The sequence below is a fragment of the Dreissena polymorpha genome, chromosome 4, assembly GCF_020536995.1.
Source record: "Dreissena polymorpha isolate Duluth1 chromosome 4, UMN_Dpol_1.0, whole genome shotgun sequence".
NCBI classification, from domain to species: Eukaryota; Metazoa; Mollusca; class Bivalvia; order Myida; family Dreissenidae; genus Dreissena; species Dreissena polymorpha.
Genome location: NC_068358.1, coordinates 105,856,094 through 105,989,660, shown reverse-complemented (window position 1 = coordinate 105,989,660; position 133,567 = coordinate 105,856,094). Strand labels below are relative to the sequence as shown.

The 133,567-nt window shown below is 36.4% G+C and overlaps 2 protein-coding genes across 6 annotated transcripts; both read left to right on the top strand.

The window, feature by feature from the left end:
- The first annotated feature begins 20,555 nt into the window (after positions 1–20,555).
- Positions 20,556–100,611, top strand: LOC127877209 (arrestin domain-containing protein 3-like). 5 transcript variants are annotated; one of them, XM_052422883.1, is made up of 10 exons: positions 20,618–20,650; positions 20,759–20,815; positions 28,385–28,449; positions 30,098–30,230; positions 52,841–52,987; positions 68,183–68,394; positions 93,304–93,486; positions 94,500–94,682; positions 95,193–95,433; positions 96,054–100,611. In XM_052422883.1, exons 4-10 carry the CDS (start codon positions 30,206–30,208, stop codon positions 96,176–96,178), a joined length of 1,116 nt encoding a protein of 371 aa, XP_052278843.1. In that variant the 5' UTR covers positions 20,618–20,650; positions 20,759–20,815; positions 28,385–28,449; positions 30,098–30,205; the 3' UTR covers positions 96,179–100,611. The 5 variants fall into 5 exon arrangements, with proteins under 5 accessions (XP_052278848.1, XP_052278846.1, XP_052278845.1 ...); XM_052422886.1 differs by lacking the exons at positions 28,385–28,449; positions 30,098–30,230 and having other exon boundaries at positions 20,583–20,650; XM_052422885.1 differs by lacking the exons at positions 28,385–28,449; positions 30,098–30,230 and having other exon boundaries at positions 20,592–20,650; positions 20,746–20,815.
- Positions 100,612–110,338: 9,727 nt separating this feature from the next.
- Positions 110,339–110,938, top strand: LOC127878676 (germ cell nuclear acidic protein-like). The gene has a single exon (XM_052425205.1). It carries the CDS (start codon positions 110,339–110,341, stop codon positions 110,936–110,938), a length of 600 nt encoding a protein of 199 aa, XP_052281165.1.
- The last annotated feature ends 22,629 nt before the right edge of the window (positions 110,939–133,567 follow it).

Below are 133,567 nucleotides of genomic sequence, written 5' to 3'. Positions count from 1 at the left end.
TACAACGGAATTAAAGTCATAAAACCTTGCAGATTCATGCCTGAGGGCAGTAGACCATAACACTCGCGTATTTAGGAAAATAACCATGTATACCAACAGCATTTGAAAAACTGTCGTCCTTTATGAAAGCAGAATGTGTTCTGTTTTTTTACATTTTTGTTCTATATCATTTCAGGCAAGAGTTAGCAAAGCTGTAAAGTTGTATTAAGCAGAAAAAGAAGAGTTAATCACAAGAAACTTATTGTAGATGATTTATTGCATTTATTGTAATATAATTATAATTTTCGGACACCTTAAATTTTGTCTCTAAATTTTCGGACACCTGTAATTTTACAATAGTTTTCTTATCTAAATTTTCGGACACGAAAACAATTATTTTTAAGTGTCCAAAAAATAGAGTTATTACGGTACACAATATTTTTTATTATGTGAACTGTGTATTATATATAATAAGAATACTGCAACTTCAGAAAATCAGGATATATATGATTATATGTTAATTAAGGCAAATACAAATTTATAATTGTTGAAGAACTTAAATATAAACTAGATGCGTTAAGTTGGCACTGACATCGACAATCGACATTCGAATATCGAGCTAGGACGAATGTCGAGCCAGCTGTGACATCGACATTCGACAAAAGTCCCGAATATCGAGCTGGGGCGAATGTCGAGCAAGCTCTGACATCGACATTCGGCAAAAGTCCCGAATATCGAGCTTGGGCGAATGTCGAGCAAGCTCTGACATCGCCATGCGGCACTAGTCCCGAATATCGAGCTGGGGCGAATGTCGAGCCAGCTCTGAAATCGACATTGGGCACTAGTCCCGAATATCGAGCTTGGGCGAATGTCGACCCACCTCTGACATCGACATTCGGCAAAAGTCCCGAATATCGAGCTGGGACGAATGTCGAGCAAGCTCTGACATCGACATTCAGCAAAATTCCCGAATATTGAGCTGGGGCGAATGCCGTGCCAGCGCTGACATCGACATTCGGCAAGTGTCCCGAATAATTAGCTGGTTTTAATGTCGAGCCTGCTCTGACATCGACATTCGTCAGTATCCAAATATCAAACTGGGGCGAATGTCGATCAAGCTCTGACATCGATATTCAGCAAAATTCCCGGATATCGAGCTGGGACGAATGTCGAGCCAGCTCTGACATCGACATTCGGCAAAACTACCGAATATTGAGCTGGGGCGATTGTCGAGCCAGCTCTGACATCGCCATTCGTCACTATTGCCGAATATCGAGCTTGAGCGAATGTCGAGCAAGCCTAGACATCGACATTCGGCACTAGTCCCGAATATCGAGCTGGGGCGAATGTCGAGCCAGCTCTGACATCGACATTCGGCACTAGTCCCGAATATCGAGCTGAGGCGAATGTCGAGTCAGCTCTGACATCGACATTCGGCAATAGTCCCGAATATCGAGCTGGGACGAATGTTGAGCCAGCTCTGACATCGACATTCGGCACTAGTCCCGAATATCGAGCTGGGGCGAATGTCGAGCCAGCTCTGACATCGACATTCGGCACTAGTCCCGAATATCGAGCTGAGGCGAATGTCGAGTCAGCTCTGACATCGACATTCGGCACTAGTCCCGATTATCGAGCAGGGACGAATGTCGAGCAAGATCTGACATCGACATTCGGCACAAGTCCCGAATATCGAGCTGTGGCGAATGTCGAGCCAGGTCTGACATCGACATTCGGCACTGATCCCGAATATCGAACTGGGGCGAATGCCGAGCCAGCTCTGACATCGACATTCGGCATTTGTCCCGAATATCGAGCTGGGAAGAATGTCGAGCCAGCATTGACATCTGTATTCGGCACTAGTTCCGAATATCGAGCCGGGGCGAATGTCGAGCCAGCTCTGACATCGGCATTCGGCAAAAGTCCCGAATATGGAGCTGGGGCGAATTTTGAGCCAGCTCTGACATCGACATTCGGTAAAAGTCCCGAATATCGAGATGGACGAATGTCGAGCCAGCTCTGACATCGACATTCAGCAATGTTCCCGAATTTCGAGCTGGGTAGAATGTCGAGCCAGCTCTGACATCAAAATTCGTCATTAGTCCCGAATATTGAGCTGGGGCGAATATCAATCCTGCTCTGACATCGACATTCGACAGTAATCCCAAATATCAAGCTGGGGCGAATGTCGAGCAAGCTTTGACATCGACATTTGGCACTTATCCCGAATATCGAGCTGGGGCGAATGTCGAGCCAGCTCTGACATCGACATTCGGCACTTGTTCCGAACATCGAGCTGGGGCGAACGTTGAGCCAGCTCTTACATCGACATTCGGCACTAATCCAGAATATCGAGCTGGGGAAAATGTCGAGCCAACTCTGACATCGACATTCGGCACTTGTCCCGAATATCGAGCTGGGACGAATGTCGAGCCAGCTCTGACATCGACATTCGGCACTAGTTCCAAATAACGAGCTGGGGCGAATGTCGAGCCAGCTCTTACATTGACATTCGGCAATAGTCCCTTATATCGAGCTGGGGCAATTTTCGAGCCAGCTCTGATATCGACATTCGGCAAAAGTCCCGAATATCGTGCTGGTGCAATTGTCGAGCCAGCTCTGACATCAACATTCGGCAAAAATGCCGAATATCGTGCTTGGGCAATTGTCGAGCCAGCTCTGACATCGACATTCGGCACTAGTTGCGAATATCGAACTGAGGTGAATGTTGAGCCAGCTCTGACATCGACATTTGGCACTAGTCCCGAATATCGAACTGGTTGGAATGTCGAGCCAGCGGTGACATCGATATTTCGGCAAAGGTCCCGAATATCGAGCTAGGGCGAATGTCGAGCCACCTCTGACTTTGAAATTCGGCAAAAGTCTCGAATATCGAGCTAAGAAGAATGTCGAGCCAGCTCTGACATCGACATTCGGCAAAAAGTCCGAATATCGAGCTGGATGGAATGTCGAGCCAGCTCTGACATCCACATTCGGCACTAGTCCCGAATATCGAGCTGGGGCGAATGTCCAGCTAGCTCTGACATCGACATTCGGCACTAGTCCCGAATATCGAGCTGAGGTGAATGTTGAGCCAGCTATGACATCGACATTTGCCACTAGTCACGATTATCGAACTGGTTGGAAGGTCAAGCCAGCTCTGACATCGACATTTGGCACTTGTCCCGAATATCGAGCTGGGTCAAACGTAAAGCCAACTCTGACATCGACATTCGGCACTAGTCCCGAATATCGAGCTGGGGTGAATGTCGAGCCAGCTCTGACATCGACATTCGGCACTAGTCCCGAATATCGAACTGGGGCGAATGTCGTGCCAATTCTGACATCGACATTCGACAAAAGTCCCGAATATCGAGCTGGGACGAATGTCGAGTCAGCTCTGACATCGGTATCCGGCACTTGTCCCGATTATCGAGCTGGGACGAATGTCGAGCCAGCTCTGACATCGACATTCGCCAAAGGTCCCGAATATCGAGCTTGGACGAATGTCGAGCCAGCTCTGACTTTGACATCAGGCAAAAGTCCCGAATATCGAGCTAAGACAAATGGCGAACAAGCTCTGACATTGACATTCGGCAAAAGTTCCAAATATCGAGCTGGAGCGAATGTCGAGCAAGTTCTGAAATCGACATTCGGCACGAGTCCCGAATATCGAGCTGGGGCGAATGTTGAGCTTGCTCTGACATCAACATTCAGCACTTGTCCTAAATATCGAGCTGAGGCGAATGTCGAGCAAGCTCTGACATCGACATTTGGTACTAGTCCCGAATATCGAGCTTGGGAGAATGTCGAGCCAGCTCTGACATCGACATTCGGCACTAGTCCCGAATATCGAGCTAGAGAAAATGTTGAGCCAGCTCTGACATCGACATTATGCACTTTTCCCGACTATCGAGCAGGGGCGAATGTCGAGCCAGCTCTGACATCGATATTCGCCACTAGTCCCGAATATAGAGCTGGGGCGAATATGGAGCCAGCCTTGACATCGACATTTGGCACCAGTCCCGAATACCGAGTTTTGGCGAATATCGAGCTGGGGCGAATATCGAGCTGGGACGTATATGACAGACGATCAGGTCTGGTATTCCAAAAGTAAAACTAAATTAAACTTAATTTTTATAATATGAAAAAATGGGATTAATATTTCTGTGCACAATCGTCAAGATAATTAAATGGAAAACTAAAAAAAATAAAACTTTCAGAAAAAGAAGGAAATAATGCCCAAAAAAAACAACAGATGCACAAAAAGGCCATCTGTTTAATCAAATTGTTGAATTTTAAGAATTGTCTGAGATTTTCATTTTCAGACCCAGTTTTATTGAAAATAAATATAAAAATGAATAAACTGCTACACCTAAACGTTCATGAAGTATGAAAAGGAATTTGGCAAAAGATCGCAGGACAACTGAGCCTTTATTAATTTACAAACACAGCTTTGCTCTTCTAAATTTCAGTATGGAAAATGAAATTCATGAAAAACAAAAATCAAGTTTGAAATCAATAAATTAAATACGTTAACATAAAATATGGGTAGTCTTTTTGCCTGCGCCCATGTTACAACGCACTTTCAGGTTGAACCCTAAAGTATGATACGCAATTTGGGGTCAAGTTTCAACATTAAAGTGCGTTGCATATAAACATATGAATTTTTATTCTAACACAACCGAACGCACTTTGGGGTTTCATTAACAAGAAGTAAATTTAAGGGATATTTAAAGGACATAACTTAAAATTAGGGATGGCAAAGAATACCGATTTTGGTATTCGAATATTCGGTCATCCTTCCGAACGAATATTCGGTCAACATCTGTTGGAAAAAATTAACAAACTCAACTTTGATTACCGTACCATTACTCCATGAATTCTACTTGCGTTTTTACCGGAAGTTCACCGGAAGTGACGAAAAATTGACACAGCGTTGCCGTTGCTAATTCGAAGTTGATTTTGTTGATTATTTTTTATTGTTAAAATTGAATGACAAACACTGTTTTTAAACTTTTAATAGTGTACATCAACAAAAGAACGAGAAACATAATATTTACGTGACGACAAAACAATTACAGTTAGATCTAGAAATAATTTAAGCTGAACATAAACGTATTATTTACATAGCGAACACATTCAAACAAAAACAAATTGACTATACACGGACAAAACACCAACGATAGATAATAGCAATGATAATATTTTCAATTAAATGAGGGCGAAATACCAAAAACATTTCTTTAAGTAAAGTACCTGATTGCATATAATTGAGTAATTAATTTAAGTTTGGACCACACGATACGCAAATACTCATTAGATGTTGAGTAAATTATTTTCTAAAAGCTTTTTTGATTGGACAACGTGATTGTAACCATAAGATACGCATTAACTCAATTTAATTAAAGCAAAAAAAAGCATTTTCGATTGGAGAACGCGATTTACGGTACGTCAATCAAAAATCTTTTGCATAAGTTCTTATTTGTTTTTTTTTTACACCAAGTCGGCTTTTCCTTTACTCGTTCAATCTTTGATCATTTTAAATGTAATTCGCGTCATTAGATCAAGTGCGGGTCGGTGTTTTAATTGCCGACGCGATTTGCACCTATCATAATTTTGACACAAAGTGACCGTCTTTGGTCCATTAAAGTTTTCTAAAGGTAGGCAATTAGCGGGATTTATGACAGGTATACTGTCATCACCATAGCGACGCATTATCGCGCCTACCGGAATAAACACTATGACACGAGGAACAATTTTTTTAACAATGTTTGGAGCAAATTTCACGAATATAAAGTCTTTGAAATTACTCGATTTGTTTCTTCCGAATATTCGATTCGGAAAATAGTATTCGAATATTCGATGCGGGACCGAATATTCGGAGATTCGGATATTCGTTGACATCCCTACTTAAAACTTAGACATATGCTTTGATTTATTGTTTATTAAATAAAAATCATGCCTGTTAATAAGGCCGGAAATATGTGTATAGTATTAACCAGTATCATTAACGCAGATATTTCTTCATTTTATTTTGTTAAATTCAAGGAATTACATTATAACTTATTTATAAATTTGTATACAAGTCAAACAAGAACCATTCTTATAAAAAATAGCACTACAAGAGCTATTGTGACATCTCTATAATATACATGTAGAAACGATATAGACGAGGTCCATTCAATACAAGAGGCACGCTCAAAAAACACATCCAGGCAACGATATTTAAATAACTTTATTTTTCGATGGTATACCCTGGAAGCCATGAAAACTGAGACAATATTACGTAAAACAACAACGGCTTGGACGTAAATATTTGGTGTGTAGAATCGTCTAATAAACTTCTTTTAAATTTTCAAATTATGCCCTCGACAGCATTGACCGCATTGAGACTTATTTCCCAGATATTTTCGTTTTAAAACGATTTGTCTGAAAATTGTACTTAAACTTTTCAATATGTGTTAGAAGAAATTTGATTGGTTTATATGATGATGTTTAAATTGTCAATTAAGATTTTAATAGTAGATTCTAGTGCAATTTTACCCGATACATTAAACATAAACAATGTTAATGTTAGTGGGAAACAGATTGTGGCTAATGAAATAAACAAACACTTTGTTAACATATCTTATATAATTAAGAAAACAGTTTTCAAACCTGAACATTCTAATTATTTAAAATGTTTCTTAGATCAAAAATTGGGTAATCGTGAGTTCAAACTAGAATATATTTCGCTTTTGGAAGGTCTTACACTAATTGACAAACTTAATCCTAATAAAAGTAGTGGCTTAGACAGAATAGGACCTAATTTCCTAAAACTTTGGAAAGATTATATTGTACAGCCTCTAACGACATTAATAAATACTTCAATTTGAACTGGAATCTTTCCAGACTTACGTAAATTAGCTAGTGTCGTACCTCTCCATATAGAAGGAGATAAACATGATCCTTATACTTTTAGACCTATCTGCTTATTACCTACAATTTCTAAAATACGTTAAAGTCACGTAGCAATTCAATTGAATAAATATTTAAAAGAAACCTGTATACTAAATGAACACCAATCGGGTTTATGACAAAAACACTCATGCCAAACTGCTTTAATCAGACACGTTGATTCATGGTTAAATTATATGGACGATGTTTATTTGATAGGAACTGTTTTTGTGGACTTCAAAAAAGCATTTGACTCAGTAGACCACACCATTTTTCTGCGCACCTTGAAACTATATCATGTTTCGGATTCGTCTCTGAAGTTTTCTAAATCATATCTACAGAACCGTTCGCAACTAATTCGGGCAGATGGAGTAACATCAGACACCTGCATGATAAGTTCCGGTGTACCGCAAGGCTCCATTTTAGCACCCTAGTTATTTTTACTTTACGTGAATGATCTACCCTTAAAACTACCATCAGAATCTGAAATGTATGCTGATGACGTAACAATCGACTGTAAAGGGAATAATATAACGATGATAAATTGCAGTCTTCAAGACGACTTACTAAGGTCACAAAATTGGTTAATGATAAATAATATGGCAATCAACCTACTTGCATGACTATAGGATCGTGCCGAAAACTTAAACATTCAGAAGATCTAAATTTGTTTGTAAATGACTCAAAAATAAAACATGTTGCAACCCCAAAACTTCTAGGTATCCATATTGATAAACATTTAAAGTTGAAGGCCCATGTTGATAAAATATGTTCAAAACCTGTTTCGAAATAATCACTGTTCAGGCGTAAACAATATTTTCTAACACCTGAGATGAAAATTATGTTCTATAATGCTTACGTAACACACTTGATTATGGATGTGTCACATGGCAAAATGCAAATTCTAGAGACATAAACAGAATATCAAAACTGCAAGGAAGGTTTTTAAGAGAAATATTACGTAATGATTTAAATATAAATGAATATGATTTATCACAAAAAATTCAATGTTTTTTTTTGAAAACAGATGTAAATATTTCACAAGAATAATTATTTACAAATCTCTTCATAATTTTACGCACACATATATCGACGACCTAATAAAACTGGTCAAAAACAATATTTACAATTTAAGATCGATATCAAACAATGATTTGACGCATAAAACACCTCACTCAAACCTTTTAAAATAGGTTTGATGCAAGTTGTTACAGAGAAAAGGAGCAATTTAACATTGCAAATAATATGTACACACGTTGCAGAACTGATGAGTCCAGGGTTAATTATACCCTAGCTAAAATGAAGCATAATAAAGTAAAACGCGCATCACGATATACATTTAAAATTAAAGAAGGCAAACGATTAGAGGGAATACACGGTGTAGATGCATATCGGTGGCCTTTCTGTCAAAATGCTGCCTCTCTGTTCATTCTTTGCTGCCTCTCTGTCATAAACAAGAACAATGGAAGATCGTAATTCACAAAACAAGTAAGAAAATATAAAATTAAAACCCGTAAACACATTTGTGCATAAAAAAGGTGGTCCGTGCGTTGAAGCATATATCCAGCTACAGGTTCACAGTATTCCGCAGGTTCAAACACTTATCACAAACTTTATCGAAGATGAAATGATGACGAGGGTGGTGGAACAATCGTGCATACATGTCACTTTGATGGCTTTTAAACATAGGTTTTCCGTAATATGTCAAATATCTAATGTCATTGATATCATCTTTATGATAAAATCTTTACGTTCAATGTACGCTATATAGAAATGTTCATCAATTTTACTTAAAATATGCCTACTTTCGCTTTCATTGTGGCACGGAAAGCCTCTCGATCGGCTCACTTTTCTGGCACGGGAAGCCTAGTCGTCGAACTAAATCAATTGATATATCAAACTCACTTCTCGAGTGGATATGACTTATTATAGGCTAGACTTTTACAAAATTGAATCTTGTATGTGTGCCATTTTTAAGCTGTAAATATTTCATTTTTAAATATTTCTGCACACAATTTTGTGTTTTTGGCTATTGGCGAAAATTGAAATATAAAAAATACTATCGAATAAATAAATGTGATACCAGGGCTCAGTGAACCAGGAAGCAACTAGTCCGAGTCAATGGACAGGGACGGGATGATACTTATTGATTGGTTCATCCACTTGTGAAAAGCCGTTTTAAAAGGACCAAATATAAAATGGGCCTTTTTGATAATCTGAGCCTAGCCGGCGACAAGTTGTGACGTAGCATAGCAAAATTTCATAGGAATAAATAATTTAATAACCAAAATGTAATGTAGATACAAGAAATATACCCAATATTATAAATCACCAAATACAAATGATAAACCAATTTTATAACCAAATAAATACGATCGATAATTAAGAATGAGAACAGACAAAACAAAAATAACTCGCATTGCATAACATACAAAAACACGGAATAAGAACTCTCCCATATAAAACGTAACGAACAGAAAAAATATAGAAAAACGTGACTCGCAAATGCATACAAACAATTTATAAGAACGTTAGTCGGGGAGAAGCGACATTCCGATACGACATAAAGTAGTAGGTGCAAAATGGATATCTCAACTCAAACAGAAACCCGCGCGTACAGTGACATAAAGAGAGTCACATACTTTAGGGACTATAAAGCAGGGACAGGCGTGGATCATGGGGTAACGAGCACTTAACATAAACAGTATATATAGCGAGTCAAAAATGAGTAGTGTACATCGGACTTCCCTTAGGATTAATCTTTGCTTTTCTTTAAGTTGGTTTTGTTTTGAAGTTTTTATATTACTGTGAATAAAGAACATTAACTTTAATACTCCGACTTGTGGTTGATACTACGTGACACAGTCTTGAATTGGCGCACGTGACCATAGGATCTCAAACCTGGAAACCGGACCAATACAACGAAGGATACCTGGTAAGTGAATAATTTAGTTTCTTACGTTTTGTTATCTAAATGGCAGACCAAGCAGTTCCATAATTTTTCCAAAGTTTAAGTGAGCAAATAAGGGGTGTCACGACTGCTATAGGGACACAAAGCGTATCGCAAATAGTTCAATATTTTGATGGGAACTTAAAAGAATTCAAAAATTGGATAAAAAACATAGAAAAATATGGGATGCTTTCACATTTGGCAGGGGAACAATTGAAATTGATTGCTTACCAATCTAGTAAAGGACTTGTTAGCGATTACATTCATAGATATTTAACTGACTATCCAGAAGAAACATGGGGAACCTTAAAAACAGAACTTAAATCTAGATTCGCTGAAATTCAGGACCCTCTCATTATGCTGGTGCTCTTTTAAAAACCATCAAACAAAAATCAGACGAAAATGTTCAATTATACGCAGAAAGACTCCTATCTCTAGTAAATGAAGCTTACGAAAACGTTGAAGAGAATATCGAATATCGATATCATAGAAAATCAGTTAGTTGGAACTTTCATTGATTGCATTAAACATGATTATTTACGCCTCAAATTAATGCGTGAAAACCCAACTACTTTAGCGTCGGCGGTAAAAAGTGATATGGAGGAACAGAATGTGAGGGCAAGATTTGAATTAAGATCGCACATAAATCCCAATTACACTCCACCAACATATAACGGACCTGTTCCCATGGAAATTGATCATTTAAGACCGTCTAACGCTTGCTCATATTGTAGGAAACCGGGCCATGTTATACAAGAATGTAGACGTAGGAAACGCGAAATTTACGCATATGCATTCGGTCAAAACGGTAGAACACGCAAGACAACATATGACAGAAATTGGAAAGATAAAATAGATTGTTGGAGCTGTGGCAAATTCGGACATTTCAGTAGAGAATGTACGCAAAATAGGCAAAACTCGAACAGAAAAAACTAATATCCTCTTGTCACCATGAAGCCGGAGACAAGAGTTAAGTGTTGACCTATAATATTGCTTTGTGTGGTAGTCCAAATTCTTGTGTTATTTCAACAAATGGGTTTAAATTCAGGAGCCTCATTGTAAGTTGAGCAGAATGCTCCATCATTAACAAACGTACTGATATGTTAAAACAAAAACCGGCACTGGTAATTAAAAAGGTAAATCTAAAATCAGTCAATGGAAATTCATTACATGTTCACGGTAGTGTAACATTGAGATTCAAAATAGGGAGCATTTATAAAGAACACATGTTTTTGTAGTAAGTAACATCAATAGAAATGTAATTTTAGGAAGATACTTTTTACAAGATAATGTGGTCCGTCTGTACTTTGATTTAGGATGTTTACGAATTGATGACTGTTATGTACCGCTAGAGGAAGATGTACACATTTCAACAATTGCAAGGTTGACTAGATATACTATGTTGAAACCTCAAACTGCCTATAAACTTTTTGCTTAAGCTAAACGAAACTGTATTCTTTCAAATCAAAATTATGACTTCACTGGGATTAACAATTCTTTCTTTGACACACACAACAATGAGGCTTAGACGTCATTGTGCCATGGGGCGAATAAAAGCTATTAATGATAATGACATATACTCAGTACAAGAAGTTATAAAAAATAACACACCAAAATCAGGTCTATCTGAGGAAGAAATTTTGTCGGATTTACATGTTGCCGAAGATCAAAAAGATAATATTCTTCCCATACTTTTAAAACACAGGGCTCTTTTCGCAAGAAATAATTTAGAATTAACTCAAACATCGTCGGTAGAATTTTATTTTTTTTATTCAATATAATACATACAATGTATACATGTATGTGATCATAAAACAAATTGATACCATGTAGCAACAATAATGTTCAAACATGTTATACAAGATATGCTAATATATATTTTTTTAAAGAAAAGAAAGAAAAGAAAAGACAGAAAAGAAAAGGAAAAACAACAGAATAATTATGAATAAGGATGAGTTGTATGAAGTTAATATCCCAATAGGTGATCATCCCTAAATTAAATTAAGTCCATACCGGACGCCGTGAAACAATAAAGTTTTCATTGACAAAGCAATTGATGAAATGTTAGATGCAAATATCATACAACCATCTAGAAGTCCATGGAGTTTTCCCATCGTAATAGTAGACAAAAAGAAAAATGTACTTAAATGCACTTAATCCAAATCAAGATGATAAAACGATAACAGATTATGTGTTGATTTTACACAATTAAACAAAATTACAAAACCAGTTGCCTATCCATTGCCCCTAATAGATGATATATTGGCTTTATTAGGTAAAAGTAAATATTTCACCAGTTTAGATTTGATATCGAGATATTGGCTAATACCTGTAAAGGAAGAAGACAGAGAAAAAACGGCTTTTGTTTCAGGATTTAGGGGTCTGTTTCACTTAAACGTGATGCCCTTCGGCATTAGGAACGGCGGTGCCATATTTCAAGAGTTGGCTAATAAAGTAATCAAGGGTTGTGAGGGATTTGCGGTGGCTTATCAAGACGATATTCTAATATTTTTACCTGACTTGCAATCCCATTTATCACACATAAACACAATACTACAGAGCCTCGGTAACCATAACCTTACGCTAAAGCTGTTAAAATGTCAATTCTAACAACGAGAGACCAGGTATCTTGGTTTTATCATTGATGAGCACGGGCCGGACCCAATAAAGGTTGAAGCTTTCAGACAATTCCTCAGACCGTAATGCGTACGTGATGTCCGTTCCGTTTTAGGCGCAGCCGGATTTTATAGGAGATTTTGCCCCTTATACTCCGAAATGGTCGAACCTCTTATTAATCTCACGAGAAAGAATGTCCCATTTTTTTGGTTAAAACAATGTGAAGAGAGCTTTTTACAGTTAGCAATTTTAAATAGTTTTAAGCAGTTTTATCGATCATATTTAGTTTTATTATATAGTATTTATTATAATACTGTACATAGAAACGTTTGATATTCGAGTTAGCAGTTCTAACAGAAACGGACATAAACTCGGTTTGAAAGTGAAGCATCGTGGCTTTTCGTGTGGAAAGAAATCCGCCATATTGAAAAAAAATTATGAGCTCTTAATTTGTACATAGTTTTAGAGGACCATAAGTATTATCAATGTTTTAAACATGTTTTTAAGACATTTTATGTGAGTTTTTATGCGAACAGAGACTATATGATTTTAATACGAACCCATAGATATTTTTAAACGGTAATTTTTTGTCCTTTGTATATATCTTATTTGGTCACTTTTAGCTCTACCCACTCTCCATCATTATATTGCAACTTTTCGACACGTATCAGCTATCACTGCAGAAATGGTTGGTGGTCAGGCACTAGATGTACACTCCATGCAGGTAAGACGGTCACAGAGAGGTCGAATACCGAATGACATATACACACCAGACTCGAAGCAGGACACAACGAGGAATGTGTCATACAAACTTAATGGTAAAACAGCGTTACAGAAAAAAGCTCTCGGTACAAGTAAGTCACAGAAACCAATAAACGTTCAAGACAAAAGCGGAACCTTTATAATCGAAAATTTGTCTTCTGCCGCTTATAAACTCTTGAAAAGGGAAACTTATGATTACTACAATAAGTCTGACACTAATACTATTCAAGAAATTAATAGCGCTACTACAATTAAAGGTCTTAAAACAAAAGTCAATGTGGAACAGGCACTATCAGTAAAAAGGAAATCTGGTGGTAGGCAGCTCTATAGAATTAATTTTTTCAACACAAACAACAAAATTGATGTAAATGGGTACAAGTATAAACTCTTTGTAGATGAAGATTTTCCCAAAATACGAGAAGTATTGAGAGATACAGCATTAATTGATCAACTGAACCAACACATCTACAAAGCATGTATCTCCGTAGAGAATAATTGTAGTAGCACATGTTCTGAACAAGTACTTTTGCAGATCGAGACTGGGTCGCAAGGTGATGATACAAGCCCTTGATCAACGGCGGGAGCTCTGGTCCTGCCAGCATGCTATGGGATTGGGATTGGATCTGTTGACAGTCTAAACAGCATGGTGGGGATGACTGGCAGATCGTTGGAAGATGAAGAATCTGACGAGGAGGAAACAGAACTCTGCTGTCCGGTTTGTAAACAGGAAACTGCAGGTACAGAATGTGTTGTCTGCTTGTTTTGCGGTGACTGGTCTCACAAAACATGTCTGAAAGGAATAGACAGTAATGAAAATGAACATATCTGTCACTACTGTAAATCCATGGAGTCTCACAGAAAAAGTGATCGACTTAACCAATCTGACTTTTCATTGAGTGAGTACATAGTCAATAATGTCACAGGTACTCCTCATCAGGAAACATCACTCTCAAATGCTGATGATAGCATAATTAACTTTCAAAATGCACAAGAAAATGAACCTCTTTTTCCCACAGAAGATGATCACACAGATAGTACGCCCATACAGAATGAGATAGATGTCACTACACCAATTTTTGGGATAGTAACAGAACACCAAGCTCCACCACAAGACATCGTTGTTGAACCAATGATAAGTAAACAAATGATAGACAATAATAATATGTGTATAATCTCAGAGAGTAATATTAAAAGTCCTGCTACGTCTCTTCCTCATATCAGAATCACTGAAATTGTCCCAAACGAGGTATATAGTAAAATAGACGAAAGTGTAAGAAATCATGGTCCGCATGAAAGTGCTAAAAATGAGGTTACAAGGACATTCTCGGTGAACAGAAAATCCTCGCAAATGAAAGTGAATGAAAATATCCTAGGTGTAAATAATGAAACCCCAGCAATTGGGCACAATGAAAACAACTCAAACTCAGCCAAAGTAAATACTAAACCCAAGAAACAAACCGCAAAAGCTAATCTTGAACAAGCTCAGCAGCAACTTGCTGTATGCAAAGCTCGTATCCAAATGCTTGAAACTGAGAATCAGAACCTGCAGAACACAGTGGTATTATTAAGACATAAATCAGCGAACAGGGACCATCAACGAATTCCTGATTATTTGCAAGCTCCAACGGCAACCAATATACAAAATGATTCGTCAAACTATAATATCCCAGACAATAGCGTAAACTTGTTAAATTCACATCAAAACATTATTCAAATGCTGGATATTAACGACATCAAGTTACAACATCATCTTGAAACTCAGAATTTAAAGTTCCAGATACAAATACTTGAACTTCAAAAAGAATTAATCCAGTTTCGGTCGTCTGAAATGCAGTCGAACATATATTCCCAAAACAATGAACAACATAGTATGGCTCCACACATGTGCGAGGAAGCACAAAATCCAGCCGGCCAGCAGTGGGTTCCTCAACCATACGTTTTGCAACCAGCTCCCTCAATAGTACCGCAGCCTACATCACAGTATGTGCCACAACCGTCAATAGTACCACAGCCTACAACACAGTATGTGCCACAACTGTCGGTAATGTATCAGAAACCAGTAAGATACTTTCAGCCACCAAATTTCGCTCTACCAACAAAAGCACCTAATCAACATATGGAGAGACCTGCCATCCAACTTAGAGCTCACACCACCCACCAGGCGCAATCAGTTCCATGGTTGATCAATGCTATACAGCACGCACAGAGAACTAGCCCCATCCACAGGGTCTGCATGGCGTAAACAATGGAACGCAGATAAAACTAGCCGCTTCCGGAAACCCAATCTTCTATTCTAGATTGCAATGTCTGAATACCACTTCCAGTTTGCAGCCAAACATGCCTTCAAGCACACAACACCCAAGTCTCATCCATGATACGCAGCTTTCAAATATTGATTCTAGGATGCAGCCACCAAATGTCGCCTCTGGCATGCAGCATCCAAATGTCAACTCTAGTATGCAGCCTCCAAATGTCAATCCTGGTTTGCAGCCTCCAAATGTCAACTCTGGTATGCAGCCTTCAAATGTCAACTCTGGTATGCAGCCTCCAAATGTCAATCCTGGTATGCGGCCTCCAAATGTCAACTCTGGTATGCAGCCTCCAAATGTAAACTCTGGTATGCAGCCTCCAAATGTCAACTCTGGTATGCAGTCACCAAATACCAATACTGGTATGCAGTCTCCAAATGTCAACTCTGGTATGCAGCCTCCAAATGTCAATCCTGGTATGCGGCCTTCAAATGTCAACTCTGGTTTGCAGCCTCCAAATGTAAACTCTGGTATACAGCCTCCAAATGTCAATCCTGGTATGCGGCCTCCAAATGTCAATCCTGGTATGCAGCCTCCAAATGTAAACTCTGGTATGCAGCCTCCAAATGTCAATCCTGGTATGCAGCCTCCAAATGTCAACTCTGGTATGCAGCCTCCAAATGTCAACTCTGGTATGCAGCCACCAAATGTCAATCCTGGTATGCAGCCTCCAAATGCTAATCCTGGTATGCAGCCTCCAAATGTCAACTCTGGTATGCAGCCTCCAAATGTAAACTCTGGTATGCAGACTCCAAATGTTAAATCTGGTATGAAGCCTCCAATTGTCAACTCTGGTATGCAGCCTCCAAATGTCAACTCTGGTATGCAGCCTCCAAATGTCAATCCTGGTATGCAGCCTCCAAATGTTAACTCTGGTATGCAGCCTCCAAATGTCAACTCTGGTATGCAGCCTCCAAATGCCAACTCTGGTATGCAGACTCCAAATGTTAAATCTGGTATGAAGCCTCCAATTGTCAACTCTGGTATGCAGACTCCGAATGTCAATCCTGCTATGCAGCCTACAAATGTCAACTCTGTTATGCAGACTCCAAATGTCAACTCTGGTATGCAGAGTAGACGTAAAGGAAACAACACCCATCATTTATAGGAAGGGGCCGAGCCTCAACGCTAGTGGAAACATTATTAAAGATAGGTACTGTAAATATACAGGACGTTAAAGGAAATCAGGTTTATTTAAGGGACTTATTACAAACACATGACATTTTATGCTGCCAGGAACATTGGATTCTTAACTTTGACTAACACATTTTAAATGGTATTCATGAAGACTTCGAAGTGTTCAGTAAGAGTGTTGATGATAGCGACCCAAGAATGAATTACAACCTTATACGCGGATACGGGGGTGTATGTGTCTTCTGGAGAAAGGAAATCGACTCGTGCGTGAAAGTATGTGAGAAAGGGAGTGACAGAATTATTATCATTGAAATAGAAACAAATAGGAATCCAATATGTCTCGTAAATGTATACATGCCATCTACAAATACAAAGAAGCTGAAAAAAGCACACAGTGAAAGCGATAAAGATTTAAAGAAGACAAATGAAGAATATATGTGCACGACTTCTGAAATTTCTGAAATTCTGGAAACATACAGACACACACACGACACAATTATATGTGGAGACATGAATGCTTCATTAACAAGAAACACAACTAGGGACTTACTTTTCCAAGACTTCATACAAGATGCAGGTCTAACTCCAACAGAGAAGCAAAGTTCAATAAACACTTTTTTCCATCATAACGGCATATCGCAATCACAGATAGATTATTTCCTGTTTGATGAACACCGTCTCCCAGACATTAACAAGATAGAAACACATGAAATGAAACCAAAGAACTGTTCGGGCCATGTTCCAATATGGTTATCACTGAACACTACGGTAGTGAAATACAAGGTGAAAGCTAAACAGAACAAGGTTATGTGCAGAACAAACTGGTCCAAATGTGATAAGGACGCATATAAATCGGAAATAGCAATGGCCTGTGAACAACAACAAAAAGGAAGTGAAGTGGACAACAACACTGTGACATGAAAACTTAAATCTCACACTGATACACTCCATACTGCAGCGGGAAAAACCATACCAAATTATAGGAAGCTCAAAAGATTGAAACGATCAGGACAAAGTATCTGGAATAAGACAATCGCACATACGTGGAAAGAAGCAAGTAATTTATTTAAAAAATGGAAAGACACAAATAAGACCTGCACGACAACAGAAGAAGAAATTAAATGTAAAAGAAAACTACTAAGGCAACAACAGCGCCAGGCATATGCTCGTCAGAAGAAAACACATAATACTGTAATATGGAAACTTGGGAGACTAACACCAAACTTTTTCATAAACTGGTAAAAAGTCAAAGGCAATCTGTGAATGACCGAATACAACTTCTTAAGGTGGACGGTAAAGATATAACAGGATCAGAAAACATCATGAATGCATGGAAATGTCACTTTGAGAAACTGGCGACTCCAGATGAAGACAAATATGGGGAAAATGACAAGGTATCTTTAGCTGAAGAACAGAACAATATCATCGAAGAGATTATCAAGGAAAGTGGGGAAAACATAGACCCAGTAACTGTACATGATGTTAACATAGCAATAAACCTTCTTAACACCGGAAAAGCTGCCGACGCAAATGGAATCTCAGCCGAACTCTTTAATTATGCAAAAGAAGAAATTTCTCCGATTATAGCCGACATTATTAACTCAATATTCACGGAGCTAGACGTACCGCCTTCTCTTAAATGTGGAACATTGACCCCTATACACAAAAAGGGTAAGGACAAACTCCTGCCTGGTAACTATAGAGGGATCGTAGTCTCGGACATTTCTGCAAAAATCCTTGAAATCATTTTGAAGATAAGGGTAGACAACATCTTTGACCCTCAGCAAAACCAAATGCAGCGGGGATTCACTGCAAAAAGTTCTTCGATGAACGCGGCCTTTATAGTCTCTGAGGCAATGGAACACCACAATGAGACACACAAACCACTTATCCTAGCTACACTAGAAGCCCAAAAGGCCTTTGATCGGGTGAACCATAGTATCCTTTTTAACAAACTGTACCACTTGGGGGTAAAAGGTCCACTGTGGATACTTCTACGTAACTTATACCGAGAATCAACAGTAAGAATCAGTTGGGATGGTGATTTGTCAGATGCCTTCACTCTGAAACAAGGTACCAAACAAGGGGCGCAACTGTCTACAACTCTCTACAAGGTGTACCACAATCATCTACTGAATACTATCGGAAACAGTGGCTTGGGGGCCTTCATAGGTGATATACGTTTAGCGACACCAACATGTGCTGACGACACGGCTCTCCTTGCAAACACCCAGGATGAACTCCAGGCCATGCTAGATATTGTTGAGTACAACACCAAGCGAGAACTTGTGAAGATAAACCCGGATAAGTCAGAGCTTCTTACGCGGGAATGCAAGCATCCAATAGAAGTAACTCTAGATGGTGCACCTATAGCTACAGTTACATCTGCCAAGCACCTCGGAATTGACCGCACTGCTAAGAACACAGTTGACCCGGACGTAAGACTCAAGATAGCACAGCGAACAGTATATGCTGCTCTAGGGCCAGGACTACATGCCAGAAGAGGACTATCACCAGAGGTATCTTTTCATGTCTGGAAAATGCACGTCATCCCGCGGTTCCTATATGTTATAGAAGTACAGGTGCTTTCATCCACAAATCTAAGGAAACTAGGATCCGAACCAATAGAGCTGGTCATTGAGAGAAATCGCATGGCACTGTTCTTGAACATTGCACGTTTACCAGGATCGGTCGAGCATAAAGTCTTGCACCGCCAACTGGTAATGTCAAATCCAGATCGTAACTCATTTTCAACAAGCATACGCGAGATCCTGCATAAAAACAATCTCCCTCCACCGGAAGACTTACTACAGAATCCTCCGTCAACACATCAATGGAAGACCACATTCAGAAATGCAACAACAGACTATTGGGAGAACACATGGAAGGATGAACTATCAACACAATCTACTGCAAGGTACATACAGGTGCAATCTCCACCTATTGGACACCCACACAATCTTTGGGCATCAACCGATCCAAAACCATATGAGGTCCGGAGAGCTGAACTCAAAGCCCGGCTCCTTACAGGAACCTATATCCTGCAATGTAATACAGCCCGGTTCAATCGGAACGAGGTATCTGCTACCTGCAAGCTGTGCAACATGGGTGACGAAACCAGGGAGCATCTTCTACTGACATGCAAGGCTCATACAGATGTACGAAACGAGGGAATGAACATGCTGCAAAAAATTATTGGGGGACAGGCGTTAGCTGCCATTCGTTGTAATGGGGACTTACTCATACAGACCATAGTAGACTGCACTCATGTATCACTACAGCAACACATCAACCTAACGAAAAAGCAGTAGACTGATGTCGAGAGATTGTCACAGATCTACTGCGAGCGAATCATCTCATCTCGAACATGCAAACTTTCAGTAGCAATATGGTGGGTATCTAAACTATGTATCTCCCCTCATAAATTGTCCTCTTTATACTTTTAGGGTTTTTTGCATGACCAAGTAAGCCAAAAAATATATGAATTGACACTAAATTATGTTAAAAGGGCAAGCAAAGTAATGAGCATGGAAAATGTATATAAGTTTTTGTTCATGAACTGAATATATGTGCATTTTTGTGAATAACACTGACTAAAGCTATCCTCAAGAAGAATCCAACTTAGAGGATTGATCCGAAGCAAACGGATACAGACCCCAGACAACAACAACATAGCCTATTCACTAGGGTTGTATGCGGATTTCATCGTAATTTTTGAATCTGAAATAAGTAGGTTGTGAAATAGTTCATGGTTATTAGTGGATTAAAAAAAAACGTTATCAAAAGTTTTATTCACAAAGCACGAGTATGTTGATAATTATGCTTAAGTGCGACCTCTCCAACTTTTTTATTACAACGTGAAATCTTTTTAAACGCGCTCGTCTGCAGTTTCTGTTTTTAACTGGTCCCCCGTTGAATATAACCGTTGACTCCGTTGAGAGTATGCGATAGATAAGGGGAGGTAACCAATCTATTTCTGTTTCTGAAGCAAAATAATAGTTTGAAAAAATGGGGAAAATAAATGAATTTTCTATTTTCCTGAATAATCCGCAACAGGTTTATTATGCAGGACAACAGATAGATGGAACAGTGGTAGTAGATTTAAACGAGGCGATGAAATTGAGATGTAAGTATTTTGCAAACTCGTTGAATAACTTCCGGATATGATAATGGGTGGCTATTATACTTACAGTCTAGAGCAACAATAAAAGTTTATTGAGGTATGATCCTTCTTTATTTTATTAAATCTTTGTTTCTTTTCTGGTGGAATATGCTAACTAAAAAAATTCAAACTATTTCAAAATCCTTAAAAAATCCTTTTAGTAACAACCACCGCACCTACCTAATTCAGGGGAGATAAGTTTTTTGTATATTCACAAAAGCCAACCCCACTGTAGGTTGCCAAAATACCCGTCAATAACTCGTTGAAAACCTATTTTTAGCAAATAAAAAGTACATGGATTTAATAGAACGATGAACAAACTTGAAGAATTTGACCAACATATTTCGCGATCGCGTGATTTCTTTGCAGATTTTTTATGGTAAGTTTTCATTTTAAATTATTTATTTGTTATATTACAAATTCTAAGTATTTAATGGTTTTATTTAGAAGAAAAATGTATACTTTACATAATAAAAAATAAAAATCTGAAATATTTTGCGTGTATATGTTATGTTTATTATTTTATAATTACCTGGTAAAATACAACAAGGGAGGTAACTGTTACATTGTAAACAAACAACAACAACAACTTGGCTGTAACACTTGAGAAGTTTATTGGTTTGTTTTATAATATAATTTTAATACTTACACCTGTGTATGTTTTTTTATTTGTTTGAACCCATTGAACTTGTTTTTGTGTAAACATTAAGGATAACAATCAAATATAACTGTAAGCCATCATCCAACAGTGCTCCAGCTAGGCCTAAATCGAAGGCGCCGCGCCCTACCCTCCTGAACCTCCGCCCTGCCCCCCGAACCCTTGCCCTGCCCCCCCCCCCCCCCCTCAATTTTTTTTTTTTTTTTTTTTTACATATGATAATTCATAAATCTCTTATTACATTGTTATTAGTTCAATCCTCATTGTAGACATTATATTTGAATGGTTTAATAATAATGGGAATAATACAATTATTTATAGCATATAAATTAACATGCAATAGGAAGCCAGGGGTTTTTTTGGCCCGATTTTATAGCCGAAATTCGGCTATGTTCCCAATCCCAAAAAGTATACTTTTTTCCCAAAATGTGGCAAAAAAATCCCAATTTCCAACAAAAAAAAATATTTTTTTTTTTTTTTTTTAAAGAAGTCTAATGTGTATTTTATCTCAATTTTAATTCAATAACATCTAACAAAGTATTATATGATTTTGTTCTTTTAATTTGAATGATTATAAAGGGTTATATCAAATTTAGTATTTCTCTAATCAGTGGACTTTTCGTGTGGAAAAAAAGGCTAATGAATTTATTTTCCCAATTTCATGAAAATGCCGATAAAAGTCCCAATTCCAAAGCCATGGGCTATCTTCCCAAAAAGTGGGAAAAAAAACCTGGAAGCATTCCAGAAACATCCGCGCGCTCGAACGTGTCCTTTTCACAAAATACTGCGCGTCGAAAGTGCCCTTTTGACAAAATACTGCGCGTCGAAAGTTCCCTTTTGACAAAAAAGACCCCTGCCCTTTTCAAATCCTAGCTGGAGCACTGTCCAAGTTATAAGACTACATCAATGTTCACTTCATTTTCATCAACACACAGCAATAACATCAGTATTGTGGTCTCATTGGAGCAATTAAGCACTGAAATGGATATACATTTTTCACATTCACATGATATAAATGCCTTTTTCATTCTTTCTAACTATCATCAACAAACGTTAAACTAACAGTTCAATTTGTTAAATAATGCAAAATACGGTTATGGTTGTTTTTCAATGTTATTGTTTGCAAATACATGAATTTGATTATCATAAAGTATTGCTTATACATATTTCATCTCTATCATTATCCCTACATGTTTTGGAGAAAAAGTGGGGATATTGTGGTGATATGCGTCTTTCCGTCCGTCCTGGCCACCTGCTCCTCCTACACTATTAGCACTAGAACCTCTGAACTTGCATACATAGTAGCTATGAGCATATGTGCCACGGTGACAGTGACGGAATTTTGATCTGACCCCTGGGTGAAAAGTTATGGAGGCTGGGGCGGAGCCGGTTCAGAGATTTTCACTCATTGTTTATGTTATTTTACATTAACTTCTTCATTTCTGCACCGATTTACGTCAAATTGATACTGAGCCTCTCTTATGACAATACGGTCAATCTCAACTATGCATGGCCCCATTACCAACCCTGGGGCGCCCCGGCCACATAGGCCACGCCCACCCAAAATTGCCTTTTACTATAATTTATTCATTTCTACACCGATTCACTTCAAATTGATACTGAACCTCTCTTATGACAATACAGTCAATCTCAGCTATGCATGGCCCCATTACCAACCCTAGGGCACCCCGCCCACATAGGCCACGCCCACATAGGCCACGCCCACCCAAAATTGCCTTTTACTATAATTTCTTCATTTCTACACCGATTCACTTCAAATTAATACTGAGCCTATCTTATGACAATACGGTTAATCTCAACTATGCATGGCCCCATTACCAACCCTGGGGCGCCCCCGGCCGCATAGGCCACGCCCACCAAAAATTGCCTTTTACTATAATTTCTTCATTTCTACACCGATTCACTTCAAATTGATACTGAACCTCTCTTACGACAATACAGTTATTCTCAATTATGCATGGCCCCATATCCAGCCCTGGGGCGCCCCACCCACATAGGCCACTCCCACCCAAAATTGCCTTTTACTATAATTTCTTCATTTCTACACCGATTCACTTCAAATTGATACTGAACCTCTCTTATGACAATAAGGTCAATCTCAGCTATGCATGGCCCCATTACCAACCCTGGGGCGCCCCGCCCACAAAGGCCATACCTTCATAGGCCACGCCCACCTAAAATTACCTTTTACTATTATTTCTTCATTTCTACACCGATTCACTTCAAATTGATACTGAACCTCTTTTATGACAATACAGTCAATCTCAACTATGCATGGCCCCATTACCAACCCTGAGGTGCCCCGGCCGCATAGTCCACGCCCACCCAAAATTGCCTTTTACTATTATTTCTTCATTTCTACACCGATTTACTTCAAATTGATACTGAACATCTCTTATGATAATACAGTCAATCTCAACTATGTATGGCCCCATTACCAACCCTGGGGCGCCACGCCCATAATAGGCCACACCCACCCAAAATTGTCTTTATCCCCACGCTTTTTGAAAAGCGTCGGGATATTGTGGTAATCTCCGCCGTCCGTCCGTCCTGGCAACTATCTCCTCATACACTATAAGCACTAGAACCTTGAAACTTACACACATGGTAGCTATGAGCATATTAGCGACCCTGCACTATTTGAATTTTGATCTGACCCCTGGGTCAAAAGTTATGGGTGTTGGGGTGGGGCCGGGTCAGAGATTTCTACTAGGGATGGCAACAGTTAATCGGTTATCCGTTTTTAAGAAGGTTAACCGATTACAAAATTAATATTCGGTTACTCTTGCAGAAAACTTATTTTTTTGTTGAACGAAATTAATGCTCAAATCGTAAGTTTTGTTTTTAATTCATTTCACTGTTTGGCTTATCTGCTAATCTGATCGCAAATTATCGGCAATTACCACCCCGTGATGCCCCTCTGAGGATCGAAAGCGATTAGAGTTGTAAACCATCGGGGTGCAGCGGTATCATGAGCAGGCACACGAGCACCTACTCTGCAGTGTGTTTGTTTAGCACTTTACAGTCTACCGGGTATTGTGTTTCAATTATTCAAATATTGATAAATTTAAATTATAAACCGACCAATAACACTTGTCAATTAGCACATTTGACTGCGATATGTCCTATTTTTTATAAATAGAACATCAACATGATTTTCCAGTATAAAGTCGGTAAAGCTTGATCAGATAGCACGTATTTAAAAAGTAAAGAGGCAATGTATAATCATGCCTCTATCATCGGATGCCTGGAAATTTTTCAAACGGGCTGCTGACAAGAAATCAGCTACATGCATACTATGCCCAACGACACTGTCGTTGCAGGGGGGTACATCCAAGCTCCGTAAGCACATGAGATTAAAACACCCCGCTGAATTTCGATGTGAGCCATCTCCAGTAAAGCTGACATCACTGGACTGCTATGTAAATACTCCGAAAAAGATGACTGGCTCAGAAAGCGAGTCAATTACAATATTAATTTTTTTGCATGATATGATGTCACAATTTACACGTGCCGTGAAGTATGCCATTGTTTTGACTACCATTTCTTGATAAAAATCAATATAGCGTGACACTGATTACACCCCATCACTTTTGTTTTAACAACTATTGCAAACTTTGACAATTTGCCTGTTGCAAAATATATTTACGCTAATTGACAATTGTTATTAATCAGCAAACTGTTAATGCATGTAATTCTTAAAGGATAATGGGTGTTAATAAAACACAACACAATTCAAATTCTGCATTAGCTTTTATTGATCGAGATGTAGAACAATAATTATGTGTAAATGACGTGAAGCTAATATTACAACAAAGAAATATCACAGTTCACTGACAAGCATATGAAAAATTGTTTATAAACTCATACGTTTTTCGGATGTTGTTTTTTATTTATGTGGTACAAAGACAGGCCGTTAACCGGTTAACCGCTCGATTATCAAAACAGGTTAACCGGTTACGAATTTGCTTAGGTTTGCCATCCGTAATTTTTACTCATTTTTTAAGGTTATTTTACTATAATTTCTTCATTTCTACACCGATTGTCTTCAAATTGATACTGAACATCTCTAATGACAATACGGTCAATCTCAACTATGCATTTCCCCATTACCAACCCTGGGGCGCCCAGCCCACATAGGCCACGCCCACCCAAAATTGCCTTTTACTATAATTTCTTCATTTCTACACCGATTCACTTCAAATTGATACTGAACCTCTCTTATGACAATATGGTCAAGCTCAGCTATGCATGGCCCCATTACCAACCCTGGGGCGCCCCGCTCACATAGGCCACGCCAACCCAAAATTGCCTTTTACTATAACTTCTTCATTTCTACACTGATTCACTTCAAATTGATACTGAACTTCTCTTATGACAATACGATCAATCTCAACTATGCATGGCCCCATTACCAACCCTGGGGCGCCCCTGGGTCAAACATGTGGCGTGGGGATATGCGTCGGCCTCTGCTGCGCCATTTCTAGTAATTTCTATGTTTTCAAGTGTAGTTATACTTATATAAAACCGGTAAAATTCTGCAGTTATATAAGTATATTACTTAAACGACATTGTTCACAAATGCACAAATCTCTGAAATCTCTTTAGGTAAATAACGCAATTTGCAGATTTGCTATACAGTATACCAGACACCTGTAAAATAAATTAATTTGGGTTCTTGTAATTTAATTGACAACAATAATAACATTGTACGCGAACACAATTATTCCCATAATCGGATTACACATTTAACTTACACAAAGTGTTTGTATTACAACACATTTAAAAACGCTTATGGTTCTCATTATGTTGAAACATGCATATGCTTTTAGAAACCGTCACCAACTGTTTCAATGTGTAATATTGTGAAAACTTGTTTTTTATCTGTTTTTTGCGGATTTTAGAAATTTGATTGTTATAAATTCATTAAAAGCAATATTATTGCACATAACATATTATTTATTAATTAACTTTGGTAAAAGAATATACAAATACGACATGTAGGCAGATATTGCTGATCTCTACGAGATATTGCTGATCTCTACGGTAATCATGATAGTTTCCCGATATCACTTACATATATCTAGATATGAATTCTGGGATCTGTTAAGATCCATTCTTGTTAAACGGTTTCAGCTCAATTACACAGTTGAATGAAACAAAAAGAGCTAATTTATTAAAAAGTGATCATTGAAAATGTGAAACTTAATATCATGGTAAATAAATTATAATGACTTGAAAATGGTTTGATGGCTGGATTCAAGGTCTATATGATAAGTGTAATGAATAATACACAACTGGTTATAGCACAATAAATTGAGATTTATTTATGCTATTATAATGGCACTTTGCATTGCACATGGTGTTTGTTTTGCAATGCAAAATTACTGCAGTAAAAATATTATTTCCGCTCAATAGCTTAACACATGAAATTAAATTGTCTATCTTAATTGTCAATGCATTATTGGTTCAAAACATTATCTATTGTTTAACAAGTATAGCTTTACATATTCATTGAAGGTACCGGTTTGTCACTTTAAATGACTTTGTAGTTTGAAATTCAAATTAAAAAGAAATGTCAGCATACAAAAGGCAGCCATAAGCGTATAAGCACATTGTTCTTCAGTAGGTATATCATAAAAAGCAATCAGTGTTTCTTTGTTCCTGTCATTGCTAAAACAAAGAAATGAACTTGGTGAGGGTTGATACGCCTCAAATAGACTAAACATGATATCCCTCCCCAGTGAATTCCGTTCAGCTTAATCGTCATGCAAGCTCAATAGAAGATATGTTATACCTATTGAACTGTTACTATAATAGAAATAACTTCAATGTTACATATTATTTTGTTTAGTTTAAAATTACAAATTTATTCTGTGTCTGTATGCTAGCCATGATATCTATTTTTTGCACTACTGTTAACTGGTATTGCAATAGGTTTTGAAAACAATGAATACATTTTGATAAAAAAACAACATGAAAAACTAGAACAATTAAAGTTCTTGAGCATATATAAGTTGTTTTCCACCTGCCACTTTTTAGTAATGCATTATTTGCAGTAAAAACTAAATTGTTACATGTATTCTTGTGAAATTGCAAATTTTAAGGTAGCGCACCCGTAATGATTTCCCGCGATTTCTTCGAAGATTGAAGAGCCAGTGTAAAGTTGCCGTGGCCGAGTGGTTTAGGTCCGTCCTGGCCTCCTGCTCCTCCTACACTATTAGCACTAGAACCTTGAAAACAAACATGGTAGCTAGTACCATGTATTAGTCTATTTTAATGTATACTGAACCTCTCTCATGACAATACGGTTTATCTCAACTATGCATGGCCCCATTACAAACCCTGGGGCGCCCCGCCCACATAGGCCACGCCCACCCAAAATTGCCTTTTACTATAACTTCCTTATTTCTACACCGATTCACTTCAAATTGATACCGAACTTCTCTTATTACAATACAGTCAATCTCAACTATGCATGGCCCCATTACCAACCCTGGGGCGCCCCGCCCACATAGGCCACGCCCACCCAAAATTGCCTTTTACTATAATTTCTTCATTTCTACACGGATTCACTTCTAATTGATACTGAACTTCTCTTAATGACAATACGGTCAATCTCAACTATGCATGGCCCCATTACAAACCCTGGGGCGCCCCTGGGTCAAACATGCGGTGTGGGGATACGTGTCGGCCTCTGCCGCGCCATTTCTAGTTGCATTAAAATTGTATTTAAATAAATCGAAACTTATTGAATGTTTATTTCATTTTCAATATTTGTCATCATGATTAATGCAGCAGTACTGTGGGATAAAGTAAAACCATGTATTATTAAATTTTTATCTCTATTTCAGGATTATTATTTTTATATTCCATCCTATGGTGATTGGAGACTAAGAAATCTGTGAAGACAAATGAGGTATTATTGATTTATTTAGCGTATATTATTTACATAAGTATTTTCACGGTTCAAATTTTCGAATGTATTTTATGTATGCAATGTTATTTTTTTTTATATGAGCCTCAATCTGAGAAAATGACCCCTCATCCAAGCTTCAGTGATGGATGAAGGGGCATTATTGGAAATAAAGCCTGAGGCTGAGCATGTATAATTTAGCATATCGTTCCGACGATATTTCTAATCGATCGCGATTTAAAGCATAAAAACAAATCGAGTATACCTCACTCCAACCGGAAGCGCTCTACAATCGGAAGTCATAATTTACAGTATAAAGAATGTTTTGTTGCATTACTTCATAAAGGGTGGGAAATCCATTGATTCCTTTTATAAACAAAACATATAATGTTCAAATGGGATGGGAATATACATGCTCAGCCTCAGGCTTTATTTCCAATAATGCCCCTTCATCCATCACTAAAGCTTGGATGAGGGGTCATTATTTTCCATAAAGCCTTCTGGCTTTCACATGTATAATTTAGCATCTTTACAAAGCAACAAAACCATTCTTTCCATAGAATTATATATAATACAACACAAAAAATAAAAAGTGTAACAAATATCAATTCCAAATAAGTATTGTCTTCCACTCTTATATGAAAGCACCATATATGTTATAAAATGTATAACAAATTCAAAAGCATTATGTATAATACAAAACATATTTGATATTTGAACAACACAAAAGACCATGTCCATAAGAAATATTGTGTCTAATCAACATGAGAACTCAAAACAGCTTGGGAGAATGAGACATTTTCATTTGTTAAAGCCTTTCGAAGATAAAATTTTCGAAAGTTTTTATCCGACTTCCAGTCTGCAGTATCCAATATATTTTTTAAACTACATCCTCTACTAAATGCAGCTGAGGTGGATGCACTTCTATACGAATGTGCCTTAAAGATTTCAGAATTGACACCCGACATAGTCAACACATCTTTCAACCATCTAGCAATGGTGCTAGAGGAAACTGGCTGAAAAGTTTTAAACGATATAAAAAACTGTGACAATTTCCTAATCGTTTTAGTAACTCTAAGATAATGTAAAACAGTATGCATAACACATAATTCTTCTTTGTCATAATGATCTATTTTAAGCACAAATGCATCACCCATTTTAGTCGTTTTCAATAGTTTAGGAAATGTAAAAACAACTGCCTGTTGTTCCTTATACAAGTTATTAACATTCATAGAAACTAAAGTCTGTGCTCTTGGAGCTGTAGCCAGTGCAATCAGTGCTACCAATTTCAACGTCAACATTTTCAATGTCAGACTATTCAAAGGATAAAGAGACATTAAATATTTTAAAACAACTGATACATCCCACGTGAATCTATAACGCGGTACAGGTGGCTTACTATGAAAACAACCTTTAAGGTATCGTTTCACTAAGAAACAATTCTGACACCAAGAATTTCCGAAAAAAGGTAAAGTCTGTAAAAGCATTGATTTGTGTGTGTTAAGAACTGAGTAAGATTTATTATTATACTTTAAATAATAAAGATAATCACCTACTTTAATTTCAGTCGTAATAAGGGGATTAACTTTCCTTCGTAAACACCAAAAATACCATCGTTTCCACGCCAGGTCATATTGCTTCCTCGTTCCAGGTCTCCATGACTGGATGATAGTGTTTGCAGTTTCTGGTAAAAGTTCTTGGCTCTCAAGTGATTTCCGGATAAGACTGCTGCGCCCATGATGATCTTCTTTGCTAACGGATGCTCCTGTCCGTTGTGTGGCAGGGTGAGCAAGTCCCTGTGTTTTGGTAGCCTGACAGGAAAATCAGATAGAATAGTCATCATAGGAAAAACTACTATAGCTTTCTCTACTTTATCAGTTTTAATTTTATTGATTACTTTCCCCATAAGATTAAATGGGGGGAAAATATATGGCACTTCAGTTTTCCAACAAATACTAAATGCATTAGTATATGTTGATCCAGGTTCTGGAAACCAAGAGACAAATCTATCTATCTGCTTGTTAATTCTGTATGCAAAAAGATCTATTTTAGGTACAAAAAAGTAATTCTACAAAAAATACCTGCTTTTAACATCCATTCTGTTGCATCAGAAAAATTTCTTGAATAAAAATCAGCTGTATTAAAAACACCTGGGACATGAATAGCAGACAAAAATAATTTCCTTTCAATACACCATTGCCAAATATCTTTGGCTAACAAATCCATAGAAATTGATGTCATGCCACCCATGTCATTAATATATTTTATTGCTGATATGTTATAAGATTGTATTTCTATGTGAACATTACAATGATGAACATACAATGATTGTAAAGCATAGAAAATTGCAAGTAATTCTAAATAATTAATTGATAGAGCAGATTCTTCAGGATTCCATCTGCCGTTAGAATATCTTTCAGTGTCTAACTCTTCACAACCCCATCCTTGCATAGATGCGTCAGTCCGACATCTCGACTGAATCGAAAAAGGACGAATCTGTTTTTCATTTTTTAATCTTATATTCTCTATCAACCACAAAAGTTCCATTTTACTTTCATCAGATAAAATCATCTTTTGATTAAAATCTGTACTAGAATTCAAACCGAGAATTTTGTTTCTTTCCAAAGTCCTATAATGTAGGGGTGCCTCAAAAACTGCATAAAATGCATTAATAATCAATCCTATAAATGACGCCAATTCTCGTACAATAATTGTATTTTTACTATAAATATTTCGAGCGTACAAAATAATCTTTTGTAACTTTTCTTCTGTGAGGAAAACCATGAATTGAACACTGTCAATAATAAATCCAAAAAAGACCATCCTTTGTGTAGGGATCAGAACCGATTTTGAATGGTTAATGGTATAACCTAATTTCTGCAAAGTGTCAATCATTGTTAGTGTGTTAGCCTTACAAACAGCTTGATTCAGGTTCATATTCAACGAATCATCAATGTAGTATGAACAGCGTATGCCTAACTGTCGAAAATAGGAATACACTGGTTTTAAAAATTTTGTAAAAATATATGGGGCAGATGCCAATCCGAAAGGAAGACAACTGAACGAGTACAACACTTCGTTCCAATAAAATTTAAGATATTTCTGGCTATCTTTATGAATTGGTATAGAATAATATGCTTGTTCCATGTCTACTGATGTCATGAAATCATTTTCTTGTAATAAATCCAAAACAACATTAAATGTTTCTTGTTTGAAATGATGGTATGTTACAAACTCATTCAAGGCTTTAATATTAATTACTGGTCTAAATTTACCACCAGGTTTTGGTACAATGAATATATTTGATATGAACTCATTTGGTTCTGATATGGATACCTTTATGGCACCTATTTCCAATAATTTTTTAATTTCAGTATCTATTATAATTCGCTGTTCATTATTAAATTTAATACTATTTGGAAGTTTTTTCTGAACAGGCTGTTTGTAAAATTCAATGGAATAACCATTGACAACATCTAGTATCCAAAGGTCAGTGGTTAGTTTTTCCCAACTTTCAAAACAATTTTTAAGTCTACCGACCGAGGAATCTACTTGTCGTTTGGGTAAGCTGAAGTAGCTCCTACCCGGCCTGCTCTGGCCCTAAAAGGTCTTGAGAAATGACCTCTCTGTACAGGATATGGCTGGAATCTTTAATTCCCAGAATATCCTCTGCAAAATGGTCTTTTGGTTCCACGTCCCCGCCATGGTTTGTAGGACCCATACTGGGAATCCTTGGCAATATATGCCATCGATTCACATGATTTAATTTCCTTGGACACATCATCGCCAAACAGATTCTTTGTAATAGGCATTGATATATTACACAGTCAAAAGTATTTCTTTTTCAAATGAGGACGAATACTGTAGCGCCTCTTTACTGAAATATTGTACTGTACTTGACCAAGCAATGTAAGTGTGTCCGACAAAAGGGTTTTTGTTCCCTGATTTAATGCAGCCGATTTCAGATTTTCAGCTAATTTGATTACCGGTACCATGGCTGTGGCAACAATATTCTGAATTTCAGCCAAACCTCTGTCTTGTGTGTGCACTCTTTTATCTAATATTTTCCAGATTTCAGGATTAACAAGTGGTGGTCCAGCCATATCAACATTTTCAGGAATCTTATATTTCTTTGCAATGTCCTCTATATCGCACTGAGAAGTGCATGCCACATTAATCAATTTTGCTAAAGATTTAGCAATGGGTTTATCTGTTTCTAAAGCCTTCAATTTAGGAGGCTGCCAATTTTCATCCTCAGAAGTAACTGAGCCAAACAGTTCTTCTTCAATATTCTTAGACCTAGAAGGTCCTGGAGTTTCAGTGTCTGAAAAATCCTCTGAATTTATTTGCACATGTAAATTTGGCCGATCCACCTCTTGATAAGAATATTCATCAAATGCATCATAATAGTGGGGGTCAACATCTGGAATACCCAGTTTTTGTCTTAATTTTACAATATCTTCCTTTGAGAGCTGATTAATATCAATAGAAGATAATGGCAACTTTTTTGACTTGTTTGTAGGTGTCTGATTACGACTAACTGGTTTTGAGGCCTTTTTGACAACGGACTTAACTTTCTTTTTTCCTTTAACGGGACTTTTTCCACGTTTCTCTTTAGTAGTCACGGTGGAAACCTCAACCATAGAAGCAACATATGGTGTATCAACGGTATCACCAGATTCGAAACCGGAAAACTCCGAGTCTCCATTCACATCCGATAAGTTGAGAACATCGTTCTCAACAGAGCTTATTTTTACCAATTATAAACAAATATAAGAATACTTGCCTATAAATAAATATTAATAAACAAGGACAGCGTCCTTGTGAGCCCTTTTCTTTATATTAAACACAAAATATTCTAAGTTAAAACACGTGTGTGAAAAAAGCACTAAAAAATCGTGCCTACCTTGTTGATCGCCGAAACAATTATGACTTCCGATTGAAGAGCGCTTCCGGTTGGAGTGAGGTATACTCGATTTGTTTTTATGCTTTAAATCGCGATCGATTAGAAATATCGTCGGAACGATATGCTAAATTATACATGTGAAAGCCAGAAGGCTTTATGGAAAATAATGAGCTTTATGCATGTGCATAAAGTGTCCTTCCAGATTAGCCTGTGGAGTCCGCAAAGGCTCATCAGGCACGACAATTTATACCAAAACTGGATTTTTGTTAAGGGGAGAGATCTTTAAACGAAAAAAACAATAAAAGCGGAAAGCGTCTTCCCTGATTAGCATGGGCTATTTATTGTACATATATAACCATTTGAAAAAATGGTTTGTCATGAAATGTCATATAAATGAACTTTCATGTCATGAAATTACACTGTGCAGGTATAATAAATTAAATACTCATAACACAATTATGCACTTTAAATTGTTATATTATTACATTATATTTTCTTAATGAGGTACTTTTTTGCAAAAAAGACACAGTTTTTTTCACTATTATCATAAACAAATGTGCGTTTCAATTCATTACAGCGTGCAATCCAGGAGGGGGAAGTTCTAAATAACACGTATACAGCATTATTGCAGCCAACCGGGTTTCCTTCTCTGTGTGAAATGTTTAATATATGTAAAATATGTTAATGCAATCTTTAATTTTGTCATATAAACAAATATATAGTACTTTTTTATGTAGGGTTAGATTTTCTTTCAAAAATGTATATCCATTTATTACCTCCCCTGAATTTTGCAATTTTTATTCTATATTAAAACATTTACTATTTTACACATAGGGTACAATGTGTATATTTTCTGATTAGTATTCACTAATTATTTTAGAAAATGTATAATTTGCCATTGCTTATGGTGACATTAAAAATATGTGGTGGTTGCTACTTTTAGACAGCTCATTAAAGTTATATTTTCCCAGACAGGGCCAAAACACCAACTTTGGGGAAAGGGCCACAGCCTTTTTTCGGGGAAAAAAGACACAATTTTCTAGCTTTGGGGAATAAAAAATACTGAGTTAGACTGGAAACTTGCATGATTTTAAAGAAATCTGTAGCCTAGGGGAAAGGGCCTTTTTGGTAAAGGGGAAGAAAAAGAGGCACCTTGCAAAGAAGGGTTTATTGGCCCTGCCAGATAATCAAAATCTTAGACAATCAAACATTATTAATAATATTTAGATCATCTCCACATCAGCGTTATGATTTAATACAGTTACAGTCATCCAAACATCCAAATGCTGTTTGAAGACCAAGCACAAATGTTTGTTAGATGTGCCTCATACACAACAAGATTTCAAATGATTTTGAAAGTTTGTCAAGGTACATGAGAGTTTTTAATTGAAATGCTCATGTTTTGTAATGTTTCGAACATGGAATAATTATTAAAGCTACCACAGTTACATTAGCTGTGACAACTGTTGATATGCAGCAATAATGTAAAGAGAATTAAGTAGTGTTTCCATGTGATTTATATATCCTAGATCGGATTAAGGTTCAACTAACAGAGCTTTTCAGCAATAAATTGGGAAGAGGCCCTAGCCTTTCAAAATTGGAAATTTCATGCGCAATAACTGCTCATTTTGGGAAGACCATGTTTTTAAAAGGTTTTAAAACAGGGTCTTTTTCATTGTGCAGAAGAATTAAAAGACACATTGTGGAGCATTCTTTATCACCTTATTTTCAATTGGGAATTAGCCGAATTTCGGCCTCTGTTATATAAGGGTGAAAAGCCTTGACTAAAATAAAAAATGATTAGGCCAGAAATTTTTAATAAAATGAATCTCCGACCCGCCGACTCTAATTTTTGACGAAACCAACAAAAATATATTGAATCTCAATTTTTTTCGGATGCCAAAAGGTGGCTTTTAAACATGAAACGGCCGGGTGCCGGGTTTAAGAAAAAGTTCATATGAGTTATAAATCATCATAGTAAACCCAGTTTTAATTACCGGCATTAATAAGTGAACATCCTACATGTGCTGGAATTTACCAAAAGCTACGCCATCATTGTTTGTGCAAAAACGCTGCAACGCTTTCACCAGCAAAGTCTGCTAATTTGCCTATAATTATGCAACCGTCAAATGAAATCTTGAATGGAATCGATTTGTAAGTAAATATTTTATTATTTCTTTATGATTTTATAAAATTGATAGTATTAAAATGACAAAATATTATTTTGAAAGCAATAAGAACAAAACAATTTTAATTTAAGAGGTGCACAAAATGCAAATCCCATTTACGCCTATCAACTTTAAACCTTCAATATTTTACGCAAAAAATAAGGCCATATTTAAAAGAATACAATTTTATGCAGTGTCCGACAAATCCATTGCCCGGCGCCCGGGGGCTACCGAAATTTTTCATCGGGTTACTGAAATTTTCCAGCTGACGCCCGCCGGGCTCCTGTAAATCTATAAGAGCGGTAGCCCGGTTTATTGACAGACATACGTAGAATAAACACGCTGACTGTGTGTTTGTTCACTGTGTATTGCTAATAATTCTATAACAAAGTGCAAACAATTATCTAATCAGTCACCGATCAATTGCGGTAATGTCGTATACGGTAACAGTGTATTTTAATCATCCAATCAGAATCAACATTTGTCGTCTGCTAATAATATAATGAGAGCCGGTTGGATAGTTGGCGCACATGATGCAACATCATTTCGCAGTTTGGAATTCTTTGTTTATCTTCAACTTAACCGCAACAATGAGTAATAGCGACAACGTTTTTGATGACGTTAAATATCCAAGAAAGCCGAACAATAAAGAAATCAAAACAATAGCAGATTCTTCAAAACGGTAACGAAACCGAAAATGAATATTAATAACAACGGTTTGAACGCGGTTAACACCTGCTAATTAGTTTGCATAGTCAATTAATTATTAGATTAATCGACTGTTTATCAATAATCCCATATTTGCCCGATTTATATTTTTAAAACCAAATTATGGGTGGGTAATATAGACGATAAGAGTCATAAACACAAAAAAATTTGAAATTTTCTAAAGTGTCAAATGAATTTCGGCATATGGTTCTATTTAAAGATATGATGAAATAAGCTACCAATCAGGACCGTTGTATTGCAACATGCGTAAATCACCTGCCACGGTTTGCACGCGTTGTGTACAGCTATTTAAGGTTACAAAATTCTACATTTAATAAATGAATTTCTTTGTCCAGATTGAAAGCGCGCGAAAATTGGCGAGGGTGTATTTATTTGTAAATAAAAATTTTGTAGCGGGTACAACATTGAGAGCATTTAATTTCCATTAAAATTTTCGTTGTGAATTTCAACTAAAGTACCGGGGTATCTCGCGAATTATTTGACATTGACATTTCCTCTTAATAAAATATAATGTAAACACGCTGTATCGTTACCGTTACGCTGTATCAGTTCCTTCATTATTGAAACAATTATTGCATTGTATACTGACTGCACACAAGTGTCATAACATACGGATACAATACGTAAATTCGGACAGTACTTAAGGTAGGACACAAGTAAATAAATGATTTAATACTCTTGATTTCTTGAAACTCGGTATTTGTTGTTTAAAAGGGCAATTGCATTGATTAACACCATACGAGTCAATCGTTTTGATCATCTAAACGCTTTATTTACGTTTCCGACTTAACATGCTGTCCGAATTTAAGTAGACATACATGTGCACATACATCTAATATCTACATGTAGTATATGATTTTCTTTGGTTCATTTACACGGTGTCTGTACTGTAACATTAATTAACAATATTGACTGTGTACATCAGACTACTTGCTGTATTATGTATATGTATGTATACATATTATGTATATGCAAATTAAGAAATAAAATAAAGATGAAAACCTGCCGCTTATAATTTTGTAGGAAATTTTATGGGCTACCAAATATTTGTATTGGTAGCCCAGTGGGCTACCTGAAAAATATGAAATTTGTCGGACACTGTTTTATGTGTTGTTTAATGCAGTTGTAGTGAAGAATTTGTTCATATAATACGTGTTTTTTTTGTTATTTTCAAATGGTACGAAATGGGTACAAAATTTTGTTTTTATTCCGGACTGGTTCGTACAAAAAGTTAAAAAAACTTCATACCATAACATTTTTAAGATCAGTGCATCTTTTTTTCTTGTTTTTTCCCTCCTCCGACTCGACACTTTAAGAAAAAAAATCAGAGAATCATTTTATTAAAGAATACTGTCCTTACTTACATGTATCATGAAAATGTCTAGTTAATTGTTTCTGCTCCAGCTTTCATAGATTATCTTATCTGGTTTTGAAATTTCCATAAGATCATCATCTTGATGTCAATCTGTTAAGTATGCGTGCATATCACGCAGCAAGATGCTGTTATTTTACATTGGATTTAAGGATCACTCAGCACGTTAGAAGAGAATAACATAACGCATACTGTAACACCGCGGTAAAAAAAACCACAGAATGCCAAAATGCATTCTTTGAAGTACGAAGCTGTAGGTGATTGATATATCTGCTAACAAGACAATTAACTTCTCAACAGTTGCAGTTTTACTGATCACAGGAAAACACAACAATGTTATGACTTATAAATGTTAATTTGTTTACATAACTGAACCCTCCCAGACTAAAAGGTGATTCGAAACTAGTTTTGATCTCCTTGGTTTGTATATGCCACCTAGATTTCTAGAGAAAAAAAGTTGTTTGTGACTTAAATAATTATACAAATAATTGTTTATGTTCGCTAACAGTTAGATCAATATAGATTAATAGTTAATATACATTATTATGCCCTCTTGGAAGAAGAAGGGGTATATTGTTTTGCTGAATGTTGGTCGGTCTGTCTCTCGGTAGACCAGACTTTCTGTCGGTAGACCAGGTCGTTTCCAATCCATAACTCGTCAACGAATTGACCGATTGGCTTGACTTACTTCACATGTGCTTTTGCCTTGGACAGTAGATGATCCCTATTGAAATTGGGGTCACTAGGTCAAAGGTCAAAGTCACTATCACACTAAGTGTGAAAATCATTTCGGATCAATAACTCGTCAACCAATTGACTGATTAGCTTGATACTTCCCATGTATATTGGCCTTGGACAGTAGATGACCCCTATTGAAATTGGGGTCATTAGGTCAAAGGTCAAGGTCACTATCAAACTAAGTGTGAAAATCATTTCCGATCAATAACTCGTCAACAAATTTACCGATTGGCCTGATACTTCACATATGCCTTTGGCCTTGGACAGCATATGACCCCTTTTGAATTTGGGGTCACTAGGTCAAAGGTCAAGGTCACTATCACACTAAGTGTGAAAATTGTTTCCGATCAATAAATCGTCAACCAATTGACCGATTGGCTTGATACTTCACATGTGCATTGGCCTTGGACAGTAGATTACCCCTATTTAAATTGGAGTCACTAGTTCAAAGGTCAAGGTCATTATCACACTAAGTGTGAAAATCGTTTCCGATCAATTACTAGTCAACGAATTGACCGATTGGCTTGATACTTCACATGTTCATTGGTCTTAGACAGTAGATGACCCCAATCGATATTGGGGTCACTTGGTCAAAGGTCAAGGTCACTATCACAATAAGTTTCAAAATTGTTTCTGATCAATAACACATCAACAAATTGAACGATTTGCTTGATACTTCACATGCGGATTGGCCTTGGACAGTAGATGACCCCTATTGAAATTGAGGTCATTAGGTCAATGTCAGTGTCACAATAAGTGTGAACATCAATAACTTGACAGTAGATGACCCCTATTGAAATTGAGGTCATTAGGTCAATGTCACTGTCACAATAAGTGTTAAAATAATTTCTGATTACTAACTTGTCAACAAATTGACAGATTGGTTTGATACTTTACATGTGCATTGAAATTGGACAGTAGATGACCCCTATAGAAATTGTGGTCACTAGGTCAAAGGTCATGGTCACTGTCACAATAAGTTGGAAAATCCTTTCAAATCAATAACTTGTCAACAAATCAACCGATTGGCTTGATACTTCCCATGTTCATTGACCTTGGACAGTAGATGACCCCTACAGAAATTTGGGTCACTAGGTCAAAAGTCAAGGTCACTGTCGCAATAATTGTGAACATTGTTTCTGATTAATAAAACATCAACAAATTGAAAGATTGGCTTGATACTTCACCTGTGCATTTGCCGTGGACAGTAGATGACCCCTATTGAAATAGGGGTCACTTCTTTAAAGCCCATTTTGGGAGGAATATGTCTCCGACTGCGGAACTCTTGTTATTTTTTTTATAACCTTATATTTTTAGCTCACCTGAGCACAACGTGCTCATGGTGAGCTTTTGTGATCGCTTTTTGTCCGTCTCGCGTCGTCCGTCGTCAACATTTTGCCTTGTTACCACTCTAGAGGCCACGTTTATTGTCTGATCTTCATGAAACTTGGTCAGAACTTTGTCCCATTGATACCTCGACTGAGTTCGAAACTGGGTCATGCTGGGTCAAAAACTAGGTCACTAGGTCAAAAAAAGAAAAAACATTGTGAACACTGTAGAAGTCTCATTTGATGCCCAATCTTCATGTAACTTTGTCAAAATGTTTGTCTAAATGATATGTTGGTTGGTTAAGGTCCGTTGAAAAACATGGCAACCAGGGGGCAGGGCAGTATTTCTTATATGGCTATAGAGAAACCTTGTGGACACTCTAGAAGTCACAATTTTGGCCCAATCATCATGAAACTTGGTCAAAACATTGGTTACATTGATATCTCGGATGAGTTCGAAAATGGTCCAGATCCGTGAAAAAACATGGCCGCCAGGGGGCGGGGCAGTTTTCTCTTTATGTATATAGTGAAAACATGGGAACACTCTAGAAGTCACATTTTTGGTCCAATGTTCATGAAATTTGGTCAGAACATGTGTTTTTTGGATAAGACAGTTGAGTTCGAAATTGGTTTGGATCGGTAAAAAAGCATGGCTGCTGGTGGGGGTCATTTTCCTTATATTTATATAGAAATAACAGCTTTTGAACACTATATTGTTTATCATGTGAAGGGAAGTAACTGCAAATGAAAAATTATGTTGAATTGACAGAGTTGTCTCCCTTTTTAATATATTTGTTTTAAGCACAAGAAGATTAAGTGGAATTAATTATAAATGATAGTTTTACATTCTGGAAGATAGCAAACTTTTGAATATTTTTTTTATTGTTTGATGATTCTGTGCAATATGGCATTCTTTTGTCAAACAATTAAAGCGAGACTATACGATTTTTAAATGTGTTAAATTGTAATATATTGATAAATACATGACAATAACACAAAATAGGCAAGATATTGAAGACAAATTTCATAAAATGCGGCAAAGACAAATTAGCGCCCGAGCCGATGGTGACAAAGATATTTCGTACATATTTTCCTATATTCCTACAATAACCGAAGAATTCCTCTTTTTATTAGGATCAGAGTTAGTGTTCGTGTGTCGTATGAATAGATGACGCTGCAGGAATTTAAAAACAACCATTAAACTAAATTAAGATTCACATCGTACATGCATGATATACATTCTTGCGAATTCGACTGTACAGACATTTTCGATTTCAGAATCAAATATCTCGCTTATTTCGCATTTTTCGACACATGTTTTATTATGCCCCCCTTCGAAGAAGAGGGGGTATATTGCTTTGCTCATGTCGGTCTGTCGGTCGGTCTGTCGGTCCGTCCACCAGGTGGTTGTCAGACGATAACTCAAGAACGCTTGGGCCTAGGATCATGAAACTTCATAGGTACATTGATCATGACTCGCAGATGACCCCTATTGATTTTGAGGTCACTATGTCAAAGGTCAAGGTCACGGAGACCCGAAATAGTAAAATGGTTTTTGAATGATAACTCAAGAACGCATACGCCTAGTAGGATCATGAAACTTCATGGGTAGATTGATCATGATTTGCAAATTACCCCTATTGATTTTGAGGTCACTAGGTCAAAGGTCAAGGTCACGGTGACCCGAAATAGTAAAATGGTTTCCGGATGATAACTCAAGAATGCATACGCCTAGGATCATGAAACTTCATAGGTAGATTGATCATAACTCGCAGATGACCCCTATTGATTTTGAGGTCACTAGGTCAAAGGTCAAGGTCACGGTGACCCGAAATAGTAAAATGGTTTTCGGATGATAACTCGAGAATGCATACGCCTAGGATCATGAAACTTCATAGGTAGATTGATCATGACTTGCAGATGACCCCTATTGATTTTGAGGTCACAAGGTCAAAGGTCAAGGTCACGGTGACCCGAAATAGTAAAATGATTTTCGGATGATAACTCAAGAACGCTTTTGCCTAGGATCATGACACTTCATAGGTACATTGATCGTGACGCGCAGATGACCCCTATTGATTTTCAGGTCACTAGGTCAAAGGTCAAGGTTACAGTGACAAAAATCGTATTCACACAATTGCTGCCACTACAACGGACAGCCCATATGGGGGGCATGCATGTTTTACAAACAGCCCTTGTTTTAAATTATATTGAAATGTATGACATTGTTAATACTCTGGAGGTCACATTTATTTTTCGATCATTATGAAACTTGGTCTGAAGATTTGTCCCAATGATATCTTGGATGAGTTCGAAAATGGTTTTTGTTGCTTTAAAAACATGGCAACCAGGGGCGGGGAATTTTTTCTTATATGGCTATATATGGCTTTAGTAAAACCTTGTTAACACTCTAGAGGCCACATTTATTGTCCAATCTTCATGAAATTTGGTCAGAAGATTGGTCTCAATGATATCTTGGATGAGTTCGAAAATAATTATGTTTGCTTGAAAAACATGGCATCCAATGGGGCGGGGCATTTTTCCTTATACGGCTACAGTAAAATCTTGTTAACACTCTAGTTTTATTTAATTCAGTTGCCCAATCTTCATGAAATTTGGTCAGAACATTTGTGTCCTGTGTAGTAAAGTTTGGTTTTATTATGTCAGTATTATGTACCATTAACTGTTTTATTTAATTTTCCATAACACAGAATTTTCATAATTAACAACTGTTTTAGTCATTATTACTTATGGTAAGCTATCAATTAAGAGAAAGCTGAAATGAAGACAACATGTACACAATTTGCAGTATCTATCTCCATTGTTTAACCTGCTGAGTCATATTTCCCAATCTATTTTTAGTTCTGCTCTAGAATTTGTTAGACCCCAGATATTGATCATTGCAGTGTGTAACTATTTGCAACTCAGCTTACTGACCACTGTGCTGTATGCCAGATGTTAATATCAGTGGTCAGTAATAAAAGCTGGTTGAACTGTTTGATATATTTTATTTCACAGTGGGAGTATTTAATGCATGTTTTTAACAAATAACAAAAAATTATGTAATTTAAATGGGAACTTCATATCAAAACAAGATTCCATAATGATTCACTCTGTATAATCATATTAAAGATATGTTAGAAAATATCAAATGGATAGTCTATGAAAACAATAAGGAAATAATTTCAATTATATGTTTCTGGAGATAAAAAACAAATTCAGAATAATCTTCAATATCAAGATTTACCTTTCTTATTTGCGGAGTTCATTTATCAAGATTAATCATTTTCAGGCTTAATGTATTTAAACGATGTCAGAAAATTGAAAATAAAACGGTAATGAATGAAACACAATATTAATGAAATGAAATAAAAAATTGATACATTTTCATATTTCTAAATTGTTTAGTGTAAAACAGCATACTGTTGAATAATATGTTTATAAAATGATTCAAGTTAACGGCAATACCTTTACTTAATTAAATTACAACCAGTCAGCAGTGTCATCCTGACCGGAAATAAGCGATTGTGGAATAAATATTTCCGCATTACATATCGTGGGCTTAGCGCAAAACGGTCGTAACTGACATTTTTTACAAAAATGACTTTATTGCATATTTTGTACTATAATGTCAATATTTATGAGCTGAAAAAATCTTAAAGCTAACTTCTGCTTGAAAAAAAAAACCGAAAACCGTCATTTGGCAAAAGGTCGTATCTGAAAATGAAATTATTTTCATTGCAAAATGGTGGTATCTGCAGTTGCAACTGTTTTGCACTGAAAATGAATACAAACATTATAATGTAATAGTACCAGTACCTAGCATGTCAAACTGTGACCATGGAACCAGTACATACAGACTGAGAAAATGCTGTGATTTTTGTAACCCATTGGGAAAAGTACCGGTACCAGCCCAATTCGGAAAATTGTCGAGAAAAAACAGAAATTGGGAAAATTCGTGTGTTTGATTTTTTTGCTCCCAAATACTTTAAAATTGATAATTAAATGTTGTCAAGTTGTCAATTTTATATTTACTTAGGTTCAAGCCATAGAGCTGCATAGGAAAACTAATTAAAAGTTGCATTGTTTTTTAGTTTCCTTCAGTTGGGAATTTTTTTTGACAGCAATTGGGAAATTTGTAGCTTTTTCCTAATTGGAAAATGCCATTTTCCAGTACTTTATAAAAAATGAAAAAATGGCTGCAAAGGTACCAGTACGTAAAATGTCAGACTGTGAAAATGATTTTGGTATGTATTATGTTAGATTGTGACAATAATACCATTAGGTACAGTACAGCCAACGCGGCACAAACATAATCCGCACATAATCCGCGGCTACGCCACGGCCAGATTATTAGTACGGGGCGGCCGAATCGTGAGTCCACGAGGCGTATCCTCGTGGCACTCGGCATCGATCCGCGCAACGACACAGAGTCTGTATTAACCTCGCGTACTTTCGCAGAGTAAATCCTCCCCATACGTACGCGGCGGATCGAGTGAAAAGATATCCACCTACATGCACATACATGTATGTGTAGCGTAGAATTAATTACGCGCTACTGTTAATGTTTCGTTCGATTATCATTATTTAATTTGTTATCCGAAACACACTTCCGAATTTTTATGCTAACGCGACCTTTGGCAAATTTTAGCGTCAAATAAACAGTGCTAAAATATCCTTTATTCATAAAAAGCGCGCGAAAATGATGCAGACATGTAGAACGTCGTTTGGAAAGTTTGGGTGTATTTTGTGTTGTATAAATACATGAACATCACGTCAGGCGTAAATCGCGTGTTCAGTGGGAAAAAAACGCCCAGATTAGACGTTATTTCATCATCTCTATAAATAGTAACAAATGCCAAAATGTATTTGATACTTAAGGAAATATCGAGAATGTGTGTGTATAATAAATATTTACCAGCATTTGCTTTAAAACTGGAATATACGGGATTATCAGGTTATTAGTAGCCATATTAACTCTATAATATGAACAAAATAAAACGTGTTTATATACGCATATTCAAACAATAGTTATAATAAGCTGATAATTAACAAAACAACAAATACGTCGTCACTGTCTTGATTATTGATGTGGCTTCAAACTGCTAATTTTCTCAGCTTAAATATAATATCAACATGCAATTAATTTATAAATCCACCATATGCTGGAGCCTCGACCACTTGTATGTTTGAAAACATAATTACGTGACCTTGATTAAGTAACAAACTTAATTGGCCAGACACATTAACTATGCTTACATGTATATGCTAATACAATCCGCGCACAATCAATTTATTATGATTTTAATTATTATTATAATTGTTCTTTCAAAATTTGTTAACTACATGTAACTAATAATTTTCAAAAGATTTTTTAGTTCATGATGCGCATCGACTCGGCATCATGTCGCGGATTGCGGCATGCCTCGGCGGACAGGTGCGAAGTTTCACGGCGAAATGCGACTTGCCACCGCATACTGACGTGGCTTCAACGACTGACGCGGCATCAACTTGTTTTGCCTTGCCGCCGCAGATCGCGAAATACGTTTGTTCCGCTTTGGCTGTACTGTAGCATGTCAGACTGTGACAATAGTACCAGTAAGTAGCATGTCAGATTGTGACAATGGTACTAGAACAAAGCATGTCCGACTGTGACAATGGTTCCAGTACCTGGGAGTTCAGACTGTGACAATGATACCAGTAAGTAGCAGTTCAGACTGAGTCAATTATACCAGATCATAGCGTGTCAGACTGTTACAATTATACCAGTACGTAGCATGTCAGACTGTGACAATTATACCATTACATAGCATCTGAGACTGGAACAATGGTACCAGTGCGTAGCATCTGAGGCTGTGACAATGGTACCAGTACGTAGCATGTCAGACTGTTACAATTATACCAGTATGTAGCATGTCCGATGGTGACAATTGTACCAGTGCTTAGCATCTGAGACTTTGATTATGGTACCAGTATGTGGCATGTGAGACTGTGACAATGGTACCAGTACAAACCATGTCAGACTGTGACAATTTAAGCAGTACGTAGCTGGTCAAACAGTGACAATGATACCAGTACATTGCATGTCAGACTGTTACAATGGTACCAGTACATAGCATGTGAGACAGTAACAATGGTACCAGTACTTGCCTGGCATGTCAGACTGTTTCAATGGTACCAGTACCTAGCATGTGAGAATGTGATAATGGTACCAGTACGTAGCATGTTAGGCTAAGAAGATGGTACCAGTACATAGCATGTCAGACTGTTACAATGGTACCAGTACCTAGCATGTCAGACAGTTACAATAGAACCAGTATGTACCATGTGAGATTGTGACAATGTTACCAGTATGTAGCATGTGAGGCTGTGACAATGCTACCAGTATTTAGCATGTGAGACAGTGACAATGGTACCGGTATGTAGAATGTGAGACTGTGACAATGGTATCAGTACCTAGCATCTGAGACTGTGACAATGGTGCCAAAACGTAGCATGTCAGACTGTTACAATTATACCAGTATGTAGCATGTGAGTCTGTGACAATGGTACCAGTATTTAGCAAGTGAGGCTGTGACAATGGTACCAGTATGTATTAGGTGAGACTGTGACAATGGTACCAGTGCTGGCATGTCAGACTGTGACAATGGTAACAGTATGTAGCATGTGAGACTATGACAATGGTACCAGTATGTAGCATGTCAGACTGTGACAATGGTACCGGAATGGTTATGTTAGACAGTGACAATGGTACCAGCATGTAGCATGTAAGACTGTAAACAAATTTACCAGTATGCAGCATGTGAGACTGTGACAATGGTACCAGTATGTAGAATGTGAGACTGACAAAGGTACCAGTATGTAGCATGTGAGACTGTGACAATGGTACCAGTACGTAGCATGCCTGACTGTGACAATGGTACCGGTATGTATTATGTTAGACTGTGACAATGGTACCAGTATGTAGCATGTAAGATTGTTACAATTTTACAAGTATGTAGCATATGAGACTGTGACAATGGTACCAATATGTAGAATGTGAGACGTGGACAATGGTATCAGTATGTAGCATGTGAGACTGTCACAATGGTTCCAGTACGTTGCATCTGAGACTGAGACAATGGTACCAGGATGTAGCATGTCAGACTGTTGCAATTATACCAGTATGTAGCATGTGAGACTGTGACAATGCTACCACAACGTAGCTTGTCAGACTGTGACAATTTTACCAGTAGGTAGCATATGAGACTATAACAATGGTATCGGTACGTAGATTGTCAGACTGTGACAATTATAACAGTAAGTGGCATGTCTGACTGTGACAATGGTACCAGTACGTAGCATGTCAGACTGTGACAATGGTACCGGTATGTATTATGTTAGACTGTGACAATGGTATCAGTATGTAGCATGTAAGATTGTGACAATTTTACCAGTATGTAGCATGTGAGACTGTGACAATGGTACCAGTATGTAGAATGTGAGACTGTCACAATGGTACCAGTACGTAGCATCTGAGACTGTGACAATTTTACCAGTACGTAGCATGTCAGACTGTGAAAATGCTACCACAACGCAGCTTGTCAGACTGTGACCAGGGGTTCTGAAATATGCTGTTCGAGTTGTCCGAGTCGTCAATTTACCCTTCCGGGCAAGCAATTTTTGAAAGCTGGCTTGTCCGGGGACAAGTAAAATTTCCGTGGTAAAATTTGTTTCGAGAACGAAACTTCAATATTTTTCGAAAATAAAAAACGAAGTTTATATAAATAGCTGATGATTAATCTGCGGACTAGCACACTTTTAACTGGAGGTATGTTATTTTCCGATAATGATTATTTAATGTGGTAAACCAGTCCACGAGTATATATAGCAACAGCCAATCACGCATAAGAAATCAATTTTAATCAGGGACCTATGTCCCTGTTTTAATGGAGAAACCAGCACACATGTGTTTAGCAACAGCCAATCACGCATAAGAATTTTAAGATAACACTTTTCGTACATTGCAAATGGCCGCATACATGTTGTAACGACCTGCATTCGATTTTTATATAATAAAACCACTTCAACGTCTAGCCATGACGCTAATCAGACCAATGATAAAATCAGTTCGGCGTCGGAAAAGAAGAGAAAAGCCAAGTATGAATATGATAAACACACGACGCCAAGCGGAAACTAAAATTTTTGATTCTTGGCTAATTGATTTTCCTTGGCTTGAAACGTTGCCGATGTGTGTAAATGTAAACTTCGTAAGGAGTTTCCTTTATTAGCGGATAATTATATACTTATAATTAACGAAGATTATTTTATTTAAAGTGAATTGTCTAGTCATGTTGAGATTATTAAATATCCGAGATGGTATCATGTTAGTCGAACTTGTTGACGCTCTCAAATATTAAGCTACTTTTTATATTGGTAATATTTGGAGTTCCAAAGAATTTAGCCCACATAAAAAGTATCTCTGAATTCTTTGCGCGTCTTATAAATAAGACTAGTATCATGTGTGACTTAAACGTGATCTTATTATATGCACATCTTGCTTGTACTTTTTGTTCAATTTTCTAGTTAACTATGTTTATAATTTAAAATAGAAGTTAACAAAAGTGTATGCTTGTATAATTTGCTTAATTAGTAATGACCTTTTCCTTTATCTATCTTTAAAGTACGGACAAGTACTTCTTTGGTACGGACAAGTGAATTTGTGGGTCCAACTTGTCCGTGGACAATTAGACTCTTAAAATATTTCAGAACCCCTGCTGTGACAATTATAACAGTATGTGGCATGTCTGACTGTGACAATGGTACCAGTACGTAGTATGTCAGACTGTGACAATGGTACCGGTATGTATTATGTTAGACTGTCACAATGGTATCAGTATGTAGCATGTAAGATTGTGACAATTTTACCAGTATTAAGCATGTGAGACTGTGACAATGGTACCAGTATGTAGAATGTGAGACTGTCACAATGGTACCAGTACGTAGCATCTGAGACTGTGACAATTATACCAGTATGTAGCATGTGAGACTGTGAAAATGCTACCACAACGCAGCTTGTCAGACTGACAAGTTTACCGGGTGGCATATGAGACTGTGACAATGGTACTACTACGTAGCTTGTCATACTGTGACAATTATAACAGAATGTGGCATGTCTGACTGTGACAATGGTACCAGTACGTAGCATGTCAGACTGGGACAATGGTAAAATGGTATGTATTATGTTAGACTGTGACAATGGTACCAGTATGTAGCATGTCAGACTGTGACAATTATGCCTATATGTAGCATCTGAGAATGTGACAATGGAACTATTACGTAGCTTGTCAGACTGTGACAATTATACCAGTAGGTAGCATAATAGACTGTGACAATTGTACCACTACCTAGCTTGTCAGACTGTAAAAATATGAATTATACCAGTAGGTAGCATGTCAGACTGTCACAATTTTACCAGTATGTAGCATGTCAGACTGTGACAATGGTACCTTGTCAGACGATGACAATTATACCAGTAGGTAGCATGTGAGACTGTGACAATGATACCAGTGCGTAGCATCGGAGACTGTAAAAATTGTACTAGTGCGAAGCATGTGAGACTGAGACAATTATAATAAATAATGATGCTCAAAAGGTAGAAAAAAGATCAAGGATTTTGTACTAGTTTCTGTCTTATCATGTTTTTTTTATCACAATTATATTTGAATAGTTTGTATTTGAATTCAGAGGGTTACAGGCCTGCTTTTAATATCAAAGTTCATTAGTTTTTAAATAAAAATAAGCTGAGAAGATAAACTTGTTTTGACTTTTAATAATTACAATACAAATATTAATTGATATAAGAAAGATGAAAAGATATAATGATAACTTTTTTTCTTTTTATGTATTGGTTTTCTACTTAATAATTCTGTACCGGCCCCCAGTCACTGATTTATGATCATGTTTATGTTTCTAGTATGTCTTGATACCTTTAAATAATAACATTTTTTTTAAATAAACTGATAATACATTAAAGTTTTAGTTATTGATTATAAAACAAGCACAATGCAATACATATCATGTCCCCCATGTAATCCAACTTGAATTCAAATAAATATAAAATTTAGTATTTTCTTCCATCATTAAAAAAAACTACTTTAATAAACACATATTTCAAGTGTTCTTAATAAAAGTCTTCATATTAACACATTTTGAATAGAAAAAACTGATCTGATTTTCAGATACGACCTTTTTGCATAAAAAATAGAATCAAACATTACAAGATTTTAAGCGCAAAACAGTCGTATCTTGATATTTATCAAATATCTCCGATTACAATAATGCCAATAGAGGTATTTTGTGTGAACTTTAAATAAATGTACAATACCTACATTTATGCAAAATATTTTTTTATAACTGATTAAAATTAATAAAATATTTTATTTTTTTATCGTACTGAAAAGTTTACAAAAAGTCAGTTAAGCCCGCGATAAGTGCTCACAAAGTTACATAACTCGTAACCATCCTGTGACCAGTTCACATGCGTAAGTAAACGAGACTACCACACCTGGATACGACATTTGAGTCGAAAATGGTTTGGATCTATAAAAAAAACATGGCCGCCAGGGGGGGGGTCTTTTTCCTTATATTTATATATTAAAAAAGCTTGTGAACATTCTAGAAGTCACATTTTTTACTTAATCATCATAAAATTTTGTCAAAACATTAGTTATGTGGATGTCTCGGACGAGTTTGAGAATTGTGGTGATAAGTGGAAAAACATGGGCACCAGGCAGTGGGGCAGTTTTTTTATATGTAAATAGTGAAAACATGTGAACAGTCTAGAAGACATTATCTTCATGAAATTTGGACATATCTTGGAAGAGTACAAAAATGGTTCAGCTCTGTTAAAAAAAACATGGCCGCCAGAGGGCCATTTGTTGTTCATTCTTCATGAAACTTGGTTAGAACATTTTTTTCATTTATATCTTGGGCTGCAAGGAACATGTCATTTCTTTTTATCTCAGGTGAGCGACTTTGGGCCTTTCAGGCCCTCTTGTTTCTTTTTATGATGGAGGTCATTATATTATGATTTTTAATTGTTATAAATATACAAGATTAACAAGAGAACTGCCTAGCCGGTGCAGACCGCTCATCTATTTTTCTTTTTAAAGGTTAAGGGACATATCTCAATTCTTCAATCAGAAAGGGGGGAGGGGTGGGTGTGGAGAGGGGAGTATAGTGCGGGGATGTTGCCATTTATTATCCCCACGTTTTTTTAAAAGCGTGGGGATATAATGGTTATCTCCGCCGTCTGTTCGTCCGTCCTTCTGTCCGTCCGTCTGTCCGTCCTGGTCACTATCTCCTCCTACACTATAAGCACTAGAACCTTGAAACTTAACCACATGGTAGCTATGAGCATATTTGCGACCCTGCACTATTTGGAATTTTGATCTGACCCCTGGGTCAAAAGTTATGGGGCTTGGGGTGGGGCCAGGTCAGAGACTTTCACTCATTTTTTTATGTTATTTTACAATAACTTCTTCATTTCTACACCGATTTACTTCAAATTGATACTGAACATCTCTTATGACAATGCGGTCAATCTCAACTATGCATGGCCCCATTACCAACCCTGGGGCGCCCCGCCCACATATACCGCGCACACCCAAAATTGCCTTTTACTATAATTTCTTAATTTCTACAACGATTCACTTCAAATTGATACTGAACCTCTCGTATGACAATACGGTCAATCTCAACTATGCCATGGCCCCATTACCAACCCTGGGGCGCCCCGCCCACATAGACCACACACACCCAAAATTGCCTTTTACTATTATTTCTTCATTTCTACACCGATTCACTTCAAATTGATACTGAACTTCTCTTATGACAATACAGTCAATCTCAACTATGCATGGCCCCATTACCAACCCTGGGGTTCCCCGCCCACATAGGCCACACCCACCCAAAATTGCCTTTTACTATAATTTCTTCATTTCTACACCGATTCACTTCTAATTGATACTGAACTTCTCTTATGACAATACGGTCAATCTCAACTATGCATGGCCCCATTACCAACTCTGGGGCGCCCCACCCACATACGCCACACCCACCCAAAATTGCCTTTTACTATAACTTCTTCATTTCTACACCGATTCACTTCTAATTGATACTGAACTTCTCTTATGACAATACGGTCAATCTCAACTATGCATGGCCCCATTACCAACCCTGGGGCGCCCCGCCCACATACGCCACACCCACCCAAGATTGCCTTTTACTATAACTTCTTCATTTCTCAATTTTCTAACTATAAAATGAGCCATTATTCTGTCAAAATGCCAGTCAGATTTACATAGCTTTGCCTGCACAGTCCCCTTATGATAGTTAGTAAGTGTTGCACGTATGAAAGCAATAGCTGTGATGCTTTAGGAATAAAGTGGACCTAAACACAAGACTTAACCAAATTTTCAATTTCTAAGTATAAAAGGCACATTATTCTGTCAAAATGCCATCCAGAGTTATCTTACCTTGCCTTCCCAGTCCCTGTATGATAGTAACTAAGTGTTCCATGTTTGAATGGAATAGCTTTGATACTTTATGAGAAAAGTAGCCCTAAACACAAAACATAACCGGACACCGACGCAGACGCTCAGGTGATGACAATAGCTCTTTGTTTTGTTTTTTCAAAAAATAGATGAGCTAAAAAGTCATAAACACAGATTAACACTTTATATGATTGTATAGTATTCTTTGGTAGATTGTTAGTAAGCAACAAACCAGTACCTCTATTTTAACAAACAGGGTTTAGGTTTTGATAACCAGCAGAATTGTTATATTTTATTCGAAAACATTTAACTACTGTTTATGAACAGAATATTCAAAGTTGTGGAGTATCATAATAAATTTAATGCTTTCCCACTCAGAAGCAAAGGGAAAATGGCTATGTACAAACAGCATAAAACCAGAACAGCCTGCCAGTAACTCGCAATCTGTTCAGGTTTATGCTGTTTGCTACTTATCAGTATCTTAGGATGGAAATGAAGCCTTTTAAACTTGAATATATTAAGAAAAGACTTAAATTTAATGTGATTTTCTAAAGGACTTAATATGCATCAAAGTGCGTTTCTGAGTGGTAAATGGTTAAAATTATTATTACAACCAGGTGTGAGTCTGCGTTTTGAGGGAAAGGCCAATGTTCACTGGACAGAGGAGCACACAACGGGGTCTGGAGAGAGTGAGCGTAGAGAAACCGACCATTACTATGCCCATGAAGACTATTTCAACTTCGACCTCATGCTGTTTGGTTCAGGTAAATTGTCATTGAGCTCTGTTCTGAGATAACCAGGTTAATGCATGTGCCCAAAGTATCATCACAGATAAGCCTGTGCAGTCCACCGAGGCTAATCAGGGACGAGACTTTTTACCAACAATGGATTTTTGAAATTCCATTTCAGTGGAAAGTTTCATTCCTAATAAAACTGGTCTTAATGCAGGTGCGTAAAGTGTCAGCCCCGATTAGCCTGTGAAGTCTCACAGAATGAGGCACAATTAAAAACTTTCAATTACATTCATGTACAGCTTGCAATCTTCACCAACATTAATGAAAATGTTTGTTCCAATCTGTACATAATGCCTCTCTATGGAGTTTAGCTTGAGGCATGTAAGGAAATTAATATGTGTATGTTGAGGCTTGAAACATTAAAGTGAGCCTAATGCAGGTGGGTAAAATGTTAGTCCAGATTGGTCTGTGAGTTTGCACAGTCTAATCAGGGGTGACACTGTCAGCTTTTATGGATTTCTTTTGTTTAAATGAAGTCTTCTGAATTAAAATCCAGTTTGAAAGAGTGTTTTATAGGGATATTGTTTCTAAATTGTGTTTGTTCATAGCTTACATGCAGACCTAGCCTGGGATAGCATTTGAGATCAGTTTGATCAGGGTAAAGTTCGTAACATTATTTTTATGCCCCCGGATCGGGGGAATATTGTTTTTGGCCTGTCTGTCATTCTTTCTGTCTGTCATTCTGTCCCAAAACTTTAACCTTGGTTAAAGTCAAGGTTAAAGTTTTGCAATAACTTTTGCAATATTGAAGATAGCAACTTGATATTTGGCATGCATGTGTATCTAATGGAGCTTCACATTTTGAGTGGTGAAAGGTCAAGGTCATCCTTCAAGGTCAAAGGTCAAATATATGGCTTCAAAGCGGCGTCAAAACTTTAACCTTGGTCATAACTTTTGCAATATTGCATCTTTTAAGGTAACAGGTCAAATTTATGGCTTCAAAGCGGCGCAATAGGGGGCATTGCGTTTCTGACAAACACATCTCTTGTTCTTTTGATGTGCCTGGTAGGGTGGCATATAGCATTAGAACTGTCCGTCAGTCTGTCTGTCAGTCTGTGCGTCCGTCCGAAACCTTTAACATTAGCCATAACTTTTGCAAAATTGAAGATAGCAACTTGATATTTGGCATGCATGCACATTTTGAGTGGTGAAAGTTAAAGGTCATCCTTCAAGGTCAAAGGTCAAATATATGGCTTCAAAGCGGCGCAATAGGGGGCATTGTGTTTCTGACAAACACATCTCTTGTTTTATTTTGGTCAAATAACTTGAGTTTGAAATCAGGTATTGCGCTGAAATTGTGTGTGCAGTTATTTAAATGAAATAGGTAATTAAACATCAAACACCTCTGGTTTCTTTTTGTTACCATGTTTTTTGTTGTTACGTCTAAAATGTCATTTATGGTGGCTTATATTTTGGAATAATTCCTGCAAGGCATACAAATGGTTTTCCAAATTATGTGCACATCTTATTTAATTATGTATCTAAGTGGTAAAGGGTTAAGAGGGATATAAACCTTGGATAACTCTTTAAAATAATAACTGGAAGAGCCTAATTTGTTGAAATTGTTACTGTCATTCTAAGAAATGTTTACGTAAAATGTACATGTGATTGCAAAATTGTGCTCCAAACAAATGTATTTGCATTATCTAGCACAATAAAGCCACATTATTACACAACATTCTATTATAACTCAATTATGCTAAGGTTTTGTTAATATGCTCTTAAATTGGGCTTTTTAGCTGTTGCGGTTATTCTGCTTATCAAAAAGCAAGACCTTACATTAAAATTTCATTCCATGTGTATGAATGATGATGACAAGATCAGTATATTATATATTGTTGTACCTAAAAGATACATGTGAATGTGCTTTGAAGCAATATTGTTCAGTTTACATTTTCAGTACTTGTAGAAAACATTTAAATATATAGATATGTTTGTATAAAAATAATTGATGGGTAAGCATTGATTATGTTCTAACAACCAAAAGTTTGTAAGTGACATGTGTGTCACCAAACCACTTGGGCTATAACTACATGTATCATGGTTTAATTCTGAAGCATCGGAACTCTTCCCAATCAATCAATGCTTACTGATCAAAATGATTTCTTTTTATCCCAAACCAAAGAAGGAGGGATATAGAATGGTGTTGTCTGTCCATCAGTTGCTTTAGCAGTCTGTCCAACCATCCGTCTGTCACAAACTTTTCAGGGCTATTTCTCAGAAACTGTATAAGATATCAACATTAAACTTCATGGGTGTAAACATATCAATGAGGATAAGTGCCGTGCTCAAAAACCATAACCCAACACTTTCTTATATAAGAGTTTTGGCCATTTGTTTTATTTTGCATAATGTAACTTGTGAGAGTTATATCTCAGATACAATACAATGCAAACATGGAACTTCATGGGTATATAGATATCAATTAGAAGAATGGCATCGCACAAGAATCTAACCCTACACTTTCTTAAACAAGACTTATTTCCCTTTATTGTTTTGGTATTAAGTAATTTTGTACGGCTGTATCTCAGATATGATACACGATTTCAACATGGAACTTCATGGATGTATTACTTTCAATAAGTGTTAGTGCCATGCTTAAGAACGATTACCTTTCACTTTCTTATATAAAGATGTAAACATGAAACTTCAAGGGGAAGAAGTGCCGTGCTCAAGAACAATAACCCAACAGTTTCTCAAATAAGATTTATTGCCCTTTTTAGCTCACCTGAGCTGTGCTCATGGTGAGCTTTTGTGATCGCCTTTTGTCCGTCGTGCGGCGTCAACATTTGCCTTGTGAACACTCCAGAGGCCACATTTATTGTCCGGTCTTCATGAAACTTGGTCAGAATATTTGTCCAATTGATACCTCGACTGAGTTCAAAACTGGGTCATGCTGGGTCAAAAACTAGGTCACTAGGTTAAAAAAAGAAAAACCTTGTGAACACTGTAGAAGTCACATTTGATGCCCAATCTTCATGTAACTTTGTCAAAATGTTTTCTAAATGATATGTTGGTTGAGTTCAAAAATGGTACCAGTCCGTTGAAAAACATGGCTGCCAGGGGGCGGGGCAGTATTCGTTATATGGCTATAGAGAAACCTTGTGAACACTCTAGAAGTCACAAATTTTATCCAATCATCATGAAACTTGGTCAAATCATTGGTTACATTGATATCTCAGACGAGTTCGAAAATGGTCCAGATCGGTGAAAAAACATGGCCGCCAGGGGGCGGGGCACTTTTCTCTATATGTATATAGTGAAAACATGTGAACACTCTAGAAGTCACATTTTAGGTCCAATCTTCATGCAATTTGGTCAGAACATGTGTTTTCTGGATATGACGGTTGAGTTCGAAAATGATCCAGATCGGTGGAAAAACATGGCCGCCAGAGGGTGGGGCAGTTTTCTCTATATGTATATAGTGAAAGCATTTGAACAGTCTAGTTGTGATAAGCCATAATATTAAAGAAAGATAACCTGTACATACTTTCTAATAGTTAACTTATAGTTAACTCCCTTGTATAAACCTGGGACTTCTTTCATAAAATGTGGTGTACATAAAGACAGTAGTTTGCATGCAATTTAATAAACCTATGTCATAAAATAACTGTACATGTACTAATGCACTCTTTGATCTTTACTGATAAGCCAAGTTAACCTACTGTGTTTTGGTGTATTAAGCAGACTACTGTGCTATGAAACTGTTTCCATGGCAACCTTGTTATTTGGCATTTTCTAAATTAGAAAGACTCTTTTGATTGAAATAACTTTTGTAAATCCTTCTTATTTTTAGCACACCTGAGCACAAGGTGCTCATGTTGAGCTTTTGGGATCGCCTTTTGTCCGTCGTCCGTCGTGCATCCGTCATGCGTCCGTCGTCAACATTTTGCGTTGTGAACACTCGAGAGGCCACATTTCTTGTCCGATCTTCATGAAACTTTGTCAGAACATTTGTCCCAATGAAACCTCATCTGAGTTTGAAACTGGGTCATGCTGGGTCAAAAACTAGGTCACTAGGTCAAAAAAAAAGAAAAACCTTGTAAACACTGTAGAAGTCACATTTGATGCCCAATCTTCATGTTACTTTGTCAAAATGTTTGTCTTAATGATATGTCGGTTGAGTTCAAAATTTGTTCTGGTCTGTTGAAAAACATGGCCGCCAGGGGGGCGGGGCAGTATTCCTTATATGGCTATAGAGAAACCTTGTGAACACTCTAGAAGTCACACTTTTTGCCCAATCATCATGAAACTTGGTCAAACATTGGTTTCATTGATATCTCATATGATTTTGAAAGTGGTCCAGAGCGGTGAAAAAACAGGGCCGCCAGGGGGTGGGGCAGTTAATAACATATGAACACTCTAGAAGTCACATTTTTGGTCCAATCTTAATGAAATTTGGTCAGAACATTTTTTTCCTGGATACGACGGTTGTGTTCGAAAATGGTTCGGATCGGTTAAAAAAAATGGCCACCGGGGGGGGGGTCTTTTTCCTTGTATATCACTTGTCAAAAAAAGTGAGCAAAATCCGGTTATAACCCAGTTTTAAACTGGGTTTAACCCTGCGGTATTGGCACCGAGCTAAAAGCGAGTCTTTTAAACACACTTTTTGCTTACCGACTTGGTTTTGTCTGAGTTGAATCTTGGTTTAACTCGCTTAAAGCCAACATAGTGGTTTTTTTAACCGTCTTAAGTGGGTTTAAAGTGAGTTTTTTTCAGGCATCTGTGTTTAACTCTGCGGTATTTGCACTGTGCTAAAAGCGGGTTTTTCAGACACGCTTTTAGCTTACCGACTTGGTTTTTTAGCTTACCGACTTGGTTTTTTTCTGAGTTAAATCTTGGTTTAACTCGCTTTAAACCAAAATAGTGGGTTTTTTAACCATCTTAAGTGGGTTTAAAGTGAGTATGATTTTCTACAAGTTGGTTTTTTGAGGTTTTTTAAACATGCTTAGACCAACTTCTGTCTGTGGAGTTGGTTTTAAATGGGTAAAAAGTGTGTTTTTTATGTGAGCTATAAGCTGGCTAAACACGGTTTTTAAGTGAGCGAAAAGTGAGCTGAAAGCATGCCTTTGTTAGTTTTTTTCACAGTGAAAACATGCTTTTAACTCGCTTTAAACCTAGTTATTAACAGTATTTTATCTGTGAAAAAAACAAAAGCAATTTGTGGGTTTGGGCAGGGATGTATAATAGATCTATTATACATCCCTGGTTTGGGTAAGTTGATTTTTGTGGGTTTTAACAGTGTTTTAGTGAGTTATTTTTAAGAAAGTAGGTTTTTTGCGAGCCTTTTGTGGGATTTTGCAGTGTGAAAAAAATAATTTTGGACTGATATGTTCTAGAAAAAATGGTTTTTGTGAAGCAATTACAACAGTTCATTATAAGCCCCATGTGGTTAAAAGGGAAAAAAACACAATGTGTACGAAAATTATGTTTATATGACAAAAATAGTACACCGCAAATAAATACAAACAGATTATTTTTACAATACATTATACAATAATAGACATTTATGGAAGATTTTAAAGCAAAAGGTTGACCACAATGGACCACTGCGGGTGGAGTATTTAGACCGCAGCTGCTGCAGAGACCTGGATCTCAGCTGTTGGAGGTACCTGAACCGCAGTGGAATGAGGAACCTGGATTTCAGCTTATGGAGGGACCTTGACGGCATACGGTGTTGGGACCTGCACAGCAGCTACTGGAGAGACCTTGACCGCTAGGGGACCTGGAAAGCAGCCAGTGCAGGGACCTAGACCTGATCTTGGCGGGTGGAGGGACCTGAAAAGCAGCTGGTAGAACCTGGAAAGCGGGCGCTGGAGCGACATGTAGTTCTCGAGCTGGCTGGCAACGCTGCCCGCGACAACAAGAAGTCAAGAATCATCCCACGTCACCTGCAGCTCGCCATCCGCAACGACGAGGAGTTGAACAAACTTCTGTCTGGAGTCACCATCGCCCAAGGTGGTGTTCTGCCAAACATTGTACCATTGATGCTGCTTGTGTCCTTCTCCTCTTGAGCATCTCTTACGCCAGTTGATCTGCAAAGGATTACTACCATATCACTTTCAAAAGGGCAAGGCATTCTTCAAACATGTTGATTGGTTATGTTTTCGTTCCACTTAACTATGAAATATTGCTGTTTTGGTAATCTTGTTGCTTTAATAATAATAAATTTAAGTTATTTGCTTGTTGTTTTTGTTTGTTTATTTTTGAAATTTTAATCCCGTGATCACATGTGACTTAGCACTTTTCATCAATTATTAAAAGAAATTGCGTTTGGTAGAAAATGCAGTTTGAAAATGTACCAAGATGCGTGGTCTCATTTGGCTGTGTGGTCTGGTGGCATTGTAAATGCAATAACCTGTATAGTTTACCTCTCAACAAATCGAGCTTTCTTGGTTAAGGACAGGGCGAGGTTTTCCCACTCTTGTTCCCCTCAAGTTTGCCAGCTTGTGCAGGGTAAAACCAGGTTTAAAAGTCCATACATCAGGCAGGTGATGATGCACATTCTTTCCAAAGGATCTTCCCATCGATGTCAATTTTGCCTTGTGGCAAGAGTTTAACCTTCAAAATTAAAATATATAAGTTCAAATTAAGTATGAGGGAAAGAAATCCGTTCAGTAATAACCAGAAATAGATATAAATAAAATTTTAGATGACAATAACCATGAAACACAACCATAATTATTCACTGTACACAACATTTACACTTTTTCATGTGTATCAAGTTTATCTATTTTTGCTTCAAAATGTGTTGTTTATCCTTTAAATTGCAATCAATAACTTATCCATTTACATTTCCCAGTGACAATACATAAATATGATAATGATCATAATTAATTCAATAAACTAAATTAAAAAAAGGGGTGAAGAAATGACAATACAAACCTGTTAAAACTGTTCTTCAGTATTCCAAAAAACAACAACAGGCAGTTCAACCTCCTTTCCAACCAACTTATTATTGATTTCCACATTGCAGTAAAAAACACATTGTTTTCATCACACAATACTTCATGCTGACAGAATTTCAAGACATTTTACACTACCATTATAAGTCTTTCACTTCTTTATATTAATGTTGCTGAATTAAATTTAGCTCAATATTCAATTGCTGACACCAGCTTGTTTTCGGTCCATGGAAACACCGAATTCCACTTTTCACCGAATTACAACCGAATTACACTTTTCACCGAATTACAACCGAACTACACATTAAAATGATCATTGGTATCGATTAGATACGGGTTCTTCACATGACGCCGGGCTGTTACCGAATTCCACTTCCACTAATCACAGACCGACTGGCCGAGTTTCTATCAATTGTTTTGCGTTGTTTACAGTTTGCAGATTTTTCGACCTCCTTTATTAGTTTCACGCGTCTTTAATCCGCTATTAACAAGTTTTTGACACGATGTCTGATTGAATATAATAGATAATTGGCTATAAAAGAGTTCCGATTTGTTTGATGATTGTCCTTTTGAATAAATGAAAGTGGGATATTTTTAATTGTTTTTACTCATATGCTGATTTTGACTTATTAGAATAAATTGTTATTTTGAGTGTTTATTGAATACAATATCTAATTGGCCAATAAAGAATTTCGATTTGTTTGATGATTGTCCTTCGAATGTTATAAAAGTCAAATTTTCCGTGTTCCATAATTTAATAAATTGTAAAAATTGCTGTACTAACAGTAATGAATCATTTAATGGCAAATACTTATATACGGAGTATACGGTCCAGATTTGCGGACCATAAAGAACGTGTCTGACTTAATATTGATTACGTGTTCCACGTCTTTCAATATTGTATCAATAAATTTATTAAAATATATAATATAATGTATCTGTAATGACATTAATGACAAAATACTTGTTTAAATTTGAACATCGGCGGACTATACGGATCAAGTGTCAAAGCGAGAATATACGATTTTGTCAAAAATGTATGAGTTAATATAAAATGTGTATAAACTTATTATACATATATTTCGATATAAATTAAAATACAAGTTAAGAACAACATGTGTAATGCGAAATAAGCCAGATATAAAATCTGAATTTAAAATGTCAGTACAATAGAATTCGCCAGCGTGTATATCATGCATGTACGATATGAATCTAAATTAAGGTTTACGGATTATTTTAATTTCCTTTCAGCGGCTAATTTCTTTTTGCTGCATTTTATGAAATTCGTCTTCAGTCTTCAGTGTAATTTTTTCATGCCTATTCAGTGTTTTGGTAACATATATTTATCAATATATTACAATAAAACACTTATAAAAATCGTATAATCTCGCTTTAATAAGTAGTTCATGTTCATTCAAGATTATGATACAATATAAGATATACAAATGACAAGGCCATAAACGGCAATATTTCTTGTTTTTCATTGTTAACTAATACATCAATTATCAATTAGTGAAATTATTAACATGAAACAAGATGGGCGTCCTCGAGATGCAAACAAATGCCGATATTGTCTACAATAATAACGATTGTCGCACTCAGTAATTGGTAATTACAGACGTGTTAATCATTTATGGTATATTCTCAACACATGAAATAGATAATGCGTTTCACAACAATCAGTAAGTGTCATAAATTGGGCGTATTCCAGATGCAAACATACGAGTCAATAATGCGAGTGTTATTATACCCGTATTGACATTTTAAAATACGTTTGACTGTTAATTTTGAATAAAATGTATGAAATAGATATAAACAAGGGTTTAATAAAAAGATGCATTGATAAAAAATGCGTTGTTTGCAGAATTTTTAAGATAGAAACACGGTTGTATTTTTGAAAAAAAATTAAGTGATGAAAGAAATTTTAATAAACGTTGTCACCAAGCAGCATATATTAAGACAATTTTGTAAAAATAGATTTTAATCATAAAAGTGCATATTTGCGTGATGCTTACTGATTATAATAAATGTCACAATTCAAATGAGTTAAAAAGCTGAGAATATGAATAATTTGACATTTTCACATTAAACGACTTTTAACATAACGTCGGTAGACCCGAATAAATACACTTCATTTATATCAGGCAAATAACAATTAGTATACTAAAACAGGGGAAGACTACACTGTGTAATAGCAAACTGCTGTGATGATCCATATCTTATCAGCTCAATACACAGACCCCTGGCTACTGTACTGGAAAATTATATATTGCTAAAATAACTGATTTCTCTTATTGCCAAATTGTTGTGTACATTAAATAAAACGGGAATGGAGCCACATCCCCGTTGTGAACTTTTTATTTAGTTCACAGTATAGAGATAATCTAATTAAAGACGGCGCTAATTAAATGTGAAGCTGGATATTAACAAATATGATCCATTTCGCTTAGCTCAACGTTCATTGGAACGCGCACTTAACAAAATTGTAAAACATCACGTGCATTTCTTTTTATAAATTCTTCAGAAATATTATATGTTATACATCGTTTTGTTTTGTTTATTTATTAACTCATCCACAAAGAAAATAATGAAAAATTTCTACATTAAATAAAGAAATATCACGTTTGTTTGTTATGTCTTTGTGCGCTCGACCGCTGTTTGGTATTTAAATGTTTAGTTATATTTTTTCCGTATCTTTAATGTATCTTATTTATATGTGACTACATGCTTATTTTGTGAAGAAATAAAAGCTTCAAATACACTTGGAGACCCTTATAACGCTTACACATATTTCATGCTATTTTAATCTTGAAGTACATATAAATGTTCACTTGTGACATACATTGTCAAACTATTTAAACCTTTTACATCTTACATGTTATGTTAACCTTCAGAAGTGCTATACAATTTAATAGCAGTTTCCATAGTATTACATTTACCCGATAAGTTCACGAATGTGTAATTCGGTAGTCTATATTCCCTTTTAAAATTAATTCCGACATGTTTAGCAATTGAAAACATTGTGATAAAGAATAACTCTATTACATTTAAGTTCATTAAATATTTTTGTGTACGTGTTCATTTACATTTCCCTCTTTTATTTCATATAATGTGTATGCTTTTGTTGATGATGATGCTTAATTCATTTATAATAAAGTATGTAATATTATTAATATCCATTTGCTTTGTACTATTATTGCTTCTTCCGTTACTCCATTTATAACTTTCAACTACCTGAATTACACATTCAAATCGCACACCCAACTGAATGTGTAATTCGTTTCTTGGGTAAATATGGGAGTGGACTGAACTTCGGTGAAAGTGTAATTCGGTCCTCAATTAAATATAAAATGTGTAATTCGGTAATTACTTAGCATTTCTTTATCATCTTTAGGCTCTTATCAAATTAAAATCGACATGTTGAGCATTTTTATCATTGTGATAAAAGAATAAATTAAATATTTTAAGTGGAATTTGGTTTTAAGATATGCGCACATTTCACCTTTTCCAACTTTCGTCTTAAAAGATTAAAAGCTGAAACATAACACAATTAACAAAACTATGACGCAACCCTAAAAAATGTAGTTTACTATAAAGTTAAATAAAAAAACATGTCAGTTAATTTTGGTTGAAGTATAGTGTAATTCGGTAATGATATTCGGTACTCAGTTGTAATTCGGTGAAAAGTGGAATTCGGTTGTAATTCGGTGAAAAGTGGAATTCGGTGTTTCCATGCACTCGCTTGTTTTTCAAAAGTTGTTGTTTTCAACAAGATAACTTCCTCAGTGCAATAGCCAATCAAAAGCCTTATATCTTATTCCACACAGCCTTATCTCTAGGCAAACCCCATCAGTAGCCTTATCTACCCCTAGATAATCAGTACCCTGTTTAGCTCTGAATGCCTGACAGATTGTTATCTGTTTATTGTTAGTGGTGTGAAATAAGGGTGTTTTTAGGTATTGTCTTGTTATTTTGTTGACAGTTTATGTAACACAGGTCATGTTTGGCATTTTATTATTTTATTGCAAATTAAGAAAATGGATATGATGGTATCATATGCAAATATCAAAATCTTGCATAACTTATGTACAAAAATAAATAGATTATTTCCAAAATAATGTTTCCAATACCATAATTATTTAAATATGCAGATTTAACAAGTAAATACTGTTTTAGACAAATATAAACAATCATATGAGATTGTTTAAAAAAAATAAAAAATTAAGACATAAAACAATCATAAGATATTGTTTATAATAAAAATAAACATAAAGAAAAAATTCAAAGTGAAACACAAACTCTTTCATTTTCATGTATAAAACTAAGCTTAACCATTGTTATAGTTTTTGTCAGTGATACTTGTTGTCCATCTGTGAACCTGTGATGTTCTGAAAGAGCCATTTTCATCCAATATTCCCTAAAAATTATGGGGAGCACACAAATGTACAAAAGGGACAATGGCAAACAAGCTGTAAAAAAAGCCCCTTTACAATTGACTTGTTTTATTTATGGCTATAAACATCAAACAAAGACCCAGTTGAAGAATTATTGTTTCATTGATGAGTTATATTAATAAACAAAAGACCAACTTGTTGAAAAGTGTGTTAAAGTGAGTTTTAAGCCTCGTTGCAGCTCTCAACTTATTTACAAAAAGACCAAGTTAAACTCGCTTAAACCCACTTCTGTTTAAAAAAAGACCAACTTCTGTTGTAAAAGATTCGCTTATAAAACAAAAAGACACACTTAAACACACATAAACCAACTCATAAATAAAAAGGCTCACTTTTGACACACAAAAAACCGACTTCTTACAGAAAAAAAACTCGCTTAAACACACATCTTCTTAAAATAACCAACTTTAAACTCAGTTAAGCACAGTTTAGCGCACATAAAACTCACTTTTATTAGTAAAAACCAACTTCCGCTAAGAAAAACTCAGAAAAAACACAGTTTTATGTTGGTTTAAGGGTGTTTTGGTATGAAAGTGGGTTATTTTTTGACGAGGGATATAGTAGAAAAGCTTGTGAACACTCTAGAAGTCACATTTTTTGCCTAATCATCATGAAATTTGGTCAAAACATTGGTTATGTTGACATCTCGGACAAGTTTGAAAATGGACGTGAACCTTTGAACAACATGGCCGCCAGGGGGTGGGGCAGTTTTCTCTATATGTACATAGTGAAAACATGTGAACAGTCTATAAGACACATTTTTTGCCTAATCTTTATAAAATTTGGTCAGTACATTTGTTTCCTTGATACGAGGGTTGAGTTCAAAAATGGTTTGGATCGGTAAAAAAACATGGCCGCCAGGGGGGGTTCTTTTTCCTTATATTTGTATATTAAAAAAGCTTGTGAACACTCTAGAAGTCACATTTTTTGTCCAATCATCATGAAACTTGGTCAAAACATTGGTTTTATGGATATCTTGTTATGATACCTAGGCCGAGTTCCTTATGGTTGCGGCTGTTGAAAAACATGGCTTTAAATGGCTTACACTCTACTATGAAGTTACCAATGTACACGTTGAATGAAATTTATGCATATTATGATATTCACGATCTCCATGCTGTCATCTGAATATTAATTCTGCTGATAAGATATACAGTTAAATTTCCAAAAATTATTTATTTATTTTTGTTCCTTTCTGAAGAGGATTATTAGGTTTATGATTGGTTGGGGATGAAGTGCAACAAACATATTTTTGCCATCTGAAAACCCTTTATTAAATATTCTCAAAATCTTAAGTAGTAATATTGATTTCACAGAAAATTACTTAGGGGAGAAACAACTGTATATAACTTGAATTCTGTTTGACTCCCAATCATGAATGCATGGCTTGTCAGGAATGCACTCTTATTTCTCCATTGATCCCATTCATCCACCTGCTTTTCAGCAACTAATTAATTCTCTATTGACTGTGCCTGAATTGTTAATGTGATATAACAGGCTTGCAGCTTAAACGCCCTTAGTCCCTAGAAATAGGCCCCAGCTGGGAACTCACATCAAAGACCATCAGACTGATAAGAGCGGAAAACAAATTGTTATGGCACACAGTTTATGAATGTCAGGTGAGTAGTTTTGGTGTGATTATCAAAGATTTGTGTTTTAAATAGGGTTGATTGTTGTTTTAATTGGAAATATCATTGACGGGTGAGTCTGAAAATAGTTCCAGTTTGTTTAAAAGCAAGGCCCTGAGGTTGGTGGCAGATTTCTTTTTATTGCTATAGTGAAACATTGTGAACTCTCTATAAGTCACAATTTAGTTCAATTTTAATGAAACATTCTGAGAACATATGTTCCTATAATATCTTGATTTACTTTGAAAATGGCAGCGAAGAGCATGGTTTCCAGGGGCGAGCGAATTTCTTCTTGTGAACCTTATGATGATATTTATGTTTCATGAAGTACTTTTATTATTTTGAACTCCACCTTTCCAGAATATTTTAGTTTCTTTGGGTCTCAGGTGAGCGCCTTAGGGCCCATGGCCCTCTTGTTTACATTTGAGTCACTGGAGTTTTCCACTCTCCATAAATTGTGTTCTTTAGATTAAGTTAGACTTATTTTATAAACAAAATTTTTGAAGCAACTTCTAGACTAACAGTAACTAATATTTATATCAGTTTTTTTGACAGATTGTGAAATGTTTACATTCATTAAGGTATTTGCTGTATTTGTTCATTTTTAACGATGCATACATGTAGATTCTTTAGACTAAAGTTAGTTATTTTCATTAAAGCTGCTTTGGTTTTCACTTATAGATTAATTCTTTGAGTGTATTCAGGCGTATCTGACTGGACGCCTTTAGTTAATTGAATTACAACCAGTAAGTGTGTTAGAAATAAGCGTTCTTTAATTAGACTCGATAAATATTTCCGTATTACATAAGTGCTCACACAGTTACATAACTCGTAACCGTTCCATGACCGGTTCACTTGCGTAAGCGAACGAGACCGCACTACCACAGTTGTTTATAGTAAAACATTGTGAATACTTTTAGTCACATTTTTAGTTCAATCTGAATTACACTTGCTGATCTTCACACATGGTGACAATCATTATGAGCATAATATTTTTTGCTCATGGTGAACTTTTGTGATCACCTTTTGTCAATTGTCTGTCTTCCGTTGTGCGTCATGAATATTTGCCTTGTTAACACTGTAGAGGCCACATTTATTGTTGGATCTTCATGAAACTTTTTCAGAAGATTTGTCCCAATAATATCTTGGATGAGTTCAAAAATGGTTCCAGGCTGTTGAAAAACATTTCCGCCATGGGGCCATTTGTTGTTCATTCTTCATGAAACTTGGTTAGAACATTTGTTCTATTGATATCTTGGGCTGCAAAGAACAGGTCATTTCTTTTTATCTCAGGTGAGTGACTTTGGGCCTTTCAGGTCCTCTTGTTTGTTTTGCATGATGTTACGTTTCAGGGCTATATCTCAGATATAATACAAGATTTTAACATGAAACTAACTGATTGTATATATATTAATTAAGAGAATCACCTTGCACAGGAACCATAACCATACAATTTTTGTTACAAGAATTATTTCCCTTTGTTGTTTTTGTTATGTTGTTACTGTTCAAGGGTATATGTGAGATGCGCTACAAGATTTCAACATTAAACCTCATGGGTGTGTAGATATCAATGAGGAATTGCAATCCATTAAAACAATTACTCTACACTCAGTTATTGTTATGCCCCCGGATCGAAAGATCGGGAGTATATTGTTTTTGGCCTATCTGTCTGTCTGTCATTGTATGTGTGTGTCCCAAAACTTTAACCTTGATTAAAGTTTTATAACTTTTTTCATAATGAATATAGCAACTTGATATTTGGCATGCATGTATCTCATGGAGCTGCATATTTTGAGTGATGAAAAGTCAAGGTCATCCTTCAAGGTCAAAGTTAAAATATTATTGTATTTTTCTTTCCTAAAACTTTGACTTTTGTTAAAGTTTAGTCACAAGTTTTTGAATATTTAAGATAGCAACTTGATATTTGGCATGCATGTGTATCTCACGGAGTTGCACATTTTGAGTGGTGAAAGGTCAAGGTCAACCTTCAAGGTAAAAGGTCAAAGTTATGGCTTCAAAGCGGCGCAAAAGGGGGCATTGTGTTTCTAACAAACACATCTCTTGTTTTAGGATTATACCATATAGCAAGGTTTTTGCAACCATCCATGAACAAAATTAATTTGGCAGGGATATCACTTCAATAATTTGCTTGTTTATATTAGTAATTGTCTCTGTGTTCAGGACAGAGCACCTTATTGCAAGCTGGTCGCCACACATTCCCGTTCTCATTCCTCTTACCTCCAAATCTGCCGTCATCATTTGAAGGTTCCTTTGGTAATGTGCGCTATTCACTCAAGGGAAAAATCGACAGACCTTGGAAGTTTGATCACAAGACCAAAAAACTATTTACAGTGGTCAGTGTGTTAGACTTGAATGAACAAACTACAGCAATGGTATGTATCAAATATTGTAGTATAATGTTATGTTTCTTTATGCAATATCATTTAGGATGTATTCTTTTGAGCTCACCTGAGCACATAGTGCTACTAAGAAGCTTCTAGATTTAGTGATGTCTGTCGTCTGTGTGTTAGATGGGTTTTATCTTACCAAATTTGGTCAGATGTTGTATCTAGATGATGTCTAGGTCAAGATCGAATATGGGTCATGCCGGGTCAAAAACTAGGACACGGGGTCACATAGTGCATTTCAAACATTGAGCATGGTGTCCGCTCTCTAATTAAAGTAGTTTTCATCAGAGCTTCACCAAACTTGGTCAGAAGTTGTATCTAGATGATGTCTAGGCCAAGTTGGAACATGGGTCATGGCAGGTCAAAAACTAGGTCACGGGTCACTTAGTGCGTTTTAAACATTGAGCATAGTGTCCGCTCTCTAATTCAAGTTGTTTTCATCCAATCTTCACCAAACTTGGTCAGAAGTTGTATCTAGATGATGTCTAGGTCAAGTTTGAATATGGGTCATGCTGGGTCCAAACCTAGGTCACGGGGTCACTTAGTGCGTTTTAAACATTGAGCATGGTGTCCGCTGTTTTTTGTGAAGACAACATGCAAAATATTCAGTGTCAATGCGGCGTGTGGGGGAATTCGTCACATCTGTGGCAAAGCTCTATTAAAACTGTTCAGGTCCATTTCATATATAGGTCACCAAAGCTTAAAAGATTTGAAAAATTAAACTTCCAAAATCTTCTTCTCTAAAACCACCAGATTGAGGGCTTTTACCGGTATGTTTGATGTGTGACATCATCTAGTGGTCCTGTACTTATTTTGTTTAAATTATGCCCCTTTGGTTTAAAAGGGTAATGCACCCGGGATGATATGATTTATATTGACATATGTAGTAAATAATGTTGAATAAATATTTTTGCAAAACTGCAAAGGTCAGAGATTTGATATTTGTTGTGTACATTGTATGGGGTCCATTTTTAAAGAAAGTTTAAACAGCGCTCCAGTGTTCAAAATTAGCTGGACCGTCCTGGGGGTTCGCCTTATATTTACATTGTGAAAATTATAAGTTGGTCCTCTGCCACGTTTGTTGAAATCATGTAAAGTGGGTCAAAAAGGGTCAATCTCCAGGGTTACAGGATTTATATAGATTTACATAAAAAATAACTAAACATCTTCTTCTTTAAAACCAGCAGGGTCATTAGTTTGATATTTGGTAGTCAATATCATATGGTGGTCCTCTAGCAAGGTTGTTAATATCAATCAAAATTTGCCTCTTACTAAGGGGTTACTTATATTATTAAGTATAAACTTATTTTGTTTTGATTATGTAAGTTTAAACAGGCTGTCAAGCGGTCATACTTTTTCCTACTTTTTCCTACTATTTCCTACTTTTTCATCAGGATCCTACTTTTTCCTATTTTTTAACCAAATCTTCCTACTATTCCTACTTTTTCATTTTCAATGGAGAATTTTTTTTTTAAAGAGTTTATTTAGTAAACTTGCAGGATGAATAAATCTATGGCATGACTGTGTCCCTGTTAATGTGCATTCATCTAGATGAGACCTGACAACCCATGCTGACTGTCTGCTAGCACCTCTTCAGGAGCATAAATATTTATTTCTTATGTAACTTTTAAAATTATTGACAAGTTTTTTTTTGAAGTAACAATAGTGCCTTGTTTACTTTCTTAGCATTTGTACACTGCAGACTTCACTACCTTACACAGTTCCCAGTGATGCAAGAGCTGAGGGAACCCATTGTTTATTCCAGTTTTATTTTGTTTCCATTGACAACAATTTGACCAAACCTTATGCATGTTTACATGATATTGCTGTTTGGAATGTAGAGATATAGAGATACATGTATTGTATGAGTGGTTATGTAATATGGAATTTATTACACAAGTTATTGGAAAAAAGATAAAACTGATGCTTTGCCGAGTTTTCATCATTTACAAATATAATGTAATAAATTCTGTATTACATGACAACGGATATGATGTTCTATTGATATCATAGGTACATCATGTTTAGTAATTAAAGATAAATGCACAGAGCCTAAATGCCCTGATACATTTTTATGCTCCCGGTAGGGTGGCATACTGCAGTTGTACTGTCAGTCCGTTTGTCTGTCTGTCTGTGTGTGTGTGTCCGTCCAAAAACTTTAATATGGGCCATAACTTTTGCAATATTGAAGATAGCAACTTGATATTTGGCATGCATGTGTATCTCATGAAGCTGCACATTTTGAGTGGTGAAAGGTGAAGGTCATCCTTCAAGGTCAAAAGTTAAAAAATACAATCCAAGGGAAGTAATAAGCTTTAAAAGGGAGATAATTTCTAAACCTGCCAAATGATATATTGAAATTTTATTTCAAAGCTGCGCAATAGTGGGCATTGTGTTTCGTAGCGGATCCGTGGTCTAGTGGTAACACACTGGCTTCACAATCCAGAGATCGCTGGTTCGATCCCCCGCTGCACCTAACCTACTTACTCGTCTTTCGCATGAGACGTTAAACCGAGGTGCAGTGTACTAGGTGCTATACACCGGGCACTTAAAGACCCAGGGTCACCTCTGGAACGGGGTGTCTCCTGTATCTTGCACTATCCCCCGTAACCAACTAACACGTCTTTCTGGGGGCGATGGCCATATGGGAGACAATCCCGGTGCACTCGATAAAAAACAAAAACAACACAACAACAACGGGCATTGTGTTTCGGCGAACACAATTCTTGTCTAATGATGCCATAGCTAGTGAGGTAACTTCAAGGTGTTAAAGCGAAGTATTAAAATTATTAAACGGCATTATTACACTCCCGCAAAGTCATCAATAATGTAAAAGCCATTATTTGAAACTGGAATAAACAATGTAGTGCAACTGTTTCATTGCCCAATCAATGCTGTCATAAAAGATGTCAGGTGATAAGGTCCTATCTCCAGTTGCATATCCAGGCTGTCAAGCGGTCATACTTTTTCCTACTTTTTCCTACTTTTTCCTACTATTTCCTACTTTTTCATCAGGATCCTACTTTTTCCTATTTTTTTACCAAATCTTCCTTCTATTCCTACTTTTTCATTTTCAATGGAGAATTTTTTTTTTAAAGAGTTTATTTAGTAAACTTGCAGGATGAATAAATCTATGGCATGACTGTGTCCCTGTTAATGTGCATTCATCTAGATGAGACCTGACAACCCATGCTGACTGTCTGCTAGCACCTCTTCAGGAGCATAAATATTTATTTCTTATGTAACTTTTAAAATTATTGACAAGTTTTTTTTTGAAGTAACAATAGTGCCTTGTTTACTTCCTTAGCATTTGTACACTGCAGACTTCACTACCTTACACAGTTCCCAGTGATGCAAGAGCTGAGGGAACCCATTGTTTATTCCAGTTTTATTTTGTTTCCATTGACAACAATTTGACCAAACCTTATGCATGTTTACATGATATTGCTGTTTGGAATGTAGAGATATAGAGATACATGTATTGTATGAGTGGTTATGTAATATGGAATTTATTACACAAGTTATTGGAAAAAAGATAAAACTAATGCTCTGCCGAGTTTTCATCATTTACAAATATAATGTAATAAATTCTGTATTACATGACAACGGATATGATGTTCTATTGATATCATAGGTACATCATGTTTAGTAATTAAAGATAAATGCACAGAGCCTAAATGCCCTGATACATTTTTATGCTCCCGGTAGGGTGGCATACTGCAGTTGTACTGTCAGTCCGTTTGTCTGTCTGTCTGTGTGTGTGTGTCCGTCCAAAAACTTTAATATGGGCCATAACTTTTGCAATATTGAAGATAGCAACTTGATATTTGGCATGCATGTGTATCTCATGAAGCTGCACATTTTGAGTGGTGAAAGGTGAAGGTCATCCTTCAAGGTCAAAAGTTAAAAAATACAATCCAAGGGAAGTAATAAGCTTTAAAAGGGAGATAATTTCTTAACCTGCCAAATGATATATTGAAATTTTATTTCAAAGCTGCGCAATAGTGGGCATTGTGTTTCGTAGCGGATCCGTGGTCTAGTGGTAACACACTGGCTTCACAATCCAGAGATCGCTGGTTCGATCCCCCGCTGCACCTAACCTACTTACTCGTCTTTCGCATGAGACGTTAAACCGAGGTGCAGTGTACTAGGTGCTATACACCGGGCACTTAAAGACCCAGGGTCACCTCTGGAACGGGGTGTCTCCTGTATCTTGCACTATCCCCCGTAACCAACTAACACGTCTTTCTGGGGGCGATGGCCATATGGGAGACAATCCCGGTGCACTCGATAAAAAACAAAAACAACACAACAACAACGGGCATTGTGTTTCGGACAAACACAATTCTTGTCTAATGATGCCATAGCTAGTGAGGTAACTTCAAGGTGTTAAAGCGAAGTATTAAAATTATTAAACGGCATTATTACACTCCCGCAAAGTCATCAATAATGTAAAAGCCATTATTTGAAACTGGAATAAACAATGTAGTGCAACTGTTTCATTGCCCAATCAATGCTGTCATAAAAGATGTCAGGTGATAAGGTCCTATCTCCAGTTGCATATCCAGGCTGTCAAGCGGTCATACTTTTTCCTACTTTTTCCTACTTTTTCCTACTATTTCCTACTTTTTCATCAGGATCCTACTTTTTCCTATTTTTTTACCAAATCTTCCTACTATTCCTACTTTTTCATTTTCAATGGAGAATTTTTTTTTTAAAGAGTTTATTTAGTAAACTTGCAGGATGAATAAATCTATGGCATGACTGTGTCCCTGTTAATGTGCATTCATCTAGATGAGACCTGACAACCCATGCTGACTGTCTGCTAGCACCTCTTCAGGAGCATAAATATTTATTTCTTATGTAACTTTTAAAATTATTGACAAGTTTTTTTTTGAAGTAACAATAGTGCCTTGTTTACTTCCTTAGCATTTGTACACTGCAGACTTCACTACCTTACACAGTTCCCAGTGGTGCAAGAGCTGAGGGAACCCATTGTTTATTCCAGTTTTATTTTGTTTCCATTGACAACAATTTGACCAAACCTTATGCATGTTTACATGATATTGCTGTTTGGAATGTAGAGATATAGAGATACATGTATTGTATGAGTGGTTATGTAATATGGAATTTATTACACAAGTTATTGGAAAAAAGATAAAACTAATGCTTTGCCGAGTTTTCATCATTTACAAATATAATGTAATAAATTCTGTATTACATGACAACGGATATGATGTTCTATTGATATCATAGGTACATCATGTTTAGTAATTAAAGATAAATGCACAGAGCCTAAATGCCCTGATACATTTTTATGCTCCCGGTAGGGTGGCATACTGCAGTTGTACTGTCAGTCCGTTTGTCTGTCTGTCTGTGTGTGTGTGTCCGTCCAAAAACTTTAATATGGGCCATAACTTTTGCAATATTGAAGATAGCAACTTGATATTTGGCATGCATGTGTATCTCATGAAGCTGCACATTTTGAGTGGTGAAAGGTGAAGGTCATCCTTCAAGGTCAAAAGTTAAAAAATACAATCCAAGGGAAGTAATAAGCTTTAAAAGGGAGATAATTTCTAAACCTGCCAAATGATATATTGAAATTTTATTTCAAAGCTGCGCAATAGTGGGCATTGTGTTTCGTAGCGGATCCGTGGTCTAGTGGTAACACACTAGCTTCACAATCCAGAGATCGCTGGTTCGATCCCCCGCTGCACCTAACCTACTTACTCGTCTTTCGCATGAGACGTTAAACCGAGGTGCAGTGTACTAGGTGCTATACACCGGGCACTAAAAGACCCAGGGTCACCTCTGGAACGGGGTGTCTCTTGTATCTTGCACTATCCCCCGTAACCAACTAACACGTCTTTCTGGGGGCGATGGCCATATGGGAGACAATCCCGGTGCACTCGATAAAAAACAAAAACAACACAACAACAACGGGCATTGTGTTTCGGACAAACACAATTCTTGTCTAATGATGCCATAGCTAGTGAGGTAACTTCAAGGTGTTAAAGCGAAGTATTAAAATTATTAAACGGCATTATTACACTCCCGCAAAGTCATCAATAATGTAAAAGCCATTATTTGAAACTGGAATAAACAATGTAGTGCAACTGTTTCATTGCCCAATCAATGCTGTCATAAAAGATGTCAGGTGATAAGGTCCTATCTCCAGTTGCATAATCTGCTCTGCAATGACCAGTCATTTTGAATGTAACTTAAGTCATTATAACTGCACCCTATTGTCAATTTAAAGGTTTCACAATGTAGCTGTAGCAGAGCATTTACACTGCTTTATATACTAGTAATAATCTTGTACAACAAGTTGGTGTATCACTAAATAAATTTGGTCTTCTGCTTAAGGATATAACATGCACAATATAATTACGATTTTTATATCGATACACAGAAGACCTCTAACCACTTATTTGATGATACACCAAAATGAACAGCATCTAATTACATGTATACTTCTTTATCAGGGTAGCTTTGCTTGAAACTTAATTATCATAGATACACTATAAGTGCTAAAATTTTTAGTGGGAAAACAAAGTTTAACCCTTCATGGATGGAGAAGTTGGACAACAGTGGAAAAACACTGGGATCATGGTGCAAGAGAGATACCGGCAATGAGTTTGCAAGATATTGTACTGTCTGAATAAAGTCCATCTTGTAGTAATTCTGGTGCTTATCAACTTATAAGTCATGCAAATGGATAAAAACACAAGGAAAAAATGAAATACATGCATGATAATTCACAAAAGCGTTTGTTTGGAAGTGCCCAAAAGCCAAGCAGCTCTCAGGGTTGTGGGGATAAATCTATCTGTATGCAAGTACATCCATCACACAAGGAACAGGCACAAAAGGCTGAAATCTTCTGGGCCCTTAAGGTAGCTTCAAGTGGGTATCCATACAGAACATGTGATGGCACTCCTGCTCTGTTTCGAGCTATGTTTCCTGGACCTGTGTCTAAAAAATAAGTATTATGTATTCCTACTTTTGAGGGAAAAGTTCCTACTTTTTCCTACTTTTTTCCTACTTTTCTTGCAAAAGTAGTTCCTATTTTTTCCTACTTTTTGAAAAAAGGTCACTTGACAGCCTGTTTAAACTTATTTTGTTATTTTGCATTTAATCTCATAAACCTCTGCTAAGTTCGCTCAAATCATGCCTCTAGGGTCAAAACTTGCCATCCCTAGGGTTCAAATGATTCATAAAATTTGTTGAAGTAAATATTGAGCAACATAAAAATCTTCTCTAAAACAGCAAGGTTCTGGGGTTTGATATTTGATGTGTAATACTTGATAGTTTTCCTGTTCTAAGCTTCTGGGATCAAAACTAAGGATAACATAGAGTTTGCATGATATTTATATACACGGTCAATCAGTCTTGGATAACCACTTTTTGGGTGGTTGGGTGGTTGGTCAGATGGTAGTATTGGGACGTCGTTACCCCACCCATTCGTTTGCGCACTGTGTAAAACCAAGGCTAATTGCTGATAACTAAGCATAATAACATAAATATCTTCTATTGAATAATTAAGAAATAATCGACGGGTAACCGTTTGTTATTGCGGTAATAACCAACGATATGGAGTTCCGATGCGTAGGAATTAAACCACGAGGGCGTAGCCCAAGTGGTTTGATAGCAAGAATCGGAACGACATACCGTTGGTTATTACCGCAATAACCAACGGTTACCCGTCGATTATTTCGATTCTAACACGATTTCATTAATAAGTTATCTGCGATTTAAAGGTTATAAATAAGAATTATATGTAAGAACCTCCTCCACTTTTCCGCGAAAACGTGACGTCACTACAACAATGAAAATCAAATGACGTCGTCTTCATTCATAAACAGTGCGCGGACAATCAAATTGACGTCGCTTAAAACAACCGTTGGTATATCGGGGTAATAACCAACGGTAGTTTTCCTTCTTAGTATATAGAAAACAAGTCATGTGCCGTGGTAGAATACAGAATAATATCTTCTTTTTTTTTAAATCTATGCCTTTATCAACAATAGTATTGTTATTTACTTGTACATTTCATTTATTCAGTCAATCCGACAGTTCGTATTAAATTCATAGGGAGATATTTTTAAATAAAGTTTGTCATGTGTCATTGATGTCAAGTCGAAAAAAGTGCACAGGCTAATCTTGGACAACATTTTACGCACATTTATTAAACCCCCTTTTCTAAGAGCTCAGCTCATATGTTTTTAGAAATAAATGTTGTTTTAATGTTGGTACATGCAACATTAAGTCTGTGGCATACTGAGTAAAAAACTAGAGAAATGCCACAATTATTACACAAACAGTACACAATCTTCTCATAACAGGTTTGTTTCTACATGTCTAATAGATGAGCAAATTAGGGCCTTTAGTCCCATTTTTATTTGTGTGTGATAGCGTACAAATAATGTAGCGAGTTTTGCAAGTCAGTCTGCCTTAGCTACGCTGGGCGGAGCGTGGTTGTATGCAATCAATATTGGCCAATGAGAGAGCATGCTTTGCATGAGCAACAGCACGCGTAGGCCTGCACTAGCTACAGTAAAATTATGCAGACCACTTTTCTTGCCTAAGCAGTTTTTTATACCACAAAATTGTTTCACCCATAACTAAACATCAAGTTTTCACATGAAGTTATTATTATTGGTCTGTTAATTATATTTGCAAACTAGCGCTCAACATATTACATATTTTATGACGTCTAAATTACCAGTAGTAATGGCAATTCAGTCTTGTCAGATATTAGACTCCTACATGTAGAACCCAAATAGATAAGACAGTATCTTCCTAAATACCCCAGCTGATGTTAATTCTTCCTGACTGCCAACATGGACTCAAGAATTAGATCTGATAAATTTCAAGTTTAACTTCTTTTTGAAAGTTTTCATTGATTGAAAATACAACCCTACAAACGATAAAGTTGCATACAAATTTAAAACATGGCGGTATTCATGGTATACATGTAGTTCTTTTTAAAAATATTGAATTGAGAAATGAAAACTTCCTTTTGATTACTTGTTGCACAAAAAACACCCTTTAGCCAAATGAAATTTAAAGGGACTCTATCTGAAGAATTAGCATTCTCAAAACAGGGTAATTTTTAATCATAAGGATGTTTTTGTATGTTCAAATTCAAACTAATTAAATGTATAGATGGTGACATTACATGGGAATTGGTTTAGATAACACACCATTAAAACATGCACCTTCATTTGTTTACTTTTAAATAACAGTTGTGTTTTCTAGCTCGTTTTTATTTTGCCTTTTTGTCTGCTTTCAATTTTTCTTGTCATTTAGTTTGCCAAGTCTGAAAATAGTGAGACCCTACTTAACCCTTTACCACTTAGATACCTGTGTAGTCCCTTAGACAGTTATATTTAATTAAAGACCTTTCTCACTAGATTCAAATTTTAAAGGCTCCATTTCTAACCTTTAGATACTGATGAGCAACAAACAGCATAAAACCTGAACAGACTGCAAGTTACTCGCACTGGCTGTTCTGGTTTTATGCTGGTTGCAAAAGCCTTTTTAGCTCATCTATTTATTTTTTTTTAATTATGAGCTATTGTCATCACCTTGGCGTCGGCGTTGGCGTCCGCTTAAGTTTTGCGTTTACGTCCACTTTTCTCAGAAAGTATCAATGCTATTGCATTCAAACTTGGTACACTTACTTTCTATCATGAGAGGACTGGGCAGGCAAAGTTAGATAACTCTGGCGTGCATTTTGACAGAATTATGTGCCCTTTTTATGCTTAGAAAATTGAAAATTTTGGTTAAGTTTTGTGTTTAGGTCCATTTTATTCCTTAAGTATCAAAGCTATTGCTTTCATACCTGCAAGCACTTACTAACTATCATTAGGGGACTGTGCAGGCAAAGTAATGTAACTCTGACTGGCATTTTGACAGAATTATGTGCCCTTTTTATACTTAGAAAATTGAAAATTTGGTTAAGTTTTGTGTTTAGGTCCACTTTATTCCTACAGTATCAAAGCTATTGCTTTCATACTTGCAAAACTTATTAACTATCATAAGGGAACTGTGCAGGCAAAGTTATGTAACTCTGACTGGCATTTGGACGGAATTATGGGCCCTTTATACTAAGAAAATTGAAAATTTGGTTAAGTTTTGTGTTTTGGTCCACTTTACCCCTAAAGTATCATAGATATTGCTTTCATACTTGGAACACTCGCAAACTATCATAAGGGTACAGTAAAAGGACAAGTTGCATAACTCTGGTTGTCATTTTTACGGAATTATGGCCCTTTTTTGACTTAGTAACTTGGAATATATGGTTAAATTTTGTGTTTCGATCCACTTTACTTCTAAAGTATCAAGGCTATTGCTTTCAAACTTCAAATACTTTCATGCTATCATGAGGTTACTGTACCTGGCAAGTTGAATTTTACCTTGACCTTTGAATGACCTTGACTCTCAAGGTCAAATCATTAAATTTTGCTAAAATTGCCATAACTTCTTTATTTATGATTAGATTTGATTGATACTTTGACAAAACTACTCTTACCTGACATACCACAATAGACTCCACCCAAACCATCCCCTGTGCCCCTTCCCCCCCCCCCCCCCCCCCCCGAATCCCCCCCTATTTTTTTATTTTTTTTTATTTTAAGATCATCTCACAAATGACCACCACACCCTCACACTAAACGCCCCCCCCACCCCACCCACCCCCAGTTTGTTTTTTTTAACGGTTAAAAAACACAAATATTTATTTTTATTTTTGAAATACCTTCCCCCCCCCCATTTTTTTTTACGCATTTTTGGAAGATAATGTTATAAATGTCCACACACCCACACTATACACCCCTCTTCACTCCACCCCTCCCTCCTTTGTGATTGAAATTGAGAGTCCCTTCACCTTTAAAAAGAAAATAGATGAGCGGTCTGCACCCACAAGGCGGTGCTCTTGTTCACTTTGCTTCTGAGTGGGAAAATCAGCGTTATAGATAATTTTTTACCCATGGGGGTAAATACCCCCACTTTTCAAAGCATGGGGATAAATGGTCAAATTTTGCCTTGCTTGAAAGGTAATTTGCTAAAAGTAAAACAAGAATATAGCCGCGGTACAGAGACACTACTTTAATCATGTTAAACACAATAAACCATTAACTATGTGTATTCCTTCAAAGTAGTAGGTTTCTTAAAGTGTTTTTTGTTTTTTAACTTCCTTGGTTTATATGGTTACACTGTAACCGTGAGCCACATAAAAAAAAATTACCAACTTTCAACTGTTGTTTTATTAGTGTTTAAGTGTGTCCTTTTTTATTTGAAAAAAGAGGAAATTAAATCATTCAGTATTGGCAGTACAATGTTTTTACTCGATACAACTTTTGCCATATAAAAAGAATCAATTTTACTTTTGGAAGTTATTTGTTTTGGCTTCGAAGAAGCCATGCTGACCTCTTCATGTAATTTAATAAACACATAAGCGCTTGACTGCCTATTAAAAAAATCATTACTAAATTTACCATGCATCTAGATGAAACAGAGTATACATACCAACAGGCTAATTATTTGGCGCACAAATTAGCTCTAATTTTTACGATAACCAGTCTCATATTTTGGCGAAAGACAATTAGCTGTTTATATATTTTTTGTTTACGCTTTGCACAGTGAATTTACATCATTTGCGTACGTCAAGATTGGCTTGCTTAAATGTACGCACGGAAATGATAAATGGAGCGTATCTTTATATTTCTAATGCGTATATTACTCTGATACGCAGCTTATCTAGAACGCTGGGAAAAGGTTGAAGTTTTATATTAATTTGTACAGATACTGAATTGATGTAGGGAAAGCAATATGTGGGGAATCAGAGAAAGAATGCTGGAGATAAGTGGAGATGACATGCATTTCTGAAAGCCTACCACCCCATTAGGCCAAAAAAAAAAAAAAAATGATTTTCGGATTTTTGTTCTAAAAGTGTCGGGTAGGAGGACGGAAAAAAAAGAAAAAAAGATGGGTTACCAAATATGCACTCAATTTAAAAATGTTATGGTATTAAGTTCTTTTTACTAAGCAACCACAGTGATTTTTATGTCCCCCACTATAGTAGTGGGGGACATATTGTTTTTGCCCTGTCTGTTGGTTTTATTGTGCCAACTTTAACATTTTGCAATAACTTTTGCTATATTGAAGATAGCAACTTCATATTTGGCATGCATGTGTATCTCATGAAGCTGCACATTTTGAGTGGTGAAAGGTCAAGGTCATCCTTCAAGGTCAGAGGTCAAATATATGTGGCTAAAATCGCTCATTTTATGAATACTTTTGCAATATTGAAGATAGCAACTTCATATTTGGCATGCATGTGTATCTCACGGAGCTGCACATTTTGAGTGGTGAAAGGTCAAGTTCATCATTCAAGGTCAGAGGTCAAATATATGTGGCCCAAATCGCTTATTTTATGAATACTTTTGCAATATTGAAGATAGCAACTTGATATTTGGCATGCATGTGTATCTAATGGAGCTGCACATTTTGAGTGGTGAAAGGTCAAGGTCATCCTTCAAGGTCAGAGGTCAAATATATGTGGCCCAAATCGCTTATTTTAATAATACTTTTGCAATATTGAAGATAGCAACTTGATATTTGGCATGCATGTGTATCTCATAGAGCTGCACATTTTGAGTGGTGAAAGGTCAAGGTCATCCTTCAAGGTCAAATATATGGGTCAAAATTGCTCATGTAATGTCACTTCTGCAATTAGTTGTTGGGGTATAATTGTACCTCCATGTGCTTTCTTCATATAAAGTGATTTGATACCCTGTAATATTTCTTCATCTGTAATATCAGAATTGAAAATAAGCTGTTAAATTTCCTCAAAATGCATGCTTACATCAACATTATTATCAAAATTTTCATATCTACAAATCAACAAATAAATGTCACTACCTTTATATATGTCCGAATTTTAACATATCCGAAATATAGTACATCGAGTGAAGGACCTACTTTTTATTTCAGAAATAATTGGTATCTTAATTAAAATATATCGTTCCCAGAACATTTTAATAATGGAACTGTTTAACACAAATTCCTGTTCAAACAAGTTAAAACATGTGTTTTTGTCATGGTATTGATTAAATAAATAGCGTCCCTAATAATCGTTATAATTATTGATCTTTGTGACAGTTTATCCCAGGATAACATACTTGATAGTTCAATGTCATAAAGGAGCTGTTAATCCGATAATAACCCCAATAAACTTGACTTTTTTATTTGGACATTCATGGTTTGAAATCGTTTTAAAATTGTTGATTTTGCGATTTTTGAACTTTTGGTACGAACCAGTTCGGAACAAAACCGAAGTTTCGTACCCATTGAAAATAACCAAAAAACACATATTATATGCACAAATTCGTCACTACAACTACATTAAACAACACATAAAATTTTAATCTCTAAAATATGACAGTATTTGTGCGTTAAATATGGAATGCTTAAAGTTGATAGGTGTAAATGGGTTTCGCATTGCGAGCACCAGTTAAATTAAAATCGTTCTTTTCTTATTGCTTTCATAATATTTTTTAGTCATTTTAACACTATCAATTTTATAAAATTGTAAAGAAATAATAAAATATTTACTTACAAATCGATTCCATTCAGGATTTCGTTTGACGGTTGCATAATTATTGGGAAATTAGCAGACTTTGCTGATGAAAGCGTTGTAGCGTTCTTCAACTTCTTGCACAAACAATGATGGCGATCTGTTGGTAAATTCCAGCACATGTACACGATGAAGGAGGTTCACGTATCAATGTGGGTAATTAAAACTGGGTTTATTAATATGATGATTTATAACTCATTTGAACTTTTTCGAAAACCCGGCAAGCGTTTCGTGTTTAAAAGCCACCTTTTGGCATCCGAAAAAAATAGATTTTTATTTTTATTTTTTTTGGTTTCGTCAAAAATTGGAGTCGGCGGGTCCGAAAATCATTTTATTAAAAAATTCTGGCCTTATGACAGACTGAATTACAAATCATGTTTCTACACAGTATTTATTATTAACAAATGGTTATGCAGTGTTATGTTTGGCTTTTATGTAACCAGCATGTACCTTTTTACAAGTCTGTCTATATTAACATTCTATATAATTATATACTGAAGGCCATCCTTAAAAAATTCTTTGTTTGGGATACCCTGACCCAGATCATGCCAGGTGGGTTGTTTAGAACTTGATTTTGTCTTTTAATTAAAGTTTTTTCGCATGCTAGCCTTTTGATCTGTACAATTTATAATCAATTTTAAAATGCCTACAGTTAATCAAACTGAAAATAGCCTATATTTGTCATGCAAAATAAAATATGACCAATGCACAATGATTTGGCAAAAACTCGCAAACTTATGCTGTGTGTACAGCGTCGTCTTTGTTGCCCTAGTTATAATGCAACATGATAGTGTAGGCAAACAGACCTTTTGCTTTAATGACACTTGATTTGCATATATAAGACTTGCACTTAAAAAAATGTCCCATCTTTTTTTTAACTCATGTAAAAAAGAAAATTCTTTTATATAAACTATATTAATACACTGATTATACTCCTTTAATTGACATTTCGGCATAATGCCTTTATCAAAACATTGGAAATTATATGTTAACTACATTTTTACGTCTTTTGACTGCACAATTTAAATAACAAAGAAAAATGTTTTTAAACGTCAAAAAAAAAAATATAAAAAATAAAGGCATTATGCCGAAACGTCAATTAAAGGAGTATAATCAGAGAGTTATAATTATTTAATATCCCTTCGGATAATTCAACTGAGCTTATATTAATACATTTCTTTAAAACTGACCAATTATTGATTGAACACTTTTTTAGCACTCAACAAAAATGTTTAAGTTGGCGGATTGGCCGGGACTCAAATCGCCTTAAACATTTGGAATTACCCAGTATTCAGAAAGTTTGTTTGAACATAGAGTCACTGTGTAATAGGCCCTTGACATTCTATCCGAAAAAGAGTACATAGGGTAACTTGCTCTTGAGTCGTACGGGTTAACAGTACAATTCTATAATAATGAGCTCTTCGATCAAAGCCAGGTCTCAGTTGGTGCTGGATTTTAGTATCATATTTATGCCCCCCTTCGAAGAAGAGGGGGTATATTGTTTTGCATATGTCGATCGGTCCGTCCGTCTGTTGGTCGGTCCGTCCACCGAATGGTTTCCTGATGATAACTCAAGAACACTTACGCCTAGGATCATGAAATTATAGGTACATTGATCATGACTAGCAGATGACCCCTATTGATTTTTAGGTCACTAGGTCAAAGGTCAAGGTCAAGATGACTAGAACCAGTAAAATGGTTTCCGGATGATAACTCAAGAACGCTTACGCCTAGGATCATGAAACTTCATAGGTACATTGATCATGACTCGCAGATGAACCCTTATTGATTTTCAGGTCACTAGGTCAAAGGTCAAGGTCACGATGACTCGAACCAGTAAAATGGTTTCGGGATGATAACTCAAGAACGCTTACGCCTAGGATCATGAAACTTCATAGGTACATTGATCATGACTCGCAGATGACCCCTATTGATTTCAGGTCACTAGGTCAAAGGTCAAGGTCACGGTGACTTGAACCAGTAAAATGGTTTCCGGATGATAACTCAAGAACGCTTATTTACGCCTAGGATCATGAAACTTCATAGGTACATTGATCATGACTTGCAGATGACCCCTATTGATTTTCAGGTCACTAGGTCAAAGGTCAAGGTCACGGTGACTCGAACCAGTAAAATGGTTTCGGGCAGATAAATCAAGAACGCTTACGCCTAGGATCATGAAACTTCATAGGTACATTGATCATGACTCGCAGATGACCCCTATTGATTTTCAGGTCACTATATATAGGTCAAAGGTCACGGTGACTTGACACAGTAAAATGGTTTCCGGATGATAACTCAAGAAAGCTTACGCCTAGGATCATGAAACTTCATAGGTACATTGATCATGACTCGCAGATGACCCCTATTGATTTTCAGGTCACTAGGTCAAAGGTCAAGGTCACAGTGACAAAAAACGTATTCACACAATGTCAGCCACTACAACTGACAGCCCATATGGGGGGCATGCATGTTTTTCAAACAGCCCTTGTTTATGAATCTATTTTTAGCTCACCTGAGCACAACGTGCTCATGGTGAGCTTTTGTGATCGCCTTTTGTCCGTCGTCCGTTGTGCGTTGTGCGACGTCAACATTTGCCTTGTTAACTCTCTAGAGCCCACATTTATTGTCCAATCTTCATGAAATTTGGTCAAAAGATTGGACTCAATGATATATTGGATGAGTTCGAAAATGGTTACGTTTGCTTGAAAAACATGGCTGCCAATGGGGCGGGGCATTTTTCCTTATATGGCTATATATGGCTATTGTAAAATCTTGTTAACACTCTAGAGGCCACATTTATTGTCTGATCTTCATGAAACTTGGTCAGAAGATTCATCCCAATAATATCTTGGAAGAGTTTGAAAATGATGCCGGTTGGTTGAAAAACATGGCCGCCAGGGGCGGGGCATTTTTCCTTATAATGCTATAGTAAAACCTTGTTAACACTCTAGAGGTAACATTTATTTTCCGATCTTCATGAAACTTGTTCAGAAGATTTGTCCCAATGATACCTTGGATGAGTTCAAAAATGGTAACCTTTGCTTGAAAAACATGGTTGCCAAGGGGCAGGGGCATTTTTCCTTATATGGCTATTTATGGCTATAGTAAAATCTTGTTAACACTCTAGAGGCCACATTTATTGTCCAATCTTCATGAAACTTGGTCAGAAGATTCATCCTAATAATATAATGGACGAGTTCGAAAATGATGCCGGTTGGTTGAAAAACATGGCCGCCAGGGGGTGGGGCATTTTTCCTTATATGGCTATAGTAAAACCTTGTTAACACTCTAAAGGCCACATTTATTGTCCAATCTTCATGAAATTTGGTCAGAAGATTTGTCTTATTGATATCTTGGATGATTTTGAAAATGGTTACGTTTGCTTGAAAAACATGGCTGCCAAGGGGCGGGGCATTTTTCCTTATATGGCTATAGTAAAATCTTGTTAACACACTAGAGGTCACATTTATAGTCCGATCTTCATGAAACTCGGTCAGAAGATTCATCCCAATAATATCTTGGACGAGTTCAAAAATGATGCCGGTTGGTTGAAAAACATGGCCACCACTGGGGTGGGGCATTTTTCCTTATATGGCTATAGTAAAACCTTGTTAACACTCTAGAGGTAACATTTATTTTCCGATCATCATGAAACTTGGTCAGAAGATTTTCCTATTGATATCTTGGATGAGTTCGAAAACGGTTTTGGTTGCTTTAAAAACATGGCCACCAGGGGGCGGGGCATTTTTACTTATATGGCTATATATGGCTATAGTAAAATCTTGTTAACACTCTAGAGGCCACATTTATTGTCCAATCTTCATGAAATTTGGTCAGAAGATTGGTCTCAATGATATCTTGGATGTGTTTGAAAATAATTATGTTTGCTTGAAAAACATGGCTTCCAAGGGGCGGGGCATTTTTCCTTATATGGCTAAAGTAAAATCTTGTTGATTTGTCCCAATAATATCTTGTTTTCTCAGGTGAGCGACTTTGGGCCTTTCAGGCCCTCTTGTTGAAATAACGATTTGGTTCCCAGCTGATTTTAATAAAAAAAAAGGTTGACTAACAATACCCACTGAATTTGCTCATGAGTCGGACACATTTGTACGGTTGCATAAAGGTGACATTCACTTCTCTTTTTTAAATTGCTCTCCTCTTTTTTCTATCTCGTGGCCACGAGTTAGCTATGGCGTGGCCACGAGATAGAAAAAAGAGGAGTGCAAAACTAAATAAAAGGGGAATGCAATTAAAAAAAGAGCGGTGCAGTAAATAAAGGCGGAGTGCATTAAACAAAAGAGGAGAGAATTTTCGCTATTTGAGATCCCGAGTACGTCAGCCAATCAAATTTTGCGTAACATGTGTAAATATTCTGTACGCATATATATAGCTGGTCAAAATTTGATTGGCTGACTAACTTGGGATGCACTCTGCCTTTATTTACTGCACCGCTCTTTTTTTAATTGTACGCCGCTTTTATTTAGTTTTACACTCCTCTTTTTTCTATCTCGTGGCCACGACATAGGTAACTCGTGGCCACGAGATAGAAAAAAGAGGAGAGCAATTTAAAAAAAAGAAACGCACCGCTCTTTTTTTAATTGTACGCCGGTTTTATTTAGTTTTGCACTCCTCTTTTTTCTATCTCATGGCCATGACATAGCTAACTTGTGGCCACGACATAGAAAAAAGAGGAGAGCAATTTAAAAAAAGAGAAGTGAATGTCACCTCCGGTGTACGGAAGAAACCCCCTCCGGAAGAAACCCCCTTCGCTAAAAACGGCAGGGCGGAAGAAACCCCCTTTCATAGTTTGCATACGCGGAAGAAACCCCCTCGCTAGTTTTGCATAGGCGGAAGAAACCCCCTCGCTAGTTTTGCATAGGCGGAAGAAACCCCCTTTCATAGCGGAACAAACCCCCTTCCAGACGATTTAGTTACATTCAAACGCACGGTAATTGTTTACAGAAATTCACTTTCATTTTCAGAAACTTCCCGGGAAGCATGATTCAATTTTTTTTTAAAGAAGAATGCTTCGGTTATTGAAGGAAAATATGTACGATATATCTTCGTCACTATCGGCTCTGGGCGCTAATTTTTTGTTTTTGTAATTTTTATCAATCTAGTACAAGTTAACGCATATAAAATGGTATAATCTCACTGAAACGAGTGCAAGACAAATTCACACGAGCATCTCATCATTAACAACTTGTGAACATACGGCCGGTCACGGATTCTAGATTACACGGATACGAAACGGGACCGTACGCCAAATATCTTGTTGTGTCTAAGTCACGTGACCGTGTCGTAACTATCGATCTTTTATCGAAGCGCCGAGGTTATAAATTTGATGTACCCACTCACGTCTTTTGTTAAATTATAGTTTCATTTCTAGGCCGATTTTGACAAATTATATATCATTAGAAAGCTTACGTAACGTAGTTTTCAGATATATCAATATATATTAAGTTTTTCTTCTGATTTCGGCAGCCCGGCGAGTTATAACTTTAACTTTTGCAAATAACATACCGTTTTGGAGTTTTAGAATCTAGATTTACGGTTGACATGTTCGTACTTTATACCGATTTGTAGCGTTTATATTTGGAGTTCAGTTTTAAAAATAACATCTTGCTTAGGAGAATATAATTCTGTATACGATAGAAAAAAAAATGTTTAAAAACGAAAGTAATTAAGGAATGAAGGCGGGAAAATGTAGCGCGCGTTCCAAACGCACTGAACTGATGCTACGGTCTTGGCGATTATGCTTTTGTTTAGATACCGGCCATTGAATTTCCTTTGCCATGATTATTATATTTTTTATGAAATATATTGAAATATTTTGTTCTAGAGACATATCCATAAAGTTAAGTATTAATGAAGCTTAATAAATGTACGATTTCAGCTCTTGATTACAACACAGAAAGGGTGTTAATTTTATGATGAAACAGCGTATACAAATGTATAGCGGACCCTCTTGATATTTTTCGGCTTTGCATACTTCAAATATAATGGGTGTCAAAACATTCATCGTTTGTTGTTTATTATCAAAAAAGTAATTATGTAAAATTATATGAAAGGTTATTTACCATAAATTATCAATTAATTAAAATTATTTAAAGATTCTTGAAAATCACGGTCAACTGTCTATGTATGTATATTGAAATATCTTTATAAGTTAACAGAGTTATAAATATATAGAATTCTAAATTAAAACTCTGTATTATTTGTATTTTCGGAAAGATTATTTAACCCCGTTGTGGTCAAATGAGAATGCTGTTTTTAATTATGTTGTTCCGTACACTACCATACACTCTTTATAGGACTACGAAATGACGGAGTTTTTTTACCGGTACCCGCTAAATACGTTAAATGTTAAGTATTAGATTGTTTAAATGTTTAAAATGTACATGTATAGGTATTAAGCACTTATAATTATTGTGATTTAGCTGGCTGACATCTATACAGTATTTAGTTTATGGCAATCTGTATGGGCAGATGACTATAAATGTTTTCAATACGCTACATATCTTATAAACGCAAAATTGAGTATTTGGCGTTACATTACTCCAAGAAATGACCACTAATACCACGAGAAGACATGGAAAGTGTAATCTGACCAGACATTCCCACCTGTGGTGAACACCGCGATAAAAATGCTCAAACCATGGACTCTATATTACACGGATAAGAAACATGGCAACATTCTCAGAATCATCACTGCTATATGTGTAATCACCTAACAATTCGTCTAAAAATAATTTATATATTTGAGTTGAAGACGATGTACTGTTGTTAAAGTCTGAATAAACTATATGTCTGCCTGACTAAATCCAAGCCGTCATCGTCCCGGTGAAAAATAATCTGATTTTCAATAGTTGGACATGATGCCCTGATGTCAAAATACGAAATGACCCGCGTAACACGGACCGTGATTTTCAAGAATCTTTAATAAATTGATAATTTAAGGTAAATAACATTTCAAATAATTATACATAATTACCTTGTTGATAATAAACAGCAAACGATGAATGTTTTTGACACCCATTTTATTTCAAGTATGCATGCAAAGCCGAGTAATATCGAGAGGGTCCGCTATATACGCTGTTTCATCATAAATTTTACACCCTTTCTGTGTTATAAATAAGAGCTGAAATCGTTAATTTATTAAGATTCATTTATAATAAGCTTTATTGATATGTTTCGTGAACAAAATACTACAATATATTCCATAAAAAATATAATAAGATGGCAAACGAAATTCAATGGCCGGTTTCTAAACAAAAGCATAATCGCCAAGACCGTAGCATCAGTTCAGTGCGTTTGGAACGCGCGCTACATTTTCCCGCCTTCATTCCTTAATTACTTTCGTTTTGAAACAAATTTTTTTTCTATCGTATACAGAATTCTATTCTCCTAGGCAAGATGTAATTTTTAAAACTGAACTCCAAATATAAACGCTACAAATTGGTATTAAGTACGAACATGTCAACCGTAAATCTAGATTCTAAAACTCCAAAACGGTATGATATTTGCAAAAGTTAAAGTTATAACTCGCCGGGCTGTCGAAATCAGAAGAAAAACTTAATATATATTGATATATCTGTCTACTACGTAACGTAAGCTTTCTAATGATATATAATTTGTCAAAATCGGCCGAGAAATGAAACTATAATTTAACAAAAGACGTGAGTGGGTACATCAAAATGTATAACCTCGGCGCTTCGCTGTACGCTAATCGTAAAAGATCGATAGCCACAACACGTTAAAACGCGCGGTGGTAAAACATAAAATGTGTATTTCTTGTGTTTAACTCGCTATAAATCCATTAATAACAACGGGAATATACTAAAAGTTATATTTTTTTGAAAGAGGAATTAATAAGCAACAAGATAACGTATAAACCAATAAAATCGGATGAATAGTTTTTGCATAAGATTGAATTTACTACAGTAAGGGTCAAATACTCGATTCAACTCCTGTCAATATACACTCCGTGGGCCGGTACACCTCTTTACTCAGCACATAACAGTTTGGAAATAGATTTTCGCACCTTCATTTAATTATATAAAAGGTCCTTTAATGTACCGACTATTGTAGATAATGACGAGAAGTTGTGTCATGATCGGCGCCTTTGCGGCTCGTGTGAAGTTATGTACAGTTTTGTTTAATTACATTTGCATTCGGCTATAATTGTGTGATTTTAGGGAATGATTTGATCTTTGTAAATAAATGTAAATATATGCCTGTTTATCGTTAAAAAATGCGTGTCTTTTTTCAACAACAAATTGTTTATTGCTTTTTAATATATGCTTGTTTGAAATCTTTGTTACAACTTCATTAACAACTTGTGAACAAACGGCCGGTACATTTCTTTACTGTAAATCCGAAACACACTCCCGTAAGTTGGTGTTAACGCGTTTTTAATACGAAACACACTTCCGAATGTAAATGTTACCGCAACGTTGAAATATTTTTGCAGTGTAAATTCTGTTTTGTGTTGACTCTTTTTCTCAATAAAAAGGGCGCGAAAATTATGCAGCATAGAAAGCGTGGGTGTATTGAGCGTTGTAACAAGCACACAACTAGTCAGGGGATTGATGCATGTTCGGAGGGAATATTTCATCAAGTCTATAAATAATCACTTATGCCGAAATTTATTTGATACAATAGAAAAAATGGCAAGGTTTGTGTTAAAGAAATTATTGAGAGCTTTTATCGTTAATATTTACCAGAAAGTGCTTTTAAAATGTTATAAACGGGATTATCGGGAAATGAATATAAACTTGAAAAGTAGCAAGCATGCAGTAATAGAGTCGGGTTGAAACGGATGTATTGGGGAATCGTTCGAGTCGGGATTTTACTACCTCTGCGGGAAAGACTTAACACCTAGGAAGGGGGTTTATTCCGCCTCTCTGAAAACACGAAGGGGGTTTATTCCGCCTATGCAAAACTAGCGAGGAGGTTTCTTCCGCGTATGCAAAATGTGAAAGGGGGTTTCTTCCGCTATGCCGTTTTTAGGGAAGGGGGTTTCTTCCGAAGGGGGTTTATTCCGGTAATCGTCACCTCCATGCCACCGTACATTTGCCTTAACGGGTACACAAATTTGTCTCTAGCACCTACTGGATTGTACTGTACCTTTATTTTTAAACAAGCAAATGTTCACAGTAACGTTCATGTGTTTAATTTATAAGTTTATTAATTTGTCAACATGTTGAAGAAAATGAGTTTAAAAAAGAGGAAAAATGAAATGGTCACTTCTATAGTCTTCTCGAACTTTACAACAAAGGAACCATTTGTAGCAATGTGAATGGCACAGAAAAGTATGGAAATACAACAATAAAACATAATGTGAATCTTGTTGTTTGTGAGCTAAGGCATTCTTTATAGATTGAGTCATGTTAATTACAATGAAAATGGGTTAATTTTCATCCGTATGCCTACACTAGTAGGTACACTCATGTTCGCCATAAGAGCGACTTGCGTTCGTCTCAAGGGATAATTGAATGGTAACACATACCGGTATTTAACTTTCTAACCTATAAAATTAATCAATCCACTGAAAACAGCCTTTCATTATTATAGAAAAAGGTAATATTGTCTACCGTATATCAAGTCATTGGTAAATGCTGTGAACTGCATTTTAGAGGCAAAATGCAGAGGATGCAAAGATTATCAATATTTCAAAATTCAAGATTTACCCTCCATAGAAGTGTTTAATACTGTTACATACCCGAATTCAGGGCCAAATTTTATCAATTTTGAGTACCAAGGGTAAAGTGTTTTGTTATAAAGTCTCAAATCACGTCAAACACAATTGATGTTTTCTAACTACACAAATATAAATGTCGGACTCAAGGGCAAATTGACACAAGGGTAAGTTAGCCTTTTTAATTTGTTGATTTTTAGATTTCTTGATCAAATAATAATAATTGTTTCTTTTAAACCAATGTTATGGTGGTGCACACTATTGCAAATGCACGGCGTAATGTCATTTGAAGTGTGCTGTGTTAATATCAACATTTGGGGCAATTAACCATTCTATTCTCCCCCCTATTTCTAAGAATAGAGACATCTCTATTCAATGATATGAACAACTAAAATGTGACTGTCAAATATTTTAACCATATAGCATTATGATACCTGTAAGTTTGCAACATGATACATGCAGTTGTTTTGTCCATATATCAATTGACAATCTTGTTGTTCAATGAAAACAACAACAATAGGTACTTTCAATTCTGAGTGGTGCATAGAAAACTGTACATCTCATAACAATTACCAGTTATCTGATTATGTTTAACTAAAGAAAATATAGAATGTATTGGCATACTAGTAAATAAACACTGGCATACTAGTAAATAAACACTATCATTTTAGTGCATTTGATACATTGGTTATATACATCAAAGACCTATACACAAACAAATTTATGTATAGATCTTTGTTTTCAATAGTGGTAATAAAACATATGTATGTCATGAAAATTGGAATCATGTTGCAAAAAGAAGTTATTGAATCAAATCTTTCTTGATTTTTTAACTTGATTAACTTGTGTATAATGTTATATTAGAGTGTGTTTTGACTAAATGTTCCAAAACCTTAAGTCATTATGTGATAACAACTTTGGCATGTACAGGTAGCTAAGGCATTGCTCTTTTAATAATCAATATAATAATAAACAATTTGTTGTTTCTCTTATTGGTTTATTCCTAGTGACAGACTTTATAGTGTCTGTTTAGTGACTTTTTTGTTGATTTCTAGTGACAGGCTTTGAAGTGCCTGTTAATTGACATATTGGCTTCTTTCTAGTGACAGACTTGATACTTCTGTTTAGTGACATATTGGCAAATTCCTAGTGACAAACTGTGTAGTGCCTGTTTAGTCAAATATTGGCAAATTCTTAGTAACATACTTTGTAGGGCCAGTTTAGTGACATATTTGCAGAGTCCTAGTGACAGACTATGTAATGCCTGTTTAGTGACGTATTGGCTGATTCCTAGTAAAATACTTTATAATGCCTGTTTAGCCATAAAGTGATGTTTGCTAATAATAGATTTAAAATGGCCTGTTTGGTAACATATTTGCTGATTACAAGTGACATTCTTGGTAGAGCTTCTTTTAGCAACTTGCATGGTGTTTCATAGCCACAGCCTTTATAGTGCCTGTTTAGCAACTAAGCATTGGTTCTTTTTGACAGCCATAATATTGCTTGTTTAACATTGATGTTTTTCTAGTGACAGCCTCAGTAATACTTGCAGTCACCCGCTGAAGGAGGCAATGAGAAGAACCTGTGCTGCTTGTGTTGCAAGTCTGGCCCCATATCAGCCACATTCAGGATTGACAGACAAGGATATGTCCCTGGTGAGACCATACAGCTTAGTGCAGAAATAAGCAACCACTCTTCACGCAAAATGAAGGCTTCTAGGGTCAGACTGATAATGGTATGTAGACTGGAGACAATTAAAAAAAATATCAACTTTTTGCAATTATGTTTTTTCTCAACCATGATTAGATTATGCATTGTTCCCATTAATAATTAAAACGTCAATACATTTATTCCAAAGCTAAAAAAATGAAACTAATAAAATGGCATCATTATTAAATAAGGAGTTTTTTTATATTGTATGTAGTTTCTAATTATATTGCAATTAAACAATTTAATAGAGAAGGCATGTTAAGAGTAATAGTGTTATAAAGATTTAATATTTACATAATATCCCTTATTCTCAAAGTATCGGTCCTCCTCATAGTATGATGACTTTAATGAAAAATCCTCAAGAAGTGCTGGAAAGTAAATGTTTTTTCAATTTTTAAAAGTTGTAATTTATTTGATGGTTATCCATGACTTTTACGACTATCGTTCTCATTGTTTCAGGTGTTTTTTGGAAAGTAGGTCATGTTTATTCCAGGGTGATGCTATGATTTTAAAATAACGTAACACACAATTGTGGTAAATGTAGTTTGTTTATGGATTTTTAATTGCTTTATCAAATGTTTTATATTCCGCTATTTTTTTTATAAAATGTAAACATATTTTAAGAACAACATGAGCAAGATGTTCGTTTTTTCATGAGGATGCTATTTTAAGAACAAGCACATGCGCATAGTAACACATTTTAGCAACAAATCCGAAGAGCTGATAATTTGATTACCATTGTGCATGATACTACAGGGAGCTCAATCTAGCCAGTATTTAATCAAAACAATGCAAATTTAAATGTAGTTTTCGTTGTTATTTCCAAGAATACACAAGAACTATAGATTGACATATAACACATGCGTGTTTTTGTATTTATTGACTTCTAAAATCGGTATGTATTCAATAAGAGGGCTGATACTACGCCGATAGACATGCTAAATAAACTTCAGGCAGTCTGTAATTCCGCAATATTAAATAAAGTGGAAACATATTTCACATCAGTCTACTTAATATACAATTTCCTTTTTATTTCAGTATATAATGTACCATGCTATACAGAAGACCCGTTCAGATCAACAAGATGTTGCAGTAACTTCCCACCAAGCTATTCTCCCTGGGGGCAGTGATGTTTGGAACAGAGAACCCTTACGTGTACCCCCCATACCACCGTCAAACCTGATTGGCTGCAGTATCATTGATATTAATTATGTTTTACAGGTGCATTTATGTTTGTAGTAACAATATTGTTATACATACATATAAATAAGTTGTTGACATGGTTGGATATTGTTTGCTTGTTAATATGTTTTTAATAGAAGTGCTGTAAAACCTGATAGATCAAGTTTATATGAAAAAAACTGCTGATTTCAATTAAATATTGTATTTGTTCCTTTAGCTCATAGTACCTTCTATAAAGCTGTATGTATACTATGTTTTACAATGTTGTGGAATAACTGGTCTTATTGCGTGTTTGTAAAATGTCCCAGATTAGACAGTGCAGTCTGCACAGCCTCATCAGACACGACACTTTCCGATTTAACAGGGTTTTGGCTACTGAGGAGACGTGCTTTAAATAAAAAAATCCATAAAAGCCATGAACTGCACAGGCTAATCTGGGATGACACCATATGCACATGCAATAGGCCCTGTATTCGCAGAACAAGCCTCATATGTTAATTACAGACCTTGCCTGGAGGTGTGTAAGACTTTCCTTTGCTTGTCTTTCAGCTTGAAGTGGAACCTGCCGGCCCCGCCTTTGACCTTGAAGTGCCCCTGGAGTTGATCATTGGTACAATCCCCTTACGTCAGGTGGTGCAACAACAATACGGTGCAAACCTGGTCCCCTTCAGTGCTGTTCAGCCATCAAACTGGGGCCCCTTCAGCACTTTTCAGCCATCAAACCTGGGCCCATTCAGTGCTGTTCAGCAATCAGCCCCTGCTGTCTCCCAACCTCCACAATGTGTCATGGGTAAGAGGCTTCGTTGTTTTTGTTATTCTCTAAGCTTTTATAAAAGTGTTTGTTTACAATGCTTTATATTACAATCATACCAACATTTTAAGGTTCATGAAACTTGTTTACAAATTATTGATTTTTGAAAATGAATATATTATCAAAACTATAAAATTTGGCAATATAGCTGAAATAATAATTAAGTATATCACAAAAAAGTTTAATTTAAAAACGGAAACAAAGTCTAATGCGCTATCACTCATACATTCAGGTTTACAACTTAACAGCATATTCTTACATCGTGAAATGTTACACAGGTAAGCTATCTAGGGCCGTTGTAGCCCTTATGTTCTTTTTTCTCAGACATCATTCCTATTTTAGAAATGGCTTTGATTCTTTGATAGCATTAAAAAGGCCAATGGTGTGAAAAGGAACACAAATGCCCCGCGTTCTGTGAAAACTGGGTTTCATGCAAGGGAGTAAAGTGTCGTCCAAGAATAGCCTGTGCAGTTCACACAGTCTCAAAATGGACAACTTTTTCTACCCGGACAGGATTTTCAAAAAATTTATAAAAGAGGAACTCTACGCACATGCATAAGTTTTGTTAAATCCTTGATATACAGATGACTGTATTTCAGCCCCTCCAAGCTATGCAGAGTGTGTGTTTGGCAAGTCCTCAGTGCTGGAGGAGGATGAGAATGAGCACACAGGGGGGGACAAGAACTTCGCACCCAGCTACGCCTACTACGACTGGTCAAAGTAGCACATTGGAAACAATTTGAGCCTAGATCTGGGAAAACGGGGCTTAATTATTCACTTGCATAAAGTGTCATTCCAGATTAGACTATGCAAACAGTATTGGCTTACCAAGGACAACACTTAACATTAAAACTAGTATTTCGCTAAGAACGGACTTCCTTTAAATGAAAAATGCCATACAAGCGGAAAGTGTCATCCCTTTAGAGCGGGACAACACTTTATGCACACGCATTAAGCCCTGTTTTCCCAGAATAAGGCTGAATATTTTACTAAAAAAGTTGTTTTTTCCTATTCTAATTTTTATTAGCTGGAAGTTGTAAAAGGTAACAATTATACATAATTTGGAGAACTGTTTTCTTAACCTATCATGACTTATATGTTACATTTTTGGATATCATTTACACGCATTAATATTTGTATCACTACAGCCATTGTTTCTTGTGCCTTTTTTCTGCAAATGTTATAAATTTTACAAATGGGCCTTCTGTTTTTTCAACATTTTTAGCTCGGCTGTTTTCGAAGAAAACCTGAAGTATTGTCATAGCCAGCTCGTCCGCCGTCCGCGTCGTGATAAAACCTTAATATTGGCTCTAAAATTAAGTGCTTCCACCTACAGCTTTGAAACTTCATATGTAAGCTGCATCCTGATGAGTTATACACGCCACACCTATTTTTTGGTCACTAGGTCAAAGGTCAAGGTCACTGTGACCTCTAAAAAAAAATTCTTCTGACAAGCTTTCATTTATTCAAAACGGTACCCGCTATGCGGGGCTCTTTTTTCCCAGTTTTCATAGATTTGGTTGATAACCCTTTGTAAATAAAAGAAGAAAACAATATTCAAATAAGAAGAAGGACTAAATGCAAGTTATGATAAGCCTACACATTATTTCTTGTTGTACAGGAAGTTGTGTGGTCTGTTTCATTGATTCAAAATTATTATTTTAATCAAATACTAGTATTTAAATGAAAATGTTATAGGTATTGAATTATTTAAATGTAATTCATGATAATGTGTTATAGTCCATTGTTTCTGTTGTTTTTTGTGATCTTCAAACATTTTTTACATGAATATTGCATTATGTTTTTTTTCTATTATAGATTTGTGCATATGTTGTTAATTTTAGAGACCCATGTTATTTTTCATACTGGTAAGTATTCCCCTCCACCCTTTCAATAAATGAGGTATTTGAGGGTATATTGCTTTAATGAAGGGTAAGTTGGTCAGTAGACCATTTTGTGTGTGCATGGTGCCTAGGGAACCCATTTGACAATCATTTGTACTGGTATACTGGTTATTGGAGATGAAAGGAGAATGACTAACAATTTTGAGGTCAACTTGTCAGAGTTCAATGTCATAAGGACTTGTTACATCAAAACATAACCCCACAAAACGCGTAGAGAACACTTTGTTCTTGTATTATTATGCACCCTTTTGAAGAAGAAGGGATATATTGTTTTGCACATGTTGGTCCGTCTGTCAGTCCGTCCACCAAATGGTTTCCGGATGATAACTCAAGAACGCTTAGGCCTAGGATAATGAAACTTCATAGGAACATTGACCATGACTGGCATGACCCCTATTGATTTTCAGGTCACTAGGTCACGGTCAAGGTCACGTTTGGGGGCATATGTCTCCGACTGCGGAACACTTGTATTAGTTAGTATCCTGGGTTTTTTCTTGAGGCAAAGAAGACCACTATCAACCAACAAATCTAACACAATTCTTAGGAAGCAATAAATCTACAGTGTGGAATCTATAAAAATAAAAAAAGGGTTCTATTCTACTGATATCTTTGCAAACACAGTGCTCAGTAAACCAAGTTACAGTAACTTACATGTTAACATATTGATTTGTATTTATTTGCAATTTTTATATAATTTACTCCTGAACGTTGTAATTGACCGTTGTTGCTTGTAAATAGGGCAGCTTTATCATTATGTTATATAAACTGCATATTGTAGAAAAAAAATGAATAAATAAAAAGATTAAATAATGAAAGGTCAATGCATGCAATATGTAAAAATGTCTGATCAAGGTTAACAACTTTACTGCAAGTCGAGATGAATATATTTTTTGCAAATGTGTATTATTTGTGTTTTAAAAATATAGGTATTTATGTATAAAACATACTTCTTATCCTTTTAATATATTTAATATTTTTAATAATTTTATATTCCTTATATAAAAAGAAATATACATATACCATTGGATGCTTTTTGAAACGCTGTTTTGATAATGATGTTTAATAAGGCTAATACACCTTTTCTGATTATAGTTGATATATAGCTGAGCTTTAGAGGGTGTCAGTTGTAGTTTAATATGAATTACTTGTTCTTAGCTCACCTGAGCACAACCTGCTCATGGTGACCTATTCATATACAGTGATGTCTTTCATCCGTGCATTTATCTAATGATATCACCTTCTATACCGTTGGTTAGAACTCTGGGATGTTCATTTTATGGTCTTGTAGTATAATTGTTAAAAACTGCAATGTTCACTGAAAAATTTCCTTAAAGTGCCCCCAAAATGTTTTAATATTTGGCGTGTAACAACGTTTTGTGGTATTTTACAATGTTTCTTCGAATTATGCCACTGGGGTAAAAACTGGCCTGGTCCTGGGGAGTACCAGTGTTACTTAGACTTACATTGGGACAAATCTTCAGTTATCTGTAACCAAATAAGCACAAGATTTTCATATTTGGTATGTAGTATTATCTACTGGTTCAGTACAAAGTTAGTTTAAGTAATGCCCCTGGGGTCAAATGTGGCCTTACCCCAGGGTTCACCAGTTTTATATTGACTTGTATAGAAATAAGCTGAAAAAAATGTTACGGTCTGAAATTGTAAAACCTGAGGGATTCATATTTTGTTTGTAAGATCGTGTAGACATCCTCTTAAATGTTTGTTCAAATCGTGTCCCTGGGGTCAAAGGTGACCACAACCCAGGGGTCATATTTTATGATCGTAAATATAATATAATAACAGCTGTGATATAAAGTGTGTAACTTATATAGTAGTCCTCTCATAAGTTTATACAAATTATGCCTCGGTCACCAACATTGGCCTTTGTGGTGGTGTGAGATGTTTTAAATTGACAAACATAGGAAAATACATGTATGATCAAATTATGCCCCTGTTATCAAAAGTATTCCCAAACTCAAGGTCTCGAGTGTTAGAACATTGGGCTACAATTGTTTTTCCAGGTAAGCGTTCAAGAGTCCTCATGGTCCTCTTTTTTACAAATGTTTGTTAATTATGTGTACAAATTAATGTGATTATGTGGCGAAGATACATATGTACACTATTCATATTATATGGCAGTTTGTTATATTCATATTATATGGCGGTTTGTTATTTTGCAAAGATGTTTATAATGGCCCATATACTAGCGACCTGGTTGTCTTTTTATGCTCCCCCAAAATTTTTGAGGGGAGGGTATAGTCGCCGCTTCGTCTGTCCCTGCGTGTGTCCGTCCGTGCACAATTTTTGTCCGGGCTATATCTCAGCAATTAATGACTGGAATTCAATGAAACTTTATGGGAAGCTTCACTACATGTACCAACAGGAGATGTGCATATTATCAGCCGGTTATGGTCGGATGATTTTTCACAGAGTTATGGCCCTTTGAAATTTTCTATAAACTGTACATATAGTGCAATTCTTGTCCCCCCAACGACTGACTGGAATTCAATGAAGCTTTATGGGAAGCTTAACTACCTTGAGGAGATGCGCATGTTATTTGTGGGTTCTGGTTAGATGATTTATTATGCTCCCCAAAATTTATTTTGGGGGGGGGAGCATATAGTCACCGCTTCGTCTGTCCGTGTGTCCGTCTGTGCACAATTTTTTTCCGGGCTATTTCTCAGCAACTAATGACCGGAATTCAATGAAACTTTATGGGAAGCTTCACTACCAAGAGGAGATATGCATTTTATCAGCGGGTTCTGGTCGAATGATTTTTCACAGAGTTATGGCCCTTTGACATTTTTGAAATTTTCCATTTACTGTACATATAGTGCAATTCTTGTCCTGGCTATTTCTCAGCAACTAATGACCGGAATTCAATGAAACTTTATGGGAAGCTTCACTACCAAGAGGAAATGTGCATTTTATCAGCGGGTTATAGTCGGATGATTTTTCACAGAGTTATGGCCCTTTGAAATTTTCTATAAAAAATTCTTGTCCCCCCAACTACTGTGCCCTCAAGACGTTTCCTTTTATCTGAATATACATTGCAATATTGTGACAAAAAACACCTTTGGGGAGCATCACCCGTCTCCGACGGTTTCTTGTTTATTCATTGTTAGTGTCAAATCTTGTTTATACTACAGTTGTAATATGTGTTAAATATTTAATTGTGTATGTATGCATGTAAAGTAGTTAAATCATATGTAAGGACTATTTGAAATACAATAAAAAAATTCTGTACTTATAATTTGACTTCATTACTATAGTTCAGAATGGTTGCTCTTATTAAAATTCTTTTCCCACGAAGGTAATCATTTATCAAGGTCACAATTAGTCCTTTTCACCTGCCATCAGTCTATCTCTCTGTGTTTTGCTGAGCGAATCCCTGGATGAACGAAAAGGATTCAAATAAAACTTCATGCAATAATAGATGGACTTTATCAGTAGGGCTGTGTACTAGAACAGTAACTTTTCAGGTTTAACTGAGTTATTGCTCTATGATATGTTTGTATGTGCTAAGCATAAAATTATAATTTGTAAAGGGATTAACATACAACTTCATGTATTGAGAGAAAATCGAGAGTAAAAGCAGAATGCAAGAACCAGAACTCTTTGAAACTCTGTCCTATAGTCTCGTTAGAGTTGTTACCCTTTGCTTTTGTGTGCTGAACATAACTAAACATGGCTGAACATAACTAAACATGGTTATTCTCTGGTGCAAGCATAACTTAAAATTTAGTGGATGGATTCAAGGGAAACTGCATATATTGTTAACTAGTTTTGAGAGGAAGTACATTTTTCGTCGGATGGTGAAAAGTGTGCCTCAAATCCGGGACTCGAACCCGTGACCTCCCGCTATCACAGCTAGAGCCCTACCGAGTGAGCAAACCGGACCGCCTACACATCTAATCAACAATCCCGCTAAAGTTCGGTACCGTGACACGCTCGACAATTTTTACCTCTACTCTAGTAAGAGCTTTGTGCAAACGGGATCAACATAAATTGATGAATGATGAAGTTATTACTGGTATGATAGGCAGATGATCTGTCCTGCACTCAGAGCTGAAGATAAAATGCGTATCTGCGTATTTACGCATTGAAAAATTACAAAAACGCTTTAAAAATCGGCCCAGTACGTAACATTACGCAATACAAATCTTGGTACGTATATGTGATCGATTGAAGTGCGTAACCGGTTTAACCAATAATCTAGTTGAGTGTTTAGTGTAAGTTGACCTTTGAATCAAAAGTAAAATAAGTCAATCAAAAGAACATTGTAATCAAAATGGCGGACGATCGTGTTCTAAGTTCGAAAAAGGGACGTTTCAAGCAACAGCGGCTCCTACAAGAAGTAAATGTATATAACAATATGCCTATATGTATGAATCTTATGATGCTTCTAGAATTGATAAAATAATTTTAAGCGATCTAATTGTTGAAGAAGTTTAAAGTTAACCAACAGAGACCACATGTAGTGTCACTTTATTTTCAATTTTACATGCAAGCAGTACCATAACTTAGTTTAATTGCGAAATGACGTTCGTGTACTATATAAATACTAAGTGTTGAGTGAAATTGTTAACCAATTGTTTACCTTGACTTGATGTGGACGCTGTTGCATAGTGTTACTAGATACAGACTATAGATAGCTGCATGCTTGAATAACCTTACTATTACATTGTACAGTGAGCTGATAAGCCAGTCTCACTTGAGCCACCAACGTAGTAACATCATTAAAGAGTATAGCGCACATTTGTGTTTGTTATTACTTAGACTATTCACATGAGTGAAAGAACAACTACGCATAACATTCAAACATGAAACATGGTGTCAGAATTTGAGTGATTTATCCACATCACATAAGTTTAAAAAATGGATTTAAGTGGCATCCAAGCTCCGCGAATGGACTGGAACTCGTCCAATTTACCCGAAGCATTCGACAAATTTGAACGTCACGTGAAACTCATGTTTAGTGGACCTTTGAAGAACAAATCAGAGGAAGAGCATGTATCATATTTCTTATTGTGGATTGGTGACAGAGGACGTGACATTCACAGCACGTGGAAAGACATTTCACCAGAAAATGCAAAGAAGATAAAAACATATTATGAACGTTTCAGAAATTACGTGCAGCCAAAGTTAAATCCGATCTTTGCCCGGTACAAGTTTTACAAACAGATGCAGGACAACGACTCCATTGATGCATATATTACACGCTTGCAACTTATTGCACAAGACTGCAACTTTGCCGAAAAGACGGACGAAATGATTCGAGATAGGATCGTTTTTGGCACAAATTCGCCAAAGTTACGCGAGAAGCTAATCAACATCGGTGCAGGGTTGACACTCGATGTAGCCGTACAGACTGCGCAAAGTCTGGAGTACTCAAGGGAGCAGCTGCGCTCCATGAACAACGAAGAAGACGCGTGCCGATCCAGGCCAGTGCACCCTAAACCGATGCAACCGCATCGCCAACGACAACAACGTCGGACGACAGCTACTGATGCAGGTCCAAGTCTACCTACCAAACACAAGCCGTGTTTCAACTGTGATACATTTCACAACTTTGGACAATGTCCAGCAAAAGGAAAGCAGTGCCGCAAGTGCAACAAACTTAACCATTTCGCAATGTGTTGCCGTTCTAAAAACAATAATATACACACTGTGGACAATGACACAATTAGTCATGATGTAACATCGGATGTAGATGGATTCAATATTGACACGGTAAGCACATTTTGTTTTACCGATCGTGCAATGATTCGTCTCCCCATTGGCCCTAATAAATGTCCCATTAGTTTTAAAATGGATACTGGAAGTTCAGTAAACATTCTGCCGAAGAAAGAGTTTAATGGTCTGAACATTCATTCCCCATTGGAACCCCCTACTGACATTTTGACTGCCCATACAGGTAACAGACTTCCAGTTGTAGGGAAAATCAAATTGCGATGTTCACACAAAGACAAAACTGTGAGCACGTGGTTTCATGTTGTAGATTCCCCGTCGGTACCTCTCTTAAGCCTGAAAACATCAACCGATCTAGGATTAATTCAGCTGACGTGTACTGTTGATTGCCCATCCCAAGAATTAAATAAAGAAAGTGTGTTATCAGATTACAAAGACCTCTTTGAAGGTATTGGGGTCATCCCTGGCACTTGCAAGCTTCATTTGAAGCCAGATGCTATACCAGTCGTTAATCCTCCTAGGAGAGTTCCGGAAGCATTACGCAATAGACTACGCGAAGAGCTTGACCGAATGGAAAACAATGACATAATTGCTAAGGTCAATACACCCACAGACTGGGTAAATTCACTTGTAGTGGTCGAAAAGCCGAACACTGGACAGTTAAGAATATGTCTTGACCCAAAAGCACTGAATGACGCTATTCGAAGACCACATTACCCTATGCCAACACTTGACGACGTGACGTCACAGTTAGCTGAATGCAAATATTTCAGTCTATTAGACATTACACATGCTTACTGGAGTGTAAGGCTTGACGAAAAGTCATCTTACCTGACAACATTCAGTACCCCATTTGGCAGATATCGTTATCTCCGACTTCCTTTTGGGATAAAATCATCTCAGGACATTTTTGTACAGAAAATTGAGGAGATATTCGGGGACCTGACAGGTGTACGCACAATAGTTGATGACATATTAATAAGTGGACGTACAAGAATTGAGCATGACAGAAATCTCACTGCTACGCTTCAACGTGCACGTGAAAATGGCATAAAATTTAATCCCGACAAATGTCGTATTGGATTGTCCGAAGTACCATTCTTTGGTCACGTGATCACGTCATCTGGACTGAAACCAGACAGTACTACGATTGAGGCATGTGTCAATGTAGAAGCACCAAAGACACGCGGCGAACTTGAAACATTTTTGGGTATGGTTACTTATCTGCAGAAATTTGCCCCCAATTTGGCTGAAATAACAAGCCCATTGAGATTGCTTCTGAAAAAAGACGTTGAATTTGTATGGGATCAGCCACAATCAGATGCCTTTTCTAAAGTTAAGCAGGTCATAACACAAAGCCCAGTGCTAGCTTACTTTGACCCCAAGAAGCCGGTTTACATTGAATGTTACGCTTCAATGAACGGTGTAGGTGCAGCGATCATGCAAGATGGTCAGCCAGTAGCATATGCATCTAAGACATTGACACAGACAGAACGAAATTATGCAAACATTGAACGTGAAATGCTAGCTATAGTGTTCGCATGCCAGCGTTTTCACCAGTACGTATATGGCAGACATGTAATTGTTCATTCTGACCATAAGCCCTTATCTGCGATCATGAAGAAGCCATTACATGCAGCACCACCTCGTTTGCAAAGGATGATGCTTAGTTTGCAAAAATATGACCTTGATGTTAGACATGTGAGCGGGAAAGAAGTTCCCATCGGGGATTTCCTGTCACGACAGCCAATGTCAGACTGTTCTGAAATCGAAGGTCTTGACCTTCACGTTCACACGGTGCTCTCGAGCATGACCTATACTGACCGAAGTCTAGAAAACGTGAGAAACGAGACAAGAACTGACCTACAGATGATAGCCCTGATACAGACTATAGTTAGAGGATGGCCGAGTTCTAGGTCAGATTGCCCTGACATGATACGCGAGTATTTCAATCACAGGGACGAACTTTCCACTGCCGATGACCTAATTTTTAGAGGGCAGACACTGGTCATTCCCAAGAGACTCCGACCACACTTGTTAGAAGAAGTTCATTTAGGTCACATGGGCATTGAAAAAAGCACACAAAGAGCCAAAGACGTTATGTTCTGGACAGGAATGTGCAAGCAAATTACTGAGTACATAATGAGCTGTACAATTTGCTTATCGCATAGAAACTCAAACCAAAAAGAACCGTTAACACCCCATGAAATTCCGCAGGGTCCATGGCAGGAGGTTGCCACAGACATATTCCATTTTGATGGAAATGACTATTTGCTCGTAGTAGACTACTACAGCAGATACTTTGAAATAGACAAACTTCCGGACATGCTGTCCACAACAGTTATCAGAAAACTGAAGTCACGCTTCAGTACCCATGGCATTCCGATGCGTATTTTCAGTGACAACGGACCTCAGTATACATAGGACGTATTTCGAAATTTTGTCAAATCATGGCATATTGAGCATGTCACATCTAGTCCACATTATCCAAAGTCAAACGGACTTGCTGAACGGACAGTACAAACTGTAAAAAGACTGCTACAAAAAGCAAAAGACAGTGGCCATGAACCATACTTAGCCTTGCTAGAGTATAAGAACACTCCACTCTCAGATTGCAATCGGTCACCCGTGCAGTTGCTGATGAGTAGGAGAACTAGGTCAATTATGCCTACAACGGTTACCCAGCTTCTGCCCAAAGTCGTTAACCCAGACTTTGTCCGATCTTCAATTCAAACTTCCAAAAATAAACAGAAAAACAATTATGACAAAACCGCAAAACCGCTCCCCAGATTACATTTGAATGAAACTGTGAGGTTCCAGATAGGAAAACTCTGGAAACCAGCTAAGGTTATCGAAATACACAATGCTAACTCTTACATAATACAAACACCTTCTGGTCAGGTTTACAGGAGAAATCGTCGCTACCTCATCAGAACCAATGAGGATTTCCCAGAGATATCAGATTTTACACCTGATGTTTTGGCAAGAAATCATTCAAGCACTGATAAACAGGTCAAACAACCAACAAACAATAGTGCATTGAATATTCAACATCCCTCTGTTCCTGTAGATTAGCCCATTTCCCCTTATCAGACACGATCATGTAGAATAGTGCAACCGAGTCAGCGATACGCAGAAAATGAATGGACTAAGTAAATGTTCAGAATGTTGTTGATGTTTATGTAACATTGATCAAAACATCAAATTATTAATATAAACATAATTATGATTAATTGTGACTATGTTATAACAAACTTTTATTGAAGACAAATTTTTATCTTTACAAAACAAAGGGGATGTTGCATAGTGTAACTAGATACAGACTGTAGATAGCCGCCTGCTTGAATAACCTTACTATTACATTGTACAGTGAGCTGATAAGCCAGTCTCACTTGAGCCACCAACGTAGTAACATCATTAAAGAGTATATTTGTATAATGTTTGCAGATGGTAAGACCTTAAAAAAGTGTATGAATCTTAAAATTTGAACCTGTTTACACATTGGCAAAAACTCATTTCTTTTGTCCGTACCAACCTCTCCTACCAAAACTCTGTATTATCAAATCAATACAAACCTACATTTTATGAATATTCACAATCAGAATGATCATATGAACATTTTTACTATTATTAGCTTATGGTTAGTGCAATTCGTCAAGCACGCTTTTAATTATTTAAAATAATAGTGGTCTGGAATACAAACCATTCGTAAGATAGTGTTTGATATAATATTGTTAGAAGTTTCTTGAAAAAAAAACTAAAAAAAAAATTGTAAGAAAGAATGTTCTTATGGGCCATTTTAGCAGCTTCCATCATTTTTCGCTCAGACCCAAGCAATATTAGAGATGGTTTAGTATAGTATGGTTTATTAAACAATACATCAAGAAGGCCAAATGCACAAGTGGACACAGCAAGCATACAGTGTTAACAAAGTAAAAAGTTTATGATAATACAAAATATAGTTATACAAAGAAGTAAAACGTTTAATTGCAACGATACATACATGCATTAGTTTATATTACACTAGTACATAAATAATTATCGAAAGTGTATGTGTAATTAAATATGTCCAACACTATCAACGTCGTATTGAAATGAGGCTAACTAACTAACATTAATGCACATATACTGTAATTACATCTATTGGTCTTCATTAGTCATATGTAATTATAAAAATACTTTGTACTAACCCGGAGTAACAAAATTCGTTTGATGAGGAACATTTTAATGATACTAGTGCATTTATACATAATATGTTTTAGAGTGGTAGAACAGTGTGTGATAGTAAGAGACTTGTAACTAACAAACTTGTGGACAATTAGATGTTCTAAAATACAAGTCAATTATATCACATGGTTGGTTTATTCAAGATACATTAGACATTACAGTCCATGAGTACACATGTATGTCGAATATATTTATACAAACAAAATGCATGCAAGTGGTCATCAATAAATACAAGTTCATGACATGATTGATCATATTCAAACTATATTATGTTCTTTACATACATTATAAAAAGATACATGTATTTCAACATAATGTTAACATAAAAAGCGCTATTGACAGCGAGATGTCAACTTTTCTGACATGCAAATTACTCAAAATAATATTTATATACATTTCTTTGAATAATTGCTTTATGAACATAAGTTTCTGTTAATTGTTTGGTTATCAGATTGCATTGACTCTATAAATTTTGGAATATTTGGTCTTTTCCGGTAATATTGCTTAATGTTTTTTTTTCTAATATCATTGTATAAGGAACATACAAACAAAAAATGAAATTCATCCTCCAAGACATTGCAATGTTGACATTTTCTTTCTTGGACTGGTATAGATTCTGGTTTATGCCATCTGTCTGACTCTATTTCTAATCTATGAGAGGATACTCTTAGTCGGCACAGATTAAACCTTAACGTATCAATAGTAACATCATTTAAACAAGGCTGGGATTCAAATTTACAAAAAAGATTATAACTTACTGCTCTTGATGAATTACTCAGTTCAGACATCCAATTTTGTATAAAAGCATCATTTAATCTGGATGTAACAATAGATAAAAAACACTTATTATCACCTTCTCCTTGGTTTATCCACGAATAATGTAATTCCAAGGACTGCAACAAGTTACAAACAGCTTTTGCCCATGTGTGCATATTTGGTTTACTTCTCAAAATGTTACACATATGTAAATATATACACTTAACATATTTATGGTTTTCTAACTGGGTAACTTTAAGCCTATACCTTATTACAATAACTGCACGTCTCACGATTAAGGATGTTCTACCAAGTTCTCCATACACAAAATTATTTTGAGTTTGAATTTTCACACCTAATATTTTTTTACTGAAACTTAAATGTACTCTTTCAAGTGTCATGGATTCATTTAAGCCCCATATTTCTGAGCCATAATTTAAAATGGGTAAAACAAGTTGATCAAATAGCTGTAATTTGGTCTGAATATTGATTGAAGGAAAATTAAGTAAATATGAATTTAATTTAAAAACCGCTTTTGAAGCTTGTGCTGGACTATTTTTCGGCTAAAGGGGTCCAGTGGCACTATATTGTTGACAGAGCGCCTTGGTGTGGAGGTTTCTACGAAAGGTATGTTGGGTTAGTGAAAAGAGCTTTGAGAAAAAACATTAGTTAGAAAACTATTGACAATGGTACACATGCTTACAGTGTTATAAGAAGTTGAAGCTGTAGTGAACTCCTGACCATTAGTGTATGTTGGTGATCACATTCATTCAAACATACACCAATGCATTTTCTCAGCTTGAATCCAAGAGTTGGAGCACCTTACACAGAAGATATGGAGAGTGATCGAACTTATGTCTCTTGTGAAAGCTCAGCAGATAAACTACTAGATATGTGGAAAAAACGTAACCTGCTCTTGGATAAATTCTGGAAAATTTGGAAATATGAATTTCTCTTAAGCTTAAGAGAGAGACTTCAAACAAAACGAAAAACTGGAAGAATTCAGTTGGAAAGTGTGCACAGTGTAGGGGACGTAACTCTTGTGAAGGATGACCTGCCAAGAAGTTGCTGGAAAATTGCTAGATTGACCAGACTAAATGTGAGTAGTGATAACAAAGGTAGATCAGGAGAGGTGAAGTTATCTTCAGGTCGAGTTCTGAAACGACCATTAAATCTGTTATTTCCGATTGAGACGTCGGACAATAGTGAAGAAACATGTGCCAAAAGTGATGTTCGTGATGAATGTGTTACGTCTGAAAATGTGGCATGTCCGAAGCGCAACACAGCATGTAGAGCTCCGCAAAATATTGCAGAATTAAACATACAAGGAAATCAATGAAATGTGTTGTAACGAAGTTTTATTGTACTTCAACCGGACAGTAAACTTAAATGTAAATACGTGTGTACAACTTAAGCAGTATAAGACAATGTGTGATAATTTGTAATGTTGACAGAGTAAACTACAGTTGATACACTTGCATACATTTTAGTATTAATGTTTGGAAGGAAATTGATTTGTATAACAAAGCGTTGTAAATATCTAATAGTTATGTGTTCCGTTCACAAAATTATTAATGCGAATCCTGTAGTGATGTAAATAACGTATTGTATCTATGCATAAAAAGAATGTAAAATGGACTGTCAGAGATATCTACCTGTATGCAAAGAGATGCCGTGAAATATTGTGTAAAGTTTATACACAATAGTTTTTAATATCATCGTCTTTTATACATATGCACCGTCAGTGATATCGTTGAGGATGGCGTGCAATCCTATGTATGGACTGTATATAAATCAATTGATTGTAATAGGCAAAGCCACTTAGTGTTTAGATATGACATGATATCCATGTGATATATGTGACAAGTCCTACACACATAGCCATAAACAGGAATGTCATGTTCTAAAAGATCGAAGCTGGAAGTGTGTTATAGAGGGATGTTCGTCAGACGTGGATATTTATTCAGGCATCTTATTATGTGCCACAACTTCGCCAAACAAGCTGCATACGACAAAGCAGTTTCAGCCTCTAGGGACACAAATGCCACACCAGCTGCTTATGACGAAGAAGTAAGTAGTGATGACTCGACATTTAACTTATTGCAAGAAATAGAGGACTTTTCATCGCTCCAGCCAGTCTTCACCACAAAAGAATTAAACTTTGAGATAGATTATTATCTCGACGAAGTCCTTTTAGACTTCGGCGGAGAGGTTGACATTGATATGGACCGACCGAGTGTTGAAATCAGCGGCGAAGATAACGTTATCGGTGACAGCGATTTGTCAACGTGACCAGTGACAGCGGCATGGATGCCAACGAACAGCCATACGAGGCTGACTACGACGACGATGACAGCGCTAGTGTTAGCGTCATGTATTCATCTGGCGATGACGACGAGGGCAGCGCTATTGTGAACGTCGTACATTCATCTGGTGACGACGACGATGTTAGCGCTTCTGGGAACGTCGTGCATTCATCTTACGACGACGATGACGACGATAGCAGCGCAACTGGGAACGTCGTGCATTCATCTGGTTACGACGACGACGACGATGATGATAGCGCTACTGGGAACGTCATGCATTCATCTGACGATGACGACGATGGCAGCGATATTGTGAACCTCGTGCATTCATCTGGTGACGACGACGACGATGATGATAGCGCTTTTGGGAACGTCATGCATTTATCTGACGACGACGATAACGACGATGGCAGCGCTACTGTGAACGTTGTGCATTTATCTGACGATGATGGCAGAGCTGATGACATACTCGTTATCAGTGATGATGAAAATAGTCTGGCGAATGATTCGCGATGGGCTAGACGATTAACTGTGTATCGAAGGAGAAATCCTCGTACATGTAGAGACAGAAACGTCTCTGGACCAGTGGTGTTTTTCTGACTAAGTGTGTGGCATAAAGGGGACATAGGCAATATTTTATTTAACAGTCTCTATGACGTGCGCACGTCATAGCTATGACGTGCGCACGCGATAGACATGACATGCGCACGTCAAAGTTATGACGTGCGCACGTCATAGTTATGACGTGCGCACGTCAAAGCTATGACGTGCGCACGCGATAGACATGACATGCGCACGTCAAAGTTATGACATGCGCACGTCAAAGTTATGACGTGCGCACGTCATAGTTATGACGTGCGCACGTCAAGGCTATGACGTGCGCACGCGATAGCTATGACGTGCGCACGTCATAGAAATAGTTAAATAATATAACAGGAAATATTTTATTTAACTATTTCTATGACGTGCGCACGTCATAGTTATGACGTGCGCACGTCATAACTATGGCGTGCGCACGTTTTAACTATGACGTGCGCACGTCAAAGCTATGACGTGGGCACGTCATAACTATGACGTGCGCACGTCATAGAAAATAGTTAAATAAAATATTGCCTATGTCCCCTTTATGCCGCCGTAGTTTATATTCATTAATTTGTGATGTTTTGATACCTTGCCGAATGTATGAAATGTAAAACAAAATTAATAAATATTGCATTGTATTACTTTCTTTCTTATAACTTATTGTTGGGGTCGTCTAGTTAAGACGATTCCAATACCTATTTATTCGACACACTAGACAAGGAAAATATACACAAATTAAATATTAATTTATTCGACACACTAGACAAGGAAAATATACACAAATTAAATATTAATGTATTGTTAAAATTGTTGTCTTGTGAAATTTGTTGCTGTGTTGTGTCTTGTTGTTTGAGTCGCCTCTCTGAGACGATTCTAACAAATAGTTATAGCGCGGCAGTTGAATGGAATTATAGTGAATCTCAATTACCTAACAAATTTGTTTGTTAAAGTATAAATTAGCAAATGACGTTGTTTTGTGAAAGCCTTATATATCATTTAGAAAGATAGTCTAATGACCGAAATATCACTTGTTTTTAGAGTAGTCTCATCGAAGCGTTTCTAAAAAAAGTTACTACACGGTGATTCAAATATTAATTTAATGCTTTATAGAGCAATATACTTTGCTAAAAATGTATTTTAGAAGTAAACGACCAATATATGAAAAATGTCTATACCATTACCTACAGTAGTTCTTTCTGTTTATGTTAACTTTCTGTTCTTGCCCTAGTAGGAGTGTCGTGAAATTCACACAATAGCGATTAATTGTATTAAATACTGTGGATCTTGGTCAAATCTATCATTCTGATTACTTGTTTGGGATTATATGACGATAAAGTAGGTGTTTCCATAGTATTTGTGTTTATAAACAAATAATTACTGTATATGTATGTTTTGATCGGTTAAAAAAAAAAGTAATGTTTTATTGAAATTATTACGTAACACGTGACTTTTAACATTTATCTGTCCCCAGACAGTCGCCTTCCTGTCAGTCAGCAATTGAATGTAGGAAGTAAAGAAGTAGAAGTAGAAGTAGTAGAAATTGTTTATTAATTGAAATTATTCATAATGAGGTGTAAAGCGGTGTATATGAGGTGCAAAACTATAGTTTGACGGTGTAACATGCATTCATGTGATGCACGAGAATTATACGAGTAGCGCGCATCACGTGACTGCATGATTTCGTTTATATACTGCGTTTTGTACTCTATTGATTGCGCTTGTATTAAATTGGAATCACGGGATTACAAAGCTGTTGATGGACATGTTTGGTGAGGATTTAACTGGATTACTCACACAAGGACAGAGTCGTGTCGACCGCTCGGGCCACCAACAATTAACCACTATTGAATCACGTGACACGGACACGAATAGCATATCAGGTGAAGACGTGACTCATGATGATACGACTGACGTATACATTATGGCTGATGCTGACAAGAGGGCATTGCATGAGTACAACGAGCTGGTGGAAATGTACAGAGAGAATGCAAAAAGATAAGTGTGTACAACTTCTTTTGCACAAATACGCATCTGAAGAGTATGATTTAGATAGACTGAGATGTGAATATTTTGAACAGTTGAAAGAAGTAGATCACGATTTTTCCTTTGATCGGAATGAGAATCTTAAACGACGAATGTTAACGGGGTCATGGGAACCTGTAGCTACGCGCCTGGCACAGGATCTTTACTTTATCATTGAAGTGACTGAGGGGGGAGATTACTCTGTCATCAAAGCCATGATTAGTGCCGGCAAATCCCGAAAAATATCTGTATAAACGCAACAATGTGCCAGTAAAATGTCAGTGTGCTAACGAGGTGGCACTTGTTGAAAAACGCAACAAATAAGCCAACTTATATCGACAAATCTCGCAATAAAGGCTGATATCTTGGAGTGTTGGAGCAATGTAAAATCCGTGACTTCATCAACCCTCCAGTCTCTCTCCAACATCTCGATACAAGCTATGTCTCGAGTAACCGAGTGTGAAGACAGAATTCGGCATGTGGAAGTATACCTAGAAAATAGCAACATTATGAGACCCCATCTCACGTCCCTGACCATCCAGGACACGATGTCCCCATTACAGGACTAGATACGAACGTTCCACTTATCGCATCGCGTATACCGAGGAGTCAAGGGTCCCCCATTGTGAATGCAAATCGCAATACACAGACTAATACCACCACGATACATGGGCATCCATCAAATGAAATCGTCGGAAACGACGGAAATTCTAGAGGCGATAGTACAATTCAACTTCCGGTTGATCATTGAACGGATGTGAAAGGAAAATCTATCCCTGTCAGGGTCACAACCCGACCACGTGACACTAGCGACGGTGATTCATGGTGCGAGGACGAGTTTCAGTTAGTAGAAAACCGTCGCGTTGATCGATATTGCTTATAACGTTCCATTTTATTTATATTTTCTCTCTGATAGGCGTTTCTTGTTTGATTTAATTATTTTATTTTTTTAGCAGTCACATAAACAACCAAGCTATGTAATATGGAATTTTTACACCCATTATTGCTGCTTCTTCCTGTATTTGCGCGATGATTATCTGAGATATTAACTCCATGACGCTATATTCTCAAATCTGTTTCTATAAAGAAGGAATGTAGTTGACAATTGTTAATAGTTTTATTTGATCGTTCGTCAAAAAGTTGTAACTCTGTTACTCCTGTATCTTCAATGCAATTGAGTAACTAAATAGTAATTAAATTGAATGCGTTTTAATTCCCTTTTATATCTCTATAACCAGGTTTAAACCCCCAATGCTTTGCATTGACCGTTCCAAGGCGGTGACCACAGCTTTATTCATATTTTGTGTTTATGTTGGTTTGTATTGTGCTGTATTGTGCTGTTTTGTACTGTTTGGGCAATCGGAAACTTGCCTTAAATAAAGGACCAACTAATTGTTTTAATGAAAATTCAATACTGCTCCAGCAGCTGGAGTTTCACTTCTTTATATTGATAGGGCTTGGGTCGACTGTGAATACCAGACTCCTTACCACAGAGGTGGAGGACCGAAGGTGAAGGCTATTCGCGTGTTTCCGATACGTCGTGATCCGGGACGGCCGCTAGTTAAATTGACACTGGTTGCAAACGATAACGCCAGCCACGTTCTGACGGACAGTTTCTGGCCCGAGTACGTCAGATGCCTACCATGGAGATCACGCAAGACACGCAGAGAGCATCATGTACCAATGAATGGATCTCGGAATCAGCGGCTTGGAAACGAGCGGCCTAAGAAATCGGCAGGAAACACCTGGAGAACAAACAAGCAACGTAGCGCAGAGATCCCACCACGACTCAGGAGAACGGCCTAGCGGCAGACTGACAGACAATGTGGGTACAAAGATAACCATCTGTACTTTGACATTCCGACAGACAACCGTTATGTGAGTTTATCTAGTGAAATTGACTGAACGAAAACACTTCTTAATATCAATGATGTGTGTGAAAACAAATATCTTTCTAACAATGGCTGTTTTAGTCTTAATATACTGACATGGAACATAACCGGTATAATGTCTAGCGCGGCGTACCTGTCAGAAATACTGCCCGGAGGCAACATTGATATGTGCGGTATATCTGAACATTGGTTACTGACTAGTAATGTACATTTCATGGATACTATTCTTAGAGACCAGCGCCCTCACACTACTTTGGGGGAAGGGGTCTGCAGCCCTTAGGAGGGGGAATTTTGGCGGCGTTTCCCTTTTTGGGGGATTTTTTACCTACTCTCTCATTATGACATTTGTACATGTTTGCACTATATTCATTTCATTTTTCATAATTTAGTATGTTTGCAAAGATTAAATTGAAATAGAATTGAGATATAATAATCATAAGACACATCTTTCTGTTTAAAAAAAAAAAATTTTTTTTTAAGGGGAATTTTCCCCCCAAAAGGGGGAAAAAGCATACATGTACTTTTCAGGTGGGGGACTGCCATCGAATTTCGGTGGCAGATTTAATAGATTGAGGGCCCTGGAGACTATAGTCACCACACTGTTTGTAGTCATGTTGATTATTCGTCATCCTCACGCGTAATAGGTAGAGACGGTGTGTCTATCTTGTTGAAAAAGAAATATGACAATATTATTTCACCGTTAACTATTGATGACGATTGAATAGCGGGTATACACATGCAACTCTCCCCAGGGAAATACATATTTGTAATTCAAGTTTACCTCCCCTGTGTGAACAATCCAAATGAGAAATACTATGATAGTATAAATAACTTGTATGATGTATTTAATACATATAGCGAGCGATCAGGGTGACACTATATTTCTGGGTGATTTCAATGCTGACGTTCAATCTCAAATTCACACTTATAGGCAGAGATTACAATACAAATTGGTTAATGATTGTAATCTGTGTGCTATGAATATGCATAACTCCTGCATTGGTCCTAATAATTCATTTGTATCGCATGATGATAAATTTACGTCGTTGATTAACTATGTATATGTACCTTGTGAGATATATGATTGTGCATGTCACTGTGAAGTTGCTGATAATGCATGTCTTAATGTTTCCAGACACAGACCTATACTATGTTGTTTTGATTTTATAATTCATACTGATGAACATGTTGTTAGTAAGAAATATATTAATTGGAAAACTGCTAACAATTATCATGTAATGAAGTATTGTGAATCTCTGGATGAAGCGTTACGGCCGACCAGTTATACCACAGGCTGTGTGAAGTGATGAATACTTATGCAAATGACTGTTTCCCAACTAGGCGATTCAGAGGACATTTGAAGCCGTTCTGGACGGATGCCCTAACCGCTCTCCACAGTCAAATGGCAGGGTCACGTGATGCCTGGCAACGAGCTGGAAGACCCAGAGGAGCTCAGCATAGCGCATATCGTCAATACAAGGAAGATAAGGCTAACTTCAGGAGGGTGATGCGACAATGCGCGGATCCCTACATGACCGAACGTGATAACAAGTTAGAACACGATTCTGTGCATGATACTGTGAATTTCTGGAAAACTGTTAATTCCCGGAAACATGGATCCGGAGCCAATCTTGGCGGTGGTATAAAATTTGATGGAACGACGTATAGAAGTCGCGAAGATATAGTTGACCAGTGGGCCAAGTATTTCACAGACTTATACACTCCATTAACTTACATGACTTCGATGCTGAGTGGGAGCCCTATGTCGTTTCTATGTGAATGAACAGTACCCTAAGGAGATAGCAGACACAGGAGAAAGCTTGTACCCCAGATGAAAGCGGCTAAAGAGCAAGGAAAGAAGGCCTGGATATCCTACGACGCGCTATACATCGACGGTCGTCCAATAAGGAACTAGGGCTTCCAGGGAGGTGATGTGCGGATCCTTAGCTGGAATGTAAATGGACTTACCGGCCAGGAAATGGACGATCCTGATTTTTCAGAACTTATATCAAGCCACGATAGTATTTTCTTGTATGAGACATGGGCTTCAGAAACCACCGACATCAATATGTCTTTCTTTGATAGTTACAATTATTTTCGTAAGTTCCAACATAGAAATGCAAAAAGAAAAAGCGGTGGTGTAGCTTTATATATAAATGAACGAATTAAAATTGGTGTAGAAATAATAAGTCATGAATACGATTCCATTATCTGGTTAAAACTCTGTTAACATTTCTTTCACTTAGAAAAAGATATTTATTTGTGTGGTGTTTGTATTTGGCCTGAGGGGTCACCAGCATGCAACATTATTGACGTTGATTATTTCGATAATTTAGAAAATGATATAAACAATGATAGTATTGAGGGTCCGGTTTTTATTACAGGTGATTTTAATGCCAGAGTTGGCCGAAAACACGATTTTATAGTGTTTGACCAATGTGTTGATTTTCTTGATTGTGAAAATTACATACCTGATAATTTTCTTAGCAGGGCCTCAATGGACAAAACATGTAATACGTTTGGTTGTAAACTGGTTGACCTATGTAAATCTTTGGATATGCGATTTGTTAATGGCAGGTTATTTGATGATTGTAACAAAGGTTCATTCACATTTGCGTCACGTAACGGTACTTCCACTATTGATTATGTACTAGACGTGAATGTCACTTTACTCTGATCACTGATTTTGCGGTGTTAAATTTAATCAGTGGAGCGATCACGCACCATTGTATTTTACTGTCAAGTGTAATAATAACCTATTGTCAAAACATGAATATGTTGAAACCAAATATAGATGGAATGCGGATTTAAAGGATGATTTTAAAAATGGCTTTTTTTCAATTACTGAACAATTAGACAAGTTAACATCAAATATCGACTCAACTTGTATAAATGATGTTGTAAATCAGTTTTTATGTCTCTTGAACGACGTTGCTGAACCACTTTTTGCAAAATCTTTTACAAATCGTAACAACATTTATTTTGCACCGACGTCAGTTGCTAAGCATGCAGAATGGTTCGATAGCGATTGTTTACAAGCCAAACTTAAATATGAAGAATCTTTACGTATTTTTAATCAGCGTATGACGCCTGCTTCTCGAGAATATTTTTGTGATTGTAAAAGTCGTTATAAGAAATTAATATCGCAAAAAAAGAAAAAAATTGAGTCAAACAAATTAAAGGATATCGAAAATTTTAAAAAGAGCAAACCTAGGGATTTTTGGAAATATTTTACCAAAAAGAAAAAGGATCATGTCAATGCCGCTATATGTTTGGAAGAATTTTATAGATTCTTTTCAAACTTAGAACAAGATGTTTTTCAGTTGCCCAACGAAACTGTAGAAACTTTTTGTACGAATCACGATTTTAATGCAGATGCCGATAATAATGGCGAATTAGATTTTCCTATATCGATTGATGAAGTTAAGAAAGCAATCAAAAGATTAAAACGAAATAAGGCATATGGTATAGACTGTTTACTAAATGAGTATTTTATTAAATGTAGTTATATTCTCGAGCCATATTTGAAAAATATTTAATGCGATATTAGTGTCGGGTGTTTTTCCGGAAAGTTGGGCGGATGGAATTATTATTCCACTGTTCAAAAAAGGCGATCGTTGTTTTGTTGCAAATTACGGAGGTATCACTTTATTAAGTTCTTTTTCAAAGTTAATTACAACTATATTGAATGTCAGAATTACGTTATTTTGTAAAAAATATAACCTCATTTCCGATGCACAGTTTGGTTTTCGTAAAGGTTTGTCCACTACGGATGCCATATTTTCCTTATTGTCTGTTGTCCAACATTATTTTAATAACAACAAACGGCTATATGTAACATTTATTGATCTTAAAAAATGCTTTGACAGTATATATCGAAATTTGGTATAAATTATACAATACTGATATACGTGGTAAAGTTTTGCTTATTATTAAAAATATGTATTCACATGTCAAATCACGTGTTAAGCATTGTAGTAGTCTTTCTGAATACTTCGAATATTCTGTCGGCTTAAGACAAGGCGCGGTTGTCTCCTCTTTGCTAGTGTCTCTATTTGTAGAGGACGTAGAAATGTTTTTACAAAATAATGCAAATGCTGGTATTGAGTTGAATGATATTGTTTTGCTGGTTTTACTTTTTGCAGATGATAAGGTGATTTTAGGCAAAACGCCCCAAGAATTACAAGCACACTTAAATAATTAAGCAATTTATTGCGATAAGTGGAGTTTAGAAGTCAATATTTCAAAAACTAAAATTATGGTATTCAGAAAACGTGGTGTACTACGTGAGGACGAGCGATGGTCGTATAAAAACGAACGAACCAATAGAAATTGTTGATCAATGATATTATCTCGGCTGTGTTTTTTAAATATACTGGGAATTTTGCTACAGATAATGAGTTCTTAATTGGTAAATCTTTAAAAGCTTTAAATATTTTGTTACATAATCCAAAAAAATATCCTTTCAGTCATGTTGAGAATAGTTCGATGCTTTTGTAGGTTCTACACTTAATAATGCGTCCGAAGTTTGGGGTTTTACCAAGTCAAAATATATTGAACGTGTGCATTTAAAATTTTGTAAAGCAATACTAAATGTAAGGAAATCAACTGCATCTGTAGGAGTATACGGCGACTTGGTGCGATACCCTATATATATATCCAGGTATACGAGGATCACATCGTATTGGTGTGAGATTTTGCAGAGCGATAATATAATTATTTTATCTTTGTATCTTAGAGTATTAGAAGATTGTAAACTAGGTCACTGTAACTGGGTGTCCTGTGTTAAGAAACTTCTAGATGATTTGGGGTTTTCTGGGGTATTTTTAAACCCAGAAAATTTATGTAGTTCTTTTCCTTTCATATTCAAGGAGCGGGTTATAAGTAATTTTATTCAAGCATGGCAAGGGTTATTACTGCGTAGTGCAGTTTAAACAGATTACGCTCATTAGAAAAATAACTTTGCCTATGAAAAATACCTTGATGTATTGCCTGTTAACCTTAGGAAATTTGATACACGCTTTAGGATTTGTGCACACTCATTAAGAATTCATACGGGCCGTTATGGCTCTAGTAATATACCAAGAAATTGTATTGTGGTAGTCGCGATCTAGAAGACGTGTACCGTTTTATATGTATTTGTCCATGTTACATTACTGTAAGGAGAAGATTAATTGATAGAAAATTTAACGTTAGACCTTCAGTATATAAATTCAATTCGTTTATGGAATCTGTTAACTCATCTGTTCTTAAAAATGTTGCAAACTATATCAAATATGCACTAGATATCAGACAATCTGTTACCGTGTAATACATGTACATCACCCTCCATGTGTATATTACGTAGTCTGTACACTGTATTTGAATCAATATTTGCTTTTTTGCTAAAAACATTACCTAAAGCATTACCTAAACAAACTGACCACTGTTTTATTGTATTTAATCACATTATTATTTAGATTATGTACTCTGTACCGATCTCGAATAAAATGTTTGTCTTGTCTTGTCAAACAGGAAGTTGATGAAAGTTTCGTGGCTTGTCTCCCGATCAAGACGTCACCGTGTCTCCCGCATTGGTGGCCGAGTACATTAATACTTTATCGAAGGGGAAATCATGCGGTCCCGATAATATCACCCACGAACACTTACTATATGGTAAAGACATAATCGCTTACCCCTTATCTCAGTTATATACTGTTATGTTACGGTCCGGATTAAACCCCGATATAATGAAAGGCGACATTATTACTTTGCATAAAGGTGGACGAAAAAGACGAGATGAACCGAGCAACTATTGGGCCATAACATTATCTATGACCTTGCTAAAAGTGTAAGAGATGGTCTTGCTTCACCGGTGTAAAGGCAATATAATGACCTCCATAAGGAAGTTACAAGGAGGGTTCCAAGACGAACTTGGATGCATCATGACAAGTTTTTCTTTACGGGAATGCCTTAATTACTCTAGGGAGCACTCACCACCTGTGTACATGTGTTTTTTTGGATGTACGCCTAGCGTTTGACAGGGTGTGGCATGATGGCTTATTTTACAAGTTGTCCTCTCTCACTTCCGGTGATGACTTCCATACGCCAGGCATCGACGCTAACTCGTTAGTTGCTATCCGTGACAAGCCGCGTGCGTTACCAGGAAATGCTATCAGGGCCACTTCCGGTACGCCAGGGAACCCGCCAGAGCGGAAAGAGCTCGCCGCTATTCTAACTGGTATATATCAACGGTCTCATTTCAGAGCTGGAAGAAAGTGGGAATGGAGTGTGCCTCTATGACATAAACATGTCCGCACCTATTGTTGCCGATGATATGGTTCTGGTGTCATACTCACGAGCTGGACTTGACAATATGCTCCGAATTTGTACCAGTTACGCCATTAAGTGGTGATTTTTGGCATGGGGCAAAGCCCTAAGGCCATAGTAATGATACAAATTTCTGAGACAGTCAGAATTGGCTGGCTGCCAAAACAACCACGAATGAATGAATTCCTAAAAGTCCGATTTACCACATGGCGGTCATTCATGCGCAATCAAAGAAGATGGACCTATACAAACAAATATGTCCCTGCAAAGAAGTTCTCAATAACCCGCATTGTAAATACAGAACATCATTATATAACATGACGTGCCATAAAACGTGTAAAAGATAGTATTGAAGCAAAATTGCTAAGCATTGGGTACAACCTAGTTAGCGTAGGTGCAACGCACCTATGCTTAAGGTATATACTACATTTCGAAAATGCACATGATACGGTTGACCATTATGAAGCCTTACCTGATCAAAAATCAGACGAAATTTCTATTTAATATAGTATATGGTAATTCTACAATTTTTTATTTGGAAACATTTTTCTAACGTTTTCGTCCAATAATATTGCTGACACCGTTTTTAGTGAATTTTTCTAATACCGTTTTATGTCAAAAAATCTTCTTATAACCTAAAACAAATTTCGTTCGTAAAACAATTCTATCTGCACTATAAATCTCAATCTCCTACGCAGTGGTCTCCCTTATACTAGAAGCTACTGACCGGGCGAAGCAAGGGAAGTAACTGCTGTGAGGAGTTTCTATAAAAATCTGCATTCAGAAATCTGTATTCAGAACTAAATCTGTTGTGCACGTCTGCATCTAACGCTTACCACAATTTTTACGACAAATTCTTGACGCAGACGAATAGGATAGCGTCTATTTTCATTTGTGAAAAGAATAGTTCGATACAGATCTGTCCGTGCTTAAATTTTGAAAGGCTTGGGTAATTATTTTTCATAAGCGTTTCAAACACTGATGTAAATGGAAAGATTATCTATTTAAATAGTCGGTAATTGTATTATTGATTTGAGAAATTCGCGGATGGCGATATCGAACTACATTATACCACGTGACGCCATTTTGTAACTGAGTAGCTGATTCACCATGATCGCAAGTGTAAAACAACAACAGAAATAAACGTTCAGCCAAAAATAACATTTACATCCGGGCATTTACTTTCTCGCAAAATACCAAGCTCACTTAATACGTGCTCCTGATGTTCCGATTGTTATAGGAAGATTTGCAATATTTCCTCACTTCCTGTTTCATTATTTGTACTTAATCTTAAAAATAACTTTTCTTCTTGATAGCCTTTAAGTTTTTCATTCAGTCAACTGTTTCCTTAACATTCACTTAAGCAGCAACTTCCATGTATCTTGCACCTATGCTTTTAACGCCATCGGCGCTCTCGTTTTTATTATGGTTTGAATATTCATGCGAGAATAAGTTCCTCACTTGACGGTCGAGGCCGAAAATATACGAGTGTCTACGGAGACAGTAAGAAGATTTTTTTCTGACACATTTTTTTTAAGGTATTAGCACTCTAATGAACTTCGTGCAATATCCGTCACTCCGTTATCACTGTGAATGAACAAAAACTGTCACGTGACCAAGAAAGTCAACGTTAGTAGTCATTTTATGACAAAAAACAGCCGCGCAAGGTAGGTTTTTTTCCAATATCTTTGCTGATCATCCTCTGACTTTCATACGACCTAGTGCATGGGCATGCATAAAGCTTTCGATCGGTATATCACGCGTTTTGTGTGTTGCTCTGGTTTTCGAGAACACTTCGGCGCAAATTTCCATTTAAGAAGCAAACGTCAGTTGTAAAATTACAAAGAGTCGGTGTTCTGGAAAATTAACAATCACAGAACTGTCTATGCTTTACCGGACGAACATATAGTACATATGTCTATACATAAACACACAAAAATATCTACCAGATATTAAATAAACGTTTAAAGAGTGAAAACAAATTTGGCAAACGTCAGTAGTACGTTTAGGAATGTCAAACGTCAGTAGCAAAAATATGCAAACGGCAAATGTTGTTCATTGTAGACAGCACACGTGGCGCTTATCCAGCGGATGCTACTAAATTTATATTAAACTGACATGCTCCGAGTGTAAAATGGCTTATAAACGGGAATTGATTAACAGCCGGTGTGGTCGCTCATTACTGTCAAGTTAACGATAAAAGGGAATTGTGTGAGAACATTTCTTGTACAAGCGGCGTGCTATTTTATTTTCATTGATAAAATGTTTTCATTTGTGATGTTTTTGTTTTGATTAAATTTAGTTCAGATTGTTTGATAAATGCATGGTGCAATTTGTTATTATGCATTGCTTGTAAATGTATGGGTTTATGTTTAGAGTATGTATTTGTTGATCATGCATAATTTGGTTTGAAAAAAAGAGGGATTGTGGTATAGCTTGCATTGGCCACGCCTACTTGCAGGACACGCCTTCAGCATGAATGCCTCTTTGATAGCATGTTCAGAGAGAGACTGTTTTGTATGCTTGACGAGTACGGATGTAAATAAAAACCAGTATAACCTTCAATGGTGTTTGTTCCTTAAATGGAGTTCCTTTAATGGTGCTAACTAGTGTATTCTGTAGAAGAAACACTACAGTCCAGGAACGGTTAATTACTTTTTGTCAACACTGTATGTTCCAATGATCAATTGAACTTAAAGAAGAATGGAAATACATGCGGGAAGGACGTACATTCATCACGTTTCAACTATCTCCTTTATAGAAAACAGGCTTATAAGATGGAAACGAAGTAGGTATTTCACTGATTTTTATGATTGTTAATGTAGAACCAATGTTTTAAGTAATAAATAAAATGTAACGTTAATAGTCAGTTTCATATCCAGTAGGGATAATACATGTATTTGGTATTAACATTTGGATGAAGAATGTATATATGTGGTGTTTACACTTACTTATTAATCCAGTTTAAAAGGGTGTATCATATAAAATACTAGTAATGACATGCTATGTCGTGAATGTCTGAATGACGCATATCATGATGGATTATGTCACACTTCTCATGAAACACTAATGTCAGTTCTTACTCCTATACAAGTGCTTGTGTATTTGACATATGTATATAATTGTTTTGTTAAATAACATGAAGAAAATGTTGTCAATTTATAAAAACAACTTTGAGAAGGCTTATTGAAGCAAAATTAATAAGAAAAGACCTAATATTTTTATTTTAATAAATAAAACTGGTTAAAATTATTCATACACAATTTGCAATTATGCATAATTTTGTTCGACTGAAACTTATTGAAGTTCTTATGAACCTGCCTGAATATAACTACATGTACTAGTCAAATATCAACTTCGAAGGAACAATGGTGTTATCTTTTTAGTGATACATCGTATGCTGATTACCTGTGTGCAGGAGGAAAATGAAACCAGACAGATTATGGACTCAAATTCAACTAGTAAAAAAGCAAGGAACTTGCAGTCACTGAGTCTTCTTGTTTACAGTCATGTGTTCAATTCTGCAACAACATAAATATTATAACTGGCTCTGGACTCAACCTTATGTATCTTAAAGTGATCTTTGAAGGCGATGGTCTCAAGAACATTTTTATAATTAATAACTCTGACGGTCAGCCCATGGTCACCAATGCCAAGCGTCTTTTGGAGACACATATTCCAACCTGTCGAAGTTCTTCAAAGAACTACCATGACATTCATGTATTTGTTTTGTTTGTCATAATAAGTTTAATGTTTAATATAATTAGTATCACTAGTCATTGATAAATTGATAAATCTATTTTCCTTTAAACGTGTTTGATTGAATGATTAACTGTGCCTTGTTACTTAATTATTAATGTTCTTATTACCCTGTAACATTTTCAAGTCTTATTTATAGAATGAACGCATTTCACGTGCAATTTCAAACTAGGTTAGCAAATCTTACTGCACTAAGTAGGTTCCATCTCACACATGATATATGAGATGAATGTATTTTTATATGTTTATGCGTTTATTATAGACTTTTCCTCTTTTTATGCCCCCTTCAAAGAAGAGGGGGTATATTGTTTTGCTCATGTCGGTCCGTCCGTATGCCCGTCCGTCCACCAGATGATTTCCGGATGATAATTCAAGAACGCTTAGGCCTAGGATCATGAAACTTCATAGGTACATTGATCATGACTGGCAGATGACCCCTATTGATTTTGAGGTCACTAGGTCAAAGGTCAATGTCACAGTGACTCGAAGTAGTAAAATGGTTTCCGGATGATAAGTAAAGAACGCCTAGGTCTAGGATTATAAAACTTCATAGGTACATTGATCATGACTCGCAGATGACCGCTATTGATTTTGAGGTCACTAGGTCGAAGGTCAAGGTCACAGTGACTCGAAATAGAAAAATGGTTTCCGGATGATAACTCAAGAATGCTTAAGCCTAGGATCATGAAAATTCATAGGTTTATTGAACATGACTGGCAGATGACCCCTATTGATTTTCAGGTCACTAGGTCAAAGGTCAAGGTCACAGTTACTCAAAACAGTAAAATGGTTTCCGGATGATAACTCAAGAATGCTTACGTCTAGGATCATGAAACTTCATAGGAACATTGGTCATGACTGGCAGATGATCCCTATTGATTTTCGAAACAGTAAAATGGTTTCCAGATGATAACTCAAGAATGCTTAGGCCTAGCATTATTAAACTTCATTGGTACATTGATTATGACTGGCAGATGACCCCATTTGATTTTCAGGTCACTGGGTCAAAGGTCAAGGTCACAGTGAATCAAGTGTTGTTTGTTTAACATTTGGATGAATGAGTGTGAATTTTGTAAATAAATGTTTCACAAAAATTGGAGGAAAAAAATTTGAGGGTTTAAAACTGAAAATGTCAACAAAAAATTATTGCACGATGAATTGTATTTAAACTTTAATGATCAATGCAGAATACCACAATACTTAGAAATATGCGAAGAAAGAAGAAAAAATCAACATGTCAACACCCTCAATCTGCACAGAAAGCGTTAACTTTTTCATACATTTTTCTTTTCTTTCATTTTTATGAATGCCGTTAGAGTCCCGGTATGGCTACGGTACATAAGAAAACCGGCGCTCTGCAGGAATGCCACCGGCATTCACCGGGGCTTCGCCGGGGCATTACCGGCGACGACCGGGTGAAACCGGGGCGTTGCCGTAGCTCTGCCGGGGTCTGATGCCGGTATAGACACGATGAGTGCCGGCGGTGTTACGGTATACCGGGGCTCTGCCGGGACGATGCCGTCTTTCACCGGGGCACTACCGGCGACAACCGGGACTATGCTGGGACGCTGCCGGCTTTCACTGGGGCACTACTGGCGACAACCGGGGCTTGACCTGGATAAACCGTAGCCAGTCCGGGTTGACCGGGACTCTGCCGGGCTGTTGACCGGCTTCAACCGGGGCGGCACCGGGAAATAGTGTGACTGTGTTAAAAAATGTCTACGTTACGAATCATCCCGGTAATCGCCCGTCGACCGGCGTTAGCAAACCGGGATGGACCTGGGCTCTACCGGCAAAACTGAGACTTGGGCTTAAGTGGATTTTCTTTTGTATACACATTACAAAGGAAGTATGAGTGTTTTCCTGATCTGTTAATTATGTAATAAAAAACTATTTTAGGCTATTGAAAGGTATTTATTTGACGCCAACAATAACAGTTTTTTTGCGGCCTTGTTGTTGTTGTATATCTTCACCGTCTATGTAGACGAACCTCTACCAGATCTGTAGAGTTGAACAAAAGGTTATCGTTCCCACAACCAGTATTGTGTTGTCCTCCACCGTCTATGTACACTGTAGTATATACACAACTATTGTCTTTTCTTGCAGTCTCTGAGCTTCTGCACTTAATCGCTAGGGTCAACCCGTATAAATTCGGACAAAGGGAGAAATTCGGACAAAATATCCTAAATGCATTTTACATCACAATAAACCTAGCACCAGGCCTTTAGCGCCTACAGCGCTTTGATTATATAATGCAAACAAATGTTCTGTTGTGATATATAACAATAAGACTTTGATCACTCAAAAGGAATTTTACCTCGGAAAAGAAAATATTCCGTAAATAACAGTTACATTCATCTCGGCATTGAATGTAACTTATGCATGTCAACAGGCAACTGCATTCAAGAAGCATCTTTGAAGCTCAGAGGGACATATATAAGCGTATGCGCTAAAGGTATGGGACCCGAGAGACTGAGACCTATCACTATGATCACGATATTCAATTCTACAGTGTTACCTAAGGCTTTCTACGGTAGTGAGTTTTGGATTACCAATTCATCACGTGACCTATTGAAATTGCAAATTACTCAAAACTTTTGTTTAAAACACATGCAATGATACCGGAAATGCATTTCTACGGATTTCTGTCTAAAAACAATAAATGCTTTACCAATAGTTTACATACTCGAGTGTAAGAAACTCAAATTACTAGGACAAATTTTCAGATTGAATCCACAGTATCTTGCAAACAAGAAATGGCGCGGCAGAGGTCGACGCGTATCCCCACGCCGCACGTTTGACCCATGGGCGCCCCAGGGTTGGTAATGGGGCCATGCATAGTTGAGATTGACCGTATTGTCATAAGAGAAGTTCAGTATCAATGGAAGTGAATTTGTGTAGAAATGAAGAAATTATAGTAAAAGGCAATTTTAGGTTGGGCGTGGCCTATGTGGGCGGGGCGCCCCAGGGCTGGTAATGGGGCCATACATAGTTGAGATTGACCGTATTGTCATAAGAGAGGTTCAGTATCAATTTGAAATAAATCGGTGTAGAAATTATAGTAAAAGGCAATTTAGGGTGGGCGTGGCCTATGTGGGCGGGGCGCCCCAGTGTTGGTAATGGGGTCATGCATAGTTGAGATTGATGTATTGTCATAAAAGATGTTCAGTATCAATTTGAAGTGAATCGGTTTAGAAATGAAGAAATTATAGTAAAAGGCCATTTTGGATTCGCGTGGCCTATGTGGGCGGCGCGCCCCAGGGTTGGTAATGGGGCCATGCATAGTTGAGATTAACCGTATTGTCATAAAAGTGGTTCAGTATCAATTTGAAGTGAATCGGTGTAGAAATGAAGAAATTATAGTGAATGGCAATTTTGGGTAGGCGTGGCCTATGTGGGCGTAGCGCCCCAGGATTGGTAATGGGGCCATGCATAGTTGAGATTGACCGTATTGTAATAAGAGAGGTTCAGTATCAATTTGAAGGCAATCGGTGTAGAAATGAAGAAATTATAGCAAAATAACCTAAAAATGAGTAAAAATCTCGGCCCACCCCAACCCCCATAACTTTTGACCCAGGGGTCAGATCAAAATTCCAAATAGTTCACCGTCGCACACATGCTCATAGCTACCATGTGTGTACGTTTCAAGGTTCTAGTGCTAGTAGTGTAGGAGGAACAGGTGGCCAGAATGGACGGACAGACGGACAGACGGACATAACCACAATATCCCACTTTTTCTCCGAAAAGCGTGGGGATAAAGATCTATTTAACAACAGACCTCTACGATTCCTTGATATAGACCTTCAATGTTTCGGCTGTATTCCTGATGTGTACAAAATATTCCAAAGATACAATCTTACCGACTATCTACATTCATATGTTGAACACGGAACAGTCCCTTCCAAGGGACAGTGGAAGCAAATCATTGAACGCAATATCGTGACGCGCATCAACAAAAACATGGTAAAACTTTAAAAGCTAGAGACCCATGGGGCGTAACCGCGCATGTTATACCAACTAACGGTTACTCAAACCCTAATGATTGGCATCGGCTTATTAATATCAAATCAGTTCATGCAGATCTGCAAACTTTGTAACCTCAGAACGGGAAGCCTGATTATCCACAAGTTGTGTTATTGTACTGCTATTGAAGCCGAACGTGAGAAATTGTGGACACATTTACTCGAGAGTTGTGGGATTGAATACTATAAACGCTTCATCCAGATCAGTGCCATTGAGCAATGTGTGAACATAATTAAAGTTGGGCTCTGCAACATCTCAGAAGAATTTTTTTTTTCCACCTTGGTATTGCCGTCTCAATTTGCATATTGCGTCATTAATACAGCGATGATGCTGTCAATGATTAGAAATGTAGCTAGATGTATTATGTTGTTCTTTTTTTAAATGTTATCTCTTATGCGTATTTGATGGCGATAACGTATACTGTGTCTTTATGTACATGTAAACGTATATATTTTATGCGCGCTTGCGGGCGTGCGTGTGTGAACTAAAATCATTATCATTGACTTTATTCATGTCATTGACCTAACAATTATTTGTTTATATACTCTAGTTATGTTACAATTTTTTTTAAATAATATAATGTCCGTATTGAGTTGCTTTATTTTGATCTCTTGTATGTGTATATACTCGATTGTATTTAAGTGTTTATAATCTGTATTATATATTATGCTCTTCATGAATGGAGGAAAATAAAAGTCTATCCATCTATGTTTTAAATTGTGTTCGTGCATCAATAAATTTACGTTTGTTTTCATCGGTTTTATTGTTTTTTTTAATATTTAAATGTCTGTAGAAATTATCTCTTAGCTCTGCACACTCGGCTTTAAACCAACATTCATCAATCTTTGAAAGATTATGCACCTGACCCTGCGACCTATGTTTTCGTTTAAATAAAGGGGAAAGTACTTCATAAAAAAAAATCGCCAAAATGCGTTAAACATACATCAATATCACATAAAGTGCAACAATTATTTACACTATTTGCCCATACACTAAGTTTATCAATAAATATTTCTGAATTTAAAATTTCATTGTAAGACGTTTTATGGTCACTTTTCCAAGCATATGTGTACACTTGATGTGTTGAACTAGTATGTGTTTTGCCATGTGTATTTTACAATCAAAAGCAAAAGAGAATTCATTCAAACATTGATATGATATAATATTTGGTTCATGCACGCAAAATGTATCAATATATTGAAATAAACTTGGAGAAGCTAAGACATAGTCAACAACACTCGAACCAGTTCTATCAATAAATGGGGTTTTACTGGGTTTTACTGGGCAATAGTGGGCAATACTGGGTAATAAAGATATTGCAATATTGTATGACTTGTACGATAATAATGATTTTATACATATTAAAAGAACATATCTATTAACAATTGTTAACTATTAGTTACATTGTCAACTTCTAATTCATGTGAAAACATATTCATAATTCCTTCTAATTTTCATGAAAATGGAAATTCTTTTTCTTTGTCTGTTTGGATGGGCATTACTTTTTTTTTGTTATTCCATTTTTTATTTCCATCGTAATATTTTTATTACATAATTGCAGAACATATACTGTATGAAATACATAGTTTTTAATATATTTGTTTCACATTTTTCTCGATATAATTATAATACAAAGCATCAGTGAAGACTATGGTTGGTGTGAATAAATATGTTTTAAGTTTCACCAACATGGAATAGAATCACAAAGTTACATAAATATATGGATAGAAAAAAAACAACTAAAAATTAAAAAAAAGGAAAGTGTATGTTGCTTTTGGGTAGGTGTACCTATGTTACAAATGTCCAGTGAGTATAAAATATATGTAATTTATTTTGTGTTGTCGCTATTAATTCCTCGAGTTTAATTCGATTATTAAAAAAAGATACAAAAGCATCTATTTGCGGTGTTGCTTTTTCCTGTTTGCATTTAAAGATAAAGTATTTAGCCAATAATATTACGGAGTTTATAACGTGTGCATTTTTGGAGTCAGCTATGGTGAAATTACAGAATGATATTTTTGCAAAATTTAGTTCAATGTTTTCTAACCTGTTTGATTTGTTGTCAATAAAGTTTTTGATATCCATCCAAAATTTTTGAATGAGATGACAATCCCAGAATACATGAATATTCGTTTCTGAGTACATATTACAAAAATCGCATAAGGTTGACGGAACAAGATTGCATTTATGTAGGTAAGTGTTGTTTGGTAAAATGTGCATGAGATATTTATATTGGAAATTTCTAAGTTTGGTGTCAATAGTTAATTTAACTGATTGACTGAAGATAGTTCTTTGATTAATTTCTGGATTATTAAGCGTGTCTTTCCATTTGTCAAATTGTTTGAACTTTTCAGGTTTGTGTTTTAGTAAAAGAGATTTATAAACTAGTTTGCAAGCTTTTGTATGTTCTGTTGTTTTGTTAAGCATGTATTCCGGGGTGGTATAAATGATATCGTTTATTTTTAGTTTATTTTTCCAATCGACGGGTATGCTTTTGACAATTTGATGGTATTTTATAAAATCTGCTTTATCTATTTCATAAAGAATTACTATATCTTGGAAACTGTAAAATTCTCTTTTTCTAAAATCATATATATGTTCAATATATTGAATACCTCTTTCGAACCATGTTTTAATAAAAAAAGTTTTATTTTCGTTTTTTATAAATGTATTATTCCAGATAATTTGCTTTTGTATTGGGATTTCATTTTTTTCTAATGAGACACTGAGCCATCCACAGAGGATGTTTTTTAAGAATTCGGATTTGATGTTTAGGTCTCTAACATCTTTTTCATGGTAATTTGATTTGAAAATTAACATTCCTCCATAGTTGTTTAGCATATTGGTATATATTCTAATCAGTTTTGAGTCGGGTTGAAATATAAATCTTTTCACCCAACTGGCTTTGAGGGATGTTAAGAATAGGTCAATGTCTAACATTTTTAAACCACCATCGGCATAATCTTGTATGATCTGCTTTCTGGCAATTTTATCAGGTTTTTCATCCCACAGAAATTTGAAACATAGTGTATTTATTTTTGAAATAATTTCTTGGGATGGATTTGGTAAAACTGTTAATGGATATACAAGCTTGGGTATTGCAAAGTTTTTTAAAACTGTGATTTTTCCAATTAACGATAGTTTCCACCGTTTCCATTTATTCAAACAAGTTTCAAAAGCATGAATTTTTTCAGGAAAATTTAATAACATTATTTCTGTTGGTTCGTTACTAAATTCTATCCCTAAAGTTGAGGCGTGTTTAGAGTTCCAAATGAATTGTTTATGTTTGCAAAACTCGATTGGGTTATTTTTGAATGCCCCTATTTTATGTATTTTACATTTCTGTCTGTTTAATGTAAGTCCGGATATTTCTGCAAATTCTTCTATGATTTTTATTAATGTTTCGAACGATGTACGAGAACCGTCTAGTATGAAAGAAGCGTCATCAGCAAAAAGTGACTGTTTTAGTTCTACATTATTAATTTTTATTCCTTTTACTTCTGTGTTAAGTTCTATGTCTATCGACATTAATTCAATGCAGATAATAAAAAGGTACGGCGATAAAGGACATCCTTGCCTCACCCCTCTTTTGATACAGAAAAACTCCGAAAAATGTCCATTATTTGTAACACGCGATGTTGCATCTTTATAGAATAACTTAACCCACTGTAAAGTGTGTTCGCTAAAACCGAAATGGCGCAGGCATTTAAACATAAATTCATGATCAAGACTGTCGAAGGCTTTATTAAAATCAGAAAAAAATATTAGGCCGGTTTCGTTAGATTCATCAATTCGTTCAATAATTTCTTGTAAAAGTCTTACATTTTCGCCAATGTACCTCCCTTTGATAAAGCCGGTTTGGTTTGTACTAATTATGTGATTTAAGAAAGGTTTTATGCGATTGGCAATGGCTTTTGTAGCTATTTTGTAATCCACATTAAGAAGTGAGACAGGCCTCCAGTTATCGATCAAAAGGGTGTCTTTTCCGGTCTTGGGTAGTAAAGTAATTATGCTTTGTTTTTGCAGTTCTGTAAGGTTATTTGTGTCTAAAGAGTAATTAAGAGAATAAACAACATATTCCTTAATATCTGTCCAAAATATTTTATAAAATTCTGCAGAGATACCATCAGATCCTGGACTTTTATTGTTCTTCATGTCTAACAATGCTTTAGCGCATTCATGCTGTGATAGATACTTTTGTTCATTTTGCGTTTGTTCTGGACTTATCTTATTGCATATATTCGTAAAGAAACGTTCATAATTGTTTTTTTCTATATTGGTGTCCTTTTTATAAAGATCTTTATAAAAGTTTGCTGTGTGATTTAGTATGTCTTTTTGGTCTTGTATTATGCTATTATTTTTAGTTTTGAGTTGTTGCATACTTTTGGCTTCTGCTCGTTTTTTTTCCAGATTTGCAAAATATTTTGTGTTTTTTTCGGAGCCTTCAATCCACTGTGCCTTAGCTCGTAGCAGTATTCCTTTTATATTATTTTCAATTAGATTATTTAATTCACTTTTTGAGTCGATCAGTTGTTTGCATTTATCTAAATCATTGCTATTTATTATAAGTTGTTGTTCTAGCTCTGTAATTTTCGATTTAAGTGTTTCTTCCTGTTCCTTTTTCTTCTTATTAATTTTGCTG

Bases quoted from the DNA above. Each gene is read 5' to 3' on its own strand.
- LOC127878676 (XM_052425205.1), top strand. From the start codon at position 110,339: ATGGATGCCAACGAACAGCCATACGAGGCTGACTACGACGACGATGAC.
- LOC127877209 (XM_052422884.1), top strand. From the start codon at position 20,698: ATGGGGAAAATAAATGAATTTTCTATTTTCCTGAATAATCCGCAACAG. The intron at 93,487-94,499 runs GTATGTAGACTG...TTTTTATTTCAG, and splicing joins CTAGGGTCAGACTGATAATG to TATATAATGTACCATGCTAT. The intron at 95,434-96,053 runs GTAAGAGGCTTC...ACTGTATTTCAG, and splicing joins ACCTCCACAATGTGTCATGG to CCCCTCCAAGCTATGCAGAG.